This window comes from Vombatus ursinus, unplaced genomic scaffold (assembly GCF_900497805.2).
Source record: "Vombatus ursinus unplaced genomic scaffold, bare-nosed wombat genome assembly UNPS02014833.1, whole genome shotgun sequence".
NCBI lineage: Eukaryota > Metazoa > Chordata > Mammalia > Diprotodontia > Vombatidae > Vombatus > Vombatus ursinus.
In genome coordinates this window covers 1,396,842-1,541,020 of record NW_020954611.1, presented here as the reverse complement: position 1 = coordinate 1,541,020, position 144,179 = coordinate 1,396,842, and the positions used below count along the sequence as shown (strand labels likewise).

General features: G+C 37.1%; 1 protein-coding gene across 2 annotated transcripts; it reads right to left on the bottom strand.

Annotated features, from left to right (window-relative positions):
- Window positions 1–43,906: 43,906 nt before the first annotated feature.
- Window positions 43,907–130,538, bottom strand: WDR11 (WD repeat domain 11). 2 transcript variants are annotated; one of them, XM_027839851.1, is made up of 29 exons: window positions 130,377–130,538; window positions 128,462–128,573; window positions 126,496–126,649; window positions 124,662–124,835; window positions 119,749–119,935; window positions 116,765–116,930; window positions 114,375–114,489; window positions 113,339–113,534; window positions 112,949–113,052; window positions 108,815–108,991; window positions 99,218–99,302; window positions 92,760–92,866; window positions 89,521–89,596; window positions 87,304–87,412; window positions 86,077–86,201; window positions 83,109–83,256; window positions 78,380–78,486; window positions 77,739–77,853; window positions 77,115–77,286; window positions 60,011–60,119; window positions 56,867–56,929; window positions 55,794–55,859; window positions 53,242–53,422; window positions 52,177–52,272; window positions 50,531–50,696; window positions 49,979–50,076; window positions 49,326–49,471; window positions 47,519–47,598; window positions 43,907–45,911 (listed from the first exon to the last, which is right to left on the bottom strand). In XM_027839851.1, exons 1-29 carry the CDS (start codon window positions 130,460–130,462, stop codon window positions 45,754–45,756), a joined length of 3,678 nt encoding a protein of 1,225 aa, XP_027695652.1. In that variant the 5' UTR covers window positions 130,463–130,538; the 3' UTR covers window positions 43,907–45,753. The 2 variants fall into 2 exon arrangements, with proteins under 2 accessions (XP_027695652.1, XP_027695653.1); XM_027839852.1 differs by having other exon boundaries at window positions 112,949–113,049.
- Window positions 130,539–144,179: the final 13,641 nt, after the last annotated feature.

Sequence of the window (144,179 nt, the reverse complement as noted above, 5' to 3'; positions counted from 1 at the left end):
TTGATTGATGATCCTAGGATTGACCAATTTGATTTGACCTATATATGAAAAGGCTTATTCTGGGAAGGTAAGAGGTTGCCATCTGACTAACTGCGAAGTCCTTTGGTCCTTTTTACGTACTTTACTTATTTAGGAAGCATCGGTTTTCAGAAGAATCAATGGTATCTTATGGGCATCCTACAATGAATTCTTCCCAACAATCCAGTCTATCATGACAGTACATGGCATACCCCTTAAGAACATTCATAGGAGCACTCCATCAGTGTTGTAACTTAGAAAGAGGGAAATTAAAGCTTTTACAGCAAGGGAGATTGAGCACTACAGTGGCAGGATCCAACAATATTTCAGCAAAATCCTTTGAATTATAATCTACTGGTTGATTCTAAAATTTCTCCTTCATTCCTGGCAACATTTTTCAAATTCTCTCTTTCTCTGTCAGTTGCTCCCTGTGAGAAATGGATGAAACTCATTTTTTAAGAAGTCTGTAGATGCTTACAAAGACAATAAAAAAAGTGATCCAAACAAAGGGGATACAGATGTGTGAGTTACCTTTAGTTTTGGAAGGCTGTGAAAACGATTCCATAAGCCATGAAGTTATCTTAGTTTGCCTTTTAAATCCAGTAGATTGTAAGGTCCTCAAGGGCAGAGACACTTTTTGTTCTTGCCTTTGTTTTCCCAGTCTCTAGCCCACTATCTGGAAGGAACACAATAGGCACTGAATAAATGATGATTGAATGGGCGAGGACAAAAAATGAAGTTTTGATCATATTTCTCTTGGGGGCTGATTATGTAGCCAAAGTCTAATTTTACATTGTGGTTCTAAATTTTTAGCCCATTGCATTATTTGAATTGTATTGTATTGCATTGTGTTGTATTAAAGATAATATTCTTGTTTCTCCAATTGAGCCAAGGATTTAAAAGCCTTAAATTTCAAGTAGAGGCAAAATGATGTCATGACTAAAGAATTCTGGTTGGGTGACTCCAGGCAAGTCACCCAATCTCTCAGTGCCCCTAGGCAACTACATTGTAGAGGAGGTATAAATATGCATTTAGAGGAATCCCTAACTTGGGATTTCCCCACAGCCATGAAAGCATATCTAGTTAAAATGAAAGAAATGGGTATAGACACTTAGACCCACACTTCTTTGCAAATTTCTTTCTTTACTACACGCACATATTCTTTATGGACCTATAGATGTATATTAAAGGAAGCTGAAAGTACAGACCTGTCAGTTCTAAGAATTATTCTATATTTAGCTCCTGGGTTTGATATTATTTGGGGACTTTCTAGGCAATGACTCCAGTGAATGCAACCAGGTTGAACGGCTCATCTTTCACCTATGTGAGCAATGGATACTTTATTGATCAGAATCCACACCTCTTCCATGTAGGGAGGGGGAAGGGGGAATGATTTACATTCCATTATAAAGTGGGTAACTGACCACTCTAGCTACTAATTAACTTGGAAGCAGCTGGACAGAAGGGCTAAAGAAGTACATACTTGTTCATTGACCTCCTGTGGGTTCCCAGGGAGCCTTGCTCCCCAGAGAGGAGGAATGTGGTTCAGTTATCCTGTCCTGTTCTGGTCTGGGCTGCCTATGGCGAGCCAGATACCAAGTTGGGGAGCAGGGAGAGAAGAGGGTTAAGAGGATGAGGGGAAGTTCAGTTGTACCACAATTACTAGTTAAAAGTGAGCAAAGCTGCTCTTTTTCTGCCAAGGACTGAACAAGCCAGGGTGATCAATGCATTTTCCACAGCTATTTGTCCTGAATATCCCAAAACAAACCTGAACTGGAAAGGGGGTAGAGGATGAAGGTAGGGGTAGTTAGGGGTGAAAATTGAGCACAAACTTTTAATCATTCCCTTAATTATCCCAAAACATCTCTGCTATGGCTAAACCAATCTCATCAGGCAGCAGAGCAAAGTTTTACTTAAGCAACCAATATTGTGTTACAAGAAGAGGAGGGGAGGGATATATATGCAAATCAGTCCCTTTCCAATCTCTGGATTAAAGCCTAGTGACCTTTATTCCTTCAGAAATGCAACAGTACCCTGAGAGCAGCCAACTAAGTTGGACAGAGGTAGGCGAAGGTTCAGAAACATTGCCATCTTGTGGCTTTTGAGTAGAAGTGTGGGGTCCTCTCACAGTGAAGCTGGAATTGGCTTTGGATGACTCTGGACATTCCTAAAGGAGCAGGAGCTTCTTGAAGACTCACTCTAGTGAGGGTGGGAATGAGGCCATATGGAAAATAATCATTTCATTCCCTGCTGGAATACATGCTTTCAAAAGGAGAAGCAAATAACTACTGTGAATTAAAAGCCTTTATCAACCCCATTAGTGCCACTGTGGTATTAGGGTTAAGCTCTTCTCATTTTCTATTTCTACTTCTCCTAGTGGTAAGTTAGTATCTATCCTGAGGAAGATGAGAAGCTTAAAGCTATTTTCTTGTAATCCTAAATCAAATACCTTGGAATTCTCTGGCTATCCTGGACAGACTAGGCAGAGTCAGTCACAGAGGACCCAAAATGTGAAAGAACTTTAAAGGTCATCTCACTCGATTCTTTTAGAAAGAGAGAAACTGCAACCCATGGGGATGAAGCAATGTGCTAAAGGTCATATGGGGGAAAAGAAACCCTCTGACTCTAGATTGTAGCACAGTGGGAAGAATACTGGGGTTGGAGTCAAAGGATCTCAGAATACTGACTGTTACTTATTACCCATGTGATGTGGCAAAGCAACTGGACCATTCTTAGCCTCAGTTTCCTAATCTGTAAAATGGTCTTCCCACATAGAAGCTTGGCCTAGATACCTTGGTTAAATGGTTAGCTCTCTCATGTAAAACTGAAAATGTTTTCTTGCCATTTGAAGTCAGAAAAACTAAGGGCTCCATAGTTTAAACAGTCAAGGAAAGGGCAGAATGCTTGGATCCAATAGTCCTAGAATCTCAGGGCTTAGAAAGGACCTTAGAGATTGTCTACTCCAACTTTTTCATGTTACACATAAGTAAACTAAGGCCAAGTCACAGATTCTTACCTGCATTCTAGAACCATACTAGCCAATCCCATCACTTTGGCAATCTTGTGAAATTCCTTGTGAAGTTAGTCACACTGCCGTGAATTATGATATATAGCAATTTCCTGTAATCCCCTCCCTATTTGCCCCCATGAAAATGCCAAGTGTCCTTTGCCAACCAATGTGGAATCTTTTTTTCCTCCTCAATCCAGCCACTGGTTAACAGTAGTCTATGACTCAAAATCACATGGAACACACAGGTCTTTTTGAGATGTGCTGGGTTGGGTCAACATAATCCTTTACATGCTTAGAATTAACCAAGCTAGCATATTTGTGGGGTGATGTCACAGTTGGCACAGCTAAATAACCATTTTGTTGACAAGAAGATTAATTAGACAAATGTAGTGCCCATTAGTTATTGCTGCCTCTTCATAGGGGGTCAGTTATATTCAATCTTTTTTTCTGAAGACTTTTTTTCATCTTTTTTTAAAGCTTAATCTCCTAACAAGCCAGCCAAGTAACAATTCATTGCTTGCCAGCAGGACAAGTATGTACAAGCATACTCTGAAGTAAGGAGTTCTGTAAACTGTCAAGCAGAAGTATTCCTTCCTGCTCCAACCTTCAATGCCTCCTTTCTTCTACCTGAGCAAACTCGGCTTCAGTGAATGTGTGGATAATGCATGTTCTGGCAACAAGTGGACTTTATGCCACCTTTGTGAGCTTTGTTCAATCTGTGGAGGATGAAAAGGCTTGTCTCCTTGACTTGGATTCAGGGTAGAGCATGGTGTTGATCTGGTTGTCAGAGTTTCAATACTTTAAGATTTTCTTCAGAAATGTTTTTCCTTCATCCTTGTCCTTGTAAGTGATAACAATCCCCAGACCAGCCTTTTTTGAACTTGTGTAGTTCCTAACGGCTCTCCTGCTGAGGACAGACTGCAGACTCAGAGAGATCAATTGTGTTATCTTTTTCTTATTTGCACAGCTTAGGTAGCTAATGGACTCTCATGGACTCTATACACGCAGAAACCTTAAGTTGGGAGAGCCCATACTTTCAGAACAACTTTCTCAACCAATGAAACTCCTTGTTCTACCCAATTATTTTTATAATGAGGTGACAAAATAATAACATTGCTGTCCTGCCTTTCATTCTTGAAGTGGAAATCTGCAATACCTAGTCATGGAGCACACCGACAGCTGTCTTCTACCAAGCAGGTTGTGATATAGACTCATGGTCAATACCACCCCCCCAGCAATGTTAAACGGAACCTCTCTTTGCTTCTTTCCTTTAGTGATCATATTTTCAGTGGAAACTTTAAAAAAATTTCTGTTGTTTGGGAAAGGAGAAGCATGGTATGTATCAGATCACTTGTCCAGTATTTGCTTCCTTATTGTAATCTCTTCACAAGCCAACCTGATTGCTGTAACCACCATCAGTAATTGGCCTATATATCTAGATAAGTGTGTATTTAATACACTTTGAAATAATCTCTTTGTATTATATGTACATGTGAGAAAAATCTAAAGGGAGAAAGAAAGAAAAAGAATGAGACAGAGAGAGAGACAGAAAGAGAGGGAGAGAGAGAGACAGAGAGAACACCAATCTAATACTGGTTCAATGTTAGGAAAACTGTAAAGAGAGGAAGGAAGGAATGAAAGAGGGAGGGAGAGAGGGAGGAAGAAGGTTCAAATGGAATCATGATGTCAGAGGAGAAGTGATTTAGGTTAGAGACATCAATTAGTCCAGTTAATTTTATGATGAGAACAACCTTTTCCTAAAAGTACTTAGGAATTTCATGCATATTGATAAGAAGAGGTGTTTTTTTTTATTTTTTATTTTTGATAGGAAGAGTTTTTACAATGGAGGAGAAAATAGCAGGGGAGGAGAACAGGGAATGCTTGAACTTCACTCTCATCAGAACAGATTCAAAGAGGGAAGATATGTATATAGTTGGGCATAGAAATTCATATTACCTAACAAGAAGTAGGAGGGGAAGGGGATAAGATAAAGAGAGAAGGGTTTATGGGGGGGGGGGATAGATTAACAGAGTCAGTGGGCAAAAACAAAACAGACTTTTGAGGAGGGCACAGGATAAAAAAGAGAAGGATGAATAGAAGAGAATAGGATGGAGGGAAACACACAGTTAGCAATCATAACTAAATATGGATGGGATGAACTCACCCATTAAAATGCAAGAGGACAGAAGGATGGATTAGAAAATGGAATCCAACAATATCCTATTTACAAGAGATACATTTGAAATAGGATGCATAAAGTTAAAATTTTTGGAGCAGAATCTGTTATGCTTCAACTGAGATGAAAAAGGTAGGAGTAGAAATCATGATCTCAGACAAAACAAAACAAAAATAGACCCAATTAAAAGAGATAATCAGAGAAACTACATTTTGCTAAAAGGCACCACAGACAGTTAATATCAATATTGAACATATATGCACCAAATGACATGGCATCCAAATTCTTAAAGGAAAACTTAAAGGACTTATAGGAGGAAATAGAGAGTAAAATTATATTAGTGGGAGACCTCAATTTACTCCTCTAAGACCTACATAAATCTAACCATAAAATAAACAAAAAAGAGGCTAAGGAGAGGAATAGAATTTTAGAAAAATTAGATATGATAGGTCTCTGGTGACTACTGAAAGAGAATAGGAATGAGTATACCTTTTTCTCAGCTATACATGGCACCTTCACAAAAATTAACTAAGTCTCAAGGCATAAAAACTTCACAAACATATGTAGAAAAGCAGAAATATTAAATACATCCTTTTCAGAACATAACGCAATAAAATTGCATTCAATAAAGGGATGCTGAAGCAAAGACTAATGAAAAATTAATTGGGAACTAAATAATCTAATCTTTAAAATGGGTGGGTCATAGAACCAATCATAGAAACAATAACTTCAATAATGATAATGACAATGAGATAACATATCAAAATTTGTGGGATGCAACCAAAGCAGTAGTTAGGAGAAACTGTATTTCTCTAAATGCTTACATCAATAAAAGAAAGAAGAAAAAAAAACAAATCAAAGAATTGAGCATACAACTAAAAAGATTAGAAAAAAAAACAAATTAAAAGTCCCCAATTAAACACCAAAATAGAGGGGGGTAGAGCCAAGATGGGTGAGTAAAAGCAGTGACTTGCTTGAGCTCTCCCCTAAACTCCTCCAAATACCTATAAAATACAGCTCTAAACAAATTCTACAGTAGCAGAACCCACAAAAAGACAAAGTGAAACAAATTTCCAGCCCAAGACAACCTGGATGGTTGATTGAAAAGGTCTATTTTGCTGGGGTGAGAGAGGAGTGCAGTTCTGTGTGTGTCACACTTCAGCAAACCTGGAGCAGGCCTCAGGGGACTGAATCAAGGGGAGCTGTGGCGGTTTCCAGACTTTTCAACCCACAAACACCAAAGACAACTTAGAAGGTCAGTAGAAAAAGTCTGTGACCAGGGTGAGTCTCAGAACAGCCCTGGGGCAGCGGCTGCTTCCATAGCTCTCAGCCCACAGACAGAGGGGGGCTCAAGGTGCTGATCAGAGAAAGATTGTAAGGATCTCTTTGCTGGCACTGAGGCAGGATTCTCTTGCTTTGCCTGTGCCTGAATCTTGGTCACAGTTCTGGGTGGCGGTCCTAGAGTGAGGAAGAGCATTGGTGTGGTAGAACTTGTGGTGGTGGAGGATAGGGAATCCTCTTCAAAGTTCCAAGGCAGAAAAGAGTGCTTGCAGTCAATCATAGACCAGAGCAAAAGCCAGGAAAGTAGTAAACACCTTGCCTTTGATCATACCACCTTTGAAGAACTGAAAATTTACAGGTCCCTAGAAGTATCTCTGAAAACAGCTGCACAAAACCCCCAAAGATTGGGACAGTACATTCTCCACACTGAAAACAGCTGCACAAAACCCCCAAAGATTGGGACAGTACATTCTCCACACTGAAAACAGCTGCACAAAACCCCCAAAGATTGGGACAGTACATTCTCCACACACTCCACCCAGACCCCTATCTTAACAAAGAGTTTAAAGCTCAAGTAACTGGCTGGGATCATGAGCAAACAGCACAAAAAACATCAGACCATAGCATCTTACTTTGGTGACAAAGAAGATCAAAATATACAACCAAAAGAAGACAACAAAGTCAAAGCTTCTACATCCAAAGCCTCCAAGAAAAATATGAATCAGTCTCAAGCCATGGAAGAGCTCAAAAAGGATTTTGAAAAGCAAGTAAGAGAAGTAGAGGAAAATCTGGGAAGAGAAATGAGAGTGATGGAAGAAAATCATGAAAAACAAGTCAATAGCTTGCTAAAGGAGACCCAAAAATACTGAAGAAAATAACACCTTAAAAAAAGCCTAACCCAAATGGCAAAAGAGTTCCAAAAATCTAATGAGGAGAAGACTGCCTTAGAAAGCAGAATTGGTCAAATGGAAAAGGAAGTCTAAAAGTTCACTGAAGGAAATACTTCCTTAAAAATAAGAATGGAGCAAATGAAAGCTAATGACTTTATGAGAAATCAAGACATTGTAAAACAAAACCAAAAGAATTAAAAAATAGAAGACAATGTGAAATATCTCATTGGAAAAACAACTGACTTGGGAAATAGATCCAGGAGAGAGAATTTAAAAATTATTGTACTACCTGAAAGCCTTAATAAAAAAAAAAGAACATAGACATCATCTTTCAAGAAATTATCAAGGAAAATTCCCCTGATATTCTAGAACCAGAGAGTAAAATAGAAATAGAAAGAACCCACCGATCTCTTCCTAAAAGAGATCCCAAAAGGAAAACCCCTAGGAATATTCTAGCCAAATCCCATAGTTCCCAGGTGAAGGAGAAAATATTGCAAGCATCCAGAAAGAAACAATTCAAGTATTGTAGAAACCCAATCAGGATAACACAAGATTTAGCAGCTTCTACATTAAGGGACAACAGAGCTTAGAATATGATATTTCAGAGGTCAAAGGAGCTAGGATTACAACCAAGAATCACCTACCTAGCAAAATTGAGTATAATTCTTCAGGGGGAAAAATGGACATTCAGTGAAATAAAGGACTTTCAAGCATTCTTGATGAAAAGACCAGAGCTGACCAGAAAATTCAACTTTCAAATACAAGACTCAAGAGAAGCATGGAAAGGTTAACAGGAAAGAGAAATCTTAAGGGACTTATTAAAGTCTAACTGTTTACATTCCTACATGGAAAGATGCTATTTGTAACTCATGAGACCTTTTTCAGTATTAGGGTAGTTGGAGGGGGAAAAATATATTTATAGATAACTAGATAGATAGATAGATAGATAGATAGATAGATAGATAGATAGATGGCACAGGATGAGTTAAAGATGAAGAGGTGATATCCAAAAAAATAAAATTAAGGGCTGAGAGAGGATTATACTGGGAGAAGGAGAAAGGGAGAAGCAGAATAGGGTAAATTATCTCACATAAAACAGACAAGAAAAAGCTTTTACAGTGGAGGGGAAGTGGGAGAAAGTGAGAGGGAATGACTAAATCTTATTCTCATTGGATTTGGCTTAAGGAGGGAATAACATATACACTCAGTTGGGTAGGGAAAGCTATCTTACCTTACAGGAGAATAAGGGGGAAGGAGATAAGAGAGCAGGGGGATGATAGAGAGGAGGGCAGATTGGGGGAGGGGGTAATCAGAAGCAAACACTTCTCAGGAGGGACAGGGACAAAAGAGAGAATAGAATAAACAAGGGGCAGGATAGGATGAAGGGAAATATAGTTAGTTTTCCATAGCATGACTACTATGGAAGTGTTTTGCATGACTACATAAGTATCATCTGTATTGAGTTACTTGTCTTCTCAATGCAGGTGGGTGGGGAGGGAGGGAGAAAATTTGGAACTCAAAGTTTTAAAAACAAATGTTAAAAAATTTTCTTCATATTCAATGAGGAAATAAGATATACAGGCAATGGGGTATAGAAATCTATCCTGCCCTACAGGAAAATAGAAGGGGAAGGGAATAAAAGAAGGGGGGGTGATAGAAGGTAGGGCAGATTAGGGGAAGGGTTAGTCAGAATACATACCATCTTGGGGTGGGGGGAAGGGTGAGATGGGGAGAAAATTTGGAATTCAAAATCTTGTGAAAATGGAAGTAGAAAAGTAAAATAAATAAAGGGAAAGAGAAAAGAAGAAACAATAAACACCAAAATAGAAATCCTGAAAATCAAAGGAGAAATTAATAAAATTGAAAGTAAAAAAATTGAACTAATAAATAAAATTAAGAGCTGCTTTTATATAAAAATAAAAATAGATAAATCATTGGCTAATTTGACTTTAATTGCATTAATTATTAATTAATTTAATTAATATTTAATAATATAAAAAACCAGGGAGAGCAAAAACAGAGAAAGAGAATTATAGACCAATTTCCCTAATAAATACTGATGCAAAAATTTTAAATACTAGCAAGGAGATTACAGCAATATATCACAAAGGTAATACACCATGACCAAGTTAGATTTATGCCAGGAATGTAGAATTGGTTCAATATTAGAAAAACAGTAAACATAATTGACCATATCAATATCAAAATCAACAAAGGGTCATATGATTATATAAACAAATGTAGAAAAAGCTTTGGACAAAATACAGCACTCATTCCTATTAAAAACACTAATGCACTGCTAGTAGAGTTGTGAACTAGTCTAACCATTACACAGAACAACTTGGAAGTGTGCCCAAAAGGCTATAAAACTGTATATACTTTGACCCAGAAATACCACTACTAAGACTATACTCCAAGAAGATCAAAGAAAAGGGGAAAGGACTTATATTTACAAGAACATTTATAGCAGCTATTTTTGTGATGGCAAAGAATTAGATATCCATCAGTTGGAGGATGGCTGAATATGTTGTGGTATATGAATGTGATAGAATACTATTATGCTATAAGAAATGAGGAGTGTGATGCTTTCAGAAAAACCTGGGAAGACTTTTATGAACTGATGCAAAGTTAAGTAAGCAGAAACAGGAGAACAGGAAAACAGGAATTCTATATAGGAATAATAATATTGTAAAGATAATCAGCTGTGAAAGACTTAGTAACTCTGATCAATATAATGATCTACCACAACACCAAAGTATTCATTACATAAAATGTTATCCAACTTCTGATAGACTATAAATTGAAGCATATTTTCTCCCTTTCTTAACATGGCTAATGTGGAAATGTTTTGTATGACTTCATATGTAAAATAGGCATCATATTTCTTGCCTTCTCAATGCATGGGGGAGTGGCAGGAGGGAGTGAGAGAATTTGGAACTGAAAATAAAAATTAAATTTAAAAAATTGGTCCCACTCCAAAAAAATAAAAAATAAAAACATAGCAACCAGATTAGTAGAGCAGAGGGCTATTATAGATAGACATTAATAAGATTTGCCAAAGTTTCTCTTGTCATTTTTGTGGATGGGATGAAGATATGGACAATGTGGTAGTATGATTAGGTGGCTTTTGGCTGGGCAAAAAACCTGACCTAATCCCCATCCAATTCTTATTTGTCAACTGCCTACTATGTGCAAGGAATTTTGCCCAAGGATGGATGATTAATGGTCTGACATTCCCTTGAAGTGAGGTCTCTAGCTGAGAGTCAAAGGGATCCTTCGTTGCTCCTGGGTTGTTCAACGTTTTTATTAATGACTCAAGTAAAGTATCTAACACACACTTCTCAAACAGACAGTTGGTAGTAATCTGAGAGAACCATTTAACATGTTGAATGATAAAGTCAGGATCCAAAAATATCTTGACTGGCTAGAATGATGGGTCTAATCTAAGTTTTAAAGGGATAAAATAAACTCCTATAATTGGGTTCAAAGAATCACTTGCACAAGTATAGAATGGGGGAGGCAAGGCTAGATCATTTTTCATGTGAAAAAGATCTTGGGGCCTTGGTGGGCTATAAGTTCAAAATGAGTCAACAATGTGACATGGAAACCAAAAGTAATATTATGCTTCATCAAAAAGTATATTGTCCAGAATGAGGGAGTTGATCCCACTGTACTCTTCTCCGGTCAGATCATATCTGTAGTATTGTGTTTGGTTCTGGGTATCATATTTTGGGAAGAATATTGATTCACTGCAGAGTATCCAGATTAGAGCATCTAGGATTCTGAGGGACTTGGGAACTATGTCATACATGGATTAATTGAAGGAACTTAAAGGTTTAGCCTCAAGAAGAGAAAGCTAAAGGTGGAAGGGGTGGGGGTAATAATAGCTGCCTGATGGGGTGTTATGTAGAAGAAGGATTAAGCTGGTTCTGCTTGGTTCAAAAGGGTCAGACTAGGAGCAATAGTTAAGACATTGTAGAAAGGCTGATTTTGACTTGATGTCAGGAAATATTTAATAACACTTAGAACAGTTCAGAAAGTAGCATGAGTTTCTTCTGGAGTTGGCGAAAGGTATCTAGGGATAAGAAAAATAGTTCTAGTTCTGAGGTCAGTAGAGACAGATCTGAATTCTGTCCCTTATGCTGTTTGAATAGGTGATGACGGGCAAATCACTTAACTTCTCTGATTCTGTTTCCTCATCTCCAAAACAGGTGTAATATCAGCTGGAGTCCCTACCTCACAAGGCCATTCATTGTGAGGCTAAAAGGAGACAATGTCTGCAGAGCCTTTCGTAAAACTGAGCATGGCATGAACCTCAGCTGGTGGGCTGCTCCTCCTGGGCAATTTTCAAGCAAAAGCTGGATGACTGCATCCTGGCAATATGGCAGAAAGACTTTTGGGTCAGGTTTGATCAATTTAGAAGTGGCTGACCTTAACTGCTGGAATCAAAGAATCATTGCTAATGGGGTCAACATTTCCAAGAAGAGAGGTCTATAGTACAGTGTCCTTAGGAATCCATTCTCAGTCTGTCCAAAAGTGAAATGGACTTCCTCTGATGATAGAGACTCTAGTTTCTAAAGTCTCTTTTAGCTCTAAAGTTCTGTAATCAAGAATGTACAATGTGTAGAGCACTGTGGCGTCACTTGAGAGGGTGGGGCACAATATTTAGATATGACAAAGTATCTGGCCTCAATAAACTTATAATCAAGTTGGGGGCTAAGACACAAACGAGAGGTAGTTGTAAAGCCTAAAATGACACGGAAATGCATGAGAGGACTGCAAATAAAATGCTTTATGAAGTTTGAAAGGAGGTTATCAATGACAGAAGACAGGGTGAGGAGAAGAATCAGAAGACTTTTTTGAGGAAGAAGTATTAGCAATGTGCTATGAAATATAGGTAGGAATTTAACAGAGGAAGGGACAGGCAAAAGAAGCAGCTTGTATTAGGAATGGGGGAACTGGGAAGGTCAAAAAGGAGCAGTGTGGTGGGAAGCATGTTGACAGTAGTAAAAAAAAATGGGTTCTAATTCCACTTCTGACATCTACTTGTGTGACCACGGGCACGTTACAACCTTATGGCCCTCATTTTCCTTATCTGTAAAGCAGAGTGATTGGTTAGACTGGATGGCCTTTGAGTTCTATTCCAGTTCTATGACCCTACGGGCAGATCTGTAAGTGAGATTGTTGTGACAAACAGTAAATCTAATAGATTGGAGTTGGGCAGGAAGATGCAAAAGGAAGCTCTCTTTACTGTCTAGTCAAGGCTAGGGGAGGGAATGGTCATGAAGACCTCTGTGCCCACATTGCCAAAACTATCTTTTACTTGCTTTTTTTAGATGCATACATATTGTCTCCTCTGAAAGGAGATCTTAAGGGCGCCGACTGTTTCATTTTCATCTTTGCATCCTCATTCAGTAGCATGATGTCCGGCACATAGTGTAGTATGTTGATTGACTGATAGGAAGGAAGGTGGGGGAAAGGTTTGAGATACGTTTTGAAAATGGAATGGAAAGGACCCAGTAATAGGATATGGAAAGTGAAGGAGAAGAAAAAGGTAAAGGGAACTCTAAGGTTACAATGATGAGAAACTGGAATAGGGAATAGAAGGACTGGAGTCAAAAGGAAAGGTGGATTTCTACTAGGCAAACTTGGAGGCCCCTTCCAACTCTAAAGTACTATGATTCTAATATCATCTGGGAATATTCACGCTGTATAAAACCAGTAGTCAGACCCATGGGCTGTACTTTAAAGACTATCTACAATAATTTTATTGGATGGTCAGATTTACAAACGGGAGAAAGAAAATTTTCTTATTTTGGAAGAAATATGGGGGATGCTGAAAGGAAAACGATCTAAAAATATGACAAAACCTTGAAGACGTAGGTCTTTGTCATTCTTACTAGAGATGATGGTATGTATACAGAGGGGATGATCTAAAACTGTCTATTTCTAACCAGAGTACATGACTAGATCGTTCTATTCATTTTAATTAACTGGGGGCTTTAGCCTCTACAATGAAATGTAAGAATTTCCCATTCTTGTTCCTTTACTTTGAAAAAGTACATGGAGATTACAGCCGTATGGGAATAACTGTCCGCATTACTGAGATCAAAGGCTTTTAAGAGAAAAAAATGCTTTAAAATGGTGTTCTAGGCAGCACATAGCACTTCAGTACATCGATAGCTTGAAGGATCTATGAAATCATCAATAGAGACATTCCTTCCAACCTGGCAGATCACAACCAATCCATGCCTGCCCATCTTGTGAGGTACTTATTCATTTAATTCCATAAATCTTCCACAGAAACTCCACCTGATGTGCTGAGGGCCTTTCTTTGGCCCTCAACATTTTATGGAGATCACAGAAGCACATGATTTACACATCAGTTATCCTTTACTCTCTTTAGGAGACCTGATCATTTATTTCTCTGATAATGTCCTGTATGCTATTTCTCCTCTACAATCACAAACATAATCACCCAAAGAGATATGATGAGGAGTATAGCAGGTGTGAGTGGAAAATAGGAAAAGAAAAGATAGAGGGAGAGAGAGAAAGAAAAGGAGAGAAGGAAGGAGAGAGGGAGAGAGTGAGCAAGGGAAGGAGGGAGAGAGGAGGGAGAAAGAGAGAAGGAAGAAAGGGGAGAAAAAGGAAGGAGGGAGAGGACAGAGGGAAGGAGAGGAGGAAGGAAGCAGGAGGGAGGGAGGGAGACTAAGGGGGGAGAGAGCAAGAGAGAGAAAAAGTGGGAGGGAGAGAGAGAGTAGGAAGAAAAGAGGGAGAAAGGAAAAGAGGAAAGGAGGGGAAAGTGAGAAAAAAGGGAGGAAGAGAGACAGAGCCACTGATATTAATTACTTATTATTATTATTATTCTTTATTACTTTCTAACTTGGTAGGCAGTTTTTCCCCTATGTAAATAAGCTTTATTAATGCCTTCTACATTCACATCACAGTCTTTCCAGATGTTTTTACCAGCTCCCCCCTCCCCCCCAGTTGCCCCCTCTCCCTAGAATAGAGGCAAGCAGTTACTGGCTCATCATTTCTCAAGCAGCACTGCTACATCTCCCGGATCTCTCCTGCCATCTGCTGTAGGAAATGGTTGACTGCTCTCAACCCTACCTACCTGTTTAAAAATCACAGAATCACCTATACTTCCCACAGTATCTATCTCCTTGCACCCTTCTAGGGTGGTAAATAAGTCTTGTAGTAAAGAATGTTTTAAAAGAGGAATAAAACAAACAAAAAAAAACTGGTACTCCGGAGATTTAGAGCTAGAAACTTTGAGCTCATCAGTACAAAGCCCCCATTTTACAGATTAGGAAACAGGGCTAGAGGCATGAGTCACTCTGCCAGGCACATAGTTAGCTAGTATGGCAAAGCTAGGATTTGAATTGTCATCTGACTTCAAATACAGGCCCCCTTGGGCTCTTTTAACATATTATTTGGAAAGCCTTCCTCTCTCACTTCACTGGGGCAGCCAGGGACACAGCTCTGCCGGTATGGTACAAGCTCTGACAGGTTTTCAACCCTAAAGCTTCCAGTACAGTTTCAGTGAGTGACTACACCTGTGTTTAAAGACCAGCCTACCAAGCTCATCAACAACAGGTGGGCCACCAGGTGATGAATACCTTACAGGCTCTGTCTGTGCTTTAAAAATATTTGCCCAATGATGAATGAATTGATATACTGTACTAGAAAGGGAGCCACACCAGTATAGACATTTTTACTCTCACTGAAATCTGCAGACATAAAGAAGATGCAGCTAAATAGAACAGCTTGCAAACTTTTCCCCAAAAGACAAATAAAGGAGTTGCTTTCATTGTGTGCCCAAAGACAATAACAAACATCATTTCATGGGATACTCAGTCTTTTCTTTAAGTACTAGTGATGAGCCTAAGTGTAAAGACCACCCTGAATATAATTGCAGTCTGTGTGCACATATCCCAAACCCATCCTCAGACTTCATCATCTTAATCAGCTGCTCACTTCCCAAAACACTAGTTGTGCTCCTGTGGTCTTCAGTTTCTTGCCCAAGATTTTATAATTTTCAGCAATGATTCCTAGTTTTCTTCCAGTACTAATCTCTGCTGACTTGAATCACCAAAAGTGTGTAGTAGTCATAAAATTTGACAGACTTTGGAATGTTTTCCAGAATGACTTTGATATATGATCCAGGGAGAAAGAAGACCTCTCTGTTGTTACATGTCAGGTCAGCACATAGTTGCTTTAGCACTGCTAGGCAAGGAGTCACCAATGACCACTAATCATCTCCTTCCTCTGTCCCTTACAGGACTGCCTTTCTTGATCTATATCCTCATTTCTTGGAAGAGAAGCAGCTACTACCTCATTAGAATATCCTGACCCTTTCTTTAGACCAAGGGTTCTTAACCTTTTCTGTGTCATGGGCCCATTTAGCAGTCTGGTGAAGCCTATGGACCCCTTCTCAAAGTAATGTTATTAAATAAGTGAAGGAAATGCTAGTGAAAATAAATATATATACTATATATGTGTATATATGTATGTATGTGTACATACTATATATGTATATATGTATGCATATGCATACTATATATGTATGTATATGTATGTATATATATACATAGTATATATGAGTATATATGTATGTATATATACATACTATATATGTGTATGCATGTATATGTGTATGTGTGTGTGTGTGTGTGTGTGTATTTCACATACAAGCTCCTCACAGGTCCCCTGGAATCTGTCCAAAGACCTGTAAGGGTATGTGAATTCAGGTTAGAAACTTTTGCTCTAGGGGAAGAACCTTGTATTTATTATTTTAATTCAAGGGTTCACTGGTATTGCTTCTCATTCTGCTCTATGTTACATTTTTCCACAGAGGTATCTATATGCTTCAATAATTCAATGGATCTGTGAATTCATGGATGCTACCATCAATCATACAGACTGCAACCCAACCATATTCCCCCATCCTGTGTCATGCCTGTCCTCATCCTCCCATAAATCCTTCATAGGAAATATGTCCTTTGCTTAATTTAAGTCCTGAAGAGCCAATTGCCTGTTGTTCATTTGCACCTTAATACCCTAAAGGGATCTCAAACCCAACATGGATAATTTCTTCTAAAATAAACCTAATTATCTTTCCCTTTAGACCTGGCCCATTCTCCGTACTTCACTCTTTTTGGCTGAGGATGCTACCATCCTTCCAGTTATTCAGTACAAGTTTCTTGAATTCAGGGATTGTTTTGTTTACGTCTTTGTATTCCCTGCACCTGGCACACTTTGTTGAATATGATGGGTTCTTAATATATTTTTAATGAATCCAACATGCTTGAGGCCTTCCTCAATAAACCACCAAGTCTGTGTCTTTACCTCCCTCTACCTCCTCCTCCCCTTTCAATAGGAAGAGATGGAGGGGGAGGGCAATCTAGGCAAAAGGAAGAGCATGAACATTAAAATGCACAAAAGGAGGAGAGTGGCAACAGTGAGTAATCTACTTGGATGATAGTACAAAGTTCATGAAGAGGAATAGTTTGTTAAAGTTAGAAAGGCTGATGGAATAAGAGTGTGATTTGCCTCCAGTGCCCTGACAATTAATTAGTTGACGATTTTTTGGGGGGGAAAGGTAGGATAATGTGATTATAATTGTAGGAGAGCTATCGCCATGGATGATTATGATGATGGCAGTGACAGCAGCTGTGACCTGTAGCATACAGGACAGATTGTTCTTAGAATCAGGAAGACTTGGGCTCGGACCCTGCCTCTGATATGGACTATCTCTATAACCACGCGTATGTTGCTTGACCTCTCTGGGGCTCCGTTTGCTCATCTGTTAAATGTGGATAATAGCAGCAACAACCTCCCAGGGTTATTTGTGGCGTATTTGTGCCCCACCTGTGTAGAACCTTCTGAGCTCATAGTAATCTGATCATCTCCAGTCGGACACTCTGTACCTTGACCACAACATAGTGATGTCATTTTGGTCCTCTTCAGGAACAAAGGACAATGACCACCCAACTAACAAAGCAACCACCGGGATGCTTAAATGAGATAACATATGTAAAGCTCTATTACATAAATGACAGTGATGGTGATAATGATGAAAGTGACAACTTGCTAGTCGTCTTGAGCTGGTGAGTATTTGCAAGGTTAGTTTACTCTTCTGGCTCCATAAAACAGAAAAATAAAGCTAATTCATCTTGCCAAAAATGGTCCTGGTATTGATAGTTTTTCTCCCCATGAAAATTCCAGGCCTATAAAAGAATTTTCATGGCATAAACCCGATCCTCACAGATATTAAAGAGTTAGTTTATCTTTGGAAAAGTGTAATAAGTAGTTTTGTAAAAACCAAGTTCAGCTCAGTTCAAGAAGTACTCCAAATCTTTTTATTTCATGAAAGATAACAGTCTTAATATTTGTCAGGGTCAAATAAAAATCAGTCTTCCGTTAGTCCTTCAATAAGAAGGACTCTTGAAACCAACAACGTTTGTCATGAATTTCATATCCTGTTTACACTTACCTCTTTGAACAGGCCAACGTTCAATGGGCTACTCTGTCTAATACCAACATGCCCAGCTCGAAATAACATACTCAGGAGCAAACAGACATTTCAACCTCTTGGCAATTGCAAGGCTATCTCACCTCTTGGCATATTGACCTGTCCTTGACCTCATCTGAGTTCTTTCTATAAAGATCCAAGATTAAAATTAAGTAAAACTAACAAGGAATTTCATTGTTTTTGTGGGTTTTTCCCCAAGCATAGTAAAAGAATCTTGTGAAACTATTAGCTAGTACTAAAACTTTATTATGGGAGGTCAAAGCAGGTCATTCATATCCCCATCTTTCTCAGAAAACAAAGTGTAAAGACTTGATCAAAAGAAGAGCTATTTTAAAGTTAATATACAGAGACAAGGGAGCCAAGATGGTGGAATAAGCAGTAAATCGCCATAATTCTCCCATAAAATAGCACCCCAAAACAAATCCTGGAACAGAAGAACCAACAAAAACACAGGATGAAACAGCCTTTTAGCCCAAGAAATGTGGAAGATCGACAAGAAAGATCTATCTCACTTGGGTAAAAGGGGAACACAGTCCAGGACAGGAAGCGTCCCAGTAAGCCATCAGCAATCCCCAGTTCAGCAAACCAGTGGGAGATCCTGAGCCCCACTGTGGTGGAACAGGCAAATGCCAACACCAGGACCACCTCCCACCTTCCCCCCCCACCACACACACATCTCAGCACAGCCAGAAGAACTGCAGACTCCAGCTCTGAGAACCACCACCTGCTTCAGCATAGCCCTGGGCAAACAGACAGTCTCTAGCAGATAACCACATGCTTCAGTGTAGCCCCAAGGAAACGCCAGACACCACTACTAGGACCCTGGTTCAGCAACAAGTAAGCTGCCAGACCCCTACAGCCTCAAGCACCATGAGCCACCTCCTCAGCATAGAACCTGACATCACGGTCCCCCATGGGTCTCAGCGTAATATCACGGCAGCATCAGGTAAATAGCCAGGGCCTGCAACCCCTGACACAAGAAGCCTGAGAAAAGTGCCCCTTCTATACTTGGAAAAGAGCTCAAATTGAAAAGAAAGGAAAAAGCCCCAAAAAGATGAGTAAAAACAACAAAAAGGAATCTGACCATAGAAAGTTATATGGTGATGGGAAGATCAAGACACGAACTCAAAATAGGACAATAATGTTGAAACACCTATGGGCAAAACCCCAAAGAAAAACAGGAAGTAGTCTCAAGCCCAAAAAGAACTCATGGAAGAGCTCAAAAAGGAGCTTAAAATCATATAAGAGAGGTAGAAGAAAAATTGGGAAAAGAAATGAGAATGATGCAAGAGAAATATGAAAAAAGAGTCAACAGCCTGGAAGAAGAAAATAACTACTTACAGTAGAATTGGCCAAATGGAAAAGGAGATACAAAAATCCACTGAAGAAAACAATTCCTTATAAAGTACAATTGGCCAAATGAAAAAGGAAGTATAAAAGCTAACTGAGAAAAACAACTCCTTAAAAGTTAGAATTGGTAAGTGGAGACATCAACAATCAATCAAATTCAGAAGAATGAAAAAATAGAAGAAAATGTAAAATATCTCATTGGAAAAATAACCAATCTGAAAAATAAATCCAAGAGAGATTATTTAAGAATTATTGGACTACCTGCAAGCTGTAATTGAAAGGAGGACCTAGACAGCATCTTTCAGGATATTATCAAAGAAAATTGCCCTGATATCCTGGAACCAGAGGGCAAAATAGTCATTGAAAGAATCCGTCAATCACCTCCTGAAAGAGTTACCAAAATAAAAACTCTGAGGAACATTATAGCCAGATTACAGAACTATCAGGAAAATACTGCAAGTAATCAGAAAGAAACAATTCAAATATCAAGGAGCCACAGTCAGGATTACACAAGACTTAGAACTTAGAACCTGTAACATTAAAAGACTGGAGGTCATGGAACATGATATTCCAGAAGGCAAAGGAGCTAGGACTACAACCAAGAATCCCCTACCCAGCTAAATAAGCATAATACTTCAAGGGAAAAAATGGGCATTCAATGAAATAGAAGGATTTCAAGCTTTTATAAGGATAAGATCAGAATTGAACAAAAAAAATAATATCAAGATCTAAGAGAAGCCTAACAAGGGAAAAAGGGAAAAAGGGAAAAAAAAACATAAGGGATTCAATGGAGCTGAACTGTTTACATCCCTACATGGGAAGATGATACTTGCAATTCTTAAAATTTGTACCACTAGTAGTACAGTTAAAAGGAATATACATAGGCATAGGGTATGGGTATAAGGTGAATTTGGGGCAATGTCAAAATTAATTAAGGGATGAGAAAGAAGAATATGCTTGGAGGCAGAAGCAATGGAGAGGTAGAATGGGGTAAATTTCTTCACAGAAAGAGGCATAAAAAACCTATCACAGTGGAGGGGAAGAAAGGAGGATGGCAATGGACATCTTTTGAACTTTACTCTCATCGGTATTGGCTCAAAGAGAGAATAATATCCACAATCATTTAAATATAGAAATACATCTTACCTGACAGGAAAGTAGGAGTGGAGGAGATCAAATAAAGATAGGGGAACTGAAAGAAGAGAGGGCAGACTAGGGGAGGCCATAGATAGAAGCAAAACCCTGTTGAGGAGACAAAGGGTGAAAGGAGAGAGAAGACAAACAGGAAAAAAAACAGGATAGAGGGAAATACACAATTAGTAATCTTAACTGTGAAGGTGAATGGGATGAAATCTCCCATAAAACAGAAGTGGATAGCAGAGTGGATCAAAAACCAGAATCCTGCAATATGTTGTTTACAAGAAACACACTTGAAGCAGAGAGACACATACAGAATAAAGGTAAAGGGCTGGAGTAGAATCTATTACGCTTCAGCTGAAGTTAAAAAAAAAAGAAGAAAGAAAATAGCAGGAGTAGCAATCCTGATCTCAGACAAAGCAAAAGCAAAAATAGATCTAATTAAAAGAGATAACAAAGGAAACTATATCTAACAGGTACCATAAATAATGAAGTAATATTAATACTAAACATATATGCACCAAGTGGTATAGCATCCAAATTCTCAAAGAATGAGTTACAGGTTCATGACCAAACAAAAGTTAAAGAACATTATGAAATGTAAAAATAGATAATTTTGATTATATTGAATTAAAAAGCTTTTATACAAACAATACCAACGCAACCAAGATTAGAAGCAAAGCAGAAAACTGGGAAACAATCTTTACAGCAAATGTCTCTGATAAAGGCCTCATTTCCCAAATATATAGAGAACTGAGTCAAATTTATAAGAAAATGAGTCATTACCCAACTGTTAAATTATCAAAGGATACAAAACAAGCAGTTTTCAGATAAAGAAATCAAAGCTACCTGTAGGAATATGAAGAAGTGTTCTAAATCGCTTTTGATTAGAGATGCAAAGTAAAACAACTCTGAGGTACCACTTCACACCTATCAGAGTGGGTAACATGACTAAAAAGAAAAATGATAAATGTTGGAGAGGATGTAGATAAATGGGAACACTAATGTACTGTTGGTGGAGTTGTGAACTGATCCAACCATTCTGAAGAGCTATCTGGAATTATACCCAAAGAGCTATAAAACTGTGCATACCCTTTGATCTAGTAATACCACTACTAGGTCTGTGTCCCAAAGAAATCATGAAAAAGGGAAAAGGACCTACATGTGCAGGGATATTTATAGCAGCTCTTTTTGTGTTGGAAAAATATTGGGAACTGAGGGAAGCCTATCAATTGGGGAATGGTTGAGCATGCTGTGGTGTATTAATGTAATGGAATACTCCTGTGCAATAAGAAATGATGAACAAGTAGATTTCAGAAAAACCTGGAAAGACTTGTATGAACTGATGCAAAATGTAACAAGCAGAATCAGGAAAATATGGTAGACAGTATCAGCAACATTGTATAATGATCAATTATGAATGACTCAACTCTTCTCAGCAACACAATGATCTAAGACAACTACAAAAGACAAACAAAGGAAAATGCTATCCACATTCATATAATGAACTGATGAATTCTGAATGCAAATCAAAGCACACTTTTTCCATTTACTTTATTCTTTTTTGTGTTTTTTTTTTCCTTTTGATCTGTTTCTTCTTTTACAACTGTGACTAATATGGAAATACGGTTTACATGATAGCACATGTATAACCTATATCAAATTGCCTACCATTTTAAGAAGAGGGGAGGGGAAGGAGGGAGAGGAAAAAAATTGGTACTCAAAGTCTTGTAAAAACAAATGCTAAAAATTGTCTTGACATGTAATTGGGGAAAAATACTACTAAAAATAAAGTTAATATGCATTACAGATGCTCCTGTTTACAGATGACATTGTGCTGATCATATCAATTTTCAGAATTCTGTATTACCTTCTGTTTGGGATCCTCTATCATTCAAAAGAGTCTGACTAAATCAGCACAGAGAGAAAAACAAAGTGCATGAACAATGTCTATTTTCTTCTAGACTATGTTATGCAGTTGATGGAATTATACATATATCTTCAGCATAACTGTAAGTCAACAATGATGTGGTATCTAGAATTTAACTGGGAAAGAATAGGCTGAATTATATTTGGAAAGTTGCACAATTTTTTAGTGACCTCAAGCTTCTCCTTGACATAAAACCCATCTTTATAAAACTATGGCCACTACTTTTGGAAAAGATGTGTCATTTTATTCCCCTATTGCTCTATTCACCATCCCTTTCATTTTCCAAAGCAAAATCGCCCCCTCTGGCCAGAATTCCCCTATATGTCACCTTCCCAAAATTTCTGAGTGTAAACCCTTCGATGGTAGGGACTGCCTCAGTTTTTGTTTTTATATCCTCAGATCTTAGCACAGAAGTCATAGCAAGTACCTAATAAATGTTTCTTCATTAATTCTAGCTTTCATTCAGATAAATCATTGAACACCAAAATCTCCTTAGAATTAAAACTGTGGTTGGTTCAAATGGCAATGGAGAAATGTATAGTGGGCATAAGTACATTGCAGCATAGTACCAATAATGAATTTTGCACAGGAAGTGGTAAAAAAGATAGTAATGAAAAGATGTGTGACCAGAAACTGACACACTTGCATAGAGCAAAGGTAAGGACAGCTGTGTGTACCTATGTAATATTAAAAGATGTAGCGAAAGAACCTCTAGCAAGGAAGGTGGACTTTCCTCTGTCCTCCAGTGGAGGATTTCTGGGAGGAAATGGACAAGAGAATGTTTTGTCTAGTCAAGAGGATATAAATGCAGGGTTGGGTTGGGATCTACATCATTAGAGGGGATACCTACATAGATGAGTATTGAAATTTAGAGACTTCATGAATTTTCATTGATAAGTTGTCCATTGGAGCATCTATTTGTTCAGGATCCTACTCTAATGCCTCCTTGGAGTATAGACGTGACCCTGGGTTCTAGAAAATTAGCATGAAAGCTCTACCTGGTCCTATCAAGTTGAAAAGGCATCTGGTAAAGGTCCAGGCTGCCTCTTATTGAGAGGAAGACTGTCACCCGAGAACCAGCCTAGCTAAGTGTACAGCTGCTTGACCCTCAGTTGGCTAAGGGGTGAAAAATCTTTCTGCCATATTAACTCCGCTAAGAAAGAACTTAATGGACCATAATCTGTATCAGTGGAGATGTTACCCACACTGAGGAAATCACAGATCTTTGAATATTAAAGTACAAAATCATTCACTGATTCATTTGACAAGCCTTTGTCAATCAAATTAAAATTTGAGTGCCTGATGTGTATATGGCATTAAGCTAAGGAAATGAAGGCATTACTAGTCATGCCATTAACAAAGGTATAATCTAGTGAGAAGATAAAAAATACAAATGAAAAGATGGCTAATATCAATGTTAAATACCAAGTGAGTGGTGCAGACAGTGAGTGCTGTAGGAGTCCAAAGGAGGAGAATATCATGATAGACTTCTGGTATTCTGGGAAGGCTGTAATGGAAGCGGTCAGCTCCATGAAGGCAGGGACCAAAGTCTTATCTAAACTTTGTATCTGCCCCAGATTCAGCACGATGCTCTCTCTACATGATAGGCACTTAATTAATGTTTGTTGAATTGAAATACATCTGTAGAGGAGAGAGAGGGCTTGGATCTATAGAGAGAAAAAGGAAAAATGAGTAAAAAGTATGAAGAAAGGAAGATGCCTTTTTTCTTAGTTGTAAGACTGAAAAAATGGGAGTGGGGTTTGGTGAATGCATCTTTGCACCACATTCGAATGCAGCAGCAGAAAAAAATATTGAAATGGTGGCTTTTTTCTTTCCTGAAAATATTTTTTCTGGATCTGCCAACCACAATACAGGATGTAATTATCCTAAGTAAACTCTCCTGCTCTTGAATTTTCAGAGGATTGCATTCAAATAAAAAGCGTTATGCTTTTGCCAAAGGAAGTTTTAAAAAGGAAATGGAAGGAGAGGAAAAGGGCCTAATCCTCTGATCTATCTGCCCAATGAAAGGAAAAAACCTTTAGGATGAGAAGGTTACACAACAGCTGACAATTAAGTTCCTAGAACACTGCACGTGTGTTTGACCAGCTTAGTTGATTTAGCAAAGATCGCCAAGTCCAAAGCCTTTCAGGGTCCTTTCAGGTCGTCTTCCCTTTCTCTCTACCTGTCCTGCCCTCCAACACAGGTAGTGACATGTTTCTCAACTATAGCTCCATCGCCTTAATTCTTTGGCAGACCCTGCCTTTGAGTGGCGAGTAATGTGAAGGAACAATGAATGAAAATCTGTGGAGACCAGGATTTTAGGTCTGACTCTGCCAGTGACTGGTAAGTCCCACAATCGCAGATCCTCAGAGCTGTAAGGACCCTCAGAGGGCATCCTTGTTTCATTCACTGGGTCTTAATTTCCTCCTCCAAAATGAGGAGGTTAGATTAGGCGATTTCTAGGCTCTGACACCATTTAGTTCTAATCTCTAATTTAGGTTATCACATTCCTCACTTCGGGGCAACTAAGTGGTGCAGTGGATAGAGCATCAGGCCTGGAGTTAAGAAGACCCGAGTTCAAATTTGGTCTCAGACACTTACTAACTGTGTGACCCTGGGCAAGTTACTTAACCCTATCTGCCTTAGTTTTCTCATCTATAAAGTGAGCTAGAGAAGGAAATGGCAAACCACTCCAGGATCTTTGCCGAGAAAACCCCAAATGGGGTCACAAAAAGTCAGACACTATTGAAATGATTCAGTAACAACAAATTCCTCATTTATCTTCTTAAAGATTCAAAGCCACCTGACTAACTAACATTTCGTTGTCTTGAATAATTAGTTCCTGTAGAAAAGTAAATAGTGAACTGACTTTAGAAGAAGGTCTGGGTTCAAGTCTAGCCTCAGACATACCTGCTGTGTGACCCTGGGGGAGTAAGTGACCTAAGAATTCATTGCCTCAAGGGATGCTCTAACACCATACTTAGTAGTGGAAAAGTTGCTGATCTGCATTAGCAGAGTTTCCTAAACTTATTAAATTATGAGTCCTCCCTCCACCCACCCCCCAAAAAAAGGCAGTGTAAAATCTCTATAATCAATAAGAAAAATCTCCTGGTTAATTTCTTTCAGAAGGGGGCAATCAGGATGTTGAACATTTCTTTTCCTCTTTCCCAACCTGGGTACCCTTTCAATGACCTCACTGTAACTTCAGTCCAAATAATTAGGTACAGACACACAGCTCAGGGATTATATTGGCTTTTATCAATATGCCACAGCTGAAATGTGGGACTAGTGAATTTCACAGTGATTATAGGCTAATTCACCTGTGAACAGGGAAGTCAGATAGAAGTAGGAGTTAGTTATGATACTGAATATTTAAAAGGTCAAAGACCCACAAGTGACACTTGTAAACACAAAGCTCCAGTTTCTCACAAAAGGCCCATGCCTAGAAATGCAATCTCCTTTGCCAATGTCTTATCTAAGACAGAAAGTCTTGGAGCTGCCCCCTTGAAAGAGGCCTGGGTCAGGCCTTCCTTCAGATGGAGCTGTGCCAGCCTCCCTCAGGGCCCACTAGCTACAAAAGCCGGCTTTAATTGCAGCAGTTTCCTAAAGAAGTTCTGTAGTAAGCAGAAGAGAAAAGGCATCCGACCATAGCCTACCACTGAGGGAGGCTCCCCTGGAACTAGAAATCGTTTAGGAAAAAAAGATAGCAGCTGGGTGGAAAAGTTACACTCTGTGACCTCAGACATCAGTCAAATGAGCAAATAATCTGTAGTACGGGTGATCAGGGCCTGGAAACTAAGGTCCAAAAAAATGAAGAGGGTCTTGCCCCAGGTTACATGGGGAGTAAGCAGCAGACCCTGGATTCTTGTAGATAATTTCTTCTCACTCCAAATTTAGCCTTCTTTCATTCTTTTTTTAATTGGATATTCCTTCTTCAAACTTCTCATTTCTTCCTTTAGATTTTTCCTATGTCTCTCTTTCTACTCTCCTTTGTGTTCAGACAGGTCTTTGTAGTTTGGTTCTAAAAAGTGGATGTTCCAGAATCTTGAGAAAATGATCTCCTTTGGGCAAGGAAATGCTGGGAAATGTTTAACAACCAGATCTTTGAAAAGAAAATGTAGGGCAGTTAGGTGGCGCAGTGGATAGAGCGCTGGCCCTAAAGTCAGGAGGACCTGAGTTCAAATCCAGCCTCAGACTAAACACTAGCTGTGTGACTCTGGGCAAGTCACTTAACTCCAATTGAAGAGAAAAGAAAATGTATCCTGGCCACAATTTTAAGGTTAGTTTGTACTATCAACATTTTCTCCATAACTTTCTTAAGCTTAGACAATCAATAACAATTACAAATCAAGCTCGGATTTGTAGTGTTTGCTGATGTCTGAGGTGTAGATGTTTACACCAAATATTTAGCAATTGGCTCTTGCCTGTCAGTTCAAGCTGAATCTAGCACATCTTCTGCCACTCACTGTGGGAAGGCAAAGTCAAAGAAGCAAAGAAATGTCTTTACTGGATTGGGAGAGGTTCAAGTAACACAACTCCACAGAGCAGAGAATTTACTGCAATCATGGGTGTAATTGGGTAGGAATATAATTGCATGGGGAGTGGAATTCTTTTCCTTAATCTTCACTATTTCTTTTACATTCTGCAGTTTGAAGGAGGGTGATCTAAGAATTTCAATAACTTAGATTAGAAACATGCAAAAGCCAAAGAAAATGGGGGCCTGGTGGCGGCTCAGAGTCAATCCAGAAATATGTCTTAGTTACTTGAGGTCCAGAGCAAATGCCACCTTCTCCATGAAGACTTCCCCGATTTCTTTCTCCTCTCCTCCTTTAAGTACCCATAGGACTTAATTTGTACTTCTCATGTACTTTGTATGCTATTTATTGATGTGCATATCTAATACCTCCTAGAGTAAGCTCTTTCAGAAGAGTGACTGTGTCATATCTTTGTGCTCTCTTCTAGCAAACTTCTAGCCCAACATTCGACAAGCTGAGCTGGATGAAATTCAAACACCCAAGATTTGGAAGCGGTGGAGGAAGAGGTTTCAGCAGCTGCTGCTAAGCCAGCTGCAGTCTCTGCTCTGAAGAGAGGTAAGGATGTTGATAACTTGAATGGTCATTGGCAAGTCTCACTGGCCTATTTTCAAACTGTTTGGTGACTCGGTGGATGACTTTTCACCCGACATATTCCCGAGGAAATTTAGAGTTGAAGTTAAACAGGCCATTACACGAGGGCACACTGAGGCCAGCTTGAACCATCTCTCCAGAGTCAGTCGTTAACTTTTTCAGTGTGAGCATTTACACTTCAGAAATGGGCAAAGTTACAAATAAGTTACAAAGTTACAAATAAATACACAAATAAGGGCTTGATTTATTTTGTTTGCTGTTTTTTTACTGTCTAGACTTGATGGTGAAAATGTTTAATAATGCAGAATAAACATTCTCCCTCCCCCACCCCGGGTCTCTTGTTAAAGTTTTACCAAAACACCACTGCTTGTGGCTCACCATAGAGAGTGGGATAACGATAGGGTGCACAGTTGCATGGACACTGGGGACTCTCGGGTGAAGAAACTTCCTCCACTCATGCCGATCGGCATCTGTTCTGCAACGCAGAGTGTTAGAGTACAGAGAGGTTAAGGAGCTTGCCCAGGGTCACAAAATCAGTGTGTGACAGAGGCAGGGCTTGTACCCAGCTGCCTCTCAGGGGTTCAGCATGGAAAACCTTTAAATCAGAGATGCTTTTTGGCCTTAATATACAACAAAGAATTTGGGATTTAACTGTATGGACCCTTCTTCTCCTGACAGAAGATATAATCCCTCCATCAAGTGGTGGCCAACATGTTTTTTTGAACTTACCTCGGACAACAAACAGTCCATTGGCGGAGCTATATTCGAGGCCTCTCAGGTTTGGTGGTGTCAGCCAGAGTGTGAGTTCCACCAGCACAGTCTTTGAGAGACCAGACTGGGTTACCGGCCCATCAAGCAATGGCATCTCTTCCTCTGTGACAAGGGGAAAGTAGAGAGTGAGTGATGATGCTGAGAAGTTTTGAGACCTAAAGGTGAGATGGGAGTTGAAGGAAGTCCTGTTGGATGGCCTAAATCTTCTCCAAAATGTAGGAGGAGATGTCATGTAACAGCACATTTGAATTGTATTTTGTTCAATATTCAACAACAATAACAACAACAACAACTATTTAGCGCTCATGGGAGGTAAAACACTGGGCCAGATGCTAGGGACGTGCAAAGTTTACTTGTGATACAACTTCTGCTTCAGTTTAGAAAGGGAATAAGACACAAATCCAGATAACCATAGTATAGTTTAATTATTATTATAAAATTTATTAGGGGGTTGAGAAACAAAGTATGTAACGAAGGAAGAAGGTCAGTGCTAACTGAGGGGTCAAAGAAGAGTTCACAGCACAAGAGACATTTCTTTAAAGGCTAATGAGGAATTTAATGGGTGAAGGAAAAGAAAGGCATTTTAGACATGAGCAACATCAAGAGAAAAGGCACAAAGGTGAGAAGTGGCATGGCACATTTGAGTGAGAGGGAATAAAGTAATACGGGCAAAAGTATAGAGTATGTAAAGGGTAATAATATGAGATAGGGCCTAACTTGTCACTGATAGGAAAGAAAAAAGGGGAAGAAATGTTCATTTTCTAGACAATCAATTGCAATTTGATGGGTAACCCACAAAACAGGTCTATTGGTACACGTTGTGGACCAATACCATGCACTGACAAAGATACAGGCCCAGAATTGAATAGGGGGAACAGAACAGGTTTGGGGAGAAATGTAAAATGCTTTTAATGACTCCAAACTTCTCCCTAAAACAAAAACTCATCTTTCTAATAATATTCTTCCATTGATGCTGGAAAATGGAAAGTCATGGAATATCACAGACACAGAAGGATTAAAGTTGAAGGTCACTTCTTGGGCATAAAGAATCACATAGGGGTATTCAACCCAACCAACAAGGAATTACACAGAGAGAATGAAAAAAGCATCCTCAGAGGGATGCATGCCTGGAAAAGGTGGATTTGATAGGTTCACAGGTAATCTGTGAGACAGCAGCAGGGATGGAAGTAATTTTGAGCAAACAATGTGGAGTGACAATGTGGAGGTTTCAGACACTGATGGCTTTTTTTTAACCACCCAAAGGGAAAAGAGAGATGGATGGAACTTTAAAAGTCCAGTCAAGGCTTCGTTAGCACATTAGCAGGCAGATGGGAAGGAGCCAGTGAAAGGGGGAAATATGAAGATTAATGACAGAGATTAACAGCTAGAACAAAATCCAATAGGAGGCAAAAGAGAATGGTATCAAGGACACAGGTGATAGTGGCATTAACAACGCACCCTTCTTCACAATCATCTTCCAAAGTAGTTACTAATTAAAATATTATTATCCCTATTTTATAAAAGAAGAAGCTGGGGGTAGCTAGGTGGTACAGTGGATAGATATCTGGCCTTGCAGTCAGGAGGACATGAGTTCAAATCTGGCCTCAGACACTTGATACTTACTAGCTGTGTGACCCTGTGGGCAAGTCACTTAACCCCAACTGCCTCAGTGGGGGGGGGAGGAAGTTGAAGCTGAAAGAGGTTAAGCAATTTGCACAGCTAATGTCAGAACGATGATTCAAACCCAGGTACATTGGCTCTATTTATGGTGCTCTATTCTTATTATATCTTTCATGTGATAAGTGCATACTTCAAAGATTCATGATCTGGCACAGGAGAACAGGCACTGGTTCTAGAATTAGAAGACCCAAGTTCAAAATCCCCCAGGATGCTTTCTACCAGTATGCCTTGGCCAATCTCCTCAGGCCTCAGCTTCCTCATGTATAAAATAGGAGAGCTGAACTAGATAGTTTCTTAGGTACCTTCCAATTCTAGATATATGATCCTATGATAGCTAAGACTTGGTAATGTCTGCCACTAATTCAGATTGTAACACCCTACCCAATAGTAGATTGTTTTTATGGCTAAAAACATTTTATCACATGGGTGACTAGCCTTCTGGTGATGAAGTTTAGGTAGACTGGATCTGTATTTAATTAGCCTGGGGAGATGAAATACCTCTTCTTCTATGATAAGAGACAAGGAAGACAGTATGTAATGATGCTGAGTAGTTTTGAGGAAGGAAAGAGGTCTCAGAGAACTCACACCAGATGGCCCTAATCTCAGTGAAGCAGAAAACTAAGACCTGTGCTAGTTAGCATAAGTCTAGGAATAGGGTTGGGAGGGAGATGTAAGAAAAGATTTAGAACAGATGTTGGAAATAGGATAGGGTGTCAATAAGGGTAGAATAGGAAAATTATCAAACTAATAAATAACTAGCTGAGATTATACACCACCAATTTGTAGTAGGTGAAGTCTACCAATTCTCAGTAGTACTAGAAAAGGGGCCAGAGACACCAGATGGTGGGTGTTTTCAAGAAATGAGGATTCACTAACTGAAAATGGTAGAAGTTTGGGGAGGACTAGATGGATCCTAGAATAGTAGCTAATGAAACATTAAAGTGTGATCAAGGCAAGATATTAACTCAAGTAAAACCAAAATAGATGAAATGGTCTAGATTAGTGTTTGGTAAAGAGACTAGATATTCCAAAAAGAGTGAAGAGTACCTTTATGGTTTGAGCAAGATTATGGAATATGTGAAGAACAAAAGACTGTGGTCAGAGAGTGAACTTTCAAAGTTCCAGCTGTTAAAATGAGTGAAATCCCACCAGATAATGATGTCTAACATGTGGCTACGCTTATTTGTGCATAAAGTTGGGTGGAGAATTAAATCATTGGAGCTGAAGAGGTTAAGGAAGTAAGAAGTAAAGTTTTTAGAGGAGTGACCAACATGAACATTTTGAACTTTGAACAACAAACATTAAAGTCTCTGAGGATGATGGGAGGTGGGGAAAAAATGTATTGCCTCAGTACTGACGTCATTGAGAAATTGGAGAGAGTGACCTTAAGATAGAAGACATGTGATAATAGAGAGATGCCATATAAATGTCATTAACCAACCAATAAAGGAACACTTATTTTTAACAACGTGCAATGCTGCCTCCAAATACGGATCTAGGTTCAAGAGCTATCTCAGGTTCTAATTGACTTCTGCCTGGTCACACAGCTACTAAGTGATCCAAGAGTGACTTTGAGCACTGGTCCTCCTAAATCCAGATCCACCACATTCCCTACTATACCACACTGCCTCATTCAGTAGTAGGAGAGAGGGAAAATTTAGCTGGGATTTTGAAAGCAAACATTTTTATATAAATCTTGTTGGGAAAAGTGGCTGGTATAGGAAAGAGTTGAATGGATTTGGAAAATGAGAAGACTTGATTCAAGTTTCACCTTTGCTAGAGCTGTATGGGTTTGGGTAATTCATTTAAAAATGCATCTCTAAATGCCCATGCTAGGCACTGAGCTAAGCTATTATGATACAAAGAAAAGCTAAAATGCTATCCCTGCCTTCAAGGAACCTACACTCTTAACAGAGAAACAACATGTAAATAACTACGTACACAAGATATATACAGCATAAAACTATGGTAATCTCACAGGGAGGGCACTAATTAAGTGGGATGTGTGTGGGAATCTAGAAAAGCAGCCCCCACACTCTTCCTCACCTGAAAAATAGGATAACTGATACCAATTTCACAGGGTTGTTGTGAGAATCAAAGGAAATCATTAAAAAGTAAGGTGTTACTTGCTACTTTTAGGAGACCTGGGTCAAGTTCTTTTCAAAGGTTGGTCTGTGGGCACCCTTTGCTTTCAGGGATTATGTAAGGTATAATCTTCATTTGTTTCCTCTTTCAGTAAGAAATCTTGATGACCATAAAAAAAATAGCTGACATTTATATAGCACTCACTATGTACCAGGCAGAGTGCTAAGCGTTTCAAAATTATTCATTTAATCCTCACAACAACCCTGGAGAGGTGGATGCTATTATTATTCCCATTTTATAGATGAGGAAACTGAGGCAAACAGAGGTGAAGTGACTTGCCCAGGGTCATACAGCTGGTAAGTGTCTGAGCCCAGATCTTCCTCACTCCAAGTCAAGCGCTCTATCCACTGTTCCATCCAGATGCCTTCATGTACTACATGAACGCACCTTAACATACCATGTGACTTCAGGTAGCACAAAGCAGCCTTGGAAGTGAGATGATCACTTGGGTTCTAGTCCTACCTTTGATCCTCACCAGCTATGACTTCAGACAAGTCACTTCCTTTCTCTGGACCTTATTTATACCATTCCCAAAATCAGAGGGTTGAACTAGTTGAATTATTTTTTAAAATTTTATTTTGGAGGAATTAAGTGACTTGCCCAGGGTCACACAGCTAGTAAATGTCTGAGGTCAGATCTGAACTCAGGTCCTCCTGACTCCAGGGCCAGTGCTCTATCCACTGTGCCAACTAGCCGCCCCTAGATAAATTCTAAGGTGGCCTCCAGCTCTAACATTCTATGAATGTATTTGGTAACGTTTTCTTCCTTATTTTTGTTTGAAGTCTCTCTCATTTTTCTAAGAACTGTATACACGTTATTCAATTCTCACAACCCTTTGAGGCAGGGATGGAGCAGGATTTATCGGAACTAAGTAGTTGAGAACCCCAAAGGTCAGAGAAGTGACTTGTGTAGGATCGCACAGAAAGTTGGTGTCTGAGGCTACCTACATCACAGCACCATGCTCTTTCCATCATGTCCCACTTCAGCAATTGGACCTAAGTTCACATACGTAAAACTGAGGGGGAGGAGGGCCAGGGTGTGATTCTGATTCCTCCCAACAAAAATTCAATAGGCAGCAGACGAGAGAAATGATTATTTCTCTCTTATATGAATAACTAATTATTGAATTAGGACTAAAGTTCTTTCCCTTTTCTACTTCCTCATTCAGAAATCATCCCCCTGTAGGTTATTCAGGCAGCCTTTGAAGTGCAGGGCTAATAATGAAAAGGGAAACTCAGATCTGTTCAAAAGATAAAGAAATTTTAGTTAAGGTGAACTGATGGATTCTGGCCCATTGTGTTTTACTTAGATAGATCTGGGAAAAAGTGGATTCTTCCTTTGGTCTAGAGTACCCTGGATGGAGTGATATGGTATAGATAAGTCTCTTTGACCAAGACTGAGTGATCAGTCACATTCCACCAGACCCTCATTAGAGTAAGTCCACCTCTCATTATAATATTCATTCTCTCAATTACTTGTTAATTGAATTGATTGCCACCCTCAGGAACATCCACTTTTACAAGGGCACATAAGCATTGAGTGGATTCCATGAGGGCTCTTTGGCATTCAAGAGTGCCACTGACCCTTTTATTAATTATTGCTAGCATGACTAATAAAATGATTAATTACCCAGAAACTACGTCTCTCAAACTTTTTATTCATCACACGTAGCTTAGCAAAGTGAAACTGGGCAGGGAGCATGAGACATGAATCTGAGCTGAAACTAGAAATGCAGGTGAGAATAATGGTTTGGGTTCTGTCAGGCAGGAGGAGACTTGCATAACATTGACATGGGGAATCTCATGGAGCGGAATTGCTGGAAGCAGACGGAATGAGTTTCTTAAGATACAGCCAGGGAAATGAACTTTACTTTTTATTCCTGGAACTCAATCACTTAAAGCTCAACACAGAAGCACAATGACACACACACATATACATGCACTCTCCCCACACACACACTTTTAAGAAAGGGATGAAGTAGGATCAGAAGTCCAGATTTCTGTGGGTCTGACAAACAGCTGTAAAAATATGAACACCACCAAATCCAAACATCTCACTTGAGCCTTTGGTTTCAAATATCTCATGAGCAAATGACAAGATTGAGTCTTTACCAGTTGTCTTCCTTCTCTCACTTCCCAGTTGAAATGTTAATAATCTAAAGTTGGGCTTCCTAAGGCAGACAAATGCCAAAGTTTAAGTTTAAATGGAAATTACCTTTCTAGATTGTAAGCCCCTTGACAGCAGGGGCTCTGTCTTGTTCATCTTTGCACCAACCTTCTCACCCCCACTTGAGGGACAGGCATAGCGCTTTGCAAAAGAACAGGTGCTCCATAAATGTTCAATGCATCACCTTCAATTAAAGTATATTTGCAATTAGTCACAAAATAGCCTTCTGGAATTTCCAGTTTTAATCTACTGAGGGGAAGTAGATTCTCCCTCTTCTTCAAATTGTAATAACATTTTCATTATTTTTTAAAGTGGATCTCTTTTATTTGCACACTAGTCATTTCTAGATATATTGCAGTCTCTCTACTTTCACTTAGTGAACACCCTCTTATACCAAAATGGAACCAACCTACACAATAGCTAGATCTGACAGAGTATGCATCATTCTGAATCCACAGTCTCTACCTCCCTGAGCAGACAGAGGTGCATTCCCCCATATGTTCTGTGGTGCCAAGGGTGGCCATTATCATTATACAGCCTTTTTATAATTATTGAGCTTTGCTTTATGCCAGTATAGTTATTATGTATGGTGTATGTCTAGGTCTATTTTTTCATTATGCATCAATTCATCCAAGTCTTCCTTTGTAATGTAATACATAACATAACATAATATTCTATTATTATGCCATCTCTCAACTGATGGACCCCACTTTATTTTCAGTTTTTTGTGTGTTTTTGTTACCACAAAAGTGCTATTTGGGCATATGTAGGACCTATCTTTCTGTCTTTGATCTTCTTGGGAGTATATTCCCAGACATTGATTTCTGTGTCAAATATTATGGCCAATTTACTAATTTTTCTTGCATAATTCTAAATTGCTCACCAGAATACTTGTTATAATCCATAGTGCATCCACTAGTATATTAGCAATGCTCTTCTTATAGCTCTTCCAATATGAACTATTTCCATCTTTTGTCATCTTTGCCAATATATTGGGTCTAACACGAAACCTTAGAGTTATCTAAATTTGCATTCCTCTTAAAAATCTTCTGTAAGGTTTGTGAATCCTTTTAGAACCGTCTGTCCACATCCATTGACCTCTTCTGTCTTGGTGAATGGCTTTTGGTTTCATATATATTATGTGTGTGTGTGTGTGTGTATGTGTTAATTACCTAAGCATATAATAGATAGATTCTTATCAGGGATATTTGATATGATACACAACATTTTCCCTTGACAGCTTCCCTTCTAATCCAACTCCATTTAATTTGTTTGTACAAAAAAGCTTTTCATTTGAATTTATGTAAAAATTATATATTTTCTCTTTTATGATCTCACCCATTCCATATTTTGTTAGGAATTCTCTTCCTAGTCATAGTTACAAAAAGTAGCTTCTTCCATTTTTCTGTCTGGGATGGAGGAAGAGGAGGAGGAATAACATGACAGTTTCACTTACATTTAGGTCAATATTCATTTTGAACTTTTTGTAGTATATAAGATCTTACCTAAACCTACTTTCTGCCAATCTGCTTGTCTTCCCAGAAATTCTTGTTAAATAGGGAATCCTTCCCCGTGCCATTTATGTTCTTGGGTTTATCAAGCACTGAAATAACTTAAGTTAAAATATTTCCGATTGTTACTTTTCTAGTCTTTCCTATTGATCTACTTTTTCATTTGTAATCAGTCCCAAATGTTTTTGATGCTTGCTACTTTTAAAGACAATTTGAAGTCCAGAAGTGCTATTTCCCCTACTTCCTTCCTGTTCCCCCCTCCCCAATTATTTCCTTTTCAGCATGTTCTTCCAAGTACATTTTGTTCTTATTTTTACTAGTTCTATAAAGTATCCCTGGCAGTTTTATTGGCATAGTATAAAGTCCATAAATTAATTTAGGTACTATCACTTTTATTATACTGGCAAGACCCAACTTTGAATAAAGACTATCCTTTAATTATGGTAAGACTTTGATGACTGCATTTCTATGTCTTGGGTGTGTCTTGTTAAGTTGACTATCAGATATTTGTGCACTCTGTATTTAACTTTTAGTGGAATTCCTTTTTATAATTTCCTTCTGGTTTTTGTTGTTGATACAAAGAAATGCTAATATCTGGGGAGCTTATTTTATATCTTATTGGTTTTCAAAGCTATTAATAATTTAGTTTATTGATTCTCTTCAGTTTTCTAAATAAATTTATCAAGCAATCTTCCTTATGCTACCATTAACATTTCTAAAACCGTATCACATAATAAAGTGAAGAGTGCTGTATTTTATCAAAATATTTCCTATACCTATTGATATAATCACGAAGTTTAATTTTTAATGATCGTGCCAAACATGTTCCTCTGTGTGTGTGTGTGTGTGTGTGTGTGTGTGTATTTAAGATTGTATTTCTCTATCTCTCCCAGGATGAAAGTGCAGAGACTACTCATATGGCCAATATTGCTCTGTCTTGGAAACTCTGACCTGACTCCATTTATGACCTGAGCCAGTTTGCCTCTCCTTAGCCAACCTGGTGGTCTCTGCTCCCAGGGGTTCATGACATGAATGCCTAAGTTATTTTGGACATCTCATCTTGGACCACTTCCAAACTTCTGAGCTCAAGAGATCCATCAGTCTCAGCACCCCCTGATAGCATGGAGCATAGGTGTCTATCCTTGCATTCCTAGCATAAATTCAACTTGGTCATAGTGAATAATTTCTGGATACACTGCTGTAGCTTTTGGGATAACACAGTGATTTGTGTAAAAAAACATAATTATATTAACATTAACTTTTCTACTTTTATGAGAGGTCAAATTCTTGTAACAGTATTTTAAGCACTTTGAAACTAACAAAGTATACAATTGAATATTGCTAGAACTATCTTCAAGGTTCACACGTGCCTGCCTTAATTCGATTAAACACCCACTTATAAGCATGTTCAATGATAAGCTAAGTATGTGAAAGATAGAAGCTGAAGATACAAAGGCAGAAAATGAAAAACAGTGCCCGTCCTCAAGAAGCATACATTCTAACAAGGCCATTTTGAAGCTTAGGTCACTAAGCACTGCAGTTGAGGGTCCCAGATGAACTGAGGGAGGCATAGTGAAGTTCCAATGTGTCCTGCTACATAGCTAAAGGTTTACATCTGAATTAAATAGGTCGTTGAACTGCTTATTTCATATACATCTCTATCTTTAGCTGTCCATCTATCATTAGGTTTGTCCTATCGATGTTTATCTGTCCGCATATTACTTTCTATCCATCTATTGTCATTCTGTCATCTATAGCTATCTCTATCATCATGTCCGTCTCTACCATTATCTCTATTTTCCATCATGATTTATCCATCCATAAGTCACTATCTGGCTATCACTGTCTCTCTATTATTCTCTCATAATTAAATTCAGATGTTTAATTTTTAGATTGAACTTATACTTTCATTGGCATAGGGCTCTTCAAGAGAGGAACTTCCTTTTTACCATTGCAGCAAGGTACCTCCTATGCAACTAATGGGGTCCCTGAAAAGGACCCTGCACAGCGTCACACAGCACATCCATGTCAGGAGCACGACTTGAACTCAGGGCTCGCTGACTGTGACTGTGATGCAGTGCCAAGAGTACAGACTTTGGGGCCAGAATGACGGGGCTCACACCTAGATTTTTCCACTCCAGAGCTGTGTGGGCTCTGTTACTGCATCACCTCTGGAAAATGGGTAGAATACTGCCAGCTCCACCTATTATTGGAGAGCACAGATGAAATGCCAAGCACATTGTAAACCACAAGACAGCTACCTAATAGCTATATAACTGCATATTATTATCATATTAACAGGAGAAGCTTCTGTAGAATCCAATGGGAAGTGTATTCACCAAATGTTAATACACTTGATAAAAATCTGAGTTTGTTGTTAGCTGAAATTCACATTCACAATAACACTCAAGAAACTACCATTGTCATTTCTGAGCTATCCTCAACTAATCTTATTCCTTTAATATTTAATTGCTGTTGCTGAATATAGATTAATGAAATGTTCAACCTTTTTTGGGGGGAGCAATTTCCTCTTTTAAACTAATTATAGCATACATTATTGCAGCAAATTTTCACTTGTTCAATTCAATAAACACTAAACACCTACTATGCGCAAGGCACACGAAGCAATTCCTGATCCACCCACTCGTTGAATACCATTTCCCTTCACTTCCTTCTTTTCAGGGTAGATAATGAACTATGGGTGCAGAATGTTGCGTAGGTTGCAACACAGTTGCTGTACTTGCTGGTTTTGCTTAACTTTTCTTTTAGTTTCAAGGAGGCCCGTGGTTTATTGGGAAATGATTTGTATAAAAAGCAAACTATATCACGATGAAGAAAATTAGGTTTACTTAAAATATTTTCAGGTAATTGTTTTCATTTCTAAGTTTATATATATGTATATTTATATTTATCAATGACTATTTCTCAAGAACAAAGTCACTGGAATAAATGACTAAGATACATATCTTGTAGCCATTGAAGGTGCCAATGCTAATCATTCCTGTGCTTTAGGAACTTATAATGTATCATGATGAAACCAATAAGACATTCTATCCTGTATGTGAAGTTGCCTTTCATACAGTGGATACAGTAAGCCTTGAAGTCAGGAAGACCTGAGTTCAAGTTCTGCCATTTCTTACTGGAGATATAGCCATGGTCAAGTCACTCTCAATCAGTGCCCCTGACAACTCTCAACAGCTATTAAGTTGTTGAGTTGCTGATTTGCAACTGCGGGGATAATATCCACAAGAGGAATTCCTTGCTAGATGAAATCACAAGTTCTGGCCATGGGGGGAGGAAGTTTACACACAAAAGGCAACACTGAGTTGATTTTGGTGGTCAATTCCATTTTTTTTTGGTTATTTTCACACTGTTGGGGTTCCTGTGAACAGAGAGTTAATATTTTCAAAAAGTACTGCCATTAAGTAGAACCAGAACCTATCTCTTTACCTCTTTGAATAGAGCTTCTGCCTAGCAGTCAGGAGGACCTGAGTTCAAATGTGGCCTCAGCCACTTATTCTATCCAATTCTCTTACCCCCTTAACTTCCTAAGATCATCCCTTCAAAGGAGTCTTACATTCAAGGCAGTAATTGGAGAATCTCTTTCATCTGCCTGTTGATTTTGTCTTAAATTCTTCTCAGCTCTTTCTATCCAATTTCTTCTGATGAAATGCATTACAAAAGTGTGAACTAAGGCTCCATTCTTGACTGTATGTGGTTCTATTAACTCCAAAGAATTGGAGATCTTAAAGTCATCCCCCAAAGACTGCCGAGTCAGTCATCTCCAAAGAGCTTTTGCTTCTTATACCCTGTGAGGTGCCTTAATGGTGACAAAGCCACTTTTCCCAGTGTCTTACAGCTCAGCAGTGGGCTCATGTTTCTGAAGCTAGGGACTCTGGCCCTTGTAGTCGTCCATTCTCCTGAGTTACTTGTTGGGAGATCAGGAGTCTGGTTCTCAAAGTCTACAAAAACGCTCCTCTGAAGCTTGCCTGGCACTGCTTGCCAAGTCCTGTAACACCTTGTTTTCATGCCTCTCCAAACGTTCTTTGGAACTGAACAAGCAAACAAGATGAAAGACATTTATTATATTTAATAGGAACCATAGTCAGAGAACAGTTTCAAAGTCTTTGCCAGGGGCCCACATTAAGTAGGCAGCATTAACAGTCCTGAGGAGTCAAGGTTCTGTTTGTTTTATTGGAATAGGACATAGGTTTGTCAAGGCCTCTTTAAGTCTTGATGGACTTTTGGAGTTACAAAGCTGCTGTCTTGAGATCCTTGCCCCTGAAGAGTCATTAACTTTTGGAATACTCTCACCCATGCAAACTTACCAAGTTTAGATTAACATTATTGTATTTCAGGACAATCACAGCTATGTAGCATAAATGGCATTGCTGTTGCTAAAGGAAATTTTTATAGAAAAAACAATAAAATATATATACACTGAAGAAAACACTTCTGCTGACTTCTTTTTTGTTTGTTTTTTGGTGAGGCAATCAGGGTTAAGTGACTTGCCCATAGTCACACAGCTAGTGTCAAGTGTCTGAGGCCGGATTTGAACTCAGGTCCTCCTGATTCCAATGCTGGAGCACTATCCACTGCACCACCTAGCTGCCCCACTTCTGCTGACTTCTGAAAGAATATTTTTGTACCATTGTTTAAAAAAAATCTATCCTGCAGGGAAGAGGTGCCAGTGAAAGATAAGTCTGTGAAACTGCAGCTCAGAAATGCGTAATACTACTTATACTGTCTCACTTGTAGTATCCCCTGAGCTGGTACATGTGTGCATGCGCATGCATGTGCTTGTGTGTGTGTGTGTGTGTGTATACAGAGGATCCTCTTCTCAGGGAGGAGCACTACAGTGGCACCACACACCCCCTTCCTGCAAGGGGAAGGATAGGCAAAGAGGAAGGGAAGAAAGGTTGGGAGACAGAGAGTGCCAAACACTTTCTCCTGTAGGGTCTCCCTAAGCAAGGCTTTGGAGGAGTCAATAAAGATGGGGGAAGGTGGGTGGGTAATACAGCCTTTGAGGCAGGTTGGCCTTACGAAAAGCACAGACTTGTACAGTGGCATCCTTATGGTGCCCAGTGCAGAGGATCAAGAAGCACTGGGAGAGTATGGGTACACCTTAACAGAATAGAAGCCCCATGGAGGAAAGACCATTTTGTTTTTGCTTTGTATACCCAGCTCTTAGCACAGTACCTGGTATATAGGAGTTTAACAAGTGCTTGCTGCATTAAATGGATTATAGCAGTTTACAAACTGCTTTGCTCCTGACAGCTGTGTGATGAAGTGGTGAGGAGATTTCAGAACTGGGTGAATGACAGACACTCTAAAGAGTATTCAATAACGGTTCCTACTTTTGAATTATGGCATGCTACAGGGGTAAGTCATACAACCTTGCCAACTGTGTCCACTAAAAATCTATAATGCACAATCTCAACTGGGTCTTCACTGTAGCCTACTTTCACAGGGGTTCCCAGGTGGACAGCATTGTGATAAAACAGTGGGTCTAAAGTCAAGAAGCCTCCAGTTAAAATCCTGCCTCTAGTACTTAACTCCCAGGGTTGCTGTGATGATCAAATGATAAAATACTTATTCCTAAAGTGCTTTGCTAATTTTAAAGCACCATATGTGTATGATTAGTAATCTTTTTATTCTAGGCCTGTGTAACTGCTTCAAAACAAACAAGAATCAACGTTTTTAGACAGGTAAATTTTTAAAGAACTCACACTTTAATTCAACCAAAGCTCTTGGAAGAACAAAAGCAATGACCCTTCTCTCTTAGAAGGCCTTTGACTCCTCTTCTGAGTCATATATTCCCTCATCTCCCCTATTTCACAAATCAAACCTTAATTCTCTCCTCTGCTCTAGGTGGCTTGTCTCTGTGCTAAGTCCCTGGATCCTGTCAATCCCCTGGTTTCCTCCAAAAGCTTGAGCCTTCTCATCTACAGTATCTCCTTAGTGACTGATTCTTTCACATGCCAAGGTCTCCTCCATCCTTTAAAAAAGAAAAAGTAAAACCCACTCACCTGTCCTGCCTTCAAATGATCAGAGAGCGTCTTGTATTTCTATTCCTTCCTATATTTCTTCAGCCAAACTGACAGAAGTTGTCCATCACAAGGCTTCTCAAACTTTTTCCACTCATGATCCCTTTTCCCGTTTTTTATTTTTTGTTGTTTATGTGTGTGTGTGTGTGTGTTTGTTGGCATCGTGTAGCCTGAGGGCATGCGCAGTGCAAAGTGCTCATGCTTTGTGTTGAGAATCAAGGCTGCAGTCAAATTGGGCAATGCCACACGGGCAAGTGCTGCCAGAAACACCTGGGATTCATTGCACGGTGGATTTTTAATTAATTTTCGGTCATTGCGTGTCCAGAAACTTTTTACTGTTGCTCGACCCACAGTTTAAGTAGCACTGGTCTATCACAATGATTACCACAAAGTAAATGGAAAGAACAAAAATTAAAACTGAATGCTGCATAGTTGATTACTTCTCTTCTTTGTAAAGGTGGGGGTGGGAGGGAGAGAATGGGGGTCAAACATTGTATAAACTATCAGACTCACTTAATGTGTAGTTCAGTTTTGAACAGATTTCTACTTTTTTTTTGAAAAAAATTTTTTTACAAAGAATAGTTTTTTGCAAAGGGGAGGGATGTATTTGGAAATGAAGGTGAAAAAACATTTAGTAAAAAGAAGTCCTCTACATTATTCCTTCTCCTTTCTCATGTCTCACTCATTCTGCATCCACTTGCAATCTGGCATCGAATTTCACTAATCAACTGAAATGTGGTCTCTATGGTGAGCAATACCCTCAATTGCTCAGTCCGGTGGCCCTTCCTCTTATTCGAGTCGCCAGCAGCTACTGACCATCACCTATCTCCCACTTTAACTGACAGTATCTTGTTAAGCTCGGTATTTGGTCTTTTCCTCTGTATACCTTTCCTCAGTGATCATCATCGCCTCTAACAGCTAAGTCCCAAATCTAGACATAATTGCTCTTGAACGCCAATCTCACTTTGTTATTGGGCCCGCTTGACCTTTCCATCTGGATGTTCCATTTGCCTTTGAAATGAGACATGTCCAAAACAGAATTTATTTTTGCCCCTTCCAAACTTCCCTGTTTTGGGGAACAGCACTACTCCACTTGCAGGCTACTTGGTTTTCAACTACGCTGGCAAGTCAGGACACGCTGAAAAGTATTGGCACAAAATACTACTGCTTGGTCACAGGTCCTCCATCTTTATTTTTTATGTTGTCACCACTTGCCTTAGAGCTGGTATAGGATTCAAGGACTGAAATTATCACAGCCAGCAGTACCACATAACCCCTTCTTTGGGAATATGGTACCAAAAGAAAAAAAAACAAAACAATAGCATCTTTATGAATTCTACTGCTCTAGAACACAATTTTCATTCTTGTTTTACTTACCAACTCTAGGGTCCATTGTAATTGTCACCTCCATATATTACTTTGGTATTTCACTTATCTTTATCTAAGGCTTAAAGAGCTGGGTGACTGGTAAAAAAAACAAAACAAAATTACAGACACCGAATCACATTAACATACCAAAAACTTACCAGCTTTGACTGCCTCTTACATAGAGAGATTCTTGTAATAGGCTTTATTTATGTCAGGTAATGTCATCTGGTCACTGGCCCCCAAATACTTAGCGAATCACACATTTGTTGTCTTTTCGTAAGATCTTCCAGGGTAGTAACTGCAGAGGTGTCAGGGGTGGGACAGGTATTGGAAACCATTTTCCTACCTTACTAGTTGCAAACTCTTGGTCAAATCCTTTTATTTGAGAGTTCCAATCACTGGTGCACCACAGCAGAGATGAAAGCTTCATTAATGTCAAGAATGAACCTGAAATTGAAGACTAGGAGCTGGGTTCTCTGTGGCAAAAACAGCCACAGACAAAGATGTACTAGTGGAAGAACAGGAAATTTCCTATTGTGTTCCTGCATTCGAGCCAGTGTCCCTCAGCAATGGCACCAATTACATGAAATCAAAATGTTAGTTAAATGGACTTTGTATTCTGACTATTTACTGATTCAGAAAGAGAGCAGAAAAATCACCTGCTTAGATGACACAAACATAAAGGACATCTGATCTTTCCATTTTATTGCATTAACCTAAATCACAACACAATGATTTTGATATTATTTAACTTTTTATTTTTTTGTCTGACTTTAAATGAATCTTTGCAATGATTTAATACTGTCAACATCCCATACAGAAGGTAGTGATTAAGGCTGAACATTAAATGAAGTACAACGCTCAGACTACAAAGTTAAAATACAGAGACCTAAAGAATGAGGTCACTTGAACATGACATTATAAAACCAGAAATCCAAAATGTACATCGAAGATTCCCATGATACAGAACATAATTCAAAGCTAAATATTCCTCAATCATGCATGGTATAGGCTATATTTTAAAAGAACTATTTTTTCTATGTCATATGTGGATGATGCATAAAGTACAAACAGACTTCTGCTGAGGCCTAATGATAAATATTCCAAGGGGTTTGTTTAGTGTGCTTTGTTTATGCTAACACTGCCCCTGGTTGCTCAAAAGTTAATCCTTAAGGCAAGTCTTTCTGTGTATTTATTTTTCCCACATCAACATAATTATATAGATTTTGTTTTTAATCCAATGAATGGAATGTACATTATGGTAAACAGAGCATTTGGCAGGAAGACAAGACACATCACAGTAAAACATTTAAGTTTTCTGTTTATAGAAATGAAGTCACATTTTAAAGTATATAAAAAAACTATGAATTGATCATTTCATTATATAGTTAACATTTTAATTTTATTTGTGATAAATATCATTTTCATACAGGAGAAAAAACTTACAGCGTTAAAAACATATGTAGCTCTCAAACATTGGATAACTGCAAATTCATCTTTCTTAACATAGGAAATAATTATTTTAAAGTGGCTATAATATAGAAATTTGTACAGTTGCTTAAAATAAAGATTTTAAAGGCATATAATAGTTTCATATGATTTCAGAATTAAATTCCCTAAGAATGTCAATGCTCTACTTCCTATTCAGTTTGAGTGTGACATTTCAATGGCCCCAAAGACATGTTTGATTTCTAAAATATCCCTGTAAGTCACAAAATAAGTAAAAAGAACATGTCTGCCTCAAACTTGCTGAGAAACAAAGCACCAAGAATGATAAGGAAAACAAGATATCTTAAGATGCAGAAAAAAGCATTTAAAAGAATATTTACAATGGAAAAATGCCAGTATCTCCCCTTGCTTCCTTGCTGTACCCCATCCAAGAAGATCTATGCTGTCAAACGGAAATATTCAGAGGCACTCATCTGTGACAAGGTGGAATCCACCTTTTAAGCTATGAATCTAAGATGATGCAAAAAAGAAACGCATCAGTCAAAATAACTGTAAAGTTGAGGTGTTTTCAAGGCAAGAAAAAGCAAAGAATGCTTTAGTGAACCAGATGGAAACATTTTTGCCTTCTAGGGATCCCAGTCGTGTGTGTGTGTGCACATGGTGTGTATATGTATATAGATATAGATACACATATGTACACACATATATCTAAATACACAGCGCAAAGGAATTTTAATTTTCTCATAGAGCTTTCATCATAGTTTTTTAAATATCCCAGATTTTTGGCAAATGATAGAAGCATTTACCCTGTCTCTTGAACTCTAAGTTCATAAAATAAAAAAGTACATTTCAGGGATTTTTAGGTCTCTCCAAAAATTTTATAAAACTTTAATAGTCACAAAATCTGAAGTGTTTTATATTTTTCACATGATAAACATGGGATACATAAGTTGCTCCTAAAAGTTAAATCCTTATGTAATATTCTGCAGGTATAGCTTTACAACAAGATAAGACATGTTACAAGTACACTGTTTACAAGAAAAGATCCACTTTGGATGGCATCCTCATCATTCTCTGAATTATGAGTGTGACTAATGGCAAGATCACTTTAACCATCTACCTTCCTGCCAATGCCAAGTTTTTATGGTGTGCATAAACTTGTCATTCTTCTGTCATTTCAGTCTTAGGTTGTTCCAGCTCATTCAGTAAATCTTTACCAGCTGCTCCTGCTTTCGAGGCAAAAAGGACAGCTCCCTGTTTAAAACCGAGGTTCTTCAAACTCCGGGCATAATCTGCATATACTGCCAGGATTAGTTTTTGTAAGAACCAAGGTTAAGGAAGGAAGTGAAGGGTAAAATGAGCTCACCATTAAGTTCCAACCCTTGGATGAAGGCAAGAAGTCTTCAAAATCTGTGCATATTGTACATTTGAAAAATTGTGCTTTTTCATTAAAGAACCCGCTCATCCTATAGGTACAAGTCTAAAAACTGTAAGATGATAATGATGGGGGACCAAAAAAAAAGAGCTTGTATTCTGAAGCTTGGTAATTCAGATGCTGTGTATAGGGGCATAATCTAAAGAGGGAATTACAAAGGACTATTTCAGATACTATGTTGATAATTTATTTTAAAGCATATTTCTTAGAAAGATTAGTAACAATAAGATGTAAGGAGCGAGATAATCTGCCCAGTTGTGTATTCATTCATTTTATGCACTTTACCATTTACACAGAAGAACCCTTTCTGTGGCAAGAGGATACTTACTGTTAGAAATTTTTACTGTAAGACCCCCCCACACCCACTTGCAATAAGATGCCTGAACTCAAAGTTGATTTTCCCAGGAAGAAACTGATGCTTTCATAAGCTAAACCCAAGTAAAACTTGGGAAAAGAAACAGGTGAACATTGAGAAATAAATACCGAGCACATTTCAGCTGCATTTTAAAAGTAGGCCAAAAAGAGCAGGAAAACATTTTAAAACTCAAAAAACGTGGTGTTTTTGCAGAGTGGTTATCTGTATTACTTGTGACATTTTAAGTGGCTTCTCCAAAAGAAAAGCCTTCGACCACAACATCAACACTGCAAATAGGGCAAGAGCAGGAGGTTTTCTTTAGACTCCACCATGAACTAACTGTGAGAGCCTAAGTCAGTGTCTCAGTTTCTCACAGGGACAAATCACGTACTCTCTACCTACCAACTTGGGGAACTGTATGCACAAAATTCTAAAAAGTGAGAAAATGCATTGAGAAAGGCAATAAAGTACTATTACTCTAAAATATCCACACATTTTCCATCTCAAAGTAAAAACATTAAAGTGACTGTTAGCAGAATAAAGAAATGAAGTATAATTCTACAGTGGGAGAAAATGAATAATTTGTGAGCATGGCCTAGAAGTTTTCAAAACATTATTATCTTCTCAGATTTTTAACTATTTGGGATAAAGAACATAGCGACTGTAAAATATCTTATCCCAACAGCTAAGAATGAAAGTAATGGGAAATATTTCCCAGAAAAACACATGAAGCCTCCTTAACCAGAGCTATTCATGCATGACTTATTTATATAACCAATAAAACCACACTGTCTGCCCTTCATCTGTATTTCTTTGTCTGTGTTCTCTATTTTTGTTTTAGAAGAAAACCAAAACAAGATTTAATCCCTGTATTATGTTGCTTCCTGCAAACTTTTATGATCACTCCCCTGACTTGCATGTTGAATCCATGTGTGTTTCAGGGTTTTCATTCTCTAGCACTTCCCAAGCTGCAGACATCCAATGTCATTCCTCTAAACCAGATCTGTGAATCAGTGTAGTGTATGTTTTTTTCCCCCAATATAGTCTATAGTACCTGCTCTGCAGACAAAAAATGAGTAGTAAGTCCCATTTATACCACCCCCCCACATGAAAAAACACTCCAGTGCAAAGGATATTTGTGTCTTCATTTACTTCAATTGTGTCATACTTTAGACAGGCTTCAACAAATAAGGCAGCTCTATCAAAATACCTCATGCTGGCAAATAGAAAAAAAGTGTTAGTATTTAACTTTAGAGCTTTCGGCAAGGGAGTGTAGGGGGATAGGTGAGGTGGGGAGAAGAGCATGGTCCCACATGCTTACACAAAGACTTTCCACAAATTATTCCTGTGAATGGTAATGCTACACAAAACTTTGGTTGTGTACAAAAAAGAAAACTCTTTTCCTTCATTTTGTTCTCAGGGGAGGTCTTCACTATTCTTTAAGCAAGGCATCTTTCTACTGAAGAAAACTATTAATCAAATAGCTTCTCAACCCTCCCTTACAGCCTAGACTGAAGAATACCATATTCTATAAATATTCCTTCTCAATTTTCACATACTAGATAGGCTGGGTATGATCAGTCACAAAATAAGTCCTTAACATGTAGCTCCCTCTACTGTTGACTTACAAAATAGTTTTTGTCACCAAAGCCAAATGGTTCGGTGTCAGGGATGGATAGGGTTTTATCAATAGAAATAACAATACAGAAGACACATTACCAGCTATCTGCCTTTGCTACTACACTGTAAAAAGCACTGGGCCTTCCCACCTGCCCTGCAGTGGAACTATGCGTTTTTTATGTGTTCTTCTCAATTAGAATGTGAGCTTTTGTGGACTATGCCATTTTTCAGTCTACATCCCCTGCACTTAGCACATTATCTGGCACATAGTAAACTCTTAAGGAATGCTTTTCACGTTTTTCATAAATGTGGAATGAGATGTACTCCTATTTAGGAATCCAACAATGGTGATACATTTCTCCATCTCAGGTTTTGTGTAGTCTGCTTTACTCCCCTAAATGTAGTATTTCTGACTTGTTCTTTCTGAAAACTGAGGCAATGGATAGTCAGTCCTCATAACCAGAAGACCTATGCTCAAGTCCTACCTGGCATAAACTGGCTGTATTATCATGGGCAAGTCACTGAATTTCTCAGTACTCTAGGAAACTAAAATGCATAGAAGGGGACAACCTGAATTGGAGAGGGTATTTCCTCATTTGAACATTGCCTATACTAATGGAATCCTGTTTTAGTACCTAGCCTACTCTATAGTTCTGAATACTACAGTATATAGTAACAGAAACATAGACTTGGAGCCAATAAAGGCCTGAGCTGGAGTGCTAGTTCTGACTTACTAGCTATAGATCCGGGAGTAAGACATTTACCTTAAGCCTTAGCTCAGTTCCCTTTTCTGTAAAATGGAGATTATAATAAAATCTGTAGAACAAATCTCAAAGGATTCTTTAGAAAAGTGCTTTCCAGGGGCAGCTAGGTGGCGCAGTGGATAGAGCACCGGCCCTGAAGTCAGGAGGACCTGAGTTCAAATCCAGCCTCGGACCAAACACTTGACACGTACTAGCTGTGTGACCTTGGGCAAGTCATTTAACCCCAATTGCCTCACCAAAAAAAAAAAGAAAGAAAGAAAGAAAGAAAAAAAAGAAAAGTGCTTTATAAGCTGTTAGGTGCTAAAGAAATACATGTAAGCTATTAACTTAATTTTTGTCCAACGTGGACCAATTTTATACATTATCAAAATAATTCTGAATCTTACTTCTATTTTTCAAGACATCTGGTTCCTAATATACTTAGGGACACTTTTATATTTAAATTGTAAGGAGAAAATACTCCCAAATTGAAATTTACTTGGAAGCAAACATTCACTTCAGAACCCAGGCCTACTAAATGAGCAATCATAAGAACTGCTTAAAACCCTCCTGGATTTACCTGTGTAGCATCTCCACCACTCTTGTAAAGCAGCCTAGGGACAGAAGGACCAAGATGGCCTTTGATTTCTGATTGACTTGTGGAGAGCAAAGATGATCGACCCATCGTTTCAAAACATCAGCACATTCCTCTGAATTTAAACGAACCTTTGTAAGGTGCCCAAAGTAAAACAAAAAAAAAGGTAAGCTTAAAGAAAAAGGTATTTATATGAAACTAGATCTCTGTATAGACAACTACAGAGAAAACAACTGGCCTTCAATAAAGTTCAGTTTGTTCTCAATTTCAGTATTTGTTCTTTACTGAAAGTAGTGATAATGATACCATTTTTGAGAAATGAAATGTGTTTTGTCTAAGGGAAAGAACATTTCTTTATTACTATTTAACTACTCATTTTTCTACTTTTGCAAATACGGGTGGGTTTATCTGATAAACATAAGTCTATTGCTTTCCTTAATTTTCTAATGATGTAGCCTCTCATTCTATATTTACAAAGGAGGAAGGCATTTTTATAATCAGAAGAACATAAGGGTTTAGAAGAAAGTTACTATTAATATAATTGCACAAAAGTGCTTCCAGCACTAAACGTTTCCATATCCCAAGTCAAAAGCTCAAGGAAATTTTATGTGTAATAATTTGAATTATTAATCACTTACTTTTGCAAGCCATGCTGCTCGATTCCATTCACCGTATGTCTGTAAATAGCGGCAGGCATCAGCAGCTTTGTCTATGAGACAGAGTAACTGAACTCCCTCTAGAAAATAAAGAATAAAAAGAAATCAAATAAAAACTTTCTAAAAATTAGAAAGCTGTTTCTAATTCTTGGAATAAAGAAACTTCATTGAATGTTAAAATCAATATTTAGCTAGATCTTCACATAGTTTGCTGAAGTTTCCATTTTAAAATTTAAAGACAACGTTTAAAGAAAATTCCTTGTATGGTATCACTGCCACTCCCCCAAAGCAACTAATATAGAAGCACAAATATAGATGGAGTCCATAACGGTAAATATAAAACACAAGAATGATGAGTTTTTCTAGTATGCCATTTCTTTTTAATCATTTTCTAAGTATATAAATCACAAAAGACAGATCATAAGACTGTTTTAATCAAACATTTTGCCACAGTCGAATGTCTTGGTTTACCAGAACTTCAGGTCATAGATCACTGGATGAAAGACTACATGATACATACACATGAAACCTTACCTGCCAACTTGCCATTTGCTATCATATTGGTAGCAACCAACTTAATGGTACTCTGAGAAGGGCCAGAGGAGGTGACGGTTGTCACCAAACAAGCTTTCAGTGAATCACAGTAATAGTGCTGGTTATCTGCACTGGTTTCCAAAAGCAACTGCACAGCTCTGTCTGTCTAATAAGTAAAGAAAAAGTTTCTCTAAATACGAGAATTTTCCAGGCAATGTAGGCTTTCTTATTTAGAATTTAATAAATGACTGTTGAAGGATACAGTTTGAAGAGAACTCCTAAGTCTTTAAATAGATTTTACTTATCCAGGCAAGAATGGAACTAAACATGGCATCACTTGAAATTCATGAATAAATATCATGCCTAAGTTTACAGAGGGCTCAAAGCTACCACCATTCAGTTTTGTATGAAAATCATTTAGAGTGGTAAGGATATGTTGGGAAATGAAGGTAAAGTAAAAAGCAAAAGATCTCATCTTTCTTAAAGGAAGGCAAAATACAAAAAACAAAAGAAAATCATTTAAACAAGTAACTTTTTGTTGTTTGGGTGGCGTAGAGAAGTGAGAGGAAGGCATATACCAGGCGTTTCCTCCGCTGATGTAGACAAGGCATTCTGTCTATACTTTATAATCTTGGAGATCTGCCTGCGAGGCTAAGTGCTTGCCCGTGGCCAACGTGTGGGACAGGTCTTCTTGACTCTTTGTTAAATTGCCTCTCTGGTTGACATTTTGTAGATAAGAGATGTATCTTCTCATTAAACTATATGTTTACTTTCCAACAGAATATACTTTCCATTTTTTTCACTCAAAAAGGAACATACAGTAAAGAGGAGATCCTGTCATTCTTAACATATAGGGATTTATTTCAAAGAAACACACTTATACTTGGATGAATTGATGTAAAATGAGCAAAACTAGGAGAACAATTTATACAGTTACAACACTGAAAAATAAGAAACAAAAAACTTGGAATGATGTAATAATAACTCAGATCAATGAAATGACCAGTCAAAACCCCAGTGACAGATGACAAAGGGTGATAGACCCAAGGTACAAATGAGATACATTTTTGGACATGGATAATTTGTGGATATGTTTTGCTAGACTATGATTATTTGTTATAAGGATTGTGTTTTCTTTCTTCACTGAGGAGAGGGTATAAGAATGGAAGCTAATGATTGTTTTGCCAAAAAAAAAGCTAGTATTCATATGGTACTTTTGCAAAGTGCTTTACATATATTATCTGATTTAATTTTCACAACAAACTTGTGAGGTAGATGCTTTGAGGAAACTGAGGCTGAGAGATTATAAGTGAATTACTACTGGTTGCACACTCAGCTAGTAAGCTTTTGAGGTAGAATTTCATCTCTCTCTCATACACACATACATACACATGCGTGCGTATGCACATATATATTAAAAATCAAGTTGTACATAACAGATGAATGATTTAACCTACAATAATAAAATATTTTATAATAATAATTTCACAAAATCTTTTTCTGTTCTATACTGTATACAGCAATGTGTCTCTTTTTTTTCTGGTGTTCAATAAATTCAGAATAAAAAACTAAAAAATATGCGGAGTCTTGAAATAACAATCTCACTTAAATACAAAAACACTCATAAAATTAAAAACGTTCTATACCTGACCCAAAAGAAGAAGCTGGTCTGCGCACTTCCTTGTATGATCATAAGTTGACCGTTTTACTTCTTGTAGATTCACTCTTTCCAGCTGAAATTTCTATAAAACAAAATTATTCACTGAAACTTAGATCATAAGTACATCAGATCGTCAGTATTATAATGTAAAAAATTAAAGCACTTGGTAACACCATTTTATTAAATGTTTCTTTGATTCCTTAGCTATTAAAAGACTTTAAGTGTGTTTGTCCCCATATGAAAAAACTGGCTTATAGATGGTATAAAAATGTTGAGTAAAGCTTTAATTAGATCTAAAATAGCAATGAAGTTCAAAACCAGAAAATTTCAAAGTCAAGAAAAGTAGTGATCTGAAAAAAGAAAATTGCAAGAAACTCCGAGTTAAACATTTGAGAAGCAGGGCCCATGGAACAGAATGCTGCATATACTGCTAGGCAGAGTCACTATGTTTTTTGGTTTTCTCTGTTTTTCCCTGTGACAAGGTAGGATTCAACTGGGTTGGGTGACAGGAGGCTATATCTAGAAATGATTGTAATGTAAAAACCAATAATCAGCAAGTATTTTATCAGCATCTACTATGTGCCAGTCACTATAGAAACAAGGACAAGGATGACACAATCCCTGCCCTCAGGGAGATGAGATTCTCTAAGGGGAGGTAATATATACACATATACGTGTGTACACATATGTATACGAAATGCTTTGTTACACATGAAAAAGCAAGGCCTCTTTGGCTGGATCAAAGAGTGTATGAAGGGAAATACTGATGGCAAACTAGGTTTGAGTCAGCTTGTGAAAGATTTTAAATGCCTATCAGAAGAGTTCATATTTAACCACAGAGGTAAGAGGAAACCACTGGAGTTTAGGGGAAAGTGACACGGTCAAACCTATGCTTTAGTAATATCAATTTGGAAGCTGAGTGGAGGATGGATTAGAGCACAGAGTGATAAGGCAGGGAGATTAATGAGGAGGCTATTACAACAGCCTACTGACATAGTTATAAACATTCAAGATTATAATTTTAAAGAATTTAAAAGAAAAACTATAATACCTGAAAATATGAATTTTCACAGAGTATGTCATAACAAATATCCAGTGGGTTGGTCACTTTTTCCTGAGGCAGGGAAATATTATCACTGTCTGCTGTGCTCTCTGATTTCTCCTGGGATAAACTGTGCAAATAGTGGGCAGCAACAGTCCAGAAATGCAGCTCTGATTCATCACCGTACAGCCTGAGAAGTGAAAAGCAAAGCCAGTGCACAGATACATATGAACAATAGATTTTCATAAAGCCTCAGCCCCTTCATACCACCCAGCAGCACATGAACCTACAACATACCTGGGCTGCCATCAACAGACCTCCTTCACAAAATTCAATGGGCAGCTTGACTCAGTGGGTAGCTATAAGAATGGCAAGTCTTTTAAACATATCCTACTTCTCTGCTACTACCTGCCTTCACTTCCAGGTTTAAATTTATGCCTCTTCTGGTCCAAGGAAGAATCCTTTTAACAGAGTTCTACAGCTAGACACATGTAATTGATCACAATTCATTTATAGTTGAAAAAAGTGCTGGACTTGCAGAAAGAAATGGGTTCTATCAACAGCACTTTCTGGCTATTATGACTAGGAGCAAGGAAATTATCCTCTCTTTGAGTTTCAGTCTCTCCATCTGCACAATGGAAGTAATAATGGAGGTAATATCTACCTCACAGCATGGTTGCAAGGATCAAATGACATAATGTATAAAGGGCATTGCAAATCTTAAATGTCAACTTTTAAATCTAGAAAGCTATCAGATTTGAATTTGGCCTTTCAGTGAATATCCTGAATTAATTTCTTTAAGTATTGACTGATTTGATTTCCTTGCTACCCAAAGGATTCTCCAAAGTCTTTTCCAGGACCCCACCAAATTCAATATCCTTACGCTCCTCCCTCCCCCTACCTGCTATTTGTGTGGAGGGCACCGTTATCCTTCCAATCATTCAGGTAACACAACCTCACTGTATGCCTCACCTTCTCACTCACTCACTCACTCACTCCACATATCCAATCAATACTGTACTGCTGTTTGGAACTCCACAGCACCCCTCACACAGCTGATTCCTGTTAAGCCCTCATCACCTTTCACCTTGACTATATAGCAATAGCTTCCTAATTGGTCTTCATGCCTCAAGTTTTAATCTATTCAAATCCACTTTTCTTAAGGTTCAGATCAGACTATGTCAACTCCAGTGGCTCCCCAGAATGGGCAGTCCATGAGAAGAGAAACTGTTTTTATCTCTCCCGTGCTCAGCACAGTGCTTTGCATACAGTAAGTGTTTAGTAAATATTGTCATTGTTGATGCTTGTTAGCTATTACCTCCCTCTGGAGCAAATATAAACTCTTCAGTTGGGCATTTCAAATCCTTCGCAACCAAGCTCAGCCCCAACCTACCATTCCAGCCTTATTATGGATTACTCTCCTTTATGGGCTTTATAAGTCTAGCCAAACTGGCCTTCTTATTGTTCTTCATAAATAAAACTCCACCTCTGATCTCTGTACCTCAGCACTGGCTAACCCTTATGCTTGGAGTACCCTCTATACTCACCCTTGCTTCTGCTAATTCCTAGTTTCTATCAAGATTCAATTCAACTGCCACCTTCTACAAGAAGCCTTTCCCAATCTCCCTTATTGCATCCCCTGCCCCTACCCAATCACATTTGTTTATATATGCCTATATATGTAGGCACATACTGTTTCTCTAACAATGAGCTGGAATTGTTTCACTTGACAAAAGTCAATGTTGCAAGGGCTACAGAAAGACAAGCACACAAATACAAAATTGATGGAACTATGAAATGGGTGCAAATATTCTGGAAAACCATTTGGAATTATGCTAAGAAAGTGACCAAAAACCCCTATCTACCTACTCGGAGTCCGACTGTTAGGCATATAACCTAAGGAAGTCAAAGACAAAGAAAAGTCCTATATTCACCAAAATATTCACAGCATCACTTTTTGTGATAGCATACAACTGAAAATAAAATTATGGTACAAGAGTATAATAGAATATTAATGCTCCATAAGTAATGATGAATATGAAGAATTCAGAGAAGTATGGGAAGACTTACACCAACTGATGTAAGCAGATTAGGAAACAATGTCAAAAGAAAAAAAACTGAAAGTGAATGCTGTCTAATAATAATGACTAAGCTTGGTCCCTGAAAAGAGATGAGAAAATACATATATTCTCCTTCACTGCAGAGGTCAGAGAATATTGTGTATCATGTCACACATATTTTATGTGTTCTGATTTAACTACATTTTTCTTTTTAAATCTTTGTTAAAAGGGCCAGCACTCTAGGTAGCAGAAGGAGGAAATACATTCAAAAATTAATAAAACAAAAGTAAATGAATAAATTAGCAGTGATCTAAAACTTCTCTAAGTTAACAAGAGGATTTATGTCATAACTAAATGAAGGCACTGAGTCAGATGATATCTGATGTTTCTTCCAACTCTGGATACTATGGCTCGTAAAAAAACTCAAAGAAAAACAAAAGCAAAATTATTCATTGGGCCTAGTCTGAAGATTACAAAAATCCATCAAGTATACAATGTTACCTTGCAACAAGCAGGCATCTCTGCAAAACTGTAAATTCAGGATCAAGTAAGAGCCTCTTTAGATCGCTGCAAATAGGAAACCATATCAACAGAAGACAGAAAATTTGAGTTAAACAGTAGGGGAATAAGAATTCCAAGTTGTTGGAAGAAAGTTACTAGACACATATTTTTGTAGTAAAAAATCCTATGCAAAATAAGTAGATTCAGAACCTGAGAAAGACAAAGAAATTATGATTCCATAACTCTGAAACTTCACCAAAGCTTAAACTTAGATATTTAAGTACACTTAGATATTTAAGTACAAATTCCACACTTTGCCCGCTTGGTAATTCATACCTGGAATGTACATTTTAGGGTGGGTGTTGTAGTCCCTATAAGCTACTGCATGGTGCTATAAGATTCTCTTCACATTGGTTAACTATTGTAATATTTCAAATTCATGATTTACAAAAAGATAGTAAAATTATAGGAATAACATAATTATTGGTATAATTATTATTTTGACAATTTTCAGGCATAGAATATGCAAAGAACAGTAAATGTCAGTATTGTTTTTGAAATTGTTCTAGGTCATCTGAAGAAGAAAGCAACGGTGTTAATATAACTAAATGTGAGCTTTATCCTTTATTAATCCAAGTCAAACAAGGGCAGAGATTTTTTTAAAAAATCTGTATTAGTTTCAAATATAAACAATAGTATCTAGATATTGATATTAAGATATTTTGAATGATGAAACATAACAAATCCAAGCACAATTAAATTACTAAATAACAATTCTATAGGCCAATGTCTATAATAAACAAAAGGAATTCATTTTAATTTTTACTAACTTCCTACAAACTTTCTATTTCTATGATATTATCAGAGCAATTTAATACTGAAATATTAACTTGCTTACTATAGATTTCTCTGTCACAGCAGAAATGACAAAATCAAGTTTTCTAAAGGAGCTGGTTCTCAAGAAACAAAATATTTTATACTTACAGTAGTATAAAATTTAGAAAATAAATTACCCTGCATTGCTCTTTCACAGTTTCATTTCTTCAAACAAAATATACTTAAAGAATGCTTACTTAGACAACGAATTCAACTGTTCTTGAAGCTGATTTTTAACATCTTCATTTTCTGGATAGTCACTGTAGAAAAGATTTGAAATTAATATATTTTCTCATAAGCCACAATTATCTAATTCTTAACTACAGTATACATGCACATGGCCAGTTCATATGAAAACCTATTTAAAGAAAATATTTGTGAGTATTTTCTGCAAGATATTTATTAGGGCCTTTGAGCTCACACATGGTACGTGTCTCAAGAAAAGAATTCTATACTGATCTATCAGTGTAGAAACAAAAGGAAATAAGGTAGTTTGGTTTTTGATGAAGTCACTACTGGCTCTTCATGAGCATTATGACTTTCTTTTCTAAATGTTCACTAACAATCCCTATAAAAATATTTTAGAATTTTGCCAGGAAAGGAATTCAAGGGCCTATATTTTCTGGGTTCCATTTTCTTCCCTTTCTGAAGGGTGGGACAAATATTTGTTTGGTTTATTTACATCATTCTCCATGATCTTTTAAGTATCACAGATAGATTTAACAGAATGGGAGGAGGTTGAAAAATATTTTGACAGTAACAGTCAAGATTTGTTGAAATTAAAGGAAAGAAATTTGGGAATTCTTTTTTAAAGTCAGAGTTCAGAATACAATTCAAAATTAAACTCTTATAATGCCCCATTAGAAATTTTACTCTTTCTAGAGAACCTTCTGAGCATAGTTTCAACAAAAAATTAAAATATCAACAACCTATTTAATCTTACCTAACATTTTTACAATATATTTTTATTTTGTTAAATATTTCCCAATTACATTAATTTTTTTATTCATTTTTTAAAATTCTGAGTTCCAAATTCTCTCCCTCCCTCCTACTCTTCTCCCACTCATTGAGTAGGCAAGCAATATGATAGTGATTATACACGTGAAGTCATGCAAAACATGTTTGTATATGAGCCATATTGCAAAAGAAAGCAAAAAAAAGAAGAAAAAGAAAGTGAAAAAATATGCTTCACTGTGCCTCAGAGTTCTTTAGTTCTCTCTCTGGAGGTAGATAGCATTTTTTACCATGAGTCCTTTGGAATTATCTTGGATCATTGTATTGCTGAAAATAGCTAAGTCATTCACAGTTGATCACCATACAGTATTGCTGTTATTGTGTACAATGTTCTCCTGGTTCTGCTCACTTCACTTTGCATCAGTTTGTGTAAGTCTTTCCAGGTTTTTCTGAAAACCACCTGCTTGTCATTTCTTATAGCATAATAGTATTCTGTTATAATCATATACCACAACTTTTTCAGCCATTCTCCAAATCCATGGGCATCTCCTCAATTTCCAATTCTTTGCCAGCACAAAACTAGCTGCTATAAATATGTTTGTACAGGTAGATCCTTTTGACCTAGTAGTGGTATTGCTGAATCAAAGGATATTCACAGTTTAAAGCCATTTGAGCATAGGCCCATATTGTTCTCCAGAATAGTTGGACTAGTTCACAACTCCACCAACAGTGCATTATTGTCCCAATGTTTCCACATCCCTTTCAGCATTTGTTATTTTCCTTTTGTGTTATATTAGCCAATCTGACAGGTATGAGGTGGTATCTCAGAGTTATTTTAATTTGCAATTCTATAGTTGATAGTGATTTGGAACATTTTTTGATGTGATTATTGATAGCTCTGATTTCTTTTTCTGAAAACTACCTGTTCATATCCTTTGATCATTTATTAACTGGAGAATGGCTTTTATTTTTATAAATCTGGCTTAGTTTCCTATATGTTTGCGAAATGAGGCCTTTATCAGAAAAATGTTGTAAACATTTTGTTCCCAGTTTCCTGCTTTCCCTCTAATTTTGGCTGAAGTGGTTTTCTTTCTGCACAACCTTTCTGATTTCATTTTACTTCCCATGATCCTCTTTATCTCACAGTAAATTTTTCTATGCTCCCTAACTTACTTATGATATCACCCTTTATATCTAGATCAGTTATCCATTTTGATCTTATTTTGCTACGTGGTGTGAGATGTTGGTCTATGTCAAGTTTTTTCCAAACTACTTTCCGATTTTTTTCCCAGCAATTTTTGTCAAATGCTTATGTTAAAGCTTGGATCCTTGGGTTTATCAAACACTAGATTACTATGCTCATTTACTACTATGTATTGTGTATCAAATCTATTCAACTGATCCACTATTCTATTTCTTAGTACCAGACTGTTTTCATGATTACTGCTTTATTATATAGTTTGAAATCTGGCACTGCTAGGCTGCTTCCTCCACACGTGAACTCTAGGCTAGCCTCCATTATTGTGTCAAAGACATCTCTTTCTGACTTCCTAAGTTACCTTGGGCTGGAAGAATGTCTCACTCTGACCTTTTGTTGGTTTTGTCATCCCAGAAATTGATTTGAGGCATTACTTTTAAATTGTTTGGAGGGGAATGTTGGGAGAGCTCAGTTGAGTACTTCCTCTACTTGGTCATCTTGGTTCTGACTCTAGGAGTCTTAGCTAACATTTTTAATGTCTGCTTTTAACCTAAATAAACTTATTTTTTTGCCTCATGGGAGAAAAAATAGCCTCAATAAATAATTTTTGTTATGGGATTTTAAAGAAGAAAATGAATATTTCATGAAGACCAGGTATGCTTTCATTATACCTTTGTGGACAGTCAGCAACTATGCAATCTATGTAAATAAATTATTTAGAGATCCCTAAGAGAAATCTCTACTGTCCTATGCTGAATATCACTCACTTATGTCTTTTATCTTCTGTATCACCTACAATACTATAGGTATTCAATAAATAAAGGCTTACTTAACAATCTCAAAATCAGTCTCATTATGAATGATTTTTAATAAATGGGCCCCAAATTTTTGTTTAGCCTACAAAGTCTTCACTATCCCAACTCACACTCCTTTCCATACATTCTAAGTCCTCTGACTACCCAATATTAAGAAACTACAAACATCTTAAACATCTGAGAGCAATAAATGTACTGACAATTCCCATTTAACCTTGTCCCCAAGCTTCTATTACACTATTTCATATTTCTTTACTTTATTCCCTTAGTCTCCTTATTTCTTTTAGGCCCTACACATGTGAGCCAATTTTATGACTTCCTTCAAACACTGAATAAAAACTAGGAAAAAATAAATGAAAATGTAAAAGCCTTACACATGTGAAATGTCCAAAGAATACTGTTCATTCCATGGCTGGTGTAGCAAGAATGCTTTTAAAGCTAAGGCAGCCCTTGGAACAAGGAGATACGGACACCACACAGGTTCTGAAAGAAAAAAAAAATAAAAGCTTTCTTTCCCAAATGTAAAAAGTGCACACAAACTCTTAATGTTAAATATATATACCTTAAGGACAACATACTAGTGGACATTTAAGTCACTATAGCTAAATGGCATCTTGTACACAATTTATTTGAAGGTACATCAATATACCAAATAACTATGATCTTAATCTATCCTGCAATCAAACCTCTTTTCTTCAATGTTGGTGACACATCTATTATTTTGTCCAGACCTATGATTTTACCAATGTGGAGAACCCCAAATGTAGAAATACTTTCTATTGATGTAGATAATGAAGGCTTATAGTCTTTGAGGTTTGCCTCAAAGTGAGAGGTTAAGTAACTTATTCACGGTCACATACCAAATATGTGTCAGAGGAAGAACTTGAATCCAGGTTTTCCTGACCCCAAGGTTGTCCCCTTGTCTATTTTACCACACTGTGTCTCATAACACAATTATTAGCATACTTTTATGTGTTTAACATCTATTTAGAAAAAGGAACTATTTTCCTAACAGCAATAATAATTCACATTTGATACCTCTTTATGAAATATAAGGGGCTTTTCTCACAAAGCCCCTATGTGATAGATAGCATAAGCATTTCTCTCATTTTACATATGAAGAAATCGGCTTATTTAAGACAATGCTCCAGATAATAAGACCCACCCCTCACAAGCTACACTTCCCCCTGCCTTGAATCTATCTCTCTTCATCTTGTACTACCCTTTATTGAGGTCTCTTAAATAAATAAAATTTATATGACTGTTCATTTTATTGCCTAGATTTCCACCAGGAGGTGATCCTATCTTTCAACTCACCATGTTCTTGCTCCATGATGTTTAATTCTGATCATAATCTCTTGCCTTTTCATCCCTTATGGTGTCTTGTTCCTTCTAAACTTAGATTTTATCCTTACCTTGACCTCCAGCTCCTCAATGTCCTTTCATATTCTTCTAGGCTCTTGCTCTTGCTCTGGATTCACTTTCTACTCTTCATTCTTTTTCTATAGTTAACTAGTTCAACTGTGTACTTACTCCCATCACAAGTCCCTTGTCTTACCACTGTTACCTTACACTTGCAATCCTCATATCTGGGTTATCTCCCATGCAGCTGAATGCTCCTGGAAGTCATGCCCTTGTGCCAACCACCCTCGACTCAGCCTCTCACTGAGGTAAATATTTAGAACAAAATCAAAAGACTGGAAAAAAAAAAAAGACAATATAAGATATCTGATATAAAAAATAACTCGTGAGGAAAATAGATCAAGGGGAGATCACTGATGGATTAAATGGATTCCCTGAAAACCATAATTAAAAAACAAAGAAATTGGGCACTATATTTCAGGAACTAATAAATGAAAACTGTCCAGAACTATAGAACTAGAGGGCAAAGTAAAGATTGAAAGAATCCACCAATTACCTCCTGAAAGAAACTCTAAAAAGAAAGTTCCAGGAATGTAATGGCCAAGACCCAGAGCTCCCATGTCAAAGAAAGAATACTGCAAACATCCAGAAAGAAAGTTCAAATACCAAGCAACAACAGTTAGGATCCTAAGAGATGGCAGCTTCAATCATAAGTGTAAAGAAATCTTGAAATACGATATTCCAAAAGACAAAGTGACTTACAACCAAAAAAGTTGATTATACCAAAAGCAGATTATAATTCCAGTGGGGAAAATGAACCTTTACTGGATGAGAGGATCTTGAAGCATTTCTGATGAAAAGAAGTGAGGAGGAAATCTGAAGTACCAACACAGAATTAAGAGGAACTCAGAAAGATTTATTTTATTTGAGTCATTGGAAGAGGCTATACAATGATGAAGGGCTAAGAAGAAACCAGTATTTCTGCAGAACATTAATGAATTTAGAGTAAGTTAAATAAGAAAAACAGGGAACCTTGGGTAAATTAGTTTTTTCTAAGGGTTTTAAAAGGCAAGAGAGAAAGGAAGGTAAAAAGTATATTAGTGTTAGGAAAGAGGAAGTGGTTGGAACTTGCTATTTTTCTGGAATGGGTGCTATTTAACTGGAAAGGGTGAGAAGAGCAAAGAAACAAGGAAGAAGAGATTGTGGGTGCAGTCACATGATGAAAACTCACTCTTACATGAAATAGACAAGGGAAAGTTAAATGCACAACAATCTGTTGTAGAAACACATCAATCTCAACAGGGAAACAAATGAGGATAGTTGGAAGGCGTTATGAGTGAGGATAATACCAGGGAGGGAATAATCTTAAACAAAACAAAATTATTGATCCTGAATGAGGGATTAAAAGAAAAAAAAAAGAAACTAAATCTAAAGGGTGGGGGGGGGTAATTTTAGATTTCCTGTAGTTGGAGAACTGCTGAATAGATTATATATGAATACAATAAAATATTATTGTGCCACAAATAATGACAAAAAAGATAGTCTCAAATAATCCTAGGTAGCATGAAATAATGCAAAGTGAAGTGAGCAAAACTAGTAAAACAATTAATACAAGTACACGAAGATTATAAAGAAAAACAACTCTGAAAAGTTAAGAACTCTATCTAATTTAATGCAATGACCAGCCATGTCTTCAGAGGACCTATGATGAAGCATGTTGCTTTCCTCCAGGCAGAAAACTGATGGTCTCAAGGTGCAGAAAGAAATGTAAATTTTTGGACATGGCTAGCGTGTAGATTTGTTTTGTGTGACCAGGCTTATTTGTCACAGAGTTCGGGCTTTTTTTTTTCCTTCTCTTGGTTTTTAATTAAGGCAAAAGGTTTTGAGGACAAGTGGAGGTTACTAATAGTAATACCAAAAAAGAGGGACACTGAAACGTTTCTTCAAAATGAAGAGCAGAAGTTCAGAAAGAAGTATAGACCAGGAGGACAGTTTTGAAAATAATATGTGGAATTTATTATATGCTTTTAAAAAAGAAGCGAGTAGTTCATGGGTAATTCAAAGTAATTCATGAAATTGTGAATTTTGTTGTTGTTGTTCTACTGTATATATGCTGTGTAATGCTCTTCTTTATCATCTTCAGAATTAATTTTTTAAAAATTATATGTGTATGGCCTTATCAAGTAAAAGGGCTACTTCTCTATCAGAAATCAGAGGGTGATGTTCTGGGATGAAGAAAAAGGGAAAAGAGCAATATCATGGGGATGCCAACTTTTTTTTTTCCCCCAGGACAGTAACACGTTAGACCCTAGGCTGAAGGTGAGAAAAAGAGTTATGCGAGACTTGATGAACGAAGAGAAAATTTGGAATAGCTTCTGTGGAGGATGGGACAAAGAATCAATTAGGGAAGAGTAAAAGGAGTGTCATGTTTCTATGAAGGCCCAGTTGGAGGCAGACAACATAAATTTGTATTGCAGCCAGACAGCTCAATTGTATGACCTCTTCTAGCTCTATACAGCAATGCCATGAGTAGCAGGAGAGGTCAATGGTGAGAGTAATCAAAGGCTGGGGTTTGGCAAGAGATGAGCAGAACTAGGCCAAAGAGGCAAGATATTCAAAATGAGAGGACAATGTCAAGTTGAACCTGTTAATTACATGTTTGAGACCAGGAAAGAAAGGAAGTCATATGAGGGGGAACAGCCTGAGAAGTTCTGAGGAGCGGCGGGGATTGGAGGTCACAATGAGGGTGAAGAGGTTTAGGAGGAATAATAGGAAGAGGCTGAATAATAGACAGGAAGTGATTGAGAAGTTTTTGATTATGGAAATAAAACTCTTAGGGTTAGTGGTGAAATCCAGGGTATAAACATTTCTGTCTGTGGCTGAGATAGACGAGGAGGTCATGGGATTTAAGGAGACTAAGGAACTGAAAGGTTGGATTTTTGAGAGCGCACTGACACGAATGTTGAAGTCCCCTGTTATAAAGGTAGAAGAGAGAGAGAAGAGAAGAAACCAGTGAGTCAGATACCAAACTTAAACAAGGAGGAGATGGCCTCAATTCAGTGTGTATGGATAATGAATCCATTGGCTTTCAAGATAATGTTCCCTCCTGTTTCTCCTTCCTATCCACCTGTTGTTTTCATTCTCACTCTATTCTCAGTCCTTAGCACAATGCTTAGCACATAATAAGTGCTTAATACATTTTAAAAAATTCTTTCATTCATTCCCACTCCCTAAAGAAGGTCCCCCATAGTTCTGTCAGGGGCTGCATTGTTTTCTCTTTGCAAACCCTCCTTTGATTGAGTCTATCTTATTCCATGGGTTCAACTATTATCTTTATATAGAAATTACTCAAATTTATTTATTCAGATCCATATCTCTCCCCTAAATTTCAGTCCCAAATCTCCAACTGCCTGATGAGGTCTCTTGCTGAGAACTGCCTCTTCTCCCCTCCACATGTCAAATCATTCAGACATTTTCCTCCACTACCTCCTCCTTCACACTACTTCCTCTTTCACTCCAGTCTCAAATGAAGAGGTAGTCCTCTTTGAAAAAGCAAACCCTTGTACATGTACCCTTGATCCATCCACTCCTGACCTCTCCAACTTCTTGTCCCCACTATTATCTCCACTGTCTCTCTTATCTTCACTATCTCCCTATCTACTGGCTCCCGCTGCCTATAAATATACCTTCCCCCACTTTGTTTTTTTTTTTTAAGCCCTCCCTTGATTCTATTACTTCAGCTAGTTATCTTATACCTCTTCTCCCCTTAATGGCCAAACTCCTGGAGAAAGTTGTCCATTCTAGATGCCTGTACTTTCTCTCCTCTCACTCACTGCTGAAACCTCTGCAATTTGGCTTCTCAACCCATCAATCAAAACTTCCCTCTCCAAAGTTACCATTGTTTTTCTTAATTTCCAAATCTAATGGCATTTCCTTGATCCTGAATTCTCCTGACCTCTCAGTAGATTATCTTTTATCTACTTTATTATATGTTCCTAGTTATTTATGTATTGTCTTCTCCACTAGAACGTAAGCTCCTTGAGGACAGAAGCTGTTTTTGTGCCTTTGTCTGTAACCCCAGCACTGCGCTCAGCACACAGTAAAAGCTCAATAAATACTTGGTAACATGACTTGATTGTTGTACACTTCCCCTTACATCTCCCGTTGTCACACAACACTCTGCACACTCAAAATAGGACAGATTATCTTCTCCCTTTAATTTCTCCTCTACCTAACTTCTTTAATTTTGCTGATGAAACAATCCTCCCCAGGCACCTATGTTCAAAATATCAGAATTATCTGTGATTCTTCTTCCCTTATCCTTATCCTCACTCCATATTCATTTACAAGGTCTTGCTAATTCCTCTCCCCAAAGTCTTTCACGTCTGCCTCCCCCTCTTGACTCACAGGACCATCACCCTTGTTCAAGTCATTCTTACTTTCTGCACAGATTATTGGAAGAATCTCTGACCTGGTCTCCCTACTGCCATCCTCTCCCTTCTCTAATCCATCTTCTATACAGCTGCCAAAATAATCTAACAAAGACACAGGTTTCACCATATTTGTCTCTCTTGGTCAAAAACTTGTTAATGAAACATAAGACTCATCATCTAGCGCAGCAATTCAAAGATGAATACTTTTTTGTCAAAAGGGAAGAAGATTGATGTTTTCAGAGCACATGACAAACAAATTAAATATTTATATAAATATTGTTGGAACAAAAAGTCCTCATGTCACAAATAACGATAAGATTGATAACAGATCATCAGATTTGTTGAGTATAACCAAAAGTGATTTATCTCACAACAAAACCTATGGAATGAGTAAGACCTAATTGTAGCTTTAGAAGATTTTCCTCACTGGCAGTAACTACATGAACTAGATCAACAAGTCAAATGGATATGTTTACAGAAACAGAGAGGTTTATGACAGCAATTAAAGAATAGTTAATTTCCCTCAGAAATTACAGGAAAATTATTCTTAAAAAGCCCAGATTTACCAAATGATGTAATTTTAAGCAACGTTTAAAAAAAGGGAGGTCATGTAAATTAAGCAAAAGGGAGAAATGCACAATATATTACTACAGTTTGCAAAATTTTAAGATCTACAAAGAATAATCAAAATTATATACCAGTGAGCTCACTATATAAACTAACAGACAATTTATCTATTATACACACTTGGAATCTCTCTTTCTCTCCACCAAACATCTTTGAGAATGCCACAAACTGTACTGGAAACAGATCATTACAGCATAAAAAGCTTTGCTCCCCACCATCAGGTGTCAAGTGGGGTCAGAACATACCACCTGCTGCCCATACCTGCCAGAACAGAGCAAGACCACCTGCCATAGAGTTAAGCCTCCCTCTGTGCACCTCTCCCCCACCAAAACTCTGGCCTGATTTATTCTGCAATGTTTAGTATACTCTTATCCCTAGTAAGTCTCCCGATCCCAGTGACATTGAACCACCAACTGCCAAAGAAGCAATTCTCTTACCCAACCTCACCTATCTGCTTCCTCATTCCCATCCCCACATGTCCCACTCAAGATCTGACTGCCCTTTTCTACTATGTCCTCTGGAATGCCTTTTTCATAATTAAACTTTCTCTGATTTTAAAATTCTTCCTTTCTCACCCCTTCCATCTTGTGGCACTCAATGAGACCTGGCTCACTCCTTACAGTACTATGTTATGTCCATGGCCACCCTTTCCAGTTCAGAGCATACCTTCTCTCTTATCACTAGACTCACCGGTCCCAATGGGAGAATCAGAATATTCCTCCATTACCAGCTTCAGACTTTACTTTTACCAGCACCACTCAGACACTTTTCCTCTTCAGTCTTACACTATTCAGACTTATCACTAATCCAGATCCTGGCGGCCACTGTCTACTGATTTCCAAGACCTTCTTCCTCGTTCCTCAGCGAGTTCAGTAGCTGGCACACAGTCTTCCTCTCTACCTCAACTCATACTCTCATACCAGTTGACTTCAATATGCATGTTCATGTTCCCTGAAATATACTAACTTCCCAGTTTTTTATTCTTCTCAATTTCCACAACTACTCCTCCACTCCAGCTATATACGAGAATGATCATACCCTTGAGCTCACCATCACCCATAAGTGTTTCACTCCTATATTCATGAACTCTGAAATTCTTCCATGTGATCATAACCTTTTGTCATTTCGTTTCTCCCTATGTCTTTTGACCCTTAACACTATTCTTCATTTTTATCACAACTTCTAATTCCTCTAATCCTCAGGGCTTTCCCAGGCCATCACCCCAACACTCCTCTCCCTTACCCATCTCAATATGAGGCAAGGTTCTCAGCTAAGGGTGGGAGGAAAGGTTTGAGACAGGATGAAAAGGTTTGGAAGAGCTGTTGTAGTGAGAAGGACAGAGAATCAATTAGGGATGTATAAAAGGATTGCTGTGCAATAATGATGGCTCAGTTAAGGTTATATAACAAAAATCTGTAGTGGACCAGTCAGCATAGTTCTGTGATTTTCTCCAGCTTCGTTCAGCAGCGTATATGCACAAGTGAAGGCAGATGATGGGAATAGTTGAAGCTCCAAGGCTGAGGCTTTGCAGGGCAAGTTTAGTGGTATGATAAGGGGGCAAAAGACTCAAAGAGAAGACAACGGAGAGGTGAACCAGTTCACCAAGGGTCAAGATGGGGAAGAGAGGAGAGAGTAGCTGGTACAGGGGTGATGGCCTGGGAGAGGATTGAGGGGTTGAAGGAAGGTGATAGTACGAACAAAGAATAGGGTTTGGGGTTGCAAGATAGAGTGAAAGATGAAATGACAACAGACTGTGGTCAGATAAGGGAATTTCAGAATTCCCTTATGAATATAGAAGTGATGCATTTGTGGGTGATGGCAAGATCAAACGTACGACAGCTCTGTGCATGGCTAAGGTGGGGAGGAATAGTAAATGTGAAACAGGTAAGCTACAATCCGTGTGGCTGAGGTGTTTGAGGGAGCATCAACATGTATAGGACAGGAGTTGAAGCAGAGAGAAAGACTCTGAGCCCAGGCACTGAACTCCAGGAAGAAAAAGGGAGTATCCTGTAGGGTGACTGACAACATCTACCAGAATTCTGGTAATACAATATATATGCATTGAATGAAAGTCAAGAGGTCACCGAGTGACGGTGGTAAAAGAAGAGTCTGGAAGTGGCAATGGAGAGCAACTCACGTAGTCCTGGGAATCGGGAAGAATATGTCAAAGTAAAGCCAGTGCTGCAGTATGGTATTTGACTCTTCATTCTCATGTCTTATTAAATCAGCTGCCAAATCCTGTTTCTACCTCTATGATATCTCTCATATGTGACCCCTTCTCTCAAACCACATATCCACCACCATGGAGTGCTGGGTCTCTTCACTTTTTTTTTTTTTTAGGCAATTGGGGTTAAATGACTTGCCCAGGGTCACACAGCTAGTAAGTGTTAAGTGTTTGGTCCGAGGCTGGATTTGAACTCAGATCCTCCTGACTTCAGGGCCGGTGCTCTATCCACTGTACCACCTAGCTGCCACAGGCCTCCTCACTTCTTGCCTAGACTACTGTAACAGTCTTCAAATTGGTCTCTCTACCTCAGGTCCCTCCTGAATCCAATCTCCACTCAGTTGCCAAAGTGATTTTCCTAAAGCACAGGTCTGCTTATGTCACCTTCCCTTCTCCTGCTCCAATTAAACCCCAGTGTCTCCCTATCACCTCTAGAATCAAATACAAATGCCTCTATTTGACACTTAAAATTCATGACCTGGCCCCTTCCTATTTTTCTAGGCTTCTTACATATCACTCTCTTTCGGGCACTCTATGGCCCAGCTACATTGGCCTGCTTGCTGCCCTTCACATACAATGCTCCATTTCCCATCTCTGTTCCTTTGCACTGGCTGGACCCCATACTTAGAATGCTCTTTTTACCTCTGCCTCTTAGAATACCTGTCTTCCTTCAAGAATCAGCTCAAATACCACCTTCTACAGGAAGCCTTTTTCCCAGTCTGGCCAGCTACTGGTGTCTTGAACTTTGTAGTCAAAGTATATCTATTCTGTGTGTATCCTATACATCCAGTGTCTGGGACATAGTAATTGCTTTATTGATAGATTGGTTGATAACATTAACCATAAAAATTTAAGAATGCTTTTAATAGATGTAACTACATTAAATATCTATAATATCCAAATTACAGGGAATTAAAAGCTTTCAAAAAGAGCCTGAACAGAAGGAATTAAAATCATACGGGAATAGAAAAATGTACAGGTCATCCTCATTGTCCTGTTTTGCCAATGGGATTATCTTGAAGATGCTTTGACTGAGTCTACAGAAGATGAACTTAATTCCCAAAACTCTTATTCAATTACAAAAAGCGATCATTTGATCCACATTTGCAATAGACTGCAGAATATTAATACAAAAGAATAAGAGGAGAATAACATCTTATCCTTGGACCATTCTTATCTGAATTCTATCCGAAAAGTTAAGAAGAATTAGATAATAATAAGCAAGTGATATCTGCAAGTGATTTAAAGTTTTTGAAGCCTTTTACATATATGGCATACATAATCCCACTGGATCCTAACTGACAACCTTGTGAAGTAGGTATTATAAACAAGCATTTTACAGATGAGGAAACAGAAGCTCAAAGAGTTTGAGTGTCTCACCCAAGACTACACAGTCAAAAAATTCCCGAGATAAGATATGAATCTAGTTCTTTCCTGATGCTAAGGCAAGGATTCTTGCCATTACATGGCATTATCTCCACAGCCTGGCTCCAATTAATTAATCAATAAGCATTCAGGTACCTACTACAATCAATCAAGAAGCATTTAAGTGCCAGGTATCTTTCTTCCTTTTAAAAATTACTTTCCTTCATTAACTCTACTCTGTTATGAACCAAACTATTCCCTTTAGCGGTTCGCCAAACTCAACATTCCATCTCACACTTCTGTGCATTTGCTCCTCTCCCATGCCTGGACCTACTGGACCTACTGCTTCTTCCTCTCTGCCACTCAGAAAGCTTATCTTCTTGAAGGCTCACTTCAGATATGCCACCTTCTTAATTAAGGCTTCCCTTACTCCTTTCAATTGCGGGTGTTTGTACAGGTGAGAGGTACATGTTAAGATTCTCTCAGCAAAATATTAGCTCCTTAGGGTCAAGGACCAGACTGTTTTTGGTTTTGCATTACAAGTGTCTAGTACAATACTAAATGGTTCATGAAAGTTTGCTGAATTGATAATGTACTTTAGAAAACTTTATACCATATGATATTATAGGTATATTATTAATAGCTAATTAAATTATTAACAAATGAAATCAAGTAAGACAATCTACATAAATTACTTTGTGAACCTTAAATGTGAGGTATTCAACACAATGCTTGTTTTCATTTTTACAAAAAAAGATAGCTATCAAGTCCTTGCTCAAGAATATATTCCTATTTTATGATCTTAAAAGACACAACTGCTTGAGGCCTCAGTTTCCTCACATGACAAAATGATAGGGTTGGACTAGGTATCTGAGGTCCTGGCCTATTTTAAACCTCATGATTCTAACTATATCAATGGAAAAATCAAGTCTGATTTATGCTCCTTTGATTTCTGGTATCTTTTTCATGTATTTAAACCTGCCATACTTCTGAGAGCTGATTACATGTAGGAAAAAAAAAAAACAGTTAAGGGGTCTTAGTAAATTCCACTCAATGCATTAAATATGACTGCAACAGAGATGACACATGGTTGCCTAGCACCTACTTACACTTCAAATGATGTGAAGTTCGCTGCTTTGCTGGACTCTTTCCACTGACAAAGCCAAAATCTGCCTTCCCGTGAGCACCTATAGCTTAAATCTACTTCCTCTGCCATTCCATAAACCTTCAAATATCTGAAGACTGTAATTCACATGATCCTCAACTATTCTCTCCTCCAGGCATCCCAGAGTTCTTTCAACCTTTCCACATGCGACTCCTCAATTTCCTGGTTATCCTTTAGGGTAATAAACTCTAATCTGACAAGGTCTCTTTTAATAATGTGTGCATACCCAGAAACGGGCAAAATATTCCAATGTCTTCTGACCACTACAAATGGACATTTCCTACACCGTGTACATTGTATATTTAGTGAATGAAGTTTAACACTTCATTAGCACTTTTTTTCCTTTACCAATGCAGCTGAGTTTCACCTCTGGATCATATTAATCCACTAAATTCCTTGGGTCAATAAGAAATCATATTCCTAAGGACAATAATGCCTAAGGTACATCAAAGAAAGATTCAATGGATAATTGGCAAAATTATAAAGTAAGATGATATTAAAAATTAGAATCCATGCACTGGTATTTTTGGTAGCTCTCTCAGAGTACTAGATTAAGCATTATTTTGCCATGCCAGATCTTACTACATTATTTTAAAAAACTTAAAAACTCTCCTTCATTGACTGAATAAAATTATAAATAAATATATTGTAGTAATTTCTACATAAATTTTTCCTTTTTAACTTAGACTGGATTTGTTATCATTATACCAATATAGACTATTGAGGACATTTAAAATTATACAAATGTTGGTTGTATCCTTAAGTATATCTGGAAAGCAAAAATTTACTATGGATATTATAACCTAAATTTTTTGGAAACTATTCTCATACAAAGATAGCTACAATTCTTATTCAGGGTATTTAGAGATGTTAAGTGAATTGAAAGCAACTAGTAGTTAAAACACTGTACTGATTTTTTAAAATCCATTGTTCCAAACATTGAGATATCTCAACATAGCATTCATTGTCTTTTTAGATCTCAGGAAATAATTCGGATCTGGACTGGCAACAATAAGTATCTAGTAGGAAACTCAGGATAAAACACTGATTTAAAAACTAAAGTAACTAGTAATGAAGTATAAGCATTTGGAAAAACATTACTATATGTTGCTAAAGACAAGAGGTGGCAGTAGATGATAATAGTAAATCAGGTAGTCTTTTTTAAATAGGACACAGCATTCTACCTAAGGAAAAAGATCACTTGGCACTGGTCAAAGAAAGCCTTATACATACACCACACACTGTTATCTTAATGGAAGGATGAGCAATGGATATACTATGTTATTTTAAAAAATGAGATTATATTCTTATGATGTATTAAAACAAAAAAGATGATTTTTGAAAAGCAATTATCAGAGCTTCTTCTTAAGCTGTTAACATTTATGAAGTCTATGAAGTATAATACTGGTAACTATTAAAAAAAAAACTAGGGAAGTTTTCTTTCCAAATAAAATAATTGTTACTTCTTCAATGATGGCATACCACAAGATACAAAATGAAATAATAGCCTCCTTCCTACTAACCCCTCCTCTGCAAAGAAAAAACAGCCAACCAAAAAACTTTCCTTTTCAAGTACAGAGATTAGCAATTAACAATAAAGACAATAGCCACACCTATCCATAGTTACCTGAGGGCTTATCCAAGTTAGAAAATAACAAAATTAAAATAAAAAGGCATCTAAATCATTCCTACTCCTGTTTATGCTAATATTGTATAATATATTAAAAATCCTAAAATGAACTTAGGGCTATTGGAAGCCTGTAAAAGACCAAGTATTAAAGCCATGAAGAACAATAACTATTCCACCAGCCAGAAGTGGAAGCAACTGCCAAATATCAAGGTCAGAAGAAAGTAACCTCACAGCTGGAAGTAGACGGAAGGCATGCTTTGGTGTTTGTTTCTCCAAAATGAAAATAAGAAAAAGAGGCAATTGCCAACAGGAAAAGTTAATGGGATTGCTGAAAGACTCATCTCAGAAATTCTTATTTCAATAAATGATCATTGTCAATGAAGAAAATGTTATGGTACTTCTTGAAGTCATGTTAATGCTTGTGAAAATTGCATATTAAACATCCGCCCCTCCCTTCCCCTGTAGTCTAATAATCATATTTTATAGCCATTGCTTTTAAAAGGAAGAATATTAAAACAGCTTTTACATATTTAAAAAGTAGCTACTTTTCATAGCTAGTAATGACAGCCTAAGGGAATATTCTGTAAACATCTATACTAATCTGTAGCCCCAGAATATTAAACGATGATTCTCCTTTGGACTTTACTGTCCTTCTCTTTGGGGAAATCAGAATCAAAGAAGATATTTTGACCGAGAATGACCCAGAAAGCACACTAACAGATTCAAACTATCTTCTGTTTCAGTTCCTTATTGTTCTGCACTTAATTTTTAAAAGCTCATGCATCAAAGCCTCTGTTGTAACTATAAAATCCCCAATAATTCACCTCAAAGTATATTCACCTCTGATTTGTAAACGCAGAAATGGATGGCACTGAATCGGCACAGAGTCTCTAATTATCCAAGAATAAATAAAACATGTATTTTGGGTTGATTATATGGAAATGTTACCTATTATTTTTAAACTAACTTGGCTGTTTTTTTTCCTTTATGATCTGCTGGGTATTATATGGGTTTTAAAATACAGTGTGCATTGTGTACACTCCACTTTAACCTTTTTGGGGGAGGAGGAAAGGTGGCTGAGACTGCATGATTAAATAATTTCAAAAATGGCTTAGGTGGAAATGCATTTTTAAATTAGGAAAAGTTTAAAAGAAAAACGTAATCTGTACCATGGCACTATGTCAGATGTTAAAATGCGGCATTAAATATGACTTAATATGATGAGCTCCCATTTCATAGTCAGTTGATAACTTAAGTACAAACTGTTCTGAACTTGGAGCCTTTTCAATTCAAATATGAAATGGGAGATACATATGCAGGCTTTTTAGACATTATGATTAGACTTTAAAATTTCTTTTTCCCTGGTACAACTAGCAACTAACTAAACACCAATTGAAATTTGCAGTTCTGTAAATTTCTTTTTACAACTTGGGATTTTAATTTTCCATTCAAGACATTAAAGAACCAAGTTTAATTGCTCAAAGGGTTGTAAACAGTGTTCTAAAAACATAAACTACAAGTACTGTCACTGTCATCATCATCATCCTCAATGAAACCTGACTCAAAGGACAATTCAATTCAACAACATTTATTAGGCATATATCAGGTAGTAAGCAAGTTGCTGCCTTCAAAGAGCTTAAATTCTACTGTATGTACAGAAGTAAATATAAAACAAATAAAAAATAATTTAGAGGGAGGGGAGGGGTATTACCAACTGAGAGAATAAAGTTTTCTGGCACTTGATTTGAACCTTGGAGCAAGACAGAATTCCCAAAGGAGAAGGAGGAAGGACACTGCATGACTTGGGAGACCCTCCTATGAACAAGGTACAGGGTGAAAGGAGATAGAACATGCCAGGGAAGGAACAACAGTAAGTAGGCCAGTTTGACTAAAAGATAAAGTGAATACAGAAAAATAATGTGAAATTGGCCTGAAAAGTTACAGTGGAGTCAGATTGTGAAGAGACTGATATGTCAAACAGCTGCTTATGTTTTACGTTGGAGGAAACAGAGCACTAATGACGTCTCTTGAGCAGCAGAGTGACACAACCTGATGTGCTTTAGGAATATCAATTTCATGTAAAATAACTAAGGAGACAGTAAGAGAGACCTAAGATTCCATAAATTTAGGTCATGATTCTAGGTCCAATCAGTGATCTTGAAAAATGGTGGAGAACAGGAGATAAGACATAGGCCTGGAAATGGGCAAACATTTCAATTTCAAAATAGGGAAAAGAGTAGGGTCCGCAAAATATAAGGCAGTGAGTTTGACTATGACTCTTGGCAAAAGTTCATTCTCAAATGGGTGGTTAGTCAACATCCTAAAAGAAAAAGGCAATGAACACAAAGACTGAAGAACAGGTGATGCCAACTAATGTCATTTTCTTTTTCACAGTCACTGGAAGATGAAGAAAATGCTGAAGTTCTGCTAGTCTCTCATAATGTCTTTATGGACAAGATTCATGTGATGTGGGCTAGCCTGCTTTCCAGTTTTCCCAATAGTACTGAACTACCTGAATGACAGGACTCAAAGCTTCTCCTAGGAGAGAGATTCTAGTGGAGTGCCCCAGAATCTGTGGTTGGCCACATTAACATTTTCAGTATCATTAACAAATGACTGGAAAAACATGTAGATGGAATACTTAGCAATTTTATAGATGATATAAACCCGAGAAAAATAGCTAGATGTTAGATCATGGAGACAGGATTCAAAAAGATTTTGAGATAAATATTAATTGATTGTGGGTAGGCAATACCTATTTAATAAAAATGATAATACTACCTAAACAGCTTCATTGCAATACCAAGCAATCTACCAAAAGATTACTTTACAAAGCTAGAAAAAATAAAAACAAAATTCATCTGAAAGAATAAAAAGTCAAGAATCTCAAAGGAATACTGAAAAGAAGTGACAAGGAAGGGGGCCGAGCAGGACAAGATCTCAAAATATACAACAAAGCAGTAATCATCAAAGTGATTTGATGCTGATTAAGAAATAGAGGTCTATCAGTGGAATAGACTCAGTACACAATATTCAGAAGCAAACATGCAGAGTAACCGAGTGTCATCTAAACCCCTAAATCTTAGCTACAGGGGTAAGAATTCAGTACTATTGGGAAAACTGGAAAGCAGTCTGGCAGAAAGACATGGCACGCTCCGTACTCCAAAAGCTCCAAATTGGTACATGACTTACACATAAAGCATGACATCATAAACAAATTAAAGGAGGAAGAAATTACTGTTGTTAGATCTATGGATAGGGAAAGAGTTCATGATAGAGAGGATCAGAATTTTGATTATATAAAATTAAAAAAGTTTTTCAAACAAACCAATGAAGCTGAAATTAGAAGGTAAGCAATAAGTGGGGGGGGACAACTTTGCATCATGTTTATTTAATAAAAGTCTCATTTCCAAGACATAAGGAATTTATTCAGATTAATAAAAATAAGATGCACTCCCCAACTGATAAATGGTCAAAGGATATGAAACAGTAGTTTTTAGAGGAGGAAATCTATGCTATCAATAGGCATATGAAAAAAAATGCCCCAAATCAATAATAATTAAACAAATACAAATGAAAACTACTCTGAGGTTCAACCTCATAACCATCAGAATGGCAAAGTTGATTAAAAAGGAAAATGACAAATGTTGCAGGGGCTCTGGGAAGACAGGTACATTGATGCCATGTTAGTGAAGTTATGAATTAGTCTAGCCACTCTGGAAAGCAATTTGGAACTATGATAAAAAAAAATTAATGAACTTTGTATACACGTTAATCCAGTGACACTAATACTAGAGCTATATGAGAGGGAAAGGACCCATATGATTTACAGCAGCTCTTTTTGTAGTGGAAAAGTGGCAAAGAACTGTAAACCAGAGGGGTGCCCATTAATTGTTTGATGGCTAACAAATCATATGTATGTAACGCAATACTATAGTGCTGTAAGAGATGATGAAGGGGATGATTTCAGAAAAATCCGAGAAGACAGCATGAGCTGACGGAGAGGGAAGTGAGCTGATCTAGAACAATTGATATAAGAACGACAATCTGTGTAACTGTTGTTACTGTATAAATACCAAGAACATTGCAAGGTAATTGCAAAAAGTAAGACATGACCAAAATCTGCAGAAAATATTTGCTCTGGCTATTATTCAATAAATCAACAAACAGGATCCAAAATTTATGATGCATAGCATAACTGCCAGTGTCTTTTTAATGATTTCCAGTAGAAAGAGAAATAAAGATCAATATTTAAAACGCCAATCATCACAGAATGATAGTTAAAAAGGACTTCGGATGTCACCTAGTTCCAACATGAACACTAAATTCATATACTCGAGTGCTGTCTTACACAGCGAAGGAACTATTTTTATTAATGTAAATGTCTTACAACTTTTGTGGACAAGACATTTTATGAAAGGCACAGTTAAAATACATGCTATGCAGAATTTCTTGGAGTCTACAGTTTAAAAGCTTACTGCCACTCAAAAACAGAAACATTATTTTGATTTGACACCATATAGTACTCTGAACTAAACACTCCTAAAAACAATCTAGATCAATGTACTTTAAAAAATAAACTTCTTTCTAAAAGGTGGTAGCCCAAGGTGAAAAGGAAAAGGCATTAAAGCATACTTGCCCTATGAACTATTACTTGGCTCCTCCAACATACCTGTTAATTCTTGTTCATCCATTCTAAAGCATGTGGATTTCATTGACATCTCTAGGACTCTAATACATCCATCATCTGATGCTAAGATCACTTTATCTGATGTACACCAATCCACATCCAATATTCGGAAGGTGACATTTCTTCCACTTCTTAAACTGCTCACCATCTGAACCTTGAAAGTGAATGCGATTGTCAACCTCAACATGATAAAGATGTGCACACAGGATCAACTGTTTTAGCAAAAGCAATCGAAGACAGTAACTGTGGCAAATTATACGTGGCAAATTTAAAATTGCCTGATCTTTTAACATTCTATCATTCACAGTCAGGCTGCATTTCAAAACTATCAAATGACAGCAATAAAACAAAAACAGTGACACTATGTCATATCTGGAGTGAAAAGGCACTATAATGTCAGTATTTTTAAAGAGCTGAAAGAATAAAAATTTGGTATAACAAATCTGATAAGCATCACAGCTTTTATCAATAATCATAAATATATATGTTTAAGTGTCTATCACTGTCAGTAAAAAGTAGAGAGCTTTTTGTATTTCCATTTTAGTTTTGCTAAGTAAGAACTTAACACACAAGAATGGAGGAGAAAATAACAAAACAGATGCCTACTTCTTTAGTATCCCAGACTTCAGCTCCATCATTATACATAGCTATTAATTTTTGGTTTCCTTTACCAGGGGCAAATCGGATCTTCCTCACCCAACTTCGGTGTGTTGGTATGCCTCTGACAAAATAAGCACAATTATCTGAGTGTTCTAGTTTCCAAAAAAAGACTTAAATGTTAAAAAAAAAATCAGCATAAATTAGCAGTCAAATCCAGTATCACAGGGTCTACCACTGATCTGTTTAATTCTATTTCTTCAATAGAAAGACTGTCACTTCAGTTAAAGGGATGAATATCCCTATTTGTAAAGAATATCATTGCCCCTTTGCAAAATTTCTGATCTAAAATGTTCCCAAGAACAATGTCAAGGGATTATTAGCTCATATCCATTTCACCAGTTGACAAGCAGTTGTGACAAAGCAGCAAACTTAATGTTTATGCTTCTAGGACAAATAATCCAAGTTACAAAACAAAAATGTCTATATTTATTATACAAATTTAAAAGTTACTTTCTATATAACAATGATCTAAGGTTAAAATCTCAAATCACAAAACAAAACAAAAATAGTTAACATTTATTATACAAATTTAAATGTTACTTTCTATATATCCATGAATCCACTAAAGTATAAATAATTACAAATACCTAGATACTCTGGCTTTCAAATCCCAAAAATTTAGGTTTCCATCCACATCTCCAAGAACCAATGTATCACCTTTCCAAGCAATGCACGTAATACTACCCATGCTTCCCTAGGAAAATCGAATGAAGAAAAATCACATTTGTAGAACAATCATAAAGGAAGTTTTTGAAAACTTTATGATGATACACTATGTAGTAAAAAAAAAACAAAAACAAAAACAAAACATTTTTACACAGTAATGGAAACTATACCTAGAACGAGCAAATTCCTCAAAGAAAGGCTTCAACTATTCAACATCTACATAGCTCATAGATTTCACTAGCAATGAAAAAAAAATGAGATTTGTACAAATAGAAAGGTCAGATTTTCTGGACTACAAGTTTGAAGAAAGAAATGACTTCATTAAGATGAAGCGGAGGAAGAGAAGCAAAACAATTTATCAGAAAGAAATCTAATGCAAGGTCATGCTTTGCTACTTTTATCACCATAAATTCATAACTATCCATTAAATGTGATCTATACCAAAAATAAAAAGCAAAAATCAAATCCATCCTATAGGGAAACTCAAAAAGAGGTTTTATAAGTGTAAAGGAATCTAATTGACAACAAATATAAAATTTGGTGGAGTCACATCTTCCATGGAGCTGTTAGCTTACACCTTGCAAACATAATCTGGATGGATGGAGAGATCCTGTGCCATTAAGAGTCTTTTCAGTCAACTCTCAAAAGAGCCTCTTAAGTGAGTAAGCAACAAACAAAGCCCCAAACTAAAACTAAACAAAGAAACTGTTTCAATAAGTTTATTTAGAGGATGCAGTGTGAACAAATGTGCTAAACAATACCATTACCATTCAATAATTTTATTAAGAACATTTTTTTCAAAGAACTTTAACAAACATGCTTAACAGAAGGAATGCATTTATGTGGGGCATTTAGCTTATGCAAACCCATGATTTTGACTTACACAGTTACAAGTAGTTTGCCAATATCACTACTAGCTGACTTACACAGGACTCCAAGTTGTGAGTAAAGGAAAGCCTCATAGCATTCAGTCAGCACATAAAAAAACTACCTCAAAATGTATACAATACTGAAAAATATTCAACAGCCAAAGAATTTGGGGCAGCTAGATGGCGCAGTGGATAGAGCACTGGCCCTGGATTCAGGAGGACCTGAGCTCAAATCCGGCCTCATACACATAACACTTACTAGCTGTGTGACCTTGGGCAAGTCACTTAACCCCATTGCCTAGCAAAAAAAAAAAAAAAAAAAAAAGATTGTAAGCTCCCTTAGGGCCAGAACCGTTTAGGGGTAGCTAGGTGGTGCAGTGGATAGAGCACCGGCCCTGAAGTCAGGAGGACCTGAGTTCAAATGCGGCCTCAGACCAAACACTTGACACTTAACTAGCTGTATGACCCTGGGCAAGTCACTTAACCCCAATTGCCTAAAAACAACAACAACAACAACAAAAAGCAGCCAAAGAATTTAGAAGATTTTTTTTAAAATGGAGTTCTGAATAACTTGGCAAATTATCATACTTAGAATCCTGTTTCTGTTTTCCTGAGTGCATTAATATATAACACAATTAAGAATTTGCTTTTTTAATATGTGCTTTACAATAATAAAAAGAGAAAATAAGTTTAAAAGTATCAAATGTTCTTTTTTAAGCTTCCCAAACTAGAATATTAAAATATGTGTTACATCATTTTATATCTTATTGATGCTAATTAGTAAATACAAAACTTCTGGAGATAAACTACACTTCTCTATTAAAGAATTAACAAATGCAACTAGTATAATCTAAATCAAAGTATTTTAGTAGGTGTGGAAAAAATCAACTTTAATCAAATAATTTTAAAATAACCATGGGAGGATTAATACACTAAAACTCAGTATTACTAATGATTTTTTGGTCAAATATCCACTTGCAATATATAAAGTTCAAAAAGTAAGATACCCATTTTGCTACTTTTCAGGACTATATTTTCTCATATTCTACTCCACTCTCAAATAATACCAGGAATAACCAGTATTCTCTCTGTTATTCAAAGTATATCAAAAACTTTTTGCTTTAGTCTAAAGCTCTGAACTGAAACTAAGTGTGGAATCCAAGAATATAATGTTCAAAGAAAAAAATATTCAAAATTGGTCATCAAAATTTATTCTTTTATATTTGATTTAAAACAATCATATAAATTCTACATCTGTACTCGATGATAAAATATTTTCATTTGATCTCAGAAAAATAAAAATGACCAATTAAAACTACTTTTCCCTGCCTTATTTATTCCACTTCCAACCCATTTCCCTTGAAATAGCTGATCTACTCAGAAGCTGGATCCTTAAAAGCTGATCATTCTTGATAAAGCTGCTACTTATCTATGAAATTAGGCAACCTGGCAGGCAGAACAGAGAGATCTTTGAAATACCTTAACTTCTGGCCTACACAAAGAGAGATATGTTAATAATCAGTCTTATTATCTTAGCAATCAACTTGAATTTCCACTGGAAAAGAATGGGTGATATGTAAATATATCTGAATTTCTAATGCTGTAACATATTATTTCAGTATCTTTAAAGAACTCTGTATTTCCAAAATAGTAACTAAAATCCATTAAGTTGCATCTACACCCTACTTCCAAACAAAGTAGCATAGAAATAAAATGCACAGCTACAATTTTGGAGGGTCACTGACACAGTATGTCAAGGATTCCCTTTGTGTTAAAAAACTAAGAACCATTTATGCTACTAATATGGACAACTGTAAAATACAAAAGGCATCCAACAACTGAAATTATTCCTCTACCCTTTTAGAGACTAGGCATTTATGTTGTCCCCACTGTGGTAAATGTCAAGCCACTGTTCTTTGGGATTTTTATCCTTTCCTTTAATTATGCAAATAATTAGACAATTTTGGCAATACTGGAAACGTAAGAAAATAGAAGAACTGAGTTCAAATATGGCCTCAGATACTTACTATCTGTGTGGCCCTGGACAAGTGATTTAAGCTTTATTTACCTCATCTATAACACGAGGGTAATAATAGTACTGATCTTCCAAGACTGTTGTGAGTATCAGATGAGATTATATTTGTAAAGTGCTTAGCACAGGGCCTGGCACATAACAGACGCTATACAAATGTTAGCTGCTGTTGTTAATATTATGGCCGCTTTTCCTCAGTCTTTCTAACATCATTAAGGAAGAAAAATAGGAGAGTACAGAATGACGACACATTTCTCTAGTGCTTCAAGGCTTGGGGAATCAAAAGCTTGAGAAGTACATAATATGTGTAGCATCACCTTCATTTGATCTTATGAAATTAAGGACCAGAGAAGTTAAATGACTTGGCCACCATAAGTGTGAACAGTGACTTAAACATAGGTCACCTGACTCTGAGGCCCGTGCTCCCTCTACTATGCTACCCTGCCTTTGTTTTAATATAAAGGAGAAGCTCAAGATTTTTTTGGTTCCAAATTAATCATTTAGCCAATATTGCAATGGCTATTAAATTATTCAGGACTTATGACATGAAAAATTAACCTAGAAAATAGTGTCAGGATAAGTCATTCTTCTGCAGTTCCTAAGATTAAATTTGAATATGTAGATGAATGTGTATTTAGAAAAAAATAAGGATTGTATTATTAAATGAATAAAAGCATCTTTCGTATAAAGGGAAAAAACTCCGTTTTAGCAGGCAAAAATTATAGTCTCAGCTGTGAAGCTAATTAAACTGGATGACCATGGGCAATTAATTCACTTCCGCTCTCTGGACCTCAGTCTCCCCATCATAAAAATGAGACTAAACTGAACAATCTCTAAACACCCATCCCAAGGGTATGTTTTAAACAGCAACATTTATATGCATATTTACATGCATATTTTACTCCTACATTTTTAGAAATATTACATTTTGCTTCAATTCACAAAAAAAAAAAAAAAAAAATTTGCATCCTCTTGTAAAGAAGAGCTTGTAAGACATAAGTAAAAACAAGGATTAACTCCTGGCTTATCAGGAGCTGACCAGGCACAAGCAAGTGCTGTCAAGGCCATAAAAGGGCAATGCCAATGGGAGAAAAAACTGAGTAAAAAAATACTAAAATCTTCACATAAAAGTACTTGACTGATTATTATCAGAAATAATATTGCATTTTAGGTGCTTTAAGAGCCTAAGTGGCAACTATGGCCATTATGCTCTCTTCATCCCCCCAGTATAATGTTTAGGACAGAGAAGGTAAGAACTTAAATGTTGCTGATGGACACACAATTCATTCCCTCCTCACCTCTGCCTCCTGAATCCTGACTTTCCTCCAATGTTCAGTTCAAAGCCATCACAGACAGAAGATTTTTCCTTATCTCACAGCTACTAGTGCTTCTCTTGCTCCCCTCAAAATAAGTGACCTCATTTATACTTTGCATCTACCTATCCATGCTATTTACTCCAACAGAATGGAGACCCTTAAAGGAAAGTATATTTCATTTTTGTCTTTCTACCGTTAACACCCTGAACAGCACTTGACATATAAGAGGTACCTAATAAATGTTTACTGATTAATTGAAAGTATGCTTTCTTTCATGATCAAGTTTATTCATTTATAGTTTTTAAAAAAGAAATTTCCTAAAATAACTTTTCAATTTTGTAATTGCGATTGTTTACTGGATATAAAACTGAGTGAACTTTTGGCAACTATTCTCAACTATGAAATGAAAAATGAGACCAAGTGTTTGACTCACATCTGGAGGAATTCGAGCACTGTCCTTTACTGAGTTGCCTTCAACTGTGAGATGATAAACTTGCCCATCAGTATCAGTAAACACAAAATGCTCCCGGGCAGAGATGTTCTGGCTCAGCTCAGATTTACTTTCTGCTTCCTGCAACAAGCTTTGGGATAGAAATAAAACAAAGACAATTTTTTTCCACAAAGTGAAATTAACAGTTAAAAAAAGATATAAAATAAGAAGTCTGAAACCTTATATATATGAATTCTTAAAAGTGGATGGGCCATCATCAATTACCAATATACCACTATAGGAATAATACATTTTAAATAATTTAAACACAGGGTTGAACAAAGAAACCAATGAATTTTGATTATTACCGGGATCATCCTGAATATTTTTGGCAAATGATGAAGATACCTCACTAGAAGTCTTTGATGAAAGGTTTAATAACCACTTACTGGACCTATTGCAGAAGTGATTGATCCCCGTTCAAGTTAAGGCTTGGATTAAATAGCTTCTGAGATTCCTTCCAAGTCCGAGACTTTGTGAAATTAAGTGCTAGTATTACTTTGTATAATCTTCTCTGAATCTTTTGGTCTACCAGAAAAGGGAAGTGGGTGGGGATGACTGCATCCTATCCCACAGAACTGTTTCAAAAGATACTTCAATTTATAAGGTTCAAAAAAAATGCAATAAGTATTGTTGTAATAATTTCCCTAATATATCATTAACTCACTTTAAACACGGCAAATATAGTAAACTGCACAATAAGAAAATTTTAAATTGAAAATAAATAATTCCATAATAAATATTACCTTTAAAAATATTTTAAAAAAATTCAAGACATTTTATAAAATATTCAAGAAACTATATTTGTGTGTGTGGCTAGATAAGATACGACAGATAGATATATATACATCTTCCATTAAAACTCTACTGATGCTTTCTCATGACAAAAAGACTTAGAATAGGGACAGTGACAAATTCCCATAGCTACAGGGAGACAAAATTACTCCTAAAAGAATGGCCACTCACGAAAGCATATACTAACTTGTAAAATTACATATCTTTTGAAGTAATAAAATACAAATGAAATACTCCCTAACTTTAAAAAATAGATCTTCAAATCCATGATAAATGGCCAAAAGTAGTCTTAGCTATATGATTTCATCAATGTAGGTACTCCTGACAGTGGTACAGATTGTAATCTATTGTCATTTCATCTTTCATAACTCTTCTCCACATCTTTTTTCAATCAATTCTCAACGGACTTGCCTAAAGCACTGCTGCTTCCTTCTGGTTCTTTGAATGTTTCGGACACAAGTGCAATATCCAAGTTATTTGTTGTCCATCACTTTCCCTCTATGATGGGTCTATGCACCCTTTTCCAGGCCGATTTTCATGTTACTTACTGCATGCTAGTTATTGCTGGCAATTACCTGCAGTCTATTTCCGTCTGCCATATTTTTTTCTTGAAATTCATTTTTATTTTATTTTCAGCTTGGAATTCTCTTTCTCCCACCTCCCCCTACTCCTCCTTATTGAGAAAGCAAGAAAACCAAAATCCATCACAAACATGTCACCATGCCCAAAAATAAAAAGTTTCAAATCTGTACTCTGAGTTCATCACCTCTCTATCTGGAGGTATGTACCATGTTTTATCATGAGTCTTCAAGAACTTCCATATTAAATGGTTTTTTTTTTTTTAATGACACTACACTACGCTGTCTCTTCCTGAAAAGTCTCTTGGGAATTTCTCATCTTAAAATCCATAGGCACAGAATTTTTCTTAAGAACTTTCCTTAAGTTTGGTGCTTAAATCCAAGTAGATTTATGAAGAGTTCAATTAGATTGTGCCTTACACTTTTCCATGGGCCTTTGAGTTGCCTGCAATTTTTGATACTTCTGAGATTTGGGTGTTTCATGATTCATAGACATACATAAACAGCAAAAAAAGTGGTATATAAATGGCAAAATTATGCACCAATGGGATAGCACGGTTATAACCTATTGCCAACCTTTCCATGGTAAAAATTTTTTTTGTATTTTGTAGGCTCATATTTGCAGCATTTCCAGCTTGGTGGGTATTTTCATACTTGCAGCATTTTCAGCTATGAGAATCTACACTCTCCTGACATAGCCTTCGAAACACCAACATTGGTTCCCCTTCTCCGCCAATTGTGATAAATAGCATTATATAAAACAGCTTTGGAAAATTCCAAAGTACTATACAAAAGAATGATATTATTATTACAATACGGTTTAATAGTATTTCCCATCTTTATAAAGGAGAAAACAATCTATTTATGTTGTGAAGTTTTAACAAAATTTTTTGTCTGCTCTTAAAATCATTAAATTAAAACTGGTTCCCAGGGAAAATTCACATTTACAATGAACAAAACACATCTTGTTCATCATGTTTTATCTCCTCTGATTTTAAGGTTCACTCAAAATACATATGCATGGCTACAGCTCTCTAATCTAAGTATAACAGGTGATCACTCATCAATGTTGGTCTTGACTGCAATTTTTAAAAAAATTTAATTCACTAACTGAAACACTAATGAATACCTACTAAAGTAATAATAAGAGAGCTACATTCTTAAATTAAATTAAGACTTTCCCCCAAGAGTTTATTTGATTTATATGTATTTGGAATATATTCTCCTATGCCTTTATTACCACATTGAAATTTCAGATGGTAAACAAAAGCAGTGAAGATTAAGGGAAAAAATGTAAATAAGGATTTTTTTTATTCATTAATTGCACTAACATGCTGACATTAGTGAGCAGATTAAAGAATGCATTAAGCAATAAAGTAAATAATCAGCCAATTAAATAGAATATTTTAAGATGAAACAAGGTATGTAATTCAAATGTATCATGAAATATATTCTTACACATGCCTTTATATGGCACTTGTATCATTCAAAATGATTACATTAGTAAAAAAAAATTTAGATGAGACAATGAATCCTACCTGATCACAGAAGATTCTACACTACTAAGTTCTGCATCAGAGACTACAGTTTGTCGGGCCATAGCCTCTCGAGTAGCAAGTTGTTTCTTTCTTAAACTTTTCAAATTGTGAGATGGTGACCACTCCTGTTAGGAAGAAGTTGAGTAAGAAAAATGCTGTACATTCCCTTATTTATAAAGGTATTAGAAAAGTTTTGTATGCCTAACCTTGAACATGTCTGTTTATTACTGTTAGTTTTGAATAAAGTATAATTTTCTATTTTGGCTCTCTAATCATTCATTCATTTAATAAGTATTTATTCAGTATCTACCATGAGTCACAGCTGTGCTGAACAGCTGGGGGTTCAAAGCAATACAAAATCCCTTGTCCACAAGGAGTTCAGAGTCTAATGGAGGAGACAACACACAAACAACCATGTATAAATCAGATCTATAAAGGAAAGCCTGGAGATAATCTCAGCAGGAAGGTGGAAAGACTGAGGAGTGGAAAAGGCCTCTTGCAGATGGTGGGACGTAAGCTGACACTTGAAGGAAGCCAAGGAAACCACAAGGAGATCAGAGAGCATAGGGGACAACCAGTGAAAATGCTCAGAAACTGGATATAGAATCATGTGTTTGGAAAAGCAAGAAGGCCAGTGTCAATAGATGAAAGAGCATGTGGAGGAAATGAGGTATAAGAAACCTGGAAGATATGAAGAGGGCAAGTTGCAAAGGGCTCTAAAATCAAGCAAAGAATTTTGTATTTGACTTGTGAAGTAACAGGGAGCTGCTAGAGTCTACTGAATAAAGGGGTCAGACCTGCGCTTCACAAAGATCAATTTTACAGCTGAGTGGAAGATGGACTGGAGTGTGGAGAAATTTATGGCAGGAAGAGCAACAGTTACTGCAATAGTCCAGGCATGAGGAGATAAGGGCCTCAACCAGGGTGGTGACAGTGTTAAGGAGAAAGGGGAATACACAAGAGGTATTACAAAGGTAGAAACTACAGGTGTTGGCAACCGACTGGATTTGGTGGGGTGAGAGTGAGAAGTCAAGGATGACAATTAGGTTGAGAGCCTGGATGACTGGGAGAACAATGGTACTATACATTATTCTCAAATGGAAATTCAATTTATTTATAGAAAACAAATTGCCTCATGAATTTAAGTAATACCACAAAATATAAATATTTCCTACATATAAATCCAATCACCTAGTTAGTCGTACAACTATGAATGAAGTCACTTACCAAAGCAGTTACTGTAGGAAAGTTTTTTGACATTTCTCTCAAGAGTGTGCAGGTTCTGATATCCCATAACTCCAAGGGTTTTTCTTTGAATACAATTGCCAAATACTGTCTATAACCAAATTAAATTATTAATTTAAATATCACCACTTACTGACAAAAAATTCTTACCATTACTGAATAGAAATATGTAAGTAAAAATACAAGAAAACTCAGGCCCGATATTTCTAAAAAATAACTGTAATGACTAACATCATTATACCTCATTAATATTGAAAGTAAACTTGTAACTTACAGGGCAACTTTCAAAAATAGTTAGAACCTAATATAGTGAATGAATGATTATGCATTTATTAAGCACTTACTATGTGCCAACCACAGGGGATTCAAATGAAAAAGCAAGGACAGTTCTTCTCAAGAAGCTCATATTATATCTGAGGGAAATAACACATGTTGGAAAGTGTTAGCTAGGCAGGGACCCTTAGTCACAGGATGGTGAGTGGGACAATAGGGAGGTAGACTGACACATCCTATCCAATGGCAGAGTTGATTTGATCATAATTCAAGGTTCCAGAACTGGAGAAAGGACCAATAAGCCTTTATGTGAATGTGTGATATTTGACTGGAGCAGTCAAAACCTGAGGAAATTTAGAATAACAGAATTTAGAGCTTACAGCAAATAATGAGGTACAGCATAGGGGGAACAGAAGACAGTTCTTTAAAAAAAAAAAAACAAATGACCAAATATTCCTAATGATTTTCATTGTGTAAAATGAAAAATTTTGAGAACCATTATATATTTAGAATGCTAGTCAGTCAACAATCATTTTGTAATTGTGTGCTGTATGCTAGGCACTGTACTAAGCACTGGGGATAGAAAAGCAATAACAGTCCTTGGCCTCAAGGAGCTTACATACATTACCAGGAAGAACTAGGCCAAAATTTAATTTGCTTTTACTGAGAGTATCCTATTCTAGTACTGTACTTCATACCTCACTATTTGAGAAGAACAGTTTCATTTGTGTGCGTATTTAGTCTACTCAATCTGGAGGCAACTGTTTGAGGCCTTAGCAGACTGCTATGTGAGTAGTCATTGGCAGTTGACAAGACTTTCTGAACTTGTACAACTATTCCTGGAATGATAGTCTGCTGGTAGGACTCTGCTAGAAAACATTCCAGCTTGACAGAACCTGATAGAGCTTGCACTTTACCAGCATTCCAAGGACAACTCTATACCAAAATGAGGCTCTAGAATAGGACTTAACATGCTGCTTTTTAAAGAAATTTGAATTAAATGTAGCTAGTAAAAGCTACATTTTGTAGCTACATTTTAGAGAACATAAAAACAATTCCAGTATACAAAGTGAATACTAACCACAAGAGGAAACATTTTAATCTAGCTTTTATTTATTACAAATAAGTCCAATGTATGAGTCCTTTTTAAAAATAGTATATTACAGTAATACCTCACTATTTTAATCTCCAACTTCAAATAATTCAGTTTTTAAAAACAATCATTTGTTAGTTGTTAATTTTTAAGACATCATTCAGTCTAAAATACCATAAACAAAATTAAACAACTGGATGAAGGATTTGTGATTTTCTTAGCAGAGGACAACCCAGGGTGTGGGAACTCTTTCTAATAGAGATAACAACCTGTTTACCACTACTTAGGATGTTAAATCCTAGAAGCTGACTCAAACATATTGATTAACTGACTTGTTCTGGTTCATACAGACAGAAGTGTCAAGAGGCAGAATTTGAACTCAGGTCTTCCCAAATCCAAGTCCATCAATAATTAAGGAACTAGTCTGACTTGCTATCTTTAGTTATATAGAAAAACAAAGTGAGTATTTACTTTCAATTTCCAGAAATATTCTGTTGTTCATAACACTTTCCAAGACAATGAGGAACATTTAAATTAATAGAAATATTAGTACAACAACATTCACCTTAATGGTTTTAGAAGGAATGAAATTTTGAAAGAAAAAAAGGGCCCTCTCCCATACTGGCAGAAATTTACAACGAAAAATTACAGCAAATTATTACCACAATCAAGATATTTTTCTGAGCTATAATGTTATAAAACATTGTGGTTTTTCTCCTAAAATATTCTGGAAAAATAATGAATAAGATTCTTTAGGCTCTCACTGTACTTATGACATCAATATAACACCCAAATATAATAACACAATAGCTAGCTCAGGCTGACATACTTACTTCAAATGAGACACTTTAATCATTTCAATGGCTGGCTCATCATTGCCCCTCTCACCACGAAATGCAATGCTTCTGCCTGTGACACAAATATTATTTATGGAAAAAAGTCTAAAAAATATGAAAGATGCACAAGACATTAAACCAATATAAAAGACTACTCATATCCTTCTTTATCTATGTTTATCTTTGCTCATTCTATTTTTCTGTTAGTATGATTTCTACTTCCTAAAAAAAATTACTAAGTGGTAACATAAAAACTATAAGGATTTAAAATACCTAAATTAAAATAGCTAAAAGGAAATAAATTTTCATGGGCAATATGGTCTTTATTTCTTTGTGGTTTTCATACAATTTAATTTCTAAGCTTTGTTTATAAAAATCTCAAAGTGCCTATGAATAATTCACCATTATATGAAATACTTACATATCAAATAAAATATGTAAAGTTCTTACACTTCCAAAGCTTTATCTAGAAAAAACTCCTTTAAAATTTCAAGCTTCTATTTGTCTCATGGTTTCTTGTCTTATGTTCAATTTACTGATACAAAACATTTTTAACATGATCCCACTGATAATTTTCTGTATATACTAAACTATACTTACAAGTGTGAAATTTTCATGCAATTATCTTTATCTTCCACTATAATTGCTGATGGATAGCTATTGTACCGCAATACTACAGTTTATCAGAAGATCAAAGAATCTGAGAGCTGAAAGTCTATCTTGTCAAAACCATATATCTCACTATATACCCAACAAATTGTCATTTAGGCTCTATTTGAAGACCTCCAAGGGGATGGGATTTACTACCTCCTGAAGCACCCTGTTCCACTTTTCAAGATTTTCCTGATATGAAAGCTAAAGTAAGTAGCCTCCCTGAACCTTCCACCTACTTCTCCTGATTCTACCAATGAGGGCTAAACAGAATAAGTTTAATCCCTCTTTCATATGACAACATTTCAAATATTTAAAGACAGCTATCATATTCTCCCACGTAATATTTTTTCCAAGTTATTTATCCCCAATTTCTTCAACCAATCCAAATATGACATGGACACAATGCCTTCTTCTGAATTTTCTCCACTTTTATTAATGTCCTTCTTAAACTGTTGCAATTAAGAAAAATATAGGGGCAGCTAGGTGGCATAGTGGATAGAGCACCGGCCCTGGAGTCAGGAGGACCTGAGTTCAAATCCGGCCTCACACACATAACACTTACTAGCTGTGTGACCCTGGGCAAGTCACTTAACCCTGTTGCCTAATCAAAAAAAAAAAAAAAGAAAAAGAAAAATATAACCTAATTTTCTATACTTGAGGAAATTAAGCAACGGCCAACAAAAACAAGTAGGTCATACAACCAGTCAAAATACAGCCAGTTTAAAAAAAAGCCAAAAACCTAGATTTCTTCTCTCATCCATGCTACCAGACCATTTCACCATTATTTATTGAAATTAAAATGGCAATAATTTCAAAAGGAGCTAATGATTTTGCTTTGCTTTCCTTGCCTCAAAATGACTGGGGAAAAAATTATTATCTACAGCAGAAATAGTTATTTGTGTAGGTAAATTTTTTTCCCCAAAAGAGAAATCTGTATTAGATATGAGTGAACACATTGTTAAAACAAGGCTTTTATTTATAGGAAATAACCCTTTTAAAACATAAGTTTTTATATCAAGGGGTGTGTGTGTGTGTGTGTGTAGGCTGACAGAACTCCTTTTAACAGAAATTTGATTTTAATGCTTTTCCTACAATAAAAGAATGCAGTATTTCATGGATAATCATGGTGAGAGAAAGGGAGAAATGTATGAAAGCAAATTGTCTAACAAGCATTGGAAAGTTGTGGAAGGAACAATCAGAAAATATAGAGCAGACATTTTATTTAATGAGATACCAGAGAAAGGTATTTAAATACAGTGGCTATGCATTCAGCATTGATGCCAGAAGTCCACAGAACTTGGAAGTCTTACTCAACTATACCCTAGGAACAACAGTCCAGAGGTAAAACTGATGCCTTATGGTACAATGCTGAACTCTGCTATTACAGAAGATGGTATTTTTAGAAATGTATCATACTTTAAAAATTACAAGAGGCAATATTTATTATAAATGCCTGCAGATATTTTATTAGTGGAAACAGGGAACACTGCTAATAATACTGTAGTACTTTAAAGGAACATATAAAACCTCAAAAAAAAATCTACCATTTAAAAACTGCTGAATGCACCACAAAATAATTTAGAATTCTTGGCATATGAGTACTTTCATATTCTTCTACTTGAAACTTATGCAGTTCTAGACTTTAATAATCCTGAACAAAAAAAATTACAGGAGTGTTTTCCACCATAAAGCCTTCACTTTTTAAAATTAATTTCCCTTATTCAGTTAACTAATGATGACCAAAAATTCTAAACTTGTGGATTCTTTAACCTTTAAGAGCCTTTAAAAAGTATTTTTCAAAGACCAAAATATTTAACAGAAAATTCAGTAAAAGACTGACTTCACAAATGTATATTAAAATTTATTAGGTGATTATGGATAACTGCTGAAAATACAAATAGGTTCATATATGTAGGAAGCTACCTTTTAAAAACGTTGAGAATTCTGAATGATATGTGTGGTGGCAGGAGGGGTGGGGGAACAGAAGGAATTCGAATTCTTTTCTTGGCAGTGGCAGGGTGGTGGGGGATGCATGTTTTTATTATATTCCATGCAAAAAGATGATAGATTTCCATAATTTTAGAGCCTCCCCCCCAACTTGCTTCTTGCACCCCACCCTCCCAAATAAGTAAGTAGTAGGGAGAAAATAGACAAAAGGCAGGGAAGGAGGGAAGAAAGCACACAAGATTGGAAGACATGAGATTGAAATCTTAGTTCCAGCCTAGCTACAAACTAGGCTTCTGATCTGTGGGTCTTACTTTCCTCATTTATAACATGAGGTGACTGGATTAGATATCTGGGTCCTTTCCAACTCTAAAATTCTATGCTTATAAACTGAATATTCAGGAAAAATTGTGCACAGAAAGGACTTTGAGACGTATTATTTAATACCAATTTCTGAGAATAGAACTACATTCTAAATTTGTTTAAACTCAACAAGCAATTAAGTACTGACTAGTACAAAGCATTATGCAAGGTGCTGGTAATGTTAAAAAAAAAAATATAAAAACTTCTTGCCCTTAAGTAGACTGCATGGGGTCTGGGGCTGGGGAAGTGAGGGAGATAAACCTAAAGATACAAACCTGTTGGAAGATCAACCAACTGAAGCTCATTTCTCACTAATCCCAAGTTGTTGGGTGTTGAGGTAGCAAATGAAAGAAAACCAGTCAAACTTGTCCATTCAATACCCCTACAGAAATTTCAAACAGAGAGCTCTGATATTTAAAGTTAGAAGAACAATTTGGAAATAACATTTTTAACCAAAAGCAAAACAAATAAGGTTATACACACACACACAAACACACACACACACCCCCTACATATAAATAATTAAATAGTAATGTGACCTTTGTACTTAGAAACCCCATTAACACTAATTTTCCAACACGGGATGAGCCTATTTCTAATCAAAATTATATCTTTATATTGTAACAACAAAACATCCCAGGCAAAACATAGAAAACAGCATGAAAATCATTACGCTGTTCAGTGGGGGCCATAGTCAGGAAACCGCCAGGAACTCCCAATTCCTTAAAAAAGAACATTTTCTTGAAATATTCAGAATAGGCTGCTGAAATTTGCTATATTTGGGAATCATACTGAAATGAAGTAGTTAGTTAGTTATGAAGCTCCAAGTTAAGGAAGGAACACGAAATGTGTGGTAAGATTTTCATAAGGTTGAAGTTCTCAAGACAAAAATCATAGGGTCATAGACACAGAGCCAGAAGAGTCCTTAGAGGTGCTATAGAAATGAACAACAACAAAACATCTCACAGTGAGAGACTGAGATGAACATTTAAAATACTCTATTATATGAAATAGATAGTCACTATCTATTCCAACCCTCAGGTTTTTCAGATTAAGAAGTGGAGAGCCCTGTTTGTAAGCAGCCAGCCAATCAACCCAAACATATGCACCCCATGGATTAGAAGCTTTGGTGGTCTGGTTTAAATGCGGATGAGAGTGGTTGTTCAACACTTGGTAAGGACAGTACATGAAGTTAGAAGACTCAAGCTGGATCTACCTAAGGCCTCTTCCATTAACTAGCTGTATGCCTTGGGCAAGCCATTTTACCTCAGGATCTCAGTTTCCTCAGGGAAAGAGAGGAAAAAGAGAGAACCCTACTAAACTACATAGTGGGTTTCTTTATTTTGGTGTTACAACATCTGCCATCAATATTACCTGCTTTCTATATTAATGTGGCAGCCATCTCCCTCATTTCAGTTCTCCTTTCCTCCAGTTAATCCCATATACTTCTCAGAGGACAATTTTGCTAAACAGTTTTCATCATCCATCTCCTACTCATGAATCTACAGTGGCCCCCTACTGCACAAAATACAAACTTCTCTAGCTGGCACTCCAATACACCAATGCTACACTGTATTTATTCCTCCAAAATAAGCCCATGGATCTAACATGCTGTTCTAAGTTTTCCCATTTCTGGGAAGATTATCTATTTATAAATTTGCTTTTGTTCCTTGCTTTTCTTTTTCCCTATCCTAGTTTCCTTTTTAGACATTCCATTTGATAAGTATTTTCAGAAGGTGAACAAGGAGGACATGAGTCACTTGGGGATTTGTCTATAAAATTCAAAATACTGTCAAATAATCTTGTCTACAACAAGAAAGCAATGTTTGGTACTCATAAGGATCACCAGGTATGCTCACCCAAAACCAATGCTGACAAGGGACTCTGTTTATTGACAGTGACACCACTGCCTTGAAACATGATGTATTCCAACTTTGCAAACTATGAAACTGATGTCTGGAATGCAGGAAGTAAAGGGTCTACGCTTTTTGCTCTCCCTCTGTAAAATGGAGTAATAATTTTCTTCAGAACCTTGGAGTAGACAAAGGAAAGTAGTGGTCTGAGATGTGAAGGAATAAGTCTCTATGTCCTATACCACAGATAAAAGTGACAGGAAAGAGGGTCTCCCCTTTCTTCACCAGTTATCACTTTCAAAGGTATGGTTATAATAAAATTTCTTGCTAACAAATCTTAAATACACTTTAAGAAAATACTGAATTTTCTATGGATTTTGTTTATCCATGATGTCCTATTTCTAATTATTAGGGATAATCATGATTTATCTACAGTTAGCTAAATAGCGATTTCTAAGTACAACATATAAGTATATTGATGGATCTAATAAACGGTCATTTGGGGGAAATGAAAGTACTTGATAATTTACTCTCATGAATACGTACTATCACATTTAAGCAATGGCTATTTTTGAAAGGAATTCTGTGGCCTAACCATTCATTTACAAAGCAGCTAGAAAACCAGAGAGAAAAGTTTGTAATTCATCATATACTGGTCTCAGTTTTTGTTTTTTTTTTATATCCGAGCATACTATTCACAGGAATATAAATACAGGCAGTAGTTAGAGCTGATTTAGGTCTTTCACAAATTAAGTGGGCCTTTAAAGGGGTTAGAGAAAAAAAATCAGGATTACTTTTTAATGTATATACTTTTTTTCTTATTGCAGCTCTTTCCCTATATCTGCTATTAGAGTTTAGACTGAGCTTTCTAATTTAAGTATGACTCATATGACACACCAGCACCCAAAGTGGAGCAATTCACTTCTTATTTATAAGGGACTATCACACAGACTAAAGAGGTGAACAAGGGTTAAAATTATTCCAGTTCCTATTCATTGGTGACAACATATATCAGGCAAGAAGACATCTACAGGAGCAAAACTGGTATTTTTTAATCCATTCCATGGAATGTTACACACAAAGGTTGATCGTGCAGCATGGCCAGAGGTGAAGAGCACATTTTTAAACCTTTGCAATATATGACAAGAGCATAAAGTTGCTTTAGCTGCTCTGTATAGGACATAGAAAAACTCATGTTATTCACAGGATGTTGACTTGTATGGGACTCCAGGAGTATTTCTGGAATCTTCCTAAAGAAAATATAAACCCAAGCTGCGATCCAAGGCAGCTGAGATAAGGAATCATTTTCCAAAGAAACAAGAGAGTACTATGCTGTTATCAAGATCAGACTGCTATTTTCTTGGTTGTCTGAATAGACACTAAGAATACAAAATGATTTGCTGACCGTTTAGGATGGTATCTGAGGCCTCAAGTCAATTGGAAACCGACCAGATTCTATCAGCCTTGCATGGGGAGGCAGTGTTTGCAGCAAATAATGTTCTTTTGACTAGACCTGAGATTTCACTGACACAGGGAACTCAGTGAGAAGCCACTTACTTACCTATGGAAACTAGCTACTCTTCTGCCAATGAGAGAGTGGTCTGGGCCTCTGAGAGGTTAAGGGATTTGACTATGGTCACAAAACTACCATATGTCAGCTGGGACATGAGCTCTGGCCTTCCTGCCACTCAGGCCTTTCTCTAAGCTTCCATGTTGCTTCTCAGCCAGTTTATAGCCAATACAAGCACATGATAATAGTTTCCAACAATTGCTCAATATAGCTGCAATAACAGTGGTTAAATTTGAAAACCAGCTAAAGATGTGACAATGACCAAGATCCAAAAATAACCTACTATTGTAATCTATTGACCCACATGCATTTATGAAATGCCCTGCATGCTCCAGGTCCCTATGCCAGGCTCTATGAAGGTTTCGATTATCACAAATGGCATTGGACTATATCGTTTTCAACTAAGCCCATTGCATAAACAATAACAATCCAAGAAACCATTCAAACTAAAGGGCTACTGGTTGTGCAAAACTTACAAAAGAAAATCTTAAATTAAACTGATACTTGGTCAAACAAAACAAAACAAACTACTAACCATAATCAGCCACAGTTGATGTTCAGGTATGTACCTGAGATGGATGCTGTGCTATAAAAAGTAATAAGGAAAATGGTTCAGAGAAACCTGGAAAGATTTGTTTGAACAGATGCAGAGTGAGATGAGTAGAAACAAGAGAATAATTGATGCAGTGATGGGAATATTGTAGGCATCAGCACATTCGAAGGATTTAAGAACTCTGATCAGTGTAATGACCACTCACAATTCTGGATGATTAATGATGGCACATGCTACCCAATTCCTTAGAAAGAGGTAGGGGACCAGAAGCGCAGAATGGAACATATTTTTGGAGAGAGAGATGGTCAATGTGGAAATTTGTTCTGCTTGACTATGCAGATTATAGCATGAGTTTTATTTTTCTTTCATTTTTAACTAGGAGGAGGAAGACAAAAAAAAGCAATAGTAGATGTTGATTATTTTTATAATCATTTCAATAAATTTATAATGAAATGCAAACTGGATTTTAAAACTTCATCATCAACCACCCTAGGGCTAAGAAAAAAAGACAGCTATTCAACCTGCAAACTGTTAAAGATGACAAGAGAAGTTCCTAGGCAACTTTACTCTTCTTACACATACCAAAGTATGTCTACTCTTCTAATATGGACCTTGGAGTGTTACTCTCTAATCTCTATAACTTCCAACTCTAGATCTCCCTACACCCATAAGACAGACTCATGTCTTACTCTATCACACTTCTATGTCTATAGACATATACTTAATACATTCACAAGGCAGGAAGACCAGCTTAGTTGAAACAGCAGAGCACCCCGAAGGGAAGATAGCAGGCAGCATGGACCAGGCATGCTGTGGTTTGTCCTTCATTCTCGAGGAGGACGATGTATTACACCAGTTAAGTGATGCCATGACTTGCAAGTGAATTGGATTTAAATGAGGGAGGGCTATGCAAAGTCAACCTCACTTTCTTTTCTGAAGCCATCTGGATCTAATGACAAGATATCAATCAGGATGACTGGAGATAGTCGTGGATGCAATGGGAGACCTTGGCCTTTTTGTGCTTTCTCAGTTTGACTGAAGCAATGCCATTCAATAGACAGAAATGAGGCAAAGAATGGCCTCTTTTACCTAGTTAAAAAAAAAAGAAATCAACCTGGGAGGAGAAGACCCTCTGGGTTTCTGGCCAACACAGAAATAGCTGCTATTTATGTTTATGCTGAGCCATCAGGGCCCAAACAACCACCAGCTGGGCTTGGGCTGGGACCTATTGTTGGCCAATCAATGAGAGCCAGAGTGATCTGGGTTTAAGGCATGAATGGAACAAGCAAGTCTTACCACAATCACCACCTTGACCACTATCTCTCCTTGAATTCTGTCTTATGGAGACAGCCCAAGACCCTAAACCCAACAGAGTTTACTACCAATTGCTTGAGAATAGCAGTATCTGCCAAACATCCAAATCTGCTTCTAGTCCAGCCACTCACAGCAGTAATATAAGTGAGGAGAGAAATCGCTACAGAGAAGGAGTCCACTTTCCTTATCACCGTCACCAATAACTGCTGACCAACTACTACCAACAGGAAGACTGGCAACAAGAGCCCTGAGAGTGACAGCACCCCTTGGACCACTGATCCTGTTTCCAGCCCATTCCTCACAGCCATTATCTGGGGAGGCAGGTACTGGGCCAGCCCTCCCCACCAACTGACAACGAAGTGCTATTAATAAGGCAGAAGAGCAAGTGCAGCTAAAACAGTAAGGTACTCTAAGGGAGAGAAGGCAGCAAGTGAAAGCCAGGGTCAAACCACCATGATCTCCCCTTGAACCCTGATGGAGGGAGCCCAGGGCCTTGAATTCAACAGCCTCTGGAACAGAAATGCTTCCAATCCAATGATGGGCCAACATCAGAAACTGATAGGATTTTATCAATGGAAATGACATTAAAGAAGAGGCATTATCACTTGCTCTTTCCATCTGATTTGCAGCTACAACATCCCATCTGTGCTGTCTGGCCATTAAAAGAGGAACTCTCAGAGCCCTGTCTGGCTTTTCCGTGTGTATCCCCAGCGCTTAGCATAGTGCTTTGTACTGTGTATAGTAAGTGCTGTAGAAATAAGTGTGTGTAGAAGAGCTTAAGAAATGTTTCATTCATCTATTCATTCATTCATACAAGCCTTTTCCAACAGCATTTAAACTAACAAAACATACCACCATTAAAAGTTAACTGACTGAATTAACTATAACCAAAAATATCATTATTTTACAGTAAATGTGGTTTATTTGGTTTCAATGTTTTATTAGGCAGCACTATTTCTCATCACAGGAATGAGAAACACATTAAGTCAACAAGGCCACATGATGATTTTCACTTAGAAAAAGCATGAGTCTTAAAAATCAAATAAATAAGATGTAATAATAAAACTGAGAAAGAATTCTCTCAATAGCACAATGTTCCATGAACAAGCAAACAATCAGAGGTCACTCACAATAGGAACTTTAGTTAAAAATTTTATATTTTTAATTCAACATGTATAATGAACATTTATTGCATGATACAGTGGCAAGAATGGTAGATACGGAGTCAGAAAAGCCAGGTTCAAATTCCAATTCTATCATTGCCCACTGGCTCTAGATCTGTGATCCCATAATCAGAGCACATGATTTGCTACTGAAGAACACTCAATATAGTGAAAGAGATCTAAAAGTTATCTTTTCCCCCAGTTTTAATTTTTTTAGTCTCCATTTTTTGATGTAGTTTTAACTCCAAAAAATGAACTGCTCCCATAAAGATATACTCACTTGACTTCACAAGAGTGAATACTTAATTCCTTGTGCAACAGCCCACTGGTAAGATGGTACACCAATACAGAACCATTACTTGTGCCTAGAACAATGATGAAACAGAAAGATTTAACATATCTTTAAGTTCAACCCCAAATAAGAATAAAGGATTTTCCTTTACCTACATTTAAAGGCTTCATAATGTTTCCTACCACCCTACTATTCCAAATTCTACCACAGAATTTGTTGCTTCCTCTAGCAACAAAGACAGAACTTACCTTAGGTGCTTGGAGAGTACTTGGAGGGCTGGTTCTCAATGAAGTTTTAAAATATTAATTAAATGCATATCAAGACCTTACTCTCTGATTTAAAAGCTTAAGCTTTTAGAAAACTTCCATATTGCTATTTGGTTCCTGAAATTGCACATATAGGACCAGGAAGTCAGACTTCTGCTATTTCTGGATTTACTTCTTATGCAGTCCTTCAGGGGAATTTTAGCATTTTTCCAAGCAGTCATTAAAGAATTCAGGTATTACAGAATTACAGAATGCAGGTAATTATTAAAAAGGTTCAAATTTTAAAATGAATGCATTATCAATACATAAGCCTTAAATCCATAGTCACAGTAAAGTCCTAATATTTTATTAAGAACTGGCAAGTGTGACTGATAGGCTGCTGTCAGTGATCACAGAGAGTTCTTAGAGAACGCGAGAAAAGCCAAAGAACTCAAGAAAGATAAACACTGTTCTAACTGTCCCCAAATCCTAATCTGTCTCTCTGAGCTGGCCCTTCCTGCTTGTCCACTCCTTTTACATTTCATTCTCTTCCCTGCACTTTATAATTGAGCCACTCCAGCCAAGCGACTATTCTTTCATCTCCTGATGTCACGCCTTTGCACTGAAATGTTGTCTCTTCCCCTCCACTCTCAGCTTCCTTTACTGCTCACTCAAAGCTAAAGCTCACCTTCTGCAGAAGGCCTTTTCTGGTCCTTCCTGCTGCTAGAATCCTACTTGTGAGATCATCATCCTTTTACAATGATTACATCTTAAATGTACAATGTTATTTGCAATTGTCTTCTCCTTTAGAATGTGAGATCCTTGAGGGCAGAGACCAAGTCTTTGCATTTCTTTGTATCCATAGCACTTAGCATACTATCTGGCATATCATAATACCAACCCATCAAACTAACAATTCATATCACTTCTTCCTTTCATAGAGAAAACTTATAGAAAATGCTAACTTATATCTATAACCTTTGTTTATCACTTGCAATCTGGCTTCCATTCTCAGCACTCAACCAAAACTGCTCGGTTCAAAGTTACCAATCTCTTAACTGTCAATTATGATGGCCTCTTCTCAATCACCCTTCTTCACTTTTCGGTTGCAATGGTCACTGCTGACCAACCTCTTTTCCTAGATACTCTTTCTTATCTGGGTTTTCTTGATATTACTTCCATGTGGTTCTCCTATTACATATATGACCATTCACTTTTTCTCGGTCTCCTTTGCTGGTTCATCATCATCATGTCAAATCTATGTTATTCCCCACTCTATCCTGATTCTCTAATCACTTACTAATCTCACTAGCTCCCCTGGATTTAATTACCATATCTCTACACATGACTCCCATACTTATATAGCCTGCCCCAGTCTCTCCTGAGCTCCAGTCATACTTTTCTAACTGCTTATAGGACAATTTAAAATGGGTATCCCTTAGGCACTTTGAAATTAACTCAAACTTTAACTTGTATTCCACTCTCCTTCTCCCCCACCTGCCCAATCTACCTCTCTTTCGAATTCACTCATTTCTGTCAAAGGCACCAATATACTTCCGGTCAAGAATGTTTACAACCACGGGATTACTGTATGTATCCTATACCCCTTGGAACTTACTTTCACTCTACATATCCAATCAGTTGTCTAATCTTTTCATTTCTACCTCCACAACCTCTCTTCCATCTCCTTTTCTCTACATGGCCACTACCCTAGTTCAGAACCTCATCATCTCTTGCCTAGACTATTGCTATACTAACTCAGGTCTCTCCCTTCTATAATTCATCCTCCACAAAGCACCCAAAGTGGTTTCTCTAAAATGGAGATCTCTGACTTTGTCAGTTTGCTACACAATATACTCCAATTGCTCCATATTCATTCTAGAATCAAAGTATTTCATCTATTTAATTTTTAAAGTCCTTTACAATCTGGCTCCACCCTAGCTTTCCAACCTTTTCGTACATTACTTCCCTTCTCTCATACTACAGTCTAGCCAAACTTGCCTTCCTGCTATCCTTATGCAAGATATTCTATCTTCTCTCTCTACAACTTAGTACCCCATGCCTAGAATATACTCTTTATCTTATCTTACTATTGCCTCTTAGAATCCCTTGTTTGCTTAGAAAATCTGCTGAAGTGACACTTTTTACACGTATTTCTTAGCCTTCTACCCTAATTACTTTATATTTATATCAAAGAGATTTTAGACACATACACACACACACACATATTCATGTACATGTTACATGTTTCCCCTGATGAATTGTTAGCTCCTTGAGGGAAGAAATTTTCATTTTTTTTGGCATCTCTTGCACCTAGCAAAGTGTCTAGAAAGGTGCTCAGTAAATACTTGTTTGACTTTCAATAAAAGGGAAGAAATTTTAATCCAAGAACTATAAGTTAGTGAGCCTGATTGCAATTTCTGGCAACATTTCTGAATGCATTATTAAAGAAATGATCAGTAAACAGTTGAAAAAGTAGTGGCAATCATAAAGAGGCACCATAGCTTTATCAATAACAGATTATATCAGATAATAATGCCTAGATAAGCACTGACACAATAAGTTAACTTAAAATAGATTCAGGGTTTTAGTGCTAGATATGGGTCAACAGGAGGGCATGATGGTCAAAAAAATTTACTGAGCTCTTAGGAGGCACTGAGAAGCACAGCGACCAAGAATGAAAAGATGACAAGTCCTGCTATACTCAATCAGATCACATCTAGAGTACTGTGTTCAGTTCCAGTTGCCACTTTTTAGAAAGGGCATTGATAATCTAAATAAGGATCACTGGGAAGATAAAGGGCCTCAAGATCATGGCATTTGAGTATTAGTTCAAGGAAGTGGGGATGTTTAACCTATAGTAGAAAAGACTTAGGCAAAGTATATGACAGCTTTCTTCAGGTATTTAAAAGGTTTTCATGTAGAAAAAGGATTAGTTTTGCACTGTTTGCCCCAGATATCAGAAATGGGAAAAATAAGCAGAAGATTTAGGTTTAATGTTAGCAAAACTTCTAAGCAATAAGAACTATGCAAAAGTGGAGCGGCTGCCTTAGAAGGGCAATAGATTCTCCATCACCAGATGTTTTCAAGGAAAAACTTGATGATCATGTATTTGATGTATTGTAAAGCATAGTATTAAAGCTATATACTTGCAAAATTTTAGTTCATTTGCTCAAATCTATGAAGCTCCTTAGCAAAATCATTCCAGAGAAATATAGCATTTTTCCTACTTATTTTCCCATGGAATCAATATAGTTATCATAATGTAAACACAATATAAATAATATATATGTATCTAATAATTTTAAAGCATTATTTAAATGCTAATTGTTATTAATAGTAACTATTATTAGTATGTTGTGTGGTTTCAAGATACAAAATAAAATCATAATCTCTGAAGAACTGAAAACAAGTATCACAGAAGGGAATGGAGAGGAACATGGTGGGTCTTAGCAGGCTATATAGCATAAAACCAATGAAAACTTCAAAGAAAAGGAGAAAAAAAGTCATGAGAAAAATACAAGAAAGGAAGAGAAGATGTGGTGAGGGAAAGAAGTGACAGGTGGATTGCCAGGGTGCTCCACTATTATCTTTTCAATGTCAGGAAAAAGGAAGGAAGGCCTCTAGAATGTTGGGTAGATGCCACACAGCCAATTTACGGTAGAACATGGATAAGAGTTACACAGAATGGTGTGGATGTGCTATAATCTGTATAGATGAAGGGAACACCTAAACTGAATAGATCACAGATCCATACAGTAGTTCCTAATTTTAGATATTGAAAAAAGAATGCTGATTTTTAAATAATGCAATAGTTATTTATATTCAAATGAATTATATGGTCAGGGCTTTAATGATTATGTATATCTCAAAAGCCCAAGAACAGCTTCATAAGTTATTCAACAGGTGACCTCTAGTTATACTCTGAAATGAGTTCGAAAAACAAAAGAGTTTAGGACGCATTTTAAAGGGCTTCTGTTTTTGATTTGTTGTTATAAGTGTTGTCAATAAATGATTTTATATCTCATGGTACTCAAATACAATAATTCTAAAATGAAAGTCTCCAACTCTAGCCTAGTTGTTGTTATATCTTTCTATAGAAAAGTGTTGTTTACAGATTATATAAGTTATACGTTATAACTAACATAAAAAGTTACATGACTATAACAAAACAATAATTTGTTAGGCATAAGTAAAAAATTTATCTCTTGATATATATTTGAAAATAACAATATATATGTATATATATGTGTGTACATAGAACCTTAGAATTCAAGTCACTTTCAGAAGATAAAACCTTGGTAGAGATCAGAGTGAAAACAAAGAGTGTACAACAGGATTAAAATTTTAATACTAACAAATTGACCAATAAACCATCCAAGGTAGGCCAATTATTAATAACGTGGTCAGAATCGTATTTAAAAGAAAATATCTACATTTCACAAATTTTTATCTGAGAAGGAGAACCTGCAGTCAACTAAAAGTGTGCTAAAAGAAAATGTTTACAATCTAATACAAATTCAACAGTTTTAAATTTTTATCAGCATAACAGAAATATTATGTCCTTGAGTTATCATACAGCATATTTTTTATTTTCTGAAAAATGGAAATGTTGAGCTTTTAACCATAAGACCAAAGTCTGATTTGTTAGTAAAAATTGTAAAACACTGTAAGAAAAAAAAAAAGGATATACTACATAAAGTGCTTGCTTTGGGGGAAAATAACCTAGCAATCCCTAGCAAGAATTCAACATTGTACATTATACCACTGTCACACATATTCAGAAAAGTAGTAAGCATGTCTAGGGAACCTACCAGTAGTTTTCAGGTACAGGACCTGATGTTAAATACATCTGTGGACTAAGAAAAAGGACAGGTCAAGGAGACAAAGTGAGAAACAAAAAAACAGAACTGAAGCATTTAAAATGAGTCATTTTTTTCTTTTTTCTTAGTTTCTCCCTATTTAAAATAGCTCATATATATACATGCCTCTACAGAAAACAAGGGATTTTACTATCTAAACAACATTTATTGGAAGTGGAACCAAGATGGCAGTTTCCTGATCAGTTGCTCTTACACTGAGATATTCCCATTTTCAGCTATAACTCCCCCAACATTTCCCTCCAAACAACTTTAAACCCCTCAAATCAAATTCTGGAGAAGCAGAGCCAATAAAAGGTCAGCATGAGACATTTTTCCAGTCTAAGTCACCCTAGAAGCTCGGCAGAAGAGGTTTTTAACACCAAGGTAGAAGTCAGCCAAGAGTGTGGCAGGTGCAGCAATGGTGGGCTTTGGAGGTGCTTACTATAGCAGCGGCGGCAGCAGCATCTTCTTTAACTCTCAGCTCAGAGAAAGTAAAGGGGTAAGACAAGTGGTCAGAAAGAGATTCCAGGGGACCCTTTCCTGGCACTGGGTGCAGGTGATGCTGACTGGCAACACTATAACCCGAAGCAGTTCTGGGTTGCAGTTCAACAGTGCAGAGGAGTACTTATGGTGGGTTACAAGGGAGTAGAGACCCTGGTCACAGTTCTAAGGCAGAGAGGAGCACTAGCATTCATTGCTGCAAGAGAACAGGGGATCTGGTCACAGTTTCAGGGCCAAGAGAAACATTAGCTAATATGTACTTGCAGTTGCAGGGGATTAGGAACCCTTCTTAGGTAAAGACCAGAACACAGACCAGGAAAGCAATGACCACAGCTGTCCCCAGATCACCCCACCCTGGAAATACTGAAAACTTGCAGACCCCCCAAGAACTAGCTCTGAAAACGGCAACATAAAAAAGCCTGAAGCTTGGGACAGTGTCTCCCCACTGCCAGGTAAAAAACAGCCCAACTTTAACATAAAGTTGAAAGTCAAAGAAACAAGCTGGAAAAATGAGCAAACAACAAAACAAACAAACAAACAAAAACAAAAACAAAAACAAAAAAAAACTTGCCCTCAAAAAGCTGCTACAGTGGCAAAGAAAAAAAAAAAAGACCAAGACAAACCCAGAAGAAGACAACAATGTGAAACCAGCTATAACCAAAGCCTCAAAGAACAATGCTAACTGTACTCAAGGTCAGCGAGAAAGAGATAAGAATGGTAGAGAAAAAATGAAGAAAGAAATGAGAATGATGCAAGAAAATTATGAAAAGAAAATTAACAGCTTAGTAAAAGAGACACAAGGGGGCAGCTAGGTGGCGCAGCAGATAGAGCACCGGCCCTGAAGTCAGGAGGACCTGAGTTCAAATCCGGCCTCAGACCAAACACTTGACACTTACTGGCTGTGTGACCCGGGCAAGTCACTTAACCCCAACTGCCTAAAAGTTAAAAAAAAAAAAAAAAGACTACAAGTTGCAGAGAACAATTTCTTAAAAAAAAAAGAGACAAAAAAAAATGAAAAAATAACTCCTTAAAAAAGCAGAATAACCCAAATGGAAAAGGACATACCAAACTTCACTGAAGAAAAGAACTCCTTAAAAAAAGCAGAATTGGTCAAATAGAAAAAGAAGTACAAAAGCTCACTGAAGAAAATAATTCCTGAAAAATCAGAACTGAACAAGTGGAAGCTAATGACTCCACAAGATACAAGAAACAATAAGACAAAATTAAAAGAATGAAAAAATAGAAGAAAATGGGAATATCTCATCCTAAGAACAACTGATCAGGAAAACAGATCAAAGAGAGATAATTTAAGAATTACTGGACTACCTGAAAGCCAAATAATAAAAAAAGGAAATTAGACATCATATTTCAAGAAATTACAAAGGAAAACTGCCCCAATATGTTAGATCCACAGGGTCAAATAGAAATTAAAGGATCCACTGATCACCTCTTGAAAAAGATCTCAAATAGAAAACTTCCAGGAAAATTATAGCCAAATTCTAGACCTCTTAGGTCAAGGAGAAAATATTGCAAGCAGTCAGAAAAAAAACTATTCAAATATCATGCAGTCACAGTCAGGATCAAACAAGATTTAGCAATTTCCACATTAAAGGTTCAGAAACCTTGGAGTGATATTCTGGAAGGCAAAGAATCTAGGATGGCAACCAAGAATAACCAGCTCAGCAAAACTGAGTATAATCCTTCAGGAGGAAAAATGGCATTTAATGAAATGGAGGACTTCTAAGTATTCCTAATGAAAAGCCCAGAGTGAACAGAAAATTCAACACTCAAACACAAGATTCAAGAGAAGTATAAATAGGTATACATGAAGCAGTAAGCATAAAAGTCTCAATCAACATTATATTGCTATGTGGCAAGATGATACATGTTAACTCCTAAGAGGTGTTGTTTAGTTGTTTTTCAGTCATGTCCTCCTTTAGGATTTTCTTGGCAGACACTTGGAGTGGTTTGCTTTTTCCTCCTCTGGTTCCTTTTATAGATGAGGAAACCGAGGTAAACAGAGTTAAGTAACTTGCCCAGGGTTACATAGCTAGTAAGTGTCTGGGGTAGAATTTGAACCCAGGTCTTCCTGACTTCAGGCCCAGTGCTCTATCCACTGAGCCACCTCGCTGCCCTGAACTCAAATCTTTATTTTTATTAGGGCAGTTAGATGGAATCTACAAAGATAAAGGATACAAGTGTGAGTCAATTATGTTGGGGTGATCCCCACCTCCCAAAAAACATATGAAACAAGTATATGAAGGAGTGAGAAAAAGGAATGCACTAGGAGAAGGGGAACGGAGAGGCAGAACAGGGAAAATCTTCTCAAATTAAAGAGGCTTGTAAGGAAGAGTTTTTGTAGTGGAGGGGAAAATGGGGGGTGGGCAATGCCTGAAGAACCTCATTCTCATTGGAATTGGTTCAAAGAGGGAAGAATATATATACATACTCAGTTGGATATAGAAATCTATCTTACCCATTAGGGATATAGAAGGAAAGGGGATAAAAGATATAGGGTGATGAATGAAGATAGGATGGAGAGAATTCACGGTTAGTAATCTTAACTGTGAAAATAAATAGGATGAACTCATCTATAAAACAGAAGTGGATAGCAGAATGGATTAGAAACCAGACTCCAACAATATGTTGGAAACAAACTTGAAACAGAGAAATACACACAGAGTTCAAATAAAGAGCTAAGGCAAAGTTTATTATGCTTAAGCTGAAGTAAAAAAGGCAAGGGACAGCAATCATGATCTCAAACAGAGGAAAAACAAAAACAGACCTAATTAAATGAGATAATCAAGGAAACCATATTTTGGTAAAAGTACTATCGAAAATTAAAATAATATCAAATAAAAGTACTATAGAAAATTAAATAATATAACAAATAAAATAATATCAAATAAAATTAAAATAATATCAAAATTTTTTACAAGTTTCTCTGATAAAGATTTCATTTCTCAAACATATTGGGAACTGAGTGAATTTTATAAAAATAAGAGCCATTCCCTAACTGAAAAATGGTCAAAAGATATCAAGTCAGTTTTCAGAATAAGAAATCAAAGCTATTTATAGTCACAAGAAAAAATGCTTTAAATCATTGCTGATTACAGAAATACATATTTAAGCAACTCTGAGGAGTCACCTCACACCTATTAGAAATGACAAATGCAAAAATAAGTACACTAATAAACTGTTGGGAGAGTTATAAACTAGTCCAATCATTCTGGAGAACAATTTGGAACTATGCCTAAAGGGCTATAAAACTCTGCATACCCTTTGACCCATCAATGCCACAATGTATCCTAAAGAGATTAAAGAAAAAATGAGAATGACCTATATATTACAGCAGCTCTTTCTGTGATGGCCAAGAATTGGAAACTAAGGGGATATTCATCAAGTGGGAAATAGCCAAACAATGTGTGGTATATGATTGTGATGGAGTACTAATATGCTATAAGAAATGACAAGTAGGGTGGTTTCAGAAAAAACAAGGTAAGGCCTAGATGAACTGATATGAAGTGCAGTGAGAAGAACAGGACGATTATTGTGCACAGTAACAGCAATGTTGTAATGATGACCAATTACGAAAGACTTGGCTACTCTGATGATACAACGATCTAAGACAATTCCAAATGACTCATGATAAAAAAAATGTTATCCACCTCCAGAGAGCGAAGTGAGGAACTATGAGTGCAAACTGAAGTTCTCATTTTTGTTTTGCTTTTTCTTTGTGATATGTCTAATATGGAAATACATTTTGCATGATTTTATGTATATAATTAATTGATATCATTTTCCTTGCCTTCTCAGTGGGTTGGGGAGAGGTAGGAGGGACAGACAGCACTTGGAACTCAAAATTTAAAATGAATGCAAAAATAAATAGTAAATTATAAAAAAAATAAACAACATATTCCATATACTACATTATATAATTGTGAAGGGTTCTGAAGAAAAACTAGTCAGATACTCACCAACAGCAAGCAGTGGCTGATACTGTTTTATATTTTTTGTGGTAAGTGGTGGGCACATACGGATAGCAAACTGTGGCAAAGGAAGTCCTGAAAGAAGTCCTGTGAGCAGAAATTTCAAATGCACTTCCTGCAAGGTGGGGCCTCTTAGGTGCTCTTCTCCAGCAATTGTGCTTTGCCCTGATTTATAATCAAAATAACAGCCTATTAATTATAAGCAATTTTGACCTAAAAAAAATACTATAACTTGCCAAAAAAATAAATTTTATGTTCCAGAAAAAAAATGGTATTTTAAAGAGACAGAACTTGGATTTTTCAAAAGACATGTCAGGCCTTGGAGATTCTACATAGCACCCATTTCACTGCTTGCCTACATGACTGACCACCTTGTGTAGCCTCAAAGGATGCACGACTACAAGGTACTTATAGTACTACTGACTTGAATCCATCAACATCCCCTATAACCCCTCCAGAAGCATGGATTCAAACTCGAGCTAAATAACTTCCCTGGGCAAGTCATTTTTAATATCTCAGGGCTTGTTTCCACGTGTATAAAATGAATGGATTTATCTGATGATCTTTAATGTCCCTTCTAGGATTTTATGATTTTTTAAGACTCTTTCCATTCACGGGTTCAGTCAAGGTTTTGTCTCATGGCAGTAAGCACTAAGGGCAAGCAGTAACCAGGATTAAGGGGCTGATAGCACTGTTATAGCTGACCACTGTCAGTTCACATCTAGAGGCTTATGTTTAGAACTAGGGGCCACATTTTAGAAAAGATACTGATAAGATAGTTAAGAAGGACCAACAAAGTAAAGGATTTCAAGATCATACAAGGATCAAATGAAGGAACTGGGAATGTTTAGCCTGGAGAGAAATGAAGAAAGGTATCAGTGCAAGAGAAAAGAAATCAGGATAAAATAAAAGATGACATTAGAAACAGCTGGGATAAACGTTAGTATTTGTGAAGCTAACTACTATACACATTTAAGAATAATGATAGATAAATAGTTAATTTAAAATCTAACTTTGCAAACTTCCCTGCAATCTGTCAAACTGATAATAGGTTCAAATGAAAATACCTATTTTATTCCTTGTAACGCCAAGTATCTATATGTTAGTTACTTTATGTTTCTTGCTTTGCTTACAATTTAAAATTTTACAATGAGATATTTCTTTTCATAGTATATCAAAAATGTCACTGTTACCAGTCTTAAAATAGAACAATTCCAAGTACATTATAAATATTTCAATTGTCAAGTCAACCAAAAACCAAAAAATAAAACTAAGACAAAAAACCCTCCCCAACAAAAAACTGTGGAAAGTTAAAAACAAGAAATCACTACATGTTTACAGTAAGGTAGAAAAATTATGGTGATCACAAATTACTCCCATATAAAAATCTGAGGTCACCTTAAAAAAAATAAAAACAAACAAAAAAACAAGAGATGTTGGCAATCTGGCAATTTACTTAAGAGTGACCTTTATGTAAAGTATGGAAAAAAACACTCCAACCTGGGAATCAGAAAATAAAAAATGTATTAGCATAAAATGAAAAATGAAAGCCATTCTGTATATATCCTAGTTATTCCCAGCATGGAATCCAACTCCTTTCTTACACTAGGGAACTTTCCTCTATCCTTCCTTCATTAAAGGATTTGCACTTAAACATATCACAGTGGTTTACATCTTAATGGTCTTTATTGGATGAGTATAAATCAGTCCAACACTTTTAACTGGATAACAAGAAAATGCTTTCCATTATCACAGCGTACACACTACAGTGTAAATTAAAGGTTTAATTAAAAGTTATAATTAAAATGTTTAAAGTAATAAAGCCTTTCTTAATTAATGCTTTCAAATCAATTGTATCATCAAGAATTGCTACATAATCTACACTATTTTGTCCCTTTAAAAATGCTACTTTGCACTGTTTTAATACCTAAATTCTATAAATTGTCTGCATGAAAAAACTAATCTGCTGCATTAAAACTGTGGGTTTATGATATATGTGTTCATTCATTCATTTATTTATTTGGAAAGGACAATTTACTCTTAAAACTGTGGTCTGTGTTACATTCAATTCAACATTTATTAAGCAGCTATGCTGAGCAAAGTACCATGTTAAGGGCTTACAATTTAGCAGGAGGTATAAGTCTTACATTAAAAAAATCAAAGTATTTGAAAAAATGTGATCAGAGGCACAAGAGAGAAATAAAAATTTTGTATGGGTCTGGAAAGAAGTAACTTCTGACTGTGGGTGGACTTTTGATAGGCAGTTAACAGAAGGGTTATGATCAATCCAGGCAGAAAGACTAGCCCATGCCTCACCCATGTGAGGGTGTGGAGGCAAGAAAGCTCAGGGCCAATGGAGAATGTTAAGCCCTCTAATCTAAGCCTGACTTTCAAGAGGGAAGCAGTAGGAGATAGGGAGAGAAATCTAAGTTAGGGCCAGATCCTGGGGAGCCCAAATGGCAAGCTAACAAGTATCGTTTGTTAAGGATGAGGGAGTCATTAAAGGCTTTTGAGCACAGATATGACCTTAGTGCTTGGCCTCAGAAAACTTAATCTGGCAGCAGTCCATAACATGGTATGGAAGGTGGTGGCAGGGAGAACAGTTAGAACATTACTGTGAAAGGCCAGTCAAGAGATTACCGTGGGCCTGAACTTAGGAAATGGCAATGAAGAGGAGGGAAGAGAGAAGATATGCACAGTAGAGATCAAATCGCAGGAACTGAGAACTAACTCAATATGAGGGTTGAGTGGGAGGGAAGAATCAAAGATGACTCCAAAACTTCTGGTCTAGGAAATTAGAAGGAGGGGCAATTCTGGTGACAAACACTGATCACTAATAAAAACAGAAATGACAGAATGAGGTTTTGGGGCAAACTGTGAATTGCTCACAACATGCCAAATATGACTAAATTTTCCAATAATGGATAGTACTATAGGCATGTAATCAGAAAAAATATAAATGTAATGAGTAAGAACTGTCAGATTCCTAAATACTCACATAGTTTTAATGGGAGAAAAACTATTAGTGCGTAACTGCCATACTTGCAGTGGGAACTTTGCAATTAGGCATATAACTAACATATACAAAATTAAGTTTGCAGATGTAAAAAAATTCATATTTTAAAATATGTCATCCAGAAACAGATTAAAAATATTTTTTCTTTCTCCTAAAATTTTCTGGCAGAAGTGTTTTCCAAATTAGAAATGTTCCACAAATAATTGTGACTCAGTTCACAAAACAATGTTATTAACAACAGACTTAATTATAAAAATTAGTTCTTCAAAACTGTCCAGAATCCTTATTTGTAGTTCTAATTTTAACATGTAATCTCCCTGAAGCTAAAGACGGCTTACTTTTTGTGTTTATAGCCCCAGAACCCAACAGAGTGCCTTGCTACGAGTAAGCACTTCATGTCTATAGAACTTAAAACATATTTGCTAAAAACATATTAGAATAATTTAGACATAATACTGGTTTTATTTGGAGAGTTGTTTTAAGGCTTCAAAGTACTTTTACACAAATTATCTAGTATAAACAAGTTCTGTGAGGGAAAGGACCTTCTTCCTTTTCTGATATTGTATCCCTAAGTTCATAACAGTGTACAGTTTCAAAAAAATGTTGATTTAATTCTCATCCTGCTGCTCCCACACATCGCCCACCCTGGAAACACACATACACACACACAATGTGAAGAAAGTAGGGCATATATTATCATCATCAATGTCAGATGAGGAAACTGAGACTCAAAAAGTTGAAAAAACTTGCCTAACATCACACAGCTAGTCAAACAGACAGAAGAGAAACTACAGACTAATTTGTTGGATTCTCAACTGTGCTATATAATGTCATGCTGCTTCTCATTAATGAATTTCAATTCCAACAAATCAAATTCCATTTTATGACAATGTAGGCATTCTCCAATTTAAACACTTTATACCTCAATTATGTATTAAACATGAAACCCTTCTACATTTTAATTCTCCAAATTCTAATCTTAACTTTATATATAATTGTATATCAAGTCAGTGTATAGTATAAAAGTATAGTCACTGGCTACACTGACTTTTTCCTTCACAAGTCATAGCTCAGAAAAAAGTTAGGGGGAAAAAACAAAAACTCACCAATCATGTTATCTAAAGAAAGGTCTGGAAGTTTATTCTGTAATGCTCCCACAGGAATTCCACAGAAAGATATTGGTGAATATAAAGGTGATGCACCTGAACTGCTGCACAGAAACAGTTGTTACAATTTTACAAAACTCAAAATAACTTGAAATTCATATGATATATAGTAACTCAAATTATTAATTCCAAATTATGGTCCTAATACTGTTTTTTTAGGGTTATTTTCCCCTAGTATATATCTCTTTCACCTATAAAATATCTCTAAATTTTAATGTTTTTCATTTTTCCCATTGAAGTGAATACTTGTATTTTACAAACCACGTAGTGGTAGTAGTAATACTGCTTAAAGTAACAATATTAAAAGGCTGTGCAAGTAAGAATTGTTACCTGCTACGAAAGTTTCTATAAGAAACAGTAGATTTCAATTCCCATATCATGACTCTTCCATCACTCACAATGAGAGCAGCAGAATTTTCATTAACAGGACAACACACCATGCTGAACGGACGAACAGTTTTGGTCACCCTAATTGCATCACACTGGCTTCGCAAATCATAGGTCAGCTCCTGAACTGGATCTGGATCTTTATGTAAAAGAATTGCTAACATTATTCCAAAAATGAATAACTTCAATCCCATGAATAGAACAGGACTATGACCAATTTAAAAAAAAAAAAAATCCACTTCATGAAACCTACAATTTTATAGTGACTCCATCACAGAAAGACTATTCAATTCCTAGGGAAGACAAAGATAATACCTACTTAGGATAGACAGCAAATTTAGGGTCTGAAATAACAACTTGAATCAAAATCTTTTGATAACATGTTTTTTAAAAGGTGTTCCCATGACACATGACTAAATAATAGTATGTAGTGATTAGTGAATCTCATTCTTCATTACTTCAAGAGTGTAACTCCTCTAAGCCTTAAATCAATGGTCTTCAAGAGTTGCTATGGGCTAAAAAGTTAACTGCCCTGCAACCAGCTTGGTGATGACACTATCATAAGCCTGGATCTGAATTTCTTTCAATCCTTTTCCAACTTAGTGGACCCAGGCTGGGCTTGGTATCCACTAGCACTCTCATTAGGACCTGGGGGCACCCTCACATCATCATGGGGCATCAGAAGAGGCTTTAATGGGAAAACAGATCTCATACATTTTTACAATCTTCATTCTAAATATAAGAACAACTTATTTAACAATTCAATTACTACACCAATACAGTACACAATTCTGCTAACAATAAATTCTATTCTGCAAAAGCAATTAATAATTATTTTGCCTTTGTCTTGTATGTACCTAAGTCATTCTCAAATGGAAATGTCTTAAAAGGGAAGTCCAACAGCAGAGTGTAAAGCAGGTAAAATCAGAGTAATGCTCAAATATACATATGCATATAATAATATGTTACATAATGTTACCTGACTCTTCATTTGAAGTCCCAAAAATAGCGTTATAAGATCTTCGAACTCTTAAAGTTATGCAACCATTTTCATGTAGGCAAAATAAGCCATCACGCTGAAAGCAGGGGATTACCTATGGGAGATTTAACATTTAATTCTCAAAATACAGTGGATTCACATAGCATTTCAGATACTGTGATGTTTACAATAAAAACAAGTAAATGACACAGTAGATAGACCTCTGCACCTAGAGTGAGAAAAACTTGAGTTCAAATCCCACCTCCAACATTTACAAGCTACATGACTCTAAGCAAGTCACTTAACCTCTGTCTTCTTCAACTCTAAAATAGGAATAACAGAAGCACCTAATTCCCAGAATTATTGTAAGGATAAAATGAGATAATATTTGTAAAGGACTTATCAAACCTTATAGCACTACATAAATGCTTTATTACTAGCTATTATTTATGCTAAATGGATCAACCAAGAAAGGAAAAAGTTCAAGTTTTTATATATTTAAAATTCATTTAAGCCACGTTTGTGTGTATGTGTATGTATATATTCATATTCTTCACCATGGGAAATTTCCAGTGTGATAATGCCCTCTATCATCAAAGACCCTAACTGAACTGTGCTTAGCAGATAAATCCTAGGAAATCGCTTGAGGCACACAGAGGTTAAATGATTTGTCCAGGGTCCAAGAGTTAATAAGTATCAAAGACTGCATCTGAACACAAAAGCTTCCTAAGTTCATGTGTTTAATTAATACCACTTAAATAACTCAGTGTTCCCAGAATATTCTTGGTCACCTCAAGGGCAACATAAACTCATTAAGAATTGTAGAGAACAGGAAAGACCAAAAAAACGTACTTGGTTATATTAAAGTTTAACAATCAAATTTGGCCAAAATAAAAATGACGGGACAGAGAAAGTGCAGGGTTTGGAGTTTAGAAGAACTTGGTTCATCACTTGCCTCTGACACTTACTAGATGTATGGCTCTGATCAATTCACTTAAACTTAATGTGCCTCACACAATTCCCCAGGAACTCTCTACTAAGTTATAGATAAGTGAGAGAAATTCCCCATATGATGAGATCACATTTTTCACATTTATGTATCACATTCACAGTACACAAAGTGGGTAGCCAATGGATGTTTGCTGAACTGAAAATTAAACAAAAAGACTTGGTGGCATTTCAGTCACAAAATACATATTTTTTTATCTTTTAAATGTTAATTTTAACATAAAGAAAAAGAAATAAATAATGTATAATGACTAAGCTCGGCCCTGGAAAAGTTAAGAAATCACAACTGTACCCTCTTTGCAAAGATAATGGACTATGGGTATGGAATACTGCATAATCTGTCAGACAACAAGCTAATGGTTTTTCTGAATTATGTCCTTTCTTTTTTTAAATCTTTTTTTTTTTACAAAGACTAATGGAATATAGGTTCCAATAGGTCTCCCTGACTCAAGTCTCTCCTCACTCCAAGCCTTACTAAATTCATGTACCAAAGTGATTTTTCTGAAGCACAGTAGGTCTGACCATGTCACCCCTCTACTCCATAAGCTCTCACTGATCCCTATTACCTCCAGGATATAATATAAAGGCCTCTGTTTGAGGACGAAAGTCTTTACAACCTGGCATCTTCCTGCCTCTCTAGTCTTCTTACAACTATCCTCCTCTTTCCTCACTCAACACTGTAACTACAATAGCTTACTTGCTGTTTCTCTTGCCTAACACTCCACCAACTTCTTTGTTTCTTTGCACTGACTGTGTCCCATGCCTGGCTGCTCTCTCACCTCTACCTATGAGTTTCCCTAGCTTTCTAAGACTCGGTAAAAATATTATCTTCTGCAAGAGGATGTATCCCAGTCCTTTTTTTTTTTTGGCTAGGCAATGGCGTTAAGTGACTTGCCCAGGGTCACACAGCTAGTAAGTGTCAAGTGTCTGAAGCCAGATTTGAACTCAGGTCCTCCTGAATCCAGGGTCAGTGCTCTATCCACTACACTTCCCCATATCCCAGTCCTTCTAAGATTACCTCCGATTACCTCTGATCTACACTGTACATATCTTATACATATCTATTTATTTATATGCTACGTCCCAATTAGAACATGAATCTCTCGAGGTCAGCAGGGCCTGTATTTACCTTTCTTTATAAAACCAGTGCTAGCATAGGGACTGACACACAGTGACTAATAATCTCTTTTTTGGGCTGACCAATTTACAAGACAGGCTGCTCAGAAGGGAAGGGAGGAGAACTCTATTCAGAAAATGTAAAAATACTGATTTTTAAATGATTAAAAATACTTATTTTAAAAAAGGTAAAAGATTAAAAGGTAAAAGATTAAAAATAGCAGTTTCATATATAGCTATGGAAAATTGCAAACTAGAATGGATACCTGTAGAAATGGTACTCCTGTTCTCTCTATTGCAATTACACCTACTGTCTGGTTTACTTCAAGGTCAAGGATTAGAATTTCTCGAGGATAAAGCAACAGCATATGATTCCTTTTGGAAGGTAGGTATGACAACTGAAGACAATCGTTGAGTGTTACAGATTCAGCACTGAAAAAAAAAACAACACATTCACACTGAACATATTACCAAAGACTTAGTCTAAACTGACTAAAAACTTAAATATTTAATTTCATGTTCTTGCCACATAAACCATGAGTTATAAATTATATTTTTACTTCATGAAAGGGCCAGCACGGGCCTGCATCCAATGCCACAAAAGTTACAGCATGCCAAAAAAGTCAAGCTAATCACTAACGTATTGCACTTTAAGACAGGGTGTAACTTCCTGTATTTCTAAAAAGAACTACTTTTTAACAAGTTTAAAAGTACCGTGATGTTGTAAGATAACAAATACAAGAAAAAGTAGATACTAATGACATTCACAAAATTCAGCTTTGTGCTATTTTATAGTTTGATAAATACCCAAGCTGCTATAACCAACACACACACACACACGCACACACACACACACACACACACACACACACACACACACACGCACAACATTTCCACATTTTACTATTAGAGATGCCATACTAGATGTATAAAATAGGGTGTCCTGAAATGGAAATTAGGCAAAGAGTCAACAGACTTGGTTTTCATTCTAGCCTTGGGTCCGCCACTAAGCAGCTATGTGATGTTGGGTAAATCACTTTACCTTTTGTCAGAGCTTCTTCAACTGTAAAAAAGAGGTTGTATGAAACCATGAGATTGTTTCCAAAAAATGTTTTTTTATTTCTGTCACAACAGTAATGACTATATGAAGACTATGAAATGTAGTTAAAGACTCTCTAAATCACAAGATGGCATCTTAATCACTGATAACAAAAAATTTCAAAAAATTTTCAACTATAATACTGTTAGATGAAATGCTCTTTGTAACATGAATGGATGTCACATCATAAAATATGATATTATTTGCTTTTTATAAAATCATTTAAGTAAATGTCTGCAAAATTCAATGTTAAGATCCATCATTTAATTTGAGTTACCTATTAAGATATTTCAAATTTATAATGTGAACTTAATTTGGCAACTTCCAGAACTGATAGGCTTTTATAGCTAGAAAGCTCATTATTTCTCATTCTACAAATAAGAAAAAGAAGGGCTAAAGGTAAAGGTTACCCAAAGTAACCCAGTTAAACAGTGAGTGGTAGGGCAGATAACACAACAAATAGTTCTGATTTCTAATCTAGAGGTTTTTCTACTTCACCATGTTACTTTATACTGTTCTGGAGATTCTGTGAAACCCATTACCATAGGAATACAAAACTACATGCCCTATTTTTTATGTAGCTGAGAAAGATTCAATGATGTAAATATCCTATCAAATAAGCCTTTGTTAAATGTATACTCATTGCCAGCCACTACACTGGCTGATGGGGACAGAGTCATAAATGAAACAGGCCCTACCTTCAAGGAACTCAAATGTGACAATATACACACAGAAATATGTATGTATGTATGTGTATATATACACACATGCATACACACACATAAAGATATTATATACAAAGGAATTAGGGGAGAAAAGTACTCAAAGCTGTGGGAACATAGGAAAAAATGTCAAGCAGAAAATGGTTTTTATGCTTGAGACAAATTATGTACAAAACCAGGGCTAAGAGACAGAGAGGAGAGACTGCAATCGTACAGTGGGAGCCAGAACATGAGAACGTGACCTAAGACTCCACAGGTAATGTAAGCTACCTTGAATGAATGTAAACAGCAAAAGAGGCTCTAACTATCCCATGGGAAAACTTGCAAGTGACCCAGGGCCATCTATGGCATTATGTCTTCTTTGGTCTGTTTCTATATAATATCTGACCTGTCCTAGGGAAGGGGCACAGGGATCCATTACTCTGTCCTGCCACTGCCCAGGACAGTTGGTCACATGAGTAAACTCTGTTAAAGTTCCCCAATTAACCAATAAACCCTAATAAATCTACACATATATCCCCACACTGGCAGGGACTGCCCTTCTTTCTTTGGTAAATGAATATTCTCTTGGAGGGTCTGCCACCCTACAATTGGCATAATCAGGGGAGAATAGATTTGCATCCTTACAATTGGCAGAGTTGGCAGAATCTGCATCTTTACAGCAATTCAGGCATGAAGGATGGTGGGTGAAAAAGCCCGTAGACAAGACAAGGAGTGCTACATATGAGAAATAGCAAGAAGGCTAGTTTAGATTGTGTGAAGAGGAATCATATATAATAAGGATGGAATAGCAAGTTGGAGCTAAGTTATGAAGGATTTCAAATACCAAAGGAGTTTGTATTTGTTCCAAGAAGTAACAGGGTACTGCCTTCCAAATGCGTGAATATGGGGCAGCTAGGTGGCAAAGTGGATAGAGCACCGGCCCTAAAATCAGGAGGACCTGAATTCAAATTCAGCCTCAGACCAAAAACTTGACACTTACTGGCTGTGTGACCCTGGACAAGTCACGTAACCGCAATTGCCTTAAAAAAAAATGCCAAATGCATGAATATTTATCTCTATGTAATGACCCTGAAATAGTCTTCAGAAATCTCATCCCATCTCTTGTAAATCATACCTAAAGTGTAAACAGCAGGTAAGAGGATGGGATCATGGAATAAACAGATTCCTCAAAGTTCACTACAATACATTTTAACATCTGATGTTTCATCTGCTTCATGAACGAGACATTTCAAACTCGAGTCATCACTAAAACATGTCCTGGATAAAAATACAAATAAACAAGAAAAACAGGTGGCTATTCCCTCATTGATCCAAAATTCAAAATAAAAAATGAGAATGGGAGAGGGAAAAAGGAAGAAAATCAATCCTCACTATTAAAAAGATAACTTCTGATTATATCTTGCTACTAAATAAACATAGAGCTTACCTAGGTTTCTCTTGAGTGATCAATATTTTCACTTTATTGAGAGCCTTCTTGGCACCCGTGGCTGCAGCTGCCTTGTTATGAGCTGGGCTGGAATGTGGACTGGAAATGTAAACTTTTTTCCCTGAGCTGGCAGGAGCTTTGGATGGAGAAAAGTCTGAGATGAAAACAATCCCCTCACTGGTGAGTACTGCATTAGGAAAAGGAAAGTAGTCATTAAGGTTAACCAGTTTTATCAGAGCTTTATTCCAATATAATGCTGAAAGGAAAGCAATGATAAGTTTAATAATACAATTCTATTGGTACATCATGTGTTAGAGCAAAAGTATCATCTAGCAATCAAAGGGAAGTGGGTGTTTTATTACAAAATTCACCAGAGGCCAACGTGATCAGCTCTAACAAATTTATTCTTCATATTTAAAAGATACTACAGAGTCACTGGCAGAATAAAGACTTCCCTGATTTCCCAATCCTCACCCTTAATCAGATGTGATTTTTTTTTCCTCCTCTGAACCATCTCATTTATAGACCTCTTAGAGCATTTCTCGCTTCCTAATTTGTACTGCTGCCTGTAATTCTCTATGGACTTGGCTCACCTCCCCAGATTATAAGCTTTGCGAAGGCAGGGCTCTCGTATACTCCTCAGAAGCCAGCAGAGCACAGAATAAGTACTAAGTAATGTTTTGCTGAATTTGAATGAGTACTAAACAAGTACGGTTTTTTGCAAATTAGTACAGCACACTGATTTTCATTATAATTTCCTTATTATATTTCCTAACTTGAAAATAAAGTGATATTTTAGAATGTAACCTTTATGCAAAAGGGATCTTACACTTTATATTTTTTACACAAAGACTAATAATTTGATATGGTGATAATAAATACCTAATTGTAACAATGAACTTAAGCCTAAATATATTCTATTTTTTTGCCATTTAAAAAAAATATTTATTTTTAGTTTTCAACATTCACTTCCACAAGATTTTGAGTTCCAAAATTTCTCCTCGTCTCTCCCCTCCCTCTGTCTCTCCCCTCCCCCCCACCCCAAGACAACATGCATTCTGATTACCCCTTACCCCAATCTGTCCTCCCTTCTATCACCACCCCCCATCTCTTATACCCTTCCCCTTCTATTTTCCTGTAGGGCAGGATACTTTGCCTGTATATCTTATTTCCCAGTTGCACGTAAAAACAATTTCTAACATTCGTTTTTAAAACTTTGAGTTCTAAATTCTCTCCCTTCCTCCCTCCCCACCCACCCTCAATGAGAAGGCAAGCAATTCGATATAGATTACACATGTGCAGTCATGCAAAACACTTCCATAATAGTCATGTTGTGAAAGATTAACTATAATTCCCTCCATCCTATCCCACCCCCCATTTATTCTGTTCTCTCTTTTGACCCTGTCCTTCCTCAAGTGTTTGCTTCTGATTACCCCATCCCCTAATCTGCCTTCCCTTCCATCACCCTCCCTCTCTTATCCCCTTCCCTGCTATTTTCCTGTAGGGTAAGATAGATTTCCATACCCAACTGAGTGTGTATGTTATTCCCTCCTTAAGCCAAATCCATGAGAGTAAGATTCACTCATTCCCTCTCATCTCCCACCTGCTTCCCCTCCACTATAAAAGCTTTTTCTTGCCTCTTTTATGTGAGATAATTTACCCCATTCTACCTCTCCCTTTCTCCTTCTCCCAGCATAATCCTCTCTCAGCCCTTAATTTTACTTTTGAGATATCATCCCTTTATATTCAACTCACCCTATGCCTTCTATGTGTGAATATACATTTATTTGTATGTATGTATGTATGTTTGTATGTATGTATTTTCCTCCCAACTACCCTAATACTGAGAAAGGACTCATGGGTTACAAATATCATCTTTCCATGTAGGAAAGTAAACAGTTCAACTTTACTAAGTCCCTTATGATTTCTTTTTCCTGTTTACCTTTCCATGGTTCTCTTGAGTCTTGTATTTGATCGTCAAATTTTCTATTCAGCTCTGGTCTTTTTAGCAAGAATGCTTGAAAGTCCCCTATTTCACTGAATGTCAATTTTTTTCCCCTAAAGGATTATACTCAGTTTTGCTGGGTAGGTGATTCTTGGTTTTAATCCTAGCTCCTTTGACCTCTGAAATGTCATATTATAAGCCCTCCAATCCCTTAATGTAAAAGCTACTAAATCTTGTGTTATCCTGATTGTGTTTCCACAATACTTGAATTGTTTCTTTCTGACTACTTGCAATATTTTCTCCTTGACCTGGGAACTCTGGAATTTGGCTAGAATATTCCTAGGAGTTTTCCTTTGGGGATTTCTTTCAGGAGGTCATCAGTGGATTCTTTCAATTTCTATTTTACTTTCTTGTTCTAGAATATTAGGGCAGTTTTCCTTGATAATTTCTTGAAAGCATCATATTTCTAGGCCCTTTTTTTGATCATGGCTTTCAGGTAGTCTAATGACTTTTAAATTCTCTCTCCTGGATCTATTTTCTAGGTCAGTTGTTTTTCCAATGAGATATATCACACTGTCTTCTAGTTTTTCATTCTTCTGGATTTATTTTATAATTTCTTGATTTTTCATAGAGTCATTAACTTCCATTTGCTCCATTCTAATTCTTAAGGAATTACTTTCTTGAGTGAGCTTTTGGACCTCCTTTTCTACTTGGCTAATTCTGCTTTTGAAGGCATTCTTTTCCTCATTGGCTTTTTGGACCTCTTTTGCCATTTGGGTTAGGCTATTTTTTAAGGTGTTATTTTCTTCAGTATTTTTTTGGGTCTCCTTTAGCAAGCTGTTGACTCGTTTCTCATGATTTTCTTGCATCACTCTCATTTCTCTTCCCAGTCTTTCCTCTACTTCTCTTTCTTGCTTCTCAAAATCCCTTTTGAGCTCTTCCAAGGCCTGGGACTGATTCATATTTTTCTTGGAGGCTTTGGATGTAGGAGCTTTGACTTTGTTGTCTTCTTCTGGTTGTATGTTTTGATCTTCTTTGTCACCAAAGTAAGATTCTATGGTCTTTTTTGCTGTTTGCTCATGATCCCAGACAATTATTATTATTAACACTTTGTTAAGGTAGGGGTCTGCTTCCAGTGTGAAGAATGTACTGTCAGGGGTTTTGTGCAGCTATTTTCAGAGACACTTCTAGTGAACTGTAAATTTTCAGTTCTTCCAAGGTGGTATGGTCAAAGGAGGGGTGTTTACTCCTTTTCTGGCCTGTGCACTGATCTATGAGTGACTACAAGCACTCTTTTCTGTCTTGGAACTATAAGGAGGATTCTCTCTCCACATCTCCACACACTCCACCACACCAGCACTCCTCCTCATCCCAGGACCGCCACCCAGGACTGTGACCCAGATCCAAGCATGGGCAAAGCAAGAGAATCCTGTCTCAGTGCCAGCAAAGAGACCCCTGTAATCCCCCTCTGGTCAGTCGCTCAATCCCCCCACTGTCTGTGGGCTGAGAGCTCCAGAAGCAGCTACTGCTGCTGTGGCTGCTGCCCAAGGGCTGCGCTAGGGCCAAGGCTGTACGTGCTCCTCTCTCACCCAGGTCTGACAGACCTTTCCCACTGTCCTTCTAAGTTGTCTTTGTTGTTTACAGGTTGAGTAGTCGGGAAACCATCACAGCTGCCCATTTTTCAGTCCCGTGAGGCCTGCTCCAGGTTTTCTGGGGCTCCATCTTTTCCTGTGCTCTTCTGAACATGCTAAACTTCGCTCCTCTCCCAGCTCAGCACAACAGACCTTTCCTATCAACCATCCAGGTTGCCTTGGGCTAGAAATTTGTTTCCCTCTGTCTTCTTGTGGGTTATGATGCTCAAGAATTTGTTCAGAATCATTTTTACGGTATTTGGAAGGGTTTGGGGGAGAGCTGCTCTGCCATCTTAGCTATGCCCCCATTCTTTGTATTCTAAAGCAACATTTTTGTCCCTTAGTCTCTATATTTTTTTTAAGGGGGAGGGGGACAAATTAAAAAATAAATAAATACAGTACAATACTGCCTTAATGCTACTTCAGAAAAGATAATAATGGGATAATTATTGCATTTGGTAGTCAAAATTTTCAGGTTTAAAAAAACAAACTACAAAAAAAAGTTCCCTAGCCAGCACTTAAGCAGGAAATTAAGTAAAATTTCTAAAGGACAATAACTGTAACAGAGTCTATGTGAAAAGCACTGCTCAAAACCTGAAAAATGTAAGTCAACCCATATAATGATTCAAGTTACTACAGATCCCAAGATAAAAACCAGATTCATAGTTTATAACGTTACATTCCGAGTCTTCTAAATCCAGAGGGAATAGTCTACATGGCTACATTTTCAGCAAAACTTAGTCATAAGCATCTTAGATAAATACTTAAAGTAATGAGCATAATTAAAGTATAGGGGGAAATTATTTGGGTTTATACTCTTTCTTACATGGAATTATTTACACCAACTCAAAGCCAGGGGTATAAATAGGTAGGATAAAAGTCACAAGAATTCAATTTAAATACAGCTACTAAGACCAAACGAAATCACTGACTCAGCTCTTCCTAAGCCATGAAAAAACTTAATTAAGTCTGAATTGGAAATACTGGCATAAATGGTATCTTAAGTTGATAATTACAATCTTCTTTCTTTGGGTACTTCATTCCTAACACAAATCTTCAACACAGTGCCAATGGAGCCCAATATTTTTTATCAGCAACTATTAAAATACTGCATGTCAGCACAAGGTTGTAATTCAACCATCAAAAACCAGGAGTTCTAAGGAAAAAGCTTAAAACTAAAAAGCATAGTTGCCCACTTTAAGACTCTTTTAAAGTATGGTCATAGATTTTTTCCCCAATCTGTTTCTGTCATTTTAATAGTAATATTAGAATTTCTAGTTCAATATTTTATAAAGATATTTTTTCTTAATCCTTTGATACAAATAAATATAACTCACAAGTTAAATGTGAAGGATCAAAGGGGTCGAAGGAAAAAGAAAGTATGTTTTCTGCATAACTCTTCTTCCAAAGTTTGGTGCCAGTGTCTGCATTCCACAACACAATGTAGTTAGGTGGATGAATAGCAAGTAGCAAATCTCGGGAAGCATCCTGATTCCATAACCACTGCATGTCTGTAGACATCATATAAAAGGAGAAAAATGTCAGAATAAATAACATTTAAATTATTTTGAGAAGCATGGAAGCACAGGGGACAGAGAACTGGCCTTGAAGAGAAAGAGATCCAGGTTCAAGTCCTGCCTTTGGCCAATAGTGGCTGTGTGATCTGGAACAAATCACTGACATCTTGGTTCTCAAAGCAACACTCAAAGACTGACTATGTTTGATTTGAATTGGTGGAAGGAGTTTTCTAAATCAATGAAATAATAAGTCCAGGCCTAAAAAAAGGATCATTTTTCTAATCTGTCCATAAGATCTGTTTTTATGTAAAATCTTTACAATCTTTGCTAAAAATAGATGTAGTTTAAATACAAACATGTAAAGTTAACTTGTAATAAATAGAAATTCATGCTAAGGAAGACTTAAAGTCATCCAAATTTAACATGTCAAGACTTCCATAAGTTGATGTCAATACACTCCTGATACAGTATAGCCTTCTAATGTTTTTTCCTATAACACTTTTGAGGACAGTGCTCTATTTTCATGCATGCTCACTTCAACAAACTAGATAAAGGCATAAGCACAGGAAAACCACAGACTCAAAAATTATGAACTGAATAAATGCTATTCTTCTCCTACATTAGGTAATCTGAAGACAACACAGTTGACCCTTGCCTATCCCTAAAGGAAGAATAGTGGATGATTCAAATCAGCAGATAATTCCAACTCATTTACAATAGACTTCAGAATAGAATGCTATAACACTAACACTGCAAGGGTTATTAAACCTTACAAAATGTAGTGACAGCACTGGAAGAGTCCCTAGAGCTCATCTTATCCAATCATCCTCATTTGATTGATGGGGAAAGTGAGGATCAGAGAGAAGATATATCACAGGATATTCTTCCTAACAGCTTTACTGTTCTCAGAATCTTTGTATCAAACACTTCTGGTAAGGGTTTGATTATCTGAGATATATAGACAACTAATAGAAATATATGACAAAAAGCTGTTTCCCAGTAAATAAGCAAAAGACAGTATAAAAAAAAGAAAGGAAACTATCAGCAACCATATAAAAAATTCACTAATAATAAGTACACACAAATCCAAACAACCCTGAGGTTTCACTTGACATCCAGCATGTCAGTCATGCTGACAAAATATTGAAATCGTCAATGTTGGGAGTATTTGTGAAAAGATAGGAAAATTAATGCATTTTTTGTTGAGTTATGAAATTCTGGAAAGCAATTTGGAATTATGCAAAGAAACTGACTAAAATGCCCATCCCTTTGACTCACGGGCATCCCTCGTCACCGGCAAAAAGAAAGGCTCCACACACAATAAAATATTTATTGCAGTACATTAGGTGATAGCAAAGAATTAAAAACCAAATAAATACCTACTGATTAGGGGACTGGTTAAATAAACTGTGGTACATTCAGGTAATGGAATATTACTGTGTTCTAAGAAACTATGAACACAATACAGAGAAGCATGGGTACACTTGTAAGAACTAATGTAAAGGGAAGTTAAGTAGAGTCAGGAAAACAATACACACGACTACAACAATGTACATGAAAAGAAAAGCCACAATAAAACAATTCACATTGTATGATGAAAAAATATATCATGACAGAAATTTACATGCAACAAGCACAAACTTTTCTTACCTACCCTGAATAGGTTTGTTGTGTTCTTGTATTTCACATCGAGCTACTCCAGTTGCCACATCCCAAACAATGATCTTCCCATTGATATCAGCAGAAGCTAAGCGTAAAGAATATGGGGAGCCAATATTATGGTGGTAATTTTCTTTGGCCCATTTAACCTAGTGTCAAAAACAAATCAAATCATCATCACACTTGTATATTGAATTAAACACAATATTCCCTGAAAAATCCACCACACCATATTAGAAAACAAATTTAGACTGTAAAACATTTATTAAAAATGAACGCAAAGAGTCTATCTTTAAAGAAATATGCTTTTATTATTGATAACATTTTATTCTTTTACTCAAAAGTTAAAATCCTTAAAAGAAATAGTGAAATGTACACAGCAATAAATCAAGTTGAAGTTTACCCAAATTCAACATTAAAAAATATTGCTTAAATTAGGACTTCTGAATCAGACTATAACAATATCTAAATTAACTGAAAGAAATTTGAGTTAACCAGAATTTCTTTATGAATTCCTTTTAGGAAAAAAAAATAAAAAGAAAAACTACCAGCAAGGCACAAAAAACACAAAAATAGCAATTTTCTGTTCCCTAAGACCTTGTGCCGCCAAGGATGTTTTATTAACCATATGCATTAAATATTTTAGGGGGGAAAATCCAGGTTCCGGCCAAGCTTGTCTACTTGCTTGTTCCTCCACATGACATTTTGTCTCCCACTTCTATCCCTTTTCATAGGCAGTTGGTCCCCCATGCCTAGAATACTCTCTGTCCTCATTTCTATGTCATGGAATTGCTAGTTCTCTTCAAAGTTCAACTTAATTATCACTCTTATTCAACTTTAATTATCACCCTCTTCAGGTGACCTTTCTTGATTTCCCCAGTTAATGCCACCCATCTCAAATTACTTTGCATTTATTTAGTCTATAACCTGCATTTATCTATGAACATGCTGTATGCTCTGAACCTAGCAGAACCTTGCTCCTTGAGGGCAAAGACTGTCTCACTTTTGTATTTGTTTCCCCAAAGCCTCCTACAGGGCCTAACACATGGCAGATACTTATTAAATGCCTGTTACTTGACTGATTCAGCAGTATAAAGATGATGTACATAGCTATGATCCTGAGTGAACATCAAATTATGTTCAGTTCAAAATATCAAATTATGTTCAGTAATTCAAACAATTGTTTAATTTGCTAACACTTTTACAAAAGAGGGAAATTGTGTGATAAATGTTATAAAGATTTTAACCAAAATGGTTTAAAAAAGGTTTTAATTTAGGTCTTACAAGAATAAATGTTCAGAGATCTAGAAAAATGGGTTAATACAGAACAATTATTTCACCAGAGTAATCTTGGTTGTCTATACAACTAACTCTAAAGTTGACTTAAACCAGTCTATTAACCATAACAAGGGTTTATAAATTTTAAAATGTTAAATTAAAAAGTATTATAGATATATTGTAAATTGGAGAACAGCAAACAAAGAGCTGAGGTCCCAAACTCATCCTTCACCCAGAAAATCTCTTCAAATCAGCATCTTCTACTGCTCTCATACACTATTAAATACGAATCTCAAGACTAACTTCTAATTTTTATATATTTTTGAAATTAAAATATGCGTTCCCATGAAACAGTGTTATATTGGTGGCATGTTGGGAGGACGGGCTGGGGGGGCATAATGCAAAAACAGTTGAGGAATCAACAGAATTATTGCTTTCAATCATCTTTGAAACAGCATGGAGTCTAACTCATTAAGGAGTCATTTCACTCAACCCAGATTAACATTAAATCAATTATACACTTTGAAATGATGGGGTGTCCCACCGGTGGGTTTATTGTGAATTCAAACAGATTAATATTGTACACAATCTGATGAGAGTATGGTGACAAAAATAACTACAACTTTAAGGAACAAAAACAAATCACACTATGTACTGAAATCATCTTGAAGTTTTTGACTTACCTTGACAACATTAGCTTTATGCCTTTCTAAAACTTGAAGAGTCTGTGCGGTATTAGAGTCAATTACAAGCACAAGGGAATGACATCCATAAGCAATTAAACCTTGCCAGCCCCTAGCAAATCAAAAGAAAAAAAAATTAATGGAGCTCACTGAGCATCGGGACCATGTTTTTCCCTTTCTTTGTATTCCCAGCACTTGGCCCAGTTCTTGGTACATAGTAAGCACTTTATACACGCTTACTTACTGACTGACTGACAATTTCTGAGATGACTAGAATTATAGCTTAAGCAAAAATAAAAAATGAAATAGGAAACAGAAGAGGAAAACTAAGAAAATTGTTGTTTATGGAATTGGTCTACCTCCTCCAAGAAATAAGCTCCCCATAAAATGTAAACAAAATTAAAATTTCTACTGTCTTTAACTCCACCTGTCATTTAAAATAAAACCACTGCTAACTTCTGTGTCAACCTTAAAAAACATGCTCAACTGAAAACATAAGAATTTATAGATTGCTATCTGTCCCATATCTCCCACTGACATGCTGGTATCAAGGACAAACAACATTGGGATCTGAAAGGGTTTGACTCTTCCTTGAAATGTTCCCAAAATCAGTAACTACACAAAATTTTGCCAACGTCTATTTTAATAATTGCTAAACTGTCAGAGTTACAAAAACGCTTTGCTATGGAAAGATGCCAGGTCCATACTGGGCAAACCTCAGGGAATCTCAGTAGGAAGAACTTCAGCAGCCATCTATCTCTTTCAACCCATACTTGAGCAAACATCTTTTGAATAACATTTCATTTGTTTGAAGACGTTCTGTGTGAAGGAATCTCACTACCTACTTCGTTTCTTTGTTGTTATTCAGTCACGTCCAACTCTTCCTGATCCCATTTAGGGTTTTCTTGGTAAAGATACTGGAGTGGTTTGCCATTTCCTTCTCCAGTTCATTTTATAGTGACTGGCTCAGGGTCACACAGCCAGTTAGTGCCTGAAGCCAAATGTGAACTTAGAAAAAGTTTTCCTCACTCCAGGCACTGGGCCACCTAGCTGCCCACTTGTTTCTAAGTAGCTCTAATTGTTAAATTTTCCTTTACATCAAGCCAAAAAAAAAATCTCTCTAAAAAAACATTTTAAGTAGTTTCTAAGGATTTGGTAGATGGAACAATGACAGAAATAGAGAACCTAAAGACACAAAGATAAAGACCTCTGAGAGCTGGGGGTGTCTTTGCTCGTTCTTTGTACTCCTAGCGCTTAAGGCGTGCCAGCTGTCTTAACACTTAAATGCTTGTTGACTGACTCTAGCTAATCACTTAACTTCTCTGGGTCTCAGTTTCCTTACCTGTAAAATGCAGGGGCTGGGCTAGAGGGTCTCTGAAATTGCCCACTGCTATTTTGAGATAAAGACTGAACTTTTGTAGAACCGAAAAATTTCACAGCGGGGAGGCGGTGCAGTGGTTAGAGTTCTGGGCTTGCAATCTGCAAGACCTGGGTTCCAATCCAAACTGACACCCTCAACCTCTCTGCCTCCATTTCCCCAACTCTTCAACGGGGATGATAGTAGCAACAGGCAAGTCACTCAACCGCTTTCTGCCTTTGTTTCCCCAACTGTCCAACGGTGACCACAACGGCACCTGGCAAGTCACTCAACCTCTGCCTGCCTCAGTTTCCCCAACTGTCTTATGGGGAGGATAGCAGCACCTACTTCCCAGAGTTGCTTTGGGGATCAAACGAGAGAATACGGATAAGGCACACAGTAGGCGCTTAATAAGTGCTCGTTCCCCTTCCCGACGCGGAGGGATGAGGGGCGTTTGGGGGCTGGAAAGGCCGCTGGCTCCCCTCCCATCCCCGCCCCCTCCTCGGCCCAGGCCTCGGCCCCGCCTCCCCGCCCCGGCTCGCTCCGCCCCGCCCTCACCAGTCCACGGCCGCCTTGTTGTGGGCGTTGAGGGCCCCGGTGAGAGTCCGCGCCGACAGTTTGATGTTCACCGTGTAGGGCAACATCTCCTGGGCCCAGGTCCCGAGCCACGGCCTCGGCAGGACGCGGAGCAGCAGCAGCAGGGCGCAACAGCGTATCCGCTGTCCCCGGCAACCAGGAAGCGAGTGCCGGAAGCGCCTCGCTCCGTCCGTCCCTCCGTCCGAGGCCCACAAGGGTCCGGGCGCTCCCTGAGCTGGGGCCGCGCAGTTCCGCGGAGCCTGAGGCTGGGCCTGCCCGGCCCCCGTAGAGGGGCTCGGCCTCCCGGCCTCAGGCTTTGTCGCCTGTTTGGGCGGGAAGGGGGAGGTGCGGAACCTCTCCCATCGCCGGAGTGGGGGCAGGGGCGCGGTGTCACGTGTGAACTCGTGGGCGTGTGACCCCGGCCCTGAGGTCTGCGTTCGAATTCTGCCTCTTCCTACCTCAGTGACCCGGGGCAATTCACCTAAGTTCTGGGGTGGTCGATTTCCTGCTCTGTAAATGTCGAGGTTGGCCCTGACTGCCCAGTTTCTGAGAGCCCCTTCCCGCCCTGTGACCAGGACGGCTCATGAGCCCTGAGGCCCCGGGGGAACTCGTCATGCTGGGGCGAGGGGCGGGCAGTGAGGACGGAGCAGCAGTCGCCCGGCCCCTGGATGCCCCGTAGATTCTGAGCTGGAAGGGACCTGGGAGGTCATCCCTTCCATCCCTCATTTACAGAGAGTGACTTTTCTAGAGTGACGCCAGCTGAGAAGTATTCCAGGCAGGATTTGAACCCGGGTCTTCCAGACTCCAGCACTGCGTTCTAGCTGTTACACCACACTGCCCCTCCTGTGGCCTGTCACCCAGAGATTCACAGGGAAAGGCCCTGGATTTACAGTCAGGGGTCTTGAGTACTTACTAGCTGTGTGACCCTGGGCAAGTCGCTTAACCCTGTTTGCCTCAGTTTCCTCATCTGCAAAAATGAGCTGGAGAAGGAAATGGCAAACCCCTCCAGTATCTTTGCCAAGAAAACCCCAAAGGGAGTCATGAAGAGTCAGATGCCACTGAAAGAATTCCACAAGGAACACAACGAGAGCTTAATTTTCCTCACCTGGGTAGGGCTAGGAGTCCCACAGGCAGAGAGATGCCCACTCTGGGTGATGGTTATCCTTGTGTGTGGAACAGAAATCTCTAGCCTCTTCCCCCCTCCAAGGGAGGCTTCATCCCTGCCAGGGGGTACTGGGCTAGGAGGCTATCTAGCTGTTTCTTTAAATATTCTTAGTTTAGGGAATGAGATTAGGTTCCAGCTAACTTTTGCTTACTTTGTCACTTGGGAGGACAAGGGGATCCCTAGCTCTCTAAGGCTTGACCCCTTCCCCACCTAATGGCAGTTCCCCAATCAGCACACATAGACAATAGCAAGGAAACCCATTTCTCCAAGTCCACAGCAGAACAGAAATCAGAGAAGGTATACTTAGTAGAATATATACCAAATAATACAGAGTGAAGGCGTTCTCCCATTGGGAGCTAGCTCAACCAAGAGAGAGGGTCTTGGATCCTGCCCAAGGGAAGTTCCCTTAAGTCTTCAGAGTAGCAAGCTGGAAATAAGGACCTGGTGGAGATGGTCCACCCTCCTCCTTCAGGGACCTGAAGAGGGCTTGGTCTCTTCTATCTTTTTTTCTCAAAGCTAGAAGCCAGGAACACCCAAATGCCAGACCCCCAAAGGGGGACTACTGAGAACCAAAGAAGTTCTGTCTCTGGGCAACTGCTAGATGCAGGGCAGGGTACTCATCTCCATCAACAAGGAGAGAGTCCCATACCAATGGGCTTTGGGACTGAGGTTACATCTGGAAAATGAGAGGACTGTAGGGCACAACATATAAGGCCCCTTTACAGCTTGAGCTCTAAATCTTACGAACTCTCAGAAACTGTCTCATTCTCTGTGGAAAAAGTCCAACATCAGTTACTAAATGCTGTGATCTAATATTGCAGGCTATTTGGCAAAGGAATCAATAGAGTTTGAGGTTCATCTGTCTTCAATTTGCTATTGCCTTTTACAATATTGTGTTTGCCTTTAAAAATATATGCAATAGGCAGAAAATGCAAATAAATTATAGAAAGAAAATGAAATATCAATATAATTAATCTAGTAAATCATTATTTTACTCCATTAATCATTATACACTCAAAATATTATCATTAAATAGTTTTTATTACTTTTACAAACTATGCTAGACTGAATATACCAGGCAAATCAAGCACCTCCTTCCCATAATTTATATTATGAAATAAACTACAAGCAGGCATCTCAGGAATAGCAATAAGATCTAAAAAGGTACAGAAATGGAGTATTGGAGGGCAAAAGAATAATGAACAAGAGGTGGAGAGTGATTGTGTCTCAGTGTAATGGCATAGGGGAAACCCAGTAGGTAGTGGGTTTCTCCCTGAAGTGACTGCTCTCCCTGTGTGAACCTCATTGTCCTCTGTTAGCTTCCAGGTTGCATGCTTAACAATCCTTGGGCTATCACCCACAGGGATCACTATGGTGTCCCTATCACAAGAAGCATCTCTTCTTTCTCAACTACATCCACAGGCAACTCCTTCATTCATTTATTCATTGATCCCACAAGCAATACCACTGCTGCACACTGCTCCACACTGCTCCCTCCACCACTGCTCCACACTGCACACTCTGGACTCAGACCCAATTTGATCTTGGAGTATTGACCACAAGAAGGTCACGTGGAAGAATAGTTTGATTCCTTCTGTTTGTCCCCAGGAGGCAGAACCTCAAGCAATAGGTGAAAGTTACAAAGAAGCCAAGTAGAGGTACGATGTCCAAAAAAAAACAAAACAAAACAAAAAAAAAACCAAACCCCTTCCTAATAATTAAAACTGCCTAAAAATAGAATAATTTCTGTTATATAGCCTCATGGGGTAGTGGGTTTTCCCTCATTGGGGGTCCTCAAGCTGAAGCCAGATGATCAAACTTGTCAAAGGATTAGAGTGAGTATTCCTTTTCAGGCATGGGTTAGACTAGCTGGATGCAGAGCTCCCTTTCAACTCTAAATTCTCTAATTCTGTGATTTTGGGGGAAGCCCTAGTTGCTGGGAGCCAATTGAAATAATCACTGTGACTTACAAACAAAAGTTTACACTGTTAAATCTCATCGAGTTGATTGGAGGGATTCTCAAAATTGATTAGGACATCCCATGCTTAAACCACCCCCTTTTAACTATTAACAACCTGCTATTTACAAAGCAAAACAAGCCCAGAGGCAACGAAATCTATGTCTTCAAGGCACTTATGATTTAGGAGATAAGATGTGAAAGCAAATAATATTCTTTGAGGGTGACCAAACCTGGGATTTTATTGGTATAGAGAATTCCAGATGGAAAAACTTCCTCTCCCAATTTGGATCAGTACCTACAATTTATAGTCATATCAAGAGAGTTACTGAGGTAACTGTTAAAATACAGTTAATGGTAATGCCCAGGGTCACACAGTCAGTTTGTGTCAGGGGCACGATGAACACAGGTCTTTCTGGATCTCAGGCCAGATATACAGATAATACCTGGATGTCTCAGGAGGGCTCTGGAGCTACATTCACATCCATCATCAACAAAAATAGCCACATGCCTATTATAGGTTCTATACAGTCTAGTCCAGGGGTGAGGAACCCATGGCCTCAAGACCACATGCAGTTTTCCCCACCCCTTGTCTAGCCTATTAGAATCAAATATTCTAATACAGGAAGTAGAGGTGTCTGAGAACCAGAGGTTATATGTAAGAAAACTATAGCCTGAGTACCACTACTATACAGTATATGTTTTCTTTCTTTTTTAAAAAAAAATTTTTGTTTATTTTGATTTATCAATAATCACTTCCATATGCTTTTGAATTTAAAATTATTCTCCCTCTTCCTCCTCACCATCCTCCCCAAGACAGCACACAATCTGATACAGGCTATACATTTACATTCCTATTAAACATATTTTCACATTAGTGATGTTTTAAGTAAAAATTAAAACCAATAAGCGGAACCATCAGAAAGAGGAAACAAAACTCAACAGAAGAGAAAAACAATAGCAATTCAACTTTCATAGTTCTTTCTTTGGATGTGGATAGGATTTTCCATCACGAGGCCTCTGGAGATGTCTTAGATCCTTGTATTGCTGGGAAGGGTTAAGTTTATCAATATTAGTCATCGCACAACATGGCTGTTATTGTGTACAATGTTCTCTTGGTTCTGCTCACTTCACTCAGCATCAGACCATACAATCTTTCCAAGTTTTTCTGAAGTCAGCCTGTTCCTCATTTCTTACAGCACAATAGTATTCCATTACATTCATATACCACAACTTGCTCAGCCATTCCCCAATTGATGGGCATCCTCTGGATTTCCAATTCTTTGCCATCACAAAAAGAGCTGCTATGAATATTTTTGCACATGTGGGTCCTTTTCCCATTTGTATGATCTCTTTGGGATATAGCCCTACAGTATATGTTTTCTGAAGAGCAAATGCTCATTCTTTCAGTCTGTAATGACTACAGAAGAGATAAAACTGCTCAAGATAAAGTCTTGGGATTAAGAGAGCACTTTACCTAAAGGCAGGCTCAGGCTTGGGATTCAGGATTCAGTATGGAAGCCTCTCAATGGAAGGCACATATACTCATCCAATTTTTAGCTGTATGTTTAATCACCTCATAATTAATGATGTAGGTAGAAAATGAAAAAGGGGAAAGGAACTGACACATGACACATACCAGATACCCATAAGTAAGACACTATGAGGAAAGGGGCTGTAAAGTGCTCAGGGGAGTTAGCAGATAACTGGAAACAAAATGGGAGCCCATTAAACAAATGGTTCTATATGAATGTAATGGAATATTATTGTAGAGTGAGAAATGGAGAATATGAGGAATTCATTAGAAACAAGGGAAGATTTGTATGAACTATAAATAGATATAGAAAAACAGTGTATAAAATAATGACAACAGGGAAGCCAAGCTTTGAGTAATGGAAAAAAAACAATAGTGGTTCTAGAGAGCAGATAATGAAACTTGCGTCCCCCCTGTAGGCAGATAGGAAGAGGACTATGATAGAAAACAGTTTCCTACATTGTCAGATACAAACACTAAGACAGCTGTGTTTGTATACAAGAGTGTTCTATTCTGGCGTAAATCCTTGTTGTGTTTGTCCTTCCTTCTTGAAGAGGACCATGACATCATGGAGATGACAGCATGACTTGCAATTGACTTTGATTTGAGCGAGGGAGGGCTGTGCAAGGTCACCAACCTCACTTTCTCCTCCAGAGCCATCTGGGTCCAATGGCCAGATATTCATCAGGATGACTGGAGATGGCTCCTTTGGCATAAATGATAGAGAGAAGGAGTACAACCAAAAATAACAATGACTTTTTAAAAAGGCATTAATAAGGGGCAGCTAGGTGGCTCAGTGGATAAAGCACCAGTCCTGAAGTCAGGAGGACCTGAGTTCAAATCTGGCCTCAGACCAAACACTTGACACTTACTAGCTGTATGACCCTGGGCAAGTCACTTAACCCCAATTGCCTCACCAAAAAAAAAAAGGCATTAATAAAACTTTTTTTAAGTGACCACAGGAACATAGCATCAGCATTAGATGAGACAAGATGAATAAGGTTGTACAGAAGCCAAAATACAGGTGTACTAGTGCAGTTGTCAAGGTAACAGAATTTGGACTTAGGTTGCACGTGTGACCGACAACTACAAGCATAGGACATCTGGAGAGAGTTTTGAATGATGGGTTGGGAGGAATAGGATGGAGCCATGTCTGCAAACATCATAAGAGGAAAGCAGAGAAAGGTCTGCTTTATAATCTTCTCCATCAGCCCTCCTTCCTTTCTCCATGCTTTTGCACTACCCATTCCTGCATGCGTGGAATTCCCTCCCTCCTCATGTCTGCTTCATAGAGTTACATGTTTCTTTCCATATGGAATTCTAGCACCATCTTCTACACGAACGCTTTCCTGATCCCCCAGACTGCTAGTGCACTCCCTCCCTAACCCCGCCATATTTTCAAATTGATTCTGTATATACTTATGTTTGTTCTGTTTGTCTCCTCTGTTAGATTGTAAGCTCCTTGAAAGCAGGGACTGTTTTTTTTAAATTAATTTATTTTGATTTATCAACAATCACCAACAATCACCTCCATATGCTTTTGAGTTTAGAATTTTTCTCCCCCTTCTTCCTCACTACCCTCCCCAAGATGGCACGCAATCTGATATAGGCTACACGTATACATTCCTATTAAACATATTTTCACATTAGTGATGTTGTAAGTAAGAATTAGAACTAATAGGAGGAAACAAAACACAGCAGAAGAAAAAAATAGCAAATAGTATGCTTCAATATGCATTTAAACTCCATAGTTCTTTCTTTGGATGTGGATAGCATTTTCCATCATGAGGCCTTTGGAGATGTCTTAGATCCTTGTATTGCTGAGAAGGGTTAAGTCTATCAATATTAGTCATTGCATAACGTAGCTGTTACTGTGTATAATGTTCTCCTGCTTCTGCTCACTTCACTCAGCATCAGACCATGCAAGCTTTTCATTTCTTATAGCACAATAGTATGCCATTACATTCATATATCACAACTTGTTCAGCCATTCCCCAATTGATGGGCATCCTCTGGATTTCCAATTCTTTGCCACCACAAAAAGAGCTACTATAAATGTTTTTGTACATGTGGGTCCTTTTCCCATTTGTGTGATCTGTTTGGGATATAGCCCTAGAAGTGCCATTGCTGGGTCAAAGGGTATGCACATTTTCATAGTCCTTTGGGCATAATTCCAAATTGTTCTCCAAAATGATTGGATCATTTCACAACTCCACCAATAATACATTAGTGTCCCAATTTTCCCACATCTTCTCCAACATTTATCATTTTCCTGTTTTGTCCTGTTGGCCAATCTGATAGGTGTGATGTGGTACCTCAGAGTTGTTTTGATTTGCATCTCTGTGATTTAGAGCATTTTTTCATATGACTAGAAATAGCTTTTGTTTTTTTCCTCTGAGAACTGCCTGTTCATATCCTTTGACCATTTATCAATTGAGGAATGACTTGTATTCCTATAAATTTGACTTAATATATTTTAGAAATGAGGCCCTTATCAAAGAGACTGGTTGTAAAAATTCTTTCCCAATTTTCTACTTTCCTTCTAATCTTGGTTGCATTGGCTTTGTTTGTGTAAAAACTTTTCAATTTAATGTAATCAAAGTTATCCATTTTGCATTTCATAATGTTTCTAACTCCTGTTTGGTCATGAATTCTGTTCTCTATAAATCTGATAGGTAAATTATTCCTTGCTCTCCCAGTTTGCTTACAGTATCAGCCTTTATATCTAAATCATGAACCCATTTTGACTTTATTTTGGTATATGGTGTGAGATTTTGGTCTATGCCTAGTTTTTGCCATACTCTTTTCCAGTTTTCCCAGCAGTTTTTGTCAAAGAATGAGTTCCTATCCCAGAAACTGGGGTCTTTGGGTTTATCAAATAATAGATTACTACAGTCATTGACTCCTGTGTCTTGCATACTTAACTTATTCCACTGATCCACCACTCTATTTCTTAGCCAGTACCAAGCAGTTTTGATGATTGCTGCTTTATAATACAATTTAAGATATGGAATGGCTAGGTCACCTTCCCCTGCATTTCTTTTCATTAGTTTCCATGATATTCTGGATGAAAGCTGGGACTGTTTCATTTGGTGTCCTAACTGGCACATGGTAGATAGTGACTGGCACATGGTAGATACTTATTAAATGTTTGTTGATTGATTACCTGATTGGTAAACAAAGATAACTATTGTCATCACCATCCTAGAGAGATAGCTTTTTTAATAGAATTTGAAACTGAAAAGGCTTTTAGAGATTTAGTCAAACCTTCCAGTTTTATGGATGAGGAAAGTGAGGTCCATAAAGGTGAATTGACTTGTCTGGGTTCACACAGGTTGTAAGGAGTATAGTCAGAATTAGATCTCAAGGCCCTTGACTTAAATTCGAGTGCTCTTTCTACACCACCACCAACATATGACATGACTTGTTAAGAAAACACCTCAAGCTTTATTCTGTTAAATACAAAAACAAACAAAAACCTCACCCTAATACACAGGCACAGTCCCTATCCTCTAGGATCTCATGATATTAAACAAATGATACTTAAATGGAAAAGTAGATAATTCAACAAAGCAGTCAATTACATTCAGAAAAAAAGTGACACCTTAAGGAAAGATAAAAAAATGCAGTATTTTAAGCTCACAGATGGAGTGGGAGGGGACAATCACTGGGCAGAAATAAGTACCAAGGAGGAAAAGGGATAAATTAGTTATCTTCTGTAGAACATTTTGAAGACAAAAATGTTAAGTATTCAGAGCAGGGGGTGATTGGCAGCTGGGGTCAGAAAAAAATATATCTCCCATGGTACAAGGTTGTATGATTTGATATGTTAATGGATTTTTATGGCTTTCTCTAAAGCAGCTGGCCTGGCCAGTGTGGAAGACAGAATATTGGATGAGATGGACGATTGATCTTTTTAATAGTATGAATTTTCTATTCCTTTTTTATGGCTGAAAAAAATTAACATTTTTTACAATCTACTCTTGGAGAATTTTTTCCTTATCTACACACCCCTTTTAAAGGGCACATTGCCAGTCTCCCCCATAAGATGGCTCTATGGTTTTCCTCTAAATTGTATTACTTGTTTTTAGTTTGTTATAAATATCTCAGGACATATCAGAATCAGCCTGCACCAAGCATAGACAGGGAGATCAATCTAAAGGGAAATATGGTGCCCACTTAAATACATTTTGTTAATCTTTTATGGTATCACTTCAGAACACATGGTAGGTAAATCCTTTCATGGACAGAGTTATTGCAAACCATTTCAGAATGCAGCCCCAGTAAAATCCAAATTCTCAAGCAGCCTTGGTTTTCCATAGACTGGCAGAGCCATCATTCCAAAGGAAGCTAAAAGGCTCCTGTTAGTATTAATGAAGTAGGAAAGCTCATCAAAAACAGTAATTGATAATGGATTAATTAGAGGAGCAAAAGGTAGCAGGTAGCTACATTTGACTTTAGGATATCTTTCATATTTACTAGGCTATTAAACATTAGGTTTGGAAGGTTCCTTAGAAATCATCTAGTCCAACTGTCCTTTAGCAAATAGAACAAATGAGGCCACTGTGAAATTAAGCGACTTACCCCAAATCACACAGCTTTGAAGTGAAAGAGCTAAGACTGGAACCCAAGTTCTTTGACTCTAATTCCAGTGGCTTAAAGAGAGATAAAAAGTAGAAGGGGGAAAAGACAAAGGATTTTTTTTTTTACTCATGTTGTTCTAGGTAGCAGGATCATAATAATGATGATATAAGAAGGGATTGGACCTGTGATTTAAATAGTATAAGGAACTCCCCAGTGAAGAAGCCTCCCTTGCCAAGGCAGGTCAGTATTTTTTTTCCTAGAGAATTACCAAGAACCTAGAGGCTTTAAATAAACTGCGCTGGGTTACATAGCTGGGGAATGTCTGAGTCAAGATTATGAACTCTATCTTCCTAACACCAAATCCAGCTCTTTCTCCACTATCCCACCTAGCTGCACCTCTAAATACCAAAATGCCGAGTATTAGCAACAGTAGCAACTTTAAGGTTAGTATAACAATAAATGGTCTTAGGGTCTCATTTGATGTTTTAATAATGAATGATGTCTCCTTCATAAAAGACTGGCAGGATTAATTACTCAACAAGAGAGGATATTTTTTAAAGTTATTTTTCCTGTAGTGAGAATAGAGTTTGCATTTTTGCTTGGGTCTTTAGAATTTCATTTTTAAGATATTTACCTTATAGAATTTTACATCATGGGATACTACCTATCCTTCTTCTGAATACTCTCTTTTTGAATATCCTTTAATTGAAATATCCTCTTCTGAAATCTAGGGTCATGTCAGACTACGTTTTCTTTTTCTGTCTTTCCCTCTCATGGATTTTGAGATGGAATAGTCACTTCCCTCCAATGTACCCATTTTTTCTACATCAGCAACTAGGTCTTCTTTTTTGGTCAGTCTGTTTCGAAACAGGAATTCCCTTGTCATTTCCTCTAGCTTTTAAAGAATGAAAGGATCATTAAAAAAGGCAAAGGTATCTCATGCTGTGATTTTAGCAGAGATGGTATTCCAGGAGATGCTCCTATTTCTGGATAATTGAAGTTCTCATCATTACTATATCATGTCTGCCTGATTTATGGTCAGTTTCTCAAAACTCTATCTATTTCCTTATTTTGTTCAGGTGGTTGGCTGTGTACTCTTAATACTTCTCTTTTGCTCCTCTTTTCAGCAATCTACTGATCATCACACAGATCTTTTTTTTGTTTTTGTTTTTTAATCTACCACACTCCTCCTCTCTGATTCCTGGATTTCCTTACATTAGTATAGCTTTAAAAATACAATATTGCCCTCATTTATTGTTTCTTTTGAATAAATTATACTCTTCCATAGTTATGAGTCTAATACTACAAGTGGATGATACCTAGGAAGATAAATTTGCCAACCTGGATAAAAATCTCTAGCTCACCTTATTTATTATCCATACTATGTTTATCTAGTTGCTTTTATTGTTGTGGTAGTTGTTGTTTTATTTGCCTTTCTTCTTGTATGTTGCCTCCTGTCAGTTACTGTTCCTACCTACTAATCTCTTTATTACAATGTTGTACCTGCTACTTTCTGTGATATCTGGTTTGGAAGATACACATGGGAACTTTCTCCCTCCCCCTTTTGTTTTTAACAGTTTTGTTGATGTCTTGTTTTGATATCATAGTCACCGGAAGATGCACTTCTTTGTAACTTGGATATCAAACCTTTATCATATATTTTATACAAAAATTTTACCCCAATTGATGATAGTTTCCCTTTTATTTTAGATGCTTTGGTTTCATTCTTGCAAAAGCCTTTCAGTTTCATATAATTGAATAAAAGATTAAAAGCGCATCTTTTCAATATAAACATTCTACTGGGTATTAATGAGTGAGCTTACCATTGCCTCCAAAGATCCAAAAGTTAGTATGTAGTTTATTTTTAATTTATGGAACAAAACAACCATTTCTATAACATATACAATAAGATGATTGTACATGAATCTGAAAATCTACCATGCACAGCTTGTTATTTCAAATATACAACAAAATTATCATATAAATTTCTTTTTTTTCTCCCCCTCCCCACCCTAGAGATGGCTACAATTAGACACAGATATGGGACATACACACACATATTATTCTACACATACATCTATTTATCAGTTCTTTCTCTGGGTGCAGATAGCGTCTTTCTTCATATGTTCTTTATAGCTAATTTGATTATTTATAATAGTCAAAATAACTTGGTTACTCAAAGTCATTCTTTTTTTTTTCTTTTTTTTTGTGAGGCAATTGGGGTTAAGTGACTTGCCCAGGGTCACACAAGTAGTAAGTGTTATGTGTCTGAGACTGAATTGGAACTCAGGTTTTCCTGAAGCCAGGGCCAGTGCTCTATCCACTGCACCACCTAGCTGCCCCTCAAAGTTGTTCTTAAAACAGTATTGCTCTTCTTGGTTCTGCTGATTTCACTCTTTATTATTTCATGCAAGTCTTTCCATGTTTTTTTCTAAAATCATTGAACTCGTCATTTCCTATAGCACAGTAGTATTCCATCACAATTATATGCTACAATTTGTTCATCCGTTCCCCAATAGATGGGCATCCCTGCAATTTCCAGTTCTTTGCCATCACAAAAAGAGCTGCTATAAACATTTCAGAATATGTAGGTTCTTTTCCTTTTCCCCTAGTTGTCTTTGGAAATAGACCAAGTAGTAGTATTGTTGGGTCAGAGGGTATAGGTAGTTTAATAACTCTTTGGGCATAACTCCAGATTGCTCTCCAAAATGCTTAGATCAGTTCACAATTCCACCAACAATGCATTAGTGTCCCCATTTTTCCACATTCCCTCCAATATTTGTCACTCTCCCCTTCTAACATTTTAGCCAATCTGGTAGGTGTAAAATGCTATCTCAAGGTTGTTTTAATTTGCATTTCTCTGATCAATAATGATTTAGAGCATCATCTCATATGACTATAAATTGTTTTGATTTCTTCATTGGAAAACTTCTTGTTCATATCCTCTGACCATTTATCAATTGGGGAATGACTCATATTCTTGTAGATTTGACAAAGTTTTTACAGAGAATAATAGAAAGGCACATGATGGGTTGAACAGGCTGCAACATCTATCCAATGCACAACTGAAGAACAAAACTAAAGGAAATGAGTTAGTAAGGATATAACTGTATGACGGAAAAGAGAACATGGGCTGGTAACATGGCAAGAGTGAGGAATGACAGCCAGGAGACCACAATGTTCCACTGGTACAATATTCATATTGGGAGAAAGTGAGAAAGGTCTCCAAAATGTTGTGTAGACCCCTTGTGGCAAACTTTTGGGAGAATGTAGTCAAATGGGATGTTAAGCATGGATACATTGCAATCTGCATTTAGACATACAAATATTCAGAAAGCATTTTATATCTTTCAAATCTATGTATTCTAACAGTCTGTTCAGTTCTATGTTTTTCTTTTTGTTTATCTGTTAAACGTTTATCCATTTCTGAAAGAGGAAAATTAAAATGTCCTTTAGTTATTGTGTTACTATTCCATATTTCTTTTGTAATTTAGTTAACTTTTCCCTTATAAATTTAGAAACTGTAACATTTGACACATAGAAGTTAAAAAATTATATCATTTCATTTTCTATGGTACCTTTAAAATAATGTAATTATATATGACTAGGTTTATCTTGACATTGTGAATGTTTATTTTTTCTTTGCCTGATAATATGACTTTCATTTTTAGACTGACCTGAAGCATAGCAATGTATTCCAGTTTATTTATTTTTTACATGCTATTGTTTTTCATTTAACTGAGTTATTTAATTGAGAAATGCCATTCCATCAAGTGTTAGTCTCTTGCCTTTGGGGAAAAGGGAGAAACACCATTCCATCACCTCCCCCTGGTAACCCTGTGAGGGACCTAACACACTGAGAGGACTTTGCTCTGAGCCTTGACCGTAGTGATGCTGATAAACAACCTAAACTCATTCCACAGTGATTAACAAACTTCTAAGTGATCCTGAACCCCGTGCCCCCTGCATTCAAACATCCCATCCCTCACCTGCTCACTCCCTTATTTCTGTCCCCCTCAACACAACCTCTTCCCAAATACCCTACTCTAAAACTACATATCTTTTCCATTCTGCTCTCTGAAATTTCTGCTCCTTAAGTAGCAAACTTGCTTTAATCTTATATCTTTTTTGTTCTCACTTTTTCCATCTTCTGGCTTTAACTGAGATCTGGCTGCCTCCTGATGACATAGCCTCCCTGGCCACCCTTTCTAGCAATGGTTTAACTTTTACTCATTACCCCAACACCTACACTCACTGCTCCAGGTGGGAGAGTTGGAATATTCCTTGTTCCCTACTTCACTCCCAAGTTCTCCTTCTAACACCATTATTCAGTAATCTCTTTTCTTTTGGGGTTCCCTCAGTCCATATCTACTACCCAATTAAAATTCCAGTAGCTGTTGTCTACCACCCTCCAGGATACTCTCCTGTCCTTGATGAGTTCAGTGCTTGGCTCACAGCCTTTATTTCTTTTCTTCTTCTTTCTTCTCCTTCTTCTCCTTCTTGTCCTCCTTCGCCTTCTCTACCTTCTCCTTCTTCTTCTCCTTC

Coding starts and splice junctions, on each gene's coding strand:
- WDR11 (XM_027839851.1), bottom strand. CDS start 130,462: ATGTTGCCCTACACGGTGAACATCAAACTGTCGGCGCGGACTCTCACC. Junction 89,597..92,759: donor GTTGGTTGATCTTCCAACAG/GTTTGTATCTTT, acceptor TTTGTGTCACAG/GCAGAAGCATTGCATTTCGT. Junction 77,287..77,738: donor AAGTCTGGGATACTAAAGAA/GTAGGCATCTGT, acceptor TTCACTTTCAAG/GTTCAGATGGTGAGCAGTTT.